This window comes from Cryptomeria japonica, chromosome 7 (assembly GCF_030272615.1).
Source record: "Cryptomeria japonica chromosome 7, Sugi_1.0, whole genome shotgun sequence".
Taxonomy (NCBI): Eukaryota; Viridiplantae; Streptophyta; class Pinopsida; order Cupressales; family Cupressaceae; genus Cryptomeria; species Cryptomeria japonica.
Genome location: NC_081411.1, coordinates 2,882,767 through 3,026,945, shown reverse-complemented (window position 1 = coordinate 3,026,945; position 144,179 = coordinate 2,882,767).

Below are 144,179 nucleotides of genomic sequence, written 5' to 3'. Positions count from 1 at the left end.
AAAAAAATCTATTTATTTAATTAAAATCCCCCTTTTCCTCTTTTAAATAAATCAAATAAAACATTTATTTAAAACATTATCCCCACCCCACTTGCATTTTCCTACAAATGCAACTTGCACACATTTATTGAAATAAATTAATTTATTTTAATAAAATCCTATTTTCCCTCACCCACCAAATCCACTTGCAAATCTAATCCCCTTCTAGATTCTTCTAATCCTTTCCTAATTAGCCTAATCCATCCCCTAATTATTGTCACATTCTTAAGCAAAATGGAGTCACTTCTCAAAGACTCCATAGTCTTTGAAAAACATTTAATGCTTTGTGTGTTCAACAAATTAACTCTCAAAGTCTTCCAAGACCACTAATGGCTCTTACATGACCATTTATGGCTCTTACATAACCATTTATGGTTATTTCAAACTTGTCTCCCCAAACATTTATTGTTTTGACCATATTCCTCCATTTCACATTTGCACAAGAGTTTATCCATTGGATAAAAGCTTTATTCTTTGAATAAAGAGTTTATTCATTCAACCAACCTTGACTTTAACTTCCAAAGTCATATCAAGCATTTAAAACTTATTCCCTCTCCTCTCAACCTATCTCACATTGACACTTGTCATCCTGGGATTGGGTTGAAAGCCCTCACATGGATTTGAAATCATTCAATCCTGACCCTTGTTGAGATTGCTCAATCTCAACCATCCATTGCTCCATTTTTCCTATAAATAGAGCCCATTTCTTCATAATCCAGATCCTAAAAACTTGTATGCATTTAAGCTATAGGCATTTTAAAAGAGCATTTTAGCATAATTAACTCATATATTGTCATTTTGGATAAAATCAATCATTTTAGTATCAATAGCTTAATATTTGCTTCTTTATTTACATTTAGAGCAATATTTCAATCTCAATCCTCCATAAGTATCCATAGTGCAAAAAGCTGCTGAGAGCTACATTATTTTGGAACTTGGAGAGGAGAGGAACAAGGGATAAGGAGCTAAGAACATGCTAAGAGGCATTTGGAGATGTTTTCTTATCTTTGTTTCATTAGTTAGATATATTAGCATGATTTTAGTGTCTCTCTTGATATGCCTGTTTAGATTAGTTTTTGATTGACTAACACTAACAGTTTCTTGTCTTGTGTGTGGTTTATCTTAGACTAACCTTGTCCACTTTGTAGGGCATCATAACCTATTAAAGGTTGAAACCTTGTTAAAGGTTACCTTGCTAGAGGATTTAAAGAACTCAATGAACTTGAGTCACTTAGTTAGAGGATTTACAACAAGCCTGTTAAAGCTACCCGACAAAGGGATTTTCCTTTTGTTGAAATGGTTAGAAAACAATAGGTAAAACTTTGATCTGATAACCGCACTATATGTTAAGGCAGATCCTTTTTAGTTCCTCTACTCTACAATCACACTCTTCAATTTTCTCTCTCTGGTCTAACAAGTATCTCATCACTCGGATACACACACACAACATTTGCCAACAACTTACAATAATAGACATCATTGACCTTATAGACAATAATTAGGTCGATAGCATAAACCCCAAACCCTAATCATTTTGGGTTTACAATATAAGTGGTTCAATCCTGACCGTCCAAACACTTTGCATAGAGCAATACAACTTCAAACGGATCACCAGATAATCTACATCATCCATTCTTCACCACACATAGAAATCAGTAACTCATCACACTTTCTTCTCATACCGCTAAGAAGAATGTTCATTCCCAAGGTAGACAGTTAATGCAGTCGATCTTCACATGCAAGATCCTTGAGGAAATCTTTCATATGCACAAAGCTGACGTGGCATCACGATCTCATCTTCATCTCTTAGCTAACTCATCACAGAATTTCATCAGTTGCATCGCACAAGCAAGATTGCCAAATCGGAAACCCTAGAGCTAAGAGTATCAACCGGTAGTCACACTTAGTGAAACCCAGACACTGGTTCATTGCATTTCTTCGTATCGGTTCACCAATTGCTTCCAACCTGCATACCGGTTCACTTGTACTTATTGACATCAATGACAACATACACTATCATCATATCATGACAACCTGCATTTCATCAGTACATGCTAGCCCATACAATCAAACTAGTAGAAAAAATTGATCCTCTCAAGTATTTACTCAACAAAGCAGCTCTTACAAGATGATTGGCTAAATGGGTCATGATTCTCAGTGAATTTGATATCCAGTACACAAAATGTTGGGCTATCAAAAGATAGGTAATTGCAGATCAACTGGCTAAAGCACCACTATGAAATCAACAACCAATGCAGGTGGAATTTCTAGACATGGATGTCCTTACTATTACAACCAAGCAATGGACCTTATACTTTGATGGGTCCTATACCAAACATGGATTAGGTGCTGACATTTTGTTTGTCACTCTCGAAGGACACACCATTCCAAGATCTTATAGACTGATGTTTCCTTGCACCAACAACATCATTGAATATGAAGCTCTGGTGTCAGGAATCAAAATGGTTGTGGAATGGAAAACCATGGAATTGAAAGTCTATGGAGATTCCCAACTGGTTATTGTATATACCTAAAAATGGTCTGAAGATAATTAATTAAATAAGTAATTATTTAAATAATCCTCCTTCCCAATTTAATTAAATTCACTAAGCAATTTGATTAAATTTCCCTTTTCATCTACTTATTAATAAATCTAAGGATTTATTTAATAGGTTCATTTCATTTCACCCCTTTAATTAATTAATTCCCTCCATCCAAATTCATTTCTTCTAAATCCCCTAATTAATTAAAACAAATCAAATCAATGAGTTGTTGAGATTAATTATCCTTTTCATATTATTTAAATTTTTAAATTCAAATTCTCATAACTTCTACCACTCCTAAACCTAACCATTCCTAAACCTAACCCACTTTACCTACCACCATGTCCCCTTTCATCTAACATCTTCTAGAACCTTGTGACACTTGTCACTAAGTGTTCCCTTTCATCCTACTCCTTCTAGAAGCTTCTTGACACTTGTCACCATAGAGATGACAGATGTTCCCTTTAATCCAACCCCCTTTGCCAACCTCCTCCAATTTAACCATTGATATCTTTAGATCAATATTGACCATTGATTCTTGCCACCTCACCCCTAGCCTTGAAAATCCTATAAATAGACCTCATTTTGGAGCACAAAGGGTCCCAATTTGATTTCATCTTATGCATTGTTACTATAGACATCTAGCTTATGGTTTATTAGTTTTAGCAATGTTATCATGCTCAATTTAGCTTAAATCTTAGCTTAATCATGATAGATCAATAATTCATGTAGCTTAATCATGCTATTCTTGCTAGATCATGCATCTTCATCATTCAAATCCTCCATCTAAGTGTAGTCAAGTCACTAGAATTTGCATAATCAGATCTGAGAGCATTTTTCATACTCACATTTACTAGGAGGCAATAAGTCAATTAGCTATGGTTTTTCATTTCACTGATTCAATTTATTGACCATTTCTTGTAATGATTTATTGAGTGCATTGTGGTTGCAGATATAGGTACACTTCACAAAGCACGACAGTTATCAATCAGATCAACAATGAATATCAGATAAAGGATGATAAGTTGTTGCCGTATAAGAGAATGGTGGATGATTTCAAACAATACTTCGTACACATCACCTTTGAGAAAATACCAAGATTGAACAACAGAGGTGTCGATGCAATGGCCACTATTGCTTCACTGCTACAAATTCTAGAGAAACAGATTCATTACGAGTTCCTGGTAGAGAAATTATTTTCCCCAGCATATGATAATTCTACATCCCAAGTCATCTATGCTTTAACCAATTTGGACTCACCTCTATATGGGACAATCTATGATTATCTTAAGAAAAATACTCTTCCACTCGACCTGTCTCATAACAAAAAATGCAACTTCATCCAGCAAGCCGCCCATTATACCCTAACTGCTAACACACTTTACCGTCGAGGTCTAGATGGTACTCTTCTTCGTTGCCTCGATCGTAATGAATCTAACTCTACCTTACACGAGCTTCACGAGGGTATCTATGGCACCATTCAAGTGGTCCTACTCTTGCCAAGAAACTTCTAAGAATGGGATATTACTGGCCAACAATAGAAAAAGAGTCTTATCAATTTGCAAAGAAATTTCTTAAATGCCAAATTCATGGCAATCTTATCCATGCACCAGCACAAGAGCTACAACCGTTTACCGCATCTTGGCCTTTCTGTCAGTGGGGAATCAATTTGGTAGGGAAAATCTATCATTCTTCTTCAAATGGACACAAGTTCATTATCACTACAACAGAGTATTTCAGAAAGTGGATTGAAGCAATCCCAATGACCACTTTAATTAGAAAACAAATTGCCTCATTTATTCTCAATTATCTCATTTGCATATATGGCATTCCCAATTCCATTATCACAGACAATGGGTGTCCTTTCAAAAATTAAGATGTATGAGAGCTATGTGAAAGATTTAAAATCCAACATCACTTCTCCACACCTTACTACCCACAAGGGAATGCTCAAGTAGAAACATCAAATAAAACAATTCTGAAAATCCTCAAGAAAACAGTAAATGATGCATGCAAGGATTGGCATGTACAACTCAATCTGACACTTTGGGCATACAAGACTAGTATTCAGACACCTATAGGGGCTACACCATATTCATTTGTGTATGGTTTAGAAGTAATTGTACCTCTTGAGGTAGAAATCCCATCTCTCAGAGTATCTTTGAAGGGCCTCATACCAAATGAGGAGTATCAAGTCAATAGTTTGCATGAACTAGAGCTTCTAGATGAAAAATGACAACATCCCTATGATCATCTCAAGGCATACCAATAGAGAATGTGTAGAAGTTACAATCACAGAGTCATTCCTAGGGCTTTCAAAGTCGGTGATCTTGACCTAAAGGAAAATCCTAGAAATCAACAAGACCGAGAAAAGAAGGGGAAGTTTGAACCTAACTGGTTGGGTCCCTTTGTCATCATATCAGCTTACGGATCAAGTGCCTATCAGTTAACAATCTCAGAAGGAGATGTGCTTGATGAGACAACCAACATTATCCATCTAAATAAATTCTACACTTGAGTCTTCCGATGCACTGAAAAAGCAAAAAAATAAAAAACATCAAAAAAAAAAAAAATACTAAAAAAAAAAAAAAAAAAAGTGCAATGAAAACAAGTAGTGAAAACCTGTCAGCAAGCGCTATTTGTGAGAGAAAAACTCCTCTATCGATCAATACTCATATCTTTGATCTAGTCTCAGCTAATGGCCACCACCCAACACTTATTCACGCAACATTATCCCGGACATACTTAGCGTATTCACTGTCCTTGATTATCTAAAATGCTTATCCACATCATATCCCACCATGGCTTAGTGATCAATGTATATATCTGCATCGATAGATATATGTGGCTAGGGGAAATATTCCTCTCGCTTTAACCATTCTAATAACAAACAACAAGGATTGCGATATGCTAAGGAAACAATGTCAACAACTACTCATCAAGCTAGAAAACAAGACCATTATCCAACTGCCACTTTAACACACACATGATGGATGATTTTTTGGATTATAATTTATTTAAATATAGCATGAGTTTTTGATTATTTTGTATCAATCATCATCAATAACACATGTGGATCAGAGAAAATCAGTGCCACACACACACACACACATATATATATCTCCCAAATGGTCAAAATGTATAAGGGATAGCATGTCTATCAGAATAAAACAAAATGATCAAAGTACAACAGAGACTGGTCTCTCAGGTATGACTATCTCTTGAGGCTGACGATCTCGCAGTAGATGTCCCAGCCCCTGGATCTCCACCTGGTGGATCACGTCGAGTAGGCCCCATAACACCTCTGCTCTCTATCCTCATATGACTACGACTAGATCGACTGGCTGCATAGCTAGGAGCTCTGCGATCTCTAGGGACCACCTCCTTGTATAAATGCCTATAATACTTGGCCTCCTTGGTCATGTACTATATCTCCCTCAGCATGTCCTGCATCGAGGCACCAACTGTCACTCTCTCTAATCTCTTAGCAAGATCCTCTGCTCGACCCCGACACTCTTTCTCTATATCCCGCTCTTCCATAATCTGCATAATTTGGTGTTGTTGTGCTAACACTTGTTCTTGCAGCTCTTGCATTGTAACCTGTAGTTCTCTAATATGTGAATCATGTCGATGGGTGGGTACCCTAATTTGGATGGGTACCTGTGTCGTGGTCTCACCCATACCTGTCCCTGTCTGAGGCATCAGTGGAGGTAGAACATCAGATCTCCTCCTCTAGGTAGGTCTCCTATCATCCTCCATACCACCCATCGCCGCTAGCACTACGCCTACCCTACCAACCCCACCAGCACCAAGAACCAACCCTCATCCTCTATCTAATCCACCACCTCCTCTATCTCCTCCTCTCTCTCTCTATCTAATCCACCTCTTCCACCTCCTCCGCCACCACCTCCTCCATCATCTCCACCTCCCTCTCCTACCTCCTCTTTGTCTGGCTCCCCCTCGCCTCTGTGGCTGATCAGCCTCATCATCAAAGGCAGGTAGCATCTTTGCTGGATCATATATACGTGCCATTGCATGTACCATGAAGTACGTTGCAAACTCCTCTATCATTCCAACATCCACAATCCCAGCCCCATAATCCTAGATCTGTCCTGCCAGCGTCATATACTCCACCGCTGCTACACTATTTAAATTGGGTCCCGACTCTGGCACATCTTGTCACTGCCAAGCATATAAACAAGCTCCTTGTGACATCCCCTGTTGTCTACCATACTGCCACTGAACACGATTGTGCAAGAATCTCTCAATGATAAAGGGAATCTGCTCAATTAGATACCTCGATAGATAAACATAGGGCATCTCGAGCCCATCCTCTGCACACACCTCGCAATCCATATACGATCTCCAAATGACCATATTGATATCATCCAGTGCTCTCCACCAATGCTCTAGTTTTCCTATCTTATGCTGGACAGCTACACCTATATAACCATAAACATAAGCTTGACCAACTGGCCTATCCCTGTCTGCAAGAGGTCTCGACACAAGAATGTGCTCCTAGGCCCACACCTGTAACAATGTTACCCCAACTGACAAAATAGTGTATCCCAAATATACTACCTGGTGAATCTCTCTGTAAAGATGGGCCAACATACATGACCCCCATACAAACCCGTGTCCCTACATCACCTCATCCTCTAACACCAATCCCCATCCCACAGATAGTCCCTTTGACCTATGGTTAGGACATAGAAATCCACTAATGAAACCTTCTAGTACCGATGGTAGCGGAGCATAACTAAAATCCACAAAATCCTGCCATGGGATCTCATATCTGCTAATCTGATCATCTTGGAAGATGCAACAAAGAGCCTCTGTCCCACCCTCCTCAGTCTGCTCTTAAGACAACAAGGCCCCAACTATAGGAATCTACAAAATTCGATAACAATCCTCTAGTGTGACTGTTATCTCACTCGTAGCCAAGTGGAAGGTGTTCCTATCGTTGTGCCACCTCTCTGGAAAAGCTGTTAGCAAACCCTGGTTAATGATATACCGAGGCATGTCTAGTAAAGAGGACAACCCACATCTCTCAATCACATCTCTGTCAGCCTATGATAAGTGCGGAATTAATGACCATGGTCTGGGAAACTGCTCTTGAGACTGAAGCACGCCAAGCTTTACCTGCAAAACAACAAGTGTCCATCATCAGTTTCCAAATCTATCTGATATATCCAATCAAAGAAAAATCAACTTGAAACAGTGAACCATCTCAAAGAACATTGTTGGCATTTTTGATGATTATGCTATGATTGTCATTGATGGACACACACTTGCTTTGAGATCACTTTTTGTATGTATGAGTTATGCTCAGCCGGTATTCGTTCCAAACCGGTATTATGTAGTAGTTTTTAGACTATCAGTGTTTTGCAAAAAGTGTTTACCAATCTCAAGAGGTATGAAGACCTCAAGCGGTTCGAGGATCTCAAGCAGAGCAAAGAAACTAAAGCAACAGTTATCATATTCCCAGTCTTCATTTTTGTCAATCGGTAATAGGTTTAATATATGAACCAGTATTACTCTTTGATGAGTTTCCAACTGGTAATCGGTAAAAAGTTGTATGAACCGGTAATACTCTGTGATGAGTTACCAACCGATATTTTTGTGATGAGTTACCATCCACCGACACTTTGACGGTGACTTTGTGCCATGTTAACAAATGTGTCTAGATGCAATGAACCTAGGAACTTGCAATGTAATCATATTGGACCGACATGAAATTAGATTCCTTTTTTAAGGACATCATGTCTAGGGTTTTAGAGGTTGTTAGGGTTTTAGGTGATTGATGAGGTTTTTGCTTGTGTGATCACAGAAGAAGAATAGGTCTGTGTGAAGAAATAGAGTGTGGAGTTTTTGAAGATTGAAGTAATGCTGAAATGCATTAACAATGGGCTATCAAGGATCTAACCAAGCATACTGTGCTAGTATTTAGATCACTCACTTGTTGATTACTTACATCTTCGACAAGGTTGAAGCCCTTAACCGGGTAGGCTTGGCAAAGCCTGTGCAAATCCTCTAACAAGGTGATTCACAACTATGGATATGAAATCCTCTCACAAGGTATTCTTTAATCGGATTTATCTCCTAACAGAGATTGAGATTCCTAACAGGATCTGTTTTGGTGAAGAACATTGTATGACCTTAATTGGTTTGACCTTAACCGGTCTGGTTACTATTCTGCAGATAGTTACTTGTGAGTTTCATCTCATCATGGTTTTTCCCATTTGGGTTTCCACGTCAAAATCTCTTGTGTTATGGTGATTGTGCTTTTGTGGGTGAATGCCTTATTTTCTATTTGGTTTGCATTTGTGTTAACCGGTTTGTTAGTAAAACTGTTATACTAGTTTACAGCTAAACTGTTTAAGTGTTTGAGTTCAGTAATTTTTGGTATACTAATTCACCCCCCCCTCTTAGTATTCATCAATTGGTATCAGAGCCAACCTTTCTATAAGTTTAACCACTTGGAAAGAGATATGGGGGAATACACTATGAGGGAACTTACTCATCGGCTCACTTAGACTGAGAAAACTTATGATGAACTCAAAGTCAAATATAAAGCCTCTCTAGCAAAAAGAAGAGAGCATGCTGAGAAGCTGATGTAACTAACTGAAAACAGTTCCTCTGATGAAGCAGACATGGGAGCCCTAGTTGAAGAAGTTGAAAAACTGAATGAGTCTAATGCCAACCTAAGAAGGGAACTCGAAGGACTGACTATTAGGATGTGTTAAGAGCTTGAGAACTGGAGAAAAATTGAAGATCTGGTTAAAGACAAAGATCATGAGATCTCCAAACTGAAGCAAGAAATCAGTGCACTTACCGCTCATCTCCAAGAAAGTAAAGTGGAAAAAGAGGAAATGCAAGGTGAACTAAACATGGCTATTTTTGAGAATGCAACCTTGAAGGAGTCCAATGCTGCTATTACCAAAGAACTCACTGAATCAAAGGAGATACTTGCCAAATTCAATCAAAGTGTTGCTAAGCTAGAGCAAAACCTTGAATCAGCTAAACTAGTAAAGAATACTAATGGAATTGGTTTCTCTGAATATGAGGAAGGTGAGACATCCAAAGAAAAATATGTAGCATCAAAGAAGCAACCGACATCAAAGGATAAAGGTAAGAAAAAGTTCAAACCTATTTGCTTCAATTGTCTTAAGGAAGGACATACTGCTAATGTATGTAGAAATAAGGCTTACAATAACTTTCCTTACTTTCTAAACAATAAGCCTAGATCCAATAGATTCAATGGAAATTGTTATGCATGCAACAAGTCTGGGCATAGAGCATTTGAATGCAGGTCTGTCATGTACAACACCGGAAGGTATCATCAAAGAAGTCAAGGAGTTTTTTATGAACCCTCTAGGAACCAGAATCTAAACCGGTTTAATACCTATAATTATCAGTCAGGTAGTGGTGGCTATCATGCGGCAACCGGATGGAGGGAAACCTGTTTGATTTGCCATGGTAGTAGTCACACTGCTACAACATGCAGGAGGAAGAATGGAAACATGAATAATGGACCTTGGAGAGCACCTGGAATGGTTTGCTACCATTGCAACAAACCGGGTCATACAACAAGATTCTGCAGGATGAGAAAGAATATATCGGATTATATACCGGTCACTCTAGAATGAAAGATTGATGTTGAAATGGTTCAGGTGGATATGAAGAAAGCATGGAAAAAGAAGCAAGAAGAAGTGATTCAAGGAGAACCGGTTTCCACACCTAGTGTGAAAATCTCTGAACCGGCAAACTAAGCTACAGAAAAGCTTAGGGGGAAATAAATCGGTGAAATGTTTTGAACCCCTGGTCTACACCAGTAAAAGACCTTAACCGGTATGTGATACCTATCTCTTGGTAGAAGACCGGAAACAGTAAAAAGAAAATTAGGGTTTACGCCTTAATAGTGGAGAATTTATTATGGTAGGTGAAGAATTTGTTTAAAAGAAATTTTCAAGTCATTTTTCACTTATCAGTTTGCGAGCGAAGAAGTTTTCAAGTGCAAAGCGATGAAAGGCAATTTGTCTTGCGATTCAGAGAGATTTCAAATCCTTGAAGAATAATCAGAAGTTAATATCAATTGGTCAAGTGAAGAACACCAAGAATATTGATTTTAACTCCCCATTCCTCTATTTAATTAATTCCCCATTCCTCTATTTATTTAATTAATTCCCCTTTCTCCCTTTTAAATTAAATTTACATTTAATTAAATTGATCTTTGCAAATAAATAAATCTCCCACTTGTATTTATGCAAGTTGCATCTATTTAGTTGAAATAAAGTAATTTTATTTTAATTAAAATCCTTTTCCCTCCACTTGCATTTTCCTACATCTCCCACTTGCCTCCTAACCCCCTTCTATATTATTCTAATCACTTCCAATTTAGCCTAATCCATCTCCTAAATATTGTCACAATCCTAAGCAAAGAGAAGTCACTTCTCAAAGCCTCCAAAGTCTTTGAAAACCATTAAAGATTTTATGTCCTCAACAATTTAACTCTCAAAGTCTTCCAAACCATTTAAGGCTCTTACGTAACCATTAATAGTTAACTCAACCTTCTTGCATGATTAGAGACTTTCTCTCTAACTCAACCCTCATCTAACCCAAGGGTCTCATCAAGCATTCATGGCTTTAACCTTTGTTATCCTATTAACCCTTTCACAAGAGTTTACCCCTTAGGCAAAAGATTTATCCAATGGATAACACTAACCTAACCTTAACCCTTACCTCCTAGGGTAACCTCCATGTCTTCTCAAGCATTTAATGCTTCTTTCATCTCCTCTTAAGCAATCTCTTGTTGACAATTATTACCATTTCATTGGCAAGAATTGTAAACATGGATTGATTAACTTTCAATCATGGCCACTATTAAGATTATCCAATCTTAACCATCCATTGCCCTATTTTTCCTATAAATAGAGCTCTCTTTCTCTCATTTTGATATAGAAGTTTCATGCATCAAGCTTGTAGTCATTTTTCTCGTCATATATCCATGTCTTTGTGCATCTAACTTATAGTCCACTTACTAAGCATTTTAGCCTCTCTTTGATAAATCATCTTAATAAGAATTTAAAAGCATTCTAATATCATAGAATATCCATGTTAGACTAGTATATCATTGCTAGGATAATTATTTAATCTTATCATCATCTTTATGCTAGCTTAATCATCATAGATTCAATAGCATACATATCTAGGAATGCATTCATGTTTATAATCAAACATCACTCATTCTTGGAGTTGTCATTCCTGAGTCATTTTTCTCAGTGATCTGAGAGAAAAGACATTGACTTTAGGGATCCTGTGAGATAGAGATAAATGGGACACCCCTTGGGAAGTTGATCTATTTAATATAGTTCTTATAACTTGTACCAAGAGTCTCATTGATGTGTGGACCCTTTGAAATTGAATTTTACATTTCTGTCGCCCTCATTTCCCGGACACAATTTCCTTAAAAATCAAACTATCTTTCGTATCATATCATCGAAGAGTCGTACAAAAATCACGGTGAATTCCTTAGGCTCAATCTTGAATCAATCACCCATGGAGACCTCATCTTGGTCAACACTAGTTAAAACATGGTCCCCACCGTTTAACTTAACAACTCATATAAGAAGACTATGATTTCACCAAGAATACACTGTGTCGCATCAATATCATCTTCATTGAAGAAGGTAATAAATTCGCCAAATCCCTTAAAGAATTCAATAGACCATTGAAAACAACTCATCGCCAAGACATTCTAGATATCCCATCGAATACACTCATTAGACTGACATGCCTGTGTTTGCAGCAACAAAGAAGGAAGACTGAGAGGGGAGGGGTGAATCATTCTTCACTGAAATATAAAACGTAATGACAAAAATAGATCTGATAAAGTGCAACAATAAGACATATAAGAAAATTTAAGGCACAACACACAACACCAAAATTTTGATGTGGAAAACCTGATTAAGGGAAAAACCACGGTGGGAACCTACCCAAAGTAAGATGATACTCTACAGTAGTATGTGAAAATATTACAATGGGGAATGCACAGGCATTCAGGTGCATTGCCTGAAGCTCACTGCTCAAATTGATGCAGGAGCATCCCTAGTTCACAACAATCTTGTATCAACCAAAAACATTTTCTTTTATGTTTTATTTTCTGTTTGCATTTTTGGTTTTCCTTTCTATGTGTCCCGGTTTTGGCTCACGGGATCCTTTGGAATTGGATTCTACTTGAAGACTTGGTCATCTTTCTTTCTGTCAAACCTTATCTCATTTGGATCATTTTCCGACAAGATATCGCTACCAGTTTTCATGACATTTTCTTGTTTTCGGTTGTTCCTTTGTTATCGGTTGCCTGAGACCTATTCTGGTGATCTACCAGAACCTATTCCAAAGCTTGTGGAGCCTTGGATGTTGATCTCGATGTTTCTTGGTGTGTGGGCAACCTTCTACGTTTCATCCTTTGGATTTTCCAGAGGAATCTCTTGGTGGAGGCCGACCTTGTTCATTTTGCACGTTAGGTCTTGTTCTTCGGGTTTTGATCCTTTTTGGGCCAACCAGATCCTTTGGATCAATATATATTTGTAATCATGCTTTAGTATGTAATCGATTAGAAGATCAAGAAGTATCAGATAGATAGAATGTGCCTAGAAGATAGATGTTTTGATTCAAGGTCTCGATGTGACCTATTCTACTAGGCCTATGTGCTAGTATGTTGTAACCTGGTTGTTACCAGTTGGATGTAATTAAATTTCATGCAATGAAAACCATCTATTCTGCATTGTCTTCATCATATCTGAGTGTTTCCATTGTGTTTACTCTTGCTGACTGGTTTGGACTGATCTCCTTGAGGTCCCTCCTCACCGGCGACTGCTTTACAAATACAATGACTTGGAAGGATACAACCCTTAGGGAAGTCTCACTGACTTACAATCAAATTCAGACTACAATCCAGAAGAAATGAACTAAAATAATAGCATCTCCAAATGCTTGATTATAGTTTAGGCTAAGCACATATGTCTTCCTAGCAACATCAATCTCTCCACAACACAACATTGAAGGATAATTCTCTTGTTCGCACATACACCACTCTTTGATAATGCAGACACACCATCAACACCTAAACTACATGAATATATCACCTATATAGACAATTCATCAACCTTGACTACCAGGTCGGCTAAACCGTCAACCCTTAATTATAAAATTACATCACACGATACAAAGATCGACCACCATACCAATATAATGATTTAAATGACATAACATGGACCTAAACCAAATTCCCAAATGTAAAATTCCATCAGAAATCACGCCAAGATCAACCACAACATGCTACACCACCAGGAAAACCGCATAACACTAAAATCATCACCAGTTGATAGAAACCACCAAAAAATAAAACAATGATCAATGCGTATCGCTAAGATAAATAGGAAATGACTAGGAAACACCAAAAAGCATGTTAGAATCATCAGAAATAGCTACCCCAACACCACTTATAAAATCTTCATCGATCAACATTTGAAAACTCAAGAACACAACCAATCGACAACTGTCACGAAGAAAGATAATTTATGGAGTACCAAATCATGATCCATTTGAAATGAAGATACAAAAGACCATCCCAAATAATATCCCAAAATATTAGCACAAGATCTGATCACAATGGAATATATCGAAGGATATACCAAACTCTACAAAATAGTGATCAACAAAACAACACTACACAACCAGATCATAAGATCTTCCCAATCTGCATACATTAGAGCAAATCACAGGAATATGTTGACATCAATGACAACAACATATCCTAGCACCAGCAATGCACAACAATATCCAACAATCTCCCCCTTTGGCATTGATGGCAACATATGAATGTGAAAAACAATCAATGTAAAGTACAAAGATATCTCCAACAAACCCCCCCTAAGATCAAGACATATAAAGCAGTTTTTCACATGATCTCTCTCTCTCCCCCTTTGACAGCAATGCCAAAAACCTCAAAATAGAAAACCAAACTCTCTCCCCCCAAGACAGAAACTTGAATTTCTTTCCCAAAAAAATAGACTACTCCAACAGAGGAGTAAAATCAACTCATCAATTCGGATAAAAAGATAAGGCTTAGAGGTCCACCAGATTGATGCAACTCAATGAATCTAGTTCTCACCAGGAGGGGTGGATACCCCTAACTTGTCTCTCAAATAGACAAATGTATCTGCAGGCAAAGACAGTGAAAATATTAGCAATTTGTTCCTTTGTAGATACATACTCCAACTTCAACTTCTCTTCATTGACTTTCTCTCTCAAGTAATGGTATTTAATTGACACATGCTTAGTCTTTGAATGTTGCACTAGATTCTTTGACATGTTAATAACATTGAAATTATCACAGTAAATAGTAGTAGGCTCATCATAGATAACTCTAATATCCTTCAACATTTTCTTCATCCAAACTACCTGAGTGCAGTTACTACTAGCAACAATGTACTCAACTTCAGCATTAGATAAGGACATGAATCTTGTTTCTTACTAGACCATAAAACCAACTTCTTACCCAAAAAGAATGCTCCACCGGTAGTACTCTTCTGGTCATCTACATCACCAACCCAATCCACATTAGTATAAGCACATAACATGAAATCATCATTCATTGGATACCACAAACCATAATCCATAGTTCCCTTTAGGTATCTAAATATCCTCTTCATAATAGCGACATGACTCTCTTGCAGATCATCTTGATATCTAGTAGCCATGCATACAACATGCATAATGTCTAGCCTAGTCTGAGTAAGATAGAGAAATCCACCAACCATAGATCTGTGCAAACTCTGATTAGATTTTAGAGATATATATCATTCTTAGAAAATTTACAATCAGTCACTATAGGAGTTCCAACTAGTTTGGAGTTATCTAACCCAAGCTTTTTTACCAATTCCTTCACATACTTAGTTTGAGATATAAATATACCTTTTTCAATCTGTGAAATCTGCAAACCTAAGAAAAGTTTCATCTCACCAATCATAGACATCTCAAATTCTTTTTGCATATCATCAAAAAAATTCATGCTCAAGTCATCATCACCTCCAAAGATAATGTCATCAACAAAGACTTCAACAATCAGGATATTATCATTCTCAACCTTAAAATATAGATTATTGTCACCAACACCTTTGTTAAATCCCAATTTCAACAAATATTTATCTAGTCTAGCATACCGGACTCTAGGAGCTTGTTTCAATCCATAAAGGGCTTTCTTCAGCTTACATACCATGTCTCCATCATCTGATAATGAAAATCCATCAGGTTTCTCAATGTAGACTTCTTCCTCAAGATCACCATTCAAAAAGGAAGAATTGACATCCATCTGATATACCTTGAAATCTTTATAAGAAGCATAAGCAAGCAATAGTCTAACAACTTCAAGTCTAGCCACCGAAGCAAAAGTCTCCTCATAGTCAATTCCTTATTTTTGAGAATATCCTTTGCCGACCAATCTTGCTTTATTTCTAACAACTTCACCAACTCCATTCAATTTGTTTTTGAATACCCATTTAGTACCAATAACATTCTTATCCTTAAGTCTAGGCACAAGTTCCCAAGTATTGTTCTTTTCAATCTGATCTAACTCTTCTTCCATAGCTCTCATCCAATTTTCATCTTTACAAGCTTCAACAACATCTTAAGTTTCAACTTTAGAAATCAAGCATACTTATTCAATAACTAACCTTCTTCTAGTCATTACACCTTTACTCTTATCACCAATAATCTATTTCTCAGAATGATTCAATCTTACATAACTTGGAGTCTTCTGATTATTTTGATTTTCAGGTTCCTGCACTTCTTCACCAATAGCAGGAACATCCGGGTTAGCAATTTCTACCAGATCATTCTTCTTAGGCTCTTCAGTCTGAATAGGGGATAAAATAACATGCTGACCATCATCATAACCACATGCTCTGATTTATTTTCCAAGATTCTCATCCACCTTCACATTTGAACTTTCCACTATCTTTCTCAGTCTCTTATTCTAACACCAGTAGGCTTTTCTCTCTATAGAATATCCGAAGAAGATTCCTTCATCACTTCTAGTAGGATATGAACAATAAATATAAGGGGAAAGCAGATGAGAAGAGAAGACATAAGGAATTTGTTGTTGGCGATGAAGTGATGGTGTATGTGAGAAAAGAAAGATTTCCAGTTGGAATCTATAACAAGTTGCAGATGACAAAGTTTGGACCTTGTAAGATCTTGAGGAAATTCAGTTTTGGAAATGCATATAAAGTGGAGTTACTAGATAGTTTGAGTATTTCACCTATAATCCACATTCCATACCTACATATGTATCATGAATTAGAATTAAGTGGAGATAGTATTGTAGACTTGGAGAAGCAGATAACCTAGAAGAAACCAGAATAGATTGAAGACATTTTGGATAGTCGGATTGGGCGTAGCACTTGGAGAAACCAATATAGAGAGTATCTTGTGAAGTGGAAGGACATACGAGTTGAAGATTTATCATGGATTTCTTTGGTAGAGGTACACCGTCTTAGTTTCCTTTTGACCCTAGCAAAGTGAGAGACTCACTTTTTTATCAACCTCAGATGTTTGATGCAAGAGCATCCCTGGTTCTTGGCAATCTTGCATCACCTAAAACTTATTTTTAGTTTGTTTCCTGTTTTGCAGTTTCAACATTTCTTTCTATGTTTTCTTGTATTTTCTCACTGGATCTTGCAGAGCTAGATTTATATTATGGACATGTTCATTTTCCTTATTCTTGGTTCGTAGGATGTTTGGATCTTTTCTTGACAATTTATCTCTTTCAGAATCCAAGACAGTTTTCTACATTAGAACATTGGAACTGCTTGGACCTATTTTTCTATTAGCAAATCCTACGGATCCTCCCCATAGCTTGTGGAGCCTCGATTCATTGTTCCCAATGTTCCTTAACATGTGGCCGATATTCCCTTTTGGTCTGCACTTCATCCTTTGGATTTTTTAGAGGATTTTCTTTGGTGCAAGATGACCTGGTGGTTTTACATGTTTCATTTTGTTCATTGACATTTGATTCTTTTTGGGTTAACATGGATCCCTCTGTATCATATAAATAAATATAATTTAGCTTGTAGAATCAAGTTCTTAGAACATAGAAGATAGATCTGGAAATTAAGAGGTTCGAAGTTGACTGCGATTATAATTGAGCATGTATGTATTATGCCTATGAGCTGAATCTTGTAGCCCGCATGTTGCCAACAGATTGTAACTGGTTTCCATGATATAATTCAATGAGTTCTACAATTCCTCCATCATCTTGTCTTGTTTTAATTGTATTTTACTACTGATGTAGGGTCCAGATTGATCTCCTTGAGGTCCCTCCTAACTATGACTGCACCACCTTGCAATAGATATTTATTCCCTTCGAGTGGTGATGACACATTGGGAATATTGTCCCTTTATGCAGATCATGCCAATTTTCTCTTCATCCCCCATGCAACCAAATATATTACGAAAGTCAAGTGTTACAATTGTATTGTTGGTGTTGTTATGGTTGGCTTGATTCTTGTTATTAGTATTGGCATTTGAAGTACTAGCACCTTGGGTTTGCTTAGGGAACACATTCTAATAGATTTGCGAGTTAGCATTAAGATAGGCATGATTGAGAGGATCAACTATGATATTATTTTTATTGATAAAATATTGTATATAATGCCTTAGCTTCATGCACTTAGCTATTGCATGTCTCGTGACACGATTGTAGTCACAATATTCATTCTCCTTATACCATGTAGGCTGCAAATAAGATGGGTCTAATTGTTGTCTCACTGGATAAAAAACCAATTTGCATTAACCATTTTTTGAAAGACCACATACATGGGTTTTCCCAAAGGCGTGAAATTGTGATTTTGTTTTCCTTGGTTCATTTGTTTGGGTTGTCCTTGTGGGACAAAATTGATAGCAGCTTCACAAGCTACTTGCTAGATAATCGGTAGAGGTGAAGATGTGGTAGCCACAACCTGGACATGTTTGGTATTTGTGACCTTGTCACTAGTGACATTCTTGTTTTTGTTCCAATAATGGGACCAATCATTGCTAGGTTTGGCATTGTATTCTTTGTAATGTAACTTAATGATCCCTTTAAATATCAACACAAATTCTATGCCAGTACCTTTCTCACTAATGTCCTTAAAAATAATTAATACAATTCATGTGCATATTGTAGGCCATCTTAGGATGTAATTTGTCAATGAAGATGGTCACAAGGCGCCTCTCAAGGGGCTCATAAGAAAGACGCGTGAACAAAACCTACCATCATTGGGAATAATCTATAAGGTAGCTCCCTTTTGTTTTGCATTGCACAGATCAAGTAGTGTAAGTTCACTTTTGATATTGGATGAGTATTGTGATACAATTTTTTTTGAAAATTCTACAAAAGTGTTAACTGAGCCAAAAGAGAGTTTCAGGAACCATTCTAATGCTGGGCCTCCTAAACTTTTAGGGAACAATCGTAAGAGGTAATTGTCACTATAGGAAACTTCTTGGCAAGCCATGTATAATTCTTTAAAATGATTAATAGGGTTACCTTTCCCTTTGTACTAATCAAATTTATGAATATCAAAATGATTGGGAAAAGGGACCACAGTGATGGACTTATTGAATGGGTATGGACAAATTTCCTTGAACTTGAAGGTTTTCTCAAAGGTTCCTGCACGTAGCTCTTTGAGAATCATTTTCATTTCTTTGCACTTAGGATTAATAGGTTGTGGAGTGAATACACCTATGACATTGGATCCTAGTACTATGAAGGGATCTGATGGGGGTGATGGATAGGTAGGTGGTTGATGTTGAGGATGTGTGGAGACAAAAATGTGTTGTTGTGGTGGTGGAGTTGTCTATTGAAAAATATAAGGGGGTTGTGATTGATATGTGGGTTGTTGTAATTGTTGTTACTGATGGGATGATAGTGGTTGGTAAATGGCTATTGCTTGTGGATATGAAGGTTGAGGTTGTAACAGGATCTAATGGTAAGTGGGCTATGATGGTGGTGTGGTATGTGCTTGTTGAAAAATAGGCTGATATTGGACTTGATGGTGGGCTAGTTTTGGTTGTGGTTGGTAAAGCTTATTGGCATTATTGGATGAATTGATTATGTGTTGCATTGATGTTTTGTCATTTATGTCAACACTAGCTATTATGGTTGGTTACCGATAGAAGATCTAGTGTTACCGACATAAGAGACATTGTTGTTATGCATAATTGGTGTTATGCATAATTGATTATCGGTAGAAGATATAGTGTTACCAGTAGAAGATCTAGTGTTATCGATAGAAGAGACATTAATGTCAACACTAGCTATTATGCATAATTGGTATTGGTGCAACTTCTAGATGGATTTCAGGATGCTAAAGATGTTCTTTGATTGTGCTTTAACTTCTTGAAGACATTGTTTTGGCATGGTGGAACCAAAATAGGTCCGGTACCTATCTAGGTTATAGATCGGTATCATGTTAACGTGTACTCTACATGTTACCAAGATGTTTCAAGATGATTTATGGATTTGTTATTGTTGTTTTGGCCTTAAGCCGACATGGCATATCAATGTAATATGAATTTATGTAATGATCTTATTGTAATATCTTTTAGGTGGCCAACCTAATTGGTTTAGGCCTTAGGGTTTGTATAAAATGATGTAAGATCTCATTGTACATCGTAGCATGTATGGTATGGGAATGGAATAAGTTTTCGTGGTCTTGGAATGCAATATCATATGTGAAGGAGATTTGGTCGATCATAGGTGATCGAATTGGGATTAAGAAAGAGGTCAAAGGCCTCTGGTATTGAGCTTAACCGAGATTGTAATCAGGCATGGTAGATGTTATTTCTGATAGTTCACTCTATTGGATTGTAGTCCATTTATCTTGAGATGGTTATTTCCTCTTGGTAGTCAGTGAGACTCTTTTGTAATGAGCAGTATGCTCTAGGCAGTGTGCCTTCCTGCATGTGCAGGGCCCTTATTGTATCACATACTTTCTGCAGAAGTATCATCTGACTGTGGGTAGGGTTCCCACCGTGGTTTTTCCCTTTCCGGGTTTTCCACATACAAATCATGGTGTTATGTGGTATGGTTTCTTTGCATTGATTATCTATTTAATTGTTAAGTTGTATTGTTTACTAGTATCTGTTCCTACCAGCATCTGTATGTGCTTCACCGGTACTTGATATCTTTAAAGGTTATTAAGTGGATTAAAAGTTATAATCTATTAACAACTGATTCACCCCCTCTCTCATTTGTTCATTGGTTATCCTAACAATTAGTATCAGAGCTTTGGTCCTCTTTTGCAGAAGCTTAATCGCTTGACGTAGATCCTATGGCAGCTAACACTTCTAATCCACTAGCAACTATTTTCAGAAGAGAAATCCCTAAGCTTGATGGAACAAATTATGAGATATGGAAAATTCAAATGGAGACTCATCTTAGATGTCTTGGCAAGGATATTTGGGAGATCACTGAAGAAAAATACACACCTTATGATCCAGCCTCTGGCAATCTTGCCCCTGCAGACTTGGACAAGAATATTGAAAATGATTGCAGAGCTAGAGAAGCCCTCTTGTGTACACTTACTAATCAGCAGATCATGGGATTTATTGATAAATCATCAACAAAGGTTATGTGGGATAAATTGCAAACTCTGAATGAAGGTGATCCTACTGTCAAAATTTCTAAACTTGATGGTTACCGAGTAAGATATGAAAACTTAAAGATGGAAGATAATGAAAGAATTGTTGTGTTTATGGAAAGAGTAAATGAGATTGTTATGGGAATTTAATGTTGTGGAGGATTTGTGAGTGAAGATGAAATAGTTTCTGTAGTCACATAAATCTGTCCATTTTAATTAAATGAATATTTCGTATTTATTTGATTAAAAATCCACTAGCCATCAGTTAATTAAATAAATATTTAATTAATTCATCCCCAAACATTCTTCTATTAATTAAATAAATTATTCAATTTATTTTAATTAATTCATTAAACCAAATACAAATCAATTAAATAAATAAAATCAATTTATTTAATTATATCCCCCTATTCCTCTTTTAAATAAATTAAATAAAATATTTATTTAAATCATTATCCCCCCCACTTGCATTTTCCTACAAATGCAACTTGCACACATTTTGAAATAAATGAATTTTTATTTTAAATAAAATCCTATTTTCCCTCACCCACCAAATCCACTTGCAAAATCTAATCCCCTTCTAGATTCTTCTAACCCCTTCCTAATTAGCCTAATCCATCCCCTAAATATTGTCACATTCCTAAACAAAGGGAAGTCACTTCTCAAAAAAATCCTCAAAGTCTTTGATAACCATTAAAGGTTTTCAACCTTCAACCACTTAAATCCTCAAAGTCTTTGATAGCCATTAAAGGCTTCCAACTTTCAACCACTTAATCCACAAAGTCTCTAATAACCATTAATGGTTAACCCAAACCTTCCCACATGGTTAAAACATTTGTTTTGACTCAACCTCTACCCAACCCAAGGGTCTCATCAAGCCTTTAAAGCTTTGACCATGATTATCTCTTAATCATTTGCACAAAGGTTTATCCTTGCATTAACTCCTAATCCAGTGGGTAATCCTAATTTAGACTTGACCCTTAGCCTTTAGATAACCATGAGGTCTTCTCAGGCCTTTAATGCCTCCAACCTCTTCTCTCAACCCAATCCTGTGTTGACACTTGTTACTATTTTATTGGTGCCAATTGTGCACATGGATCCCCAACTTTCAAGCTTGACCCTTGATTAAACCTTTCAATCCTGGCCATCCATTGCTCCATTTTTCCTATAAATAGAGCCCATTCCTTCATAATCCAGATCCTGAAAACTTGTATGCATCTAAGCTATAGACATTTTAGAGAGCATTTAGCATAAGCAATCTACCATCTTGTCTTTTTGGTAAAAGTAATCATTTTAGCATCAATAGCATAGTATTTAGCTTTTCATTTCATATTTGAAGCTATACTACAATCTCAATCCTCCATAAGCATCCATAGTGCAAAAAGCTGCTGAGAGCTACACTATTTTGGAACTTGGAGAGGAGAGGAACAAGGGAGAAGGAACTAAGAGCATGTTAGGAGGTATTTGGAGATGCCTCATTATGTTTACTTTGATAGTTAAATATGCTTGCATGCTTGTAGTCTCTCTTTTGGTATGCCTTTTTAGATTAGTTTTTGATTGACTAACACTAACGGTTTTTGTGTCTTTGGTGTTGTTTATCATTTGCTAACCTTGTGCCATTTAGGAGGGCATCATTTGGTGAACCCGACGTGAATCCAAGCACCTAAAAAAACAATTTTTTTTAACCCAACTAACATGTTTGAATGTTGAACTTGACACACAGGTCGCGCTTTGGCGCTTTTGTCGCGTTTTAGCGCTATTGTTTTTTGTCTTTTAGCGCTTTTGTTCTTACAATAGCGCTATTGTCAAAGAATTAGAGCTTTTGTTTATAAAGAATATTCAGTATTTTGGTGCTTTTGTTCATTAATTGGCGCTTTTGTATTTATATTAGTGCTTCTGTATTGTTGTAAAAATCTTTTCTTTTAGCGCTTTTGTAATATTCTAGCGTGTTTGTGTTAAAGTAGCGCTTCTGTTTTCATACAGATTAGCGGTATTGTAACAGAACGTTGTAAAAAAAGGCCTTGTAATTGATAAAATTATTTTTCTTAGGTTTGTGAGAGGCAGAATATATACTTTAAGTTATATTCCATATATACTTTCAGGATGTTTGAGAGGGGTTTCAGATCTCTAGGAGTTGTAATGCAAAATTTAGTTTTTGGAAGATCCTCCAAATTTCAGACTTAGTCAAATTTCAGGGCATTTCAGAATCAGGATTTGTAAAATTTGTAACCAAAATCAGAATTTAGGCTTGTGTAAGCCCACACTAACATTTGATCACTGATTGTGTGCAGGTTCTAATCTGTTTTGTGCAGGGGAAGGAGTTAGTTTAGAGGCTTTAAGTTTTTTTTTTTTTTAAAACTTTCTTTCAACAAAAGTTGGTTAAAAAGAATCCATTCTCCCTTCTTGTACAAGTTAAAATAAACCTCACATTTTATTTTGGAGTGCATAAAATGAACCTCAAACTTGTTTTTGGTGCTTAAAAGAAAATTCATCTTTCTTTATTGCAAGGTAAAAAGAACAACAACTTCAAATTTACTTTCATTGCAAGTTAGGACTCATTTTCTTTTGGTGCTTAAGATCAACAACACAAATTTGATTTCCTTGCATCAATTCGGACCTAAAATTTACAAACCACACTTCAAATTTTGGTGCAAATAAAATACACAATCCACTTGTTTTGATTTTTGCAAGCGATTTTACTTCATGCAAACGTGTTTTTCATTAAGTTGACCAAGATTTCCGAATTCTAGATTACAAAACACATTGTTTTTGAAGTTAAAAAGAACACCATGACTGTTGGAGCAACATCTCCAAATAGTTAAATCACATTGCATTGATGGATTAAAAAGAACAAGTGAATTTGGTGTTTGGCACGCTTGTGCACAAAGGTCAGTCGAGTGGTCCTACCTCTAACACACACTATCCTCTCCCTTGGCTTTCGTGGTCCTAGGTGCAAGAGAAAAGTGTTAGTAACACTCAAAATTTTATCTTTTTAAGAGAGGCCTGCCAAGGGATCGATACTCTTGGGAACGACCTCGAGCGGTAAAACCTTCGAGCCGCTATAGAAATCAGGTGAGAGCGAAAGTTGTAGCCTTGGGTATAGCTATTCCTACAGTGTAACTGGCCGAAAGGACAAATGGGCCCCACCACCAGTTACAAGGCTCTTAAGTGAGTCACTGCAGAATGAACTTATGTCCAAAAACATCGAACATGACTAAACACCTTTAAGTAGTAGCCCACCTGTTCTATTGATTGAGGATATTTGAGATATAATTTAGTGCAAGAGCATAGATGGTTTTGCTTCCAAGATACTTACCATACATATTTCCTTGAGTAGAAACATAGCTTTTTGAAAAGTCACTTGTGGCTTGATAAAAGTGGTGACTCCCCCATCATAGGGATCATCTATTTGTTATGCTCATGCAAGACTTAGTATATCACATCCTTACTTGCCACGGCGGGATTCATAAGGTATGTAGTACCAAAGTCGAAGAAATATCAAGATGTGGGCTAAATTTATCACAACTGGCCATTTGACCTTACGGATAAAAAGTGTTTGAAGTGTGTTCGTTTTACAGACCTAGTGCAAATTGAGCCGACTTCAGGCTTTGGAAATACATCTTAAAATACATCTAAAAGAAGGGTCAAAAACAAGTCCAAGGATTGGATTGATCTAGACCCATACTCATTTGTGCCTTTGAGGCTACAATCTTGTGTTTGTGTGCTTGCTTTGTTTTCTTGTCAAAGAAAAAAAAAAAAATCAGAAAATCAATCCCAAAAACAAAGTATTCATCCAACATCTGTCAACACAACCAAAAATACCAAAAACAAAGTGCAAACAACAAAGAGTCAACATTTTATGACCATTCTTCACATCTTGCAAAAGAAGAAGTGTCATCAGAATATCAACTTGAAAAGAAGACCATTAAGCTCAAAGGCTTTGATCAAAAGGAGGAAATTCTTCTATATCAATCGACAAATCTTTGTCTCCCATAGAGTCTTTCTACATCGCATGCGTCTATACCTTCAAGGTAAAACAAACGAGTTTGATTCAGAATCATTGAACCGCAGAGCTTTTATGCAATATAAAGCTCTGAGTTATCACAAAAACCAAGGCGGAAAGATTAATCCCAACTTCTTCCCAAACGTCTGTATCATATACAACACAGCTCGAGAAATTCCACCAACACCCGAAAGGGAAGAGATAGAGTTTGTCCCATTTGTAACACAGTTTTTATTGAAGTTGAAAACATTTTCATCCATCATCTCACTCATACATCATCACTTCATCATCAATCCGTCCCAACTCTCAAAACATTAAGAGGTTCTTGTCCCAAGATTCTCTTTTAGATATTGCTTGAAATCAAACACATCACATCACTTTTTAGATTGTTTCTACATCTAGGATAAGCTCATCCTAAGAGACACATCTACGCAGGTTAAAACTAGTTCATGAGTGAATCCTCTCATTGCTAGGTAGTCAGAATCTGTAACACATCTCAGATTTCTCTACACCTTATCACATCCAAACTTATCAAACAAACAAGCAATTCAAAGAAGGAATTTCGGTTACATCTACCTTAAAGTGCTAGAGATCCCCATACAACACAAATCACCAACCATCAATCTTTTATTTCATCAAACAACTCATCATCATCTTCAATCAACTTCAACACAAACTTGCAAAATGGCACAAACCCGATCACAGTCACGGCAACGAGAGATAGAAATAGAAGAAGAAGAAGAGGAAAATCTCAATGAATTCCAAGAAGCACTTGGAGGAAATGCAAATGACGAAAACAGAAGTACTCCTACTCCTGCAACAATAGAAAGGGCTCAGCATAACCCTCTCTTTAATAGATTGTTTGACGAAATACTCAGGAATAATGCGGATGCTCACTTCTTAAAACTCGCTCAAGAAGGAGCCAAACGCCCCTCAGACTTTGATCTTGCCCAATTAAGACAAGCATCAGAAAGACAAAGTCACCATGAGGAGGAAAGGCGTAGAGATCCCATCAGATATAACATTCCTCGAGGTAACCCACCACCTCCTCCTCCAAATGAAATGGAGATGTTGCGGCAACAAGTCGAGAATCTCGCCCAACAACTTCATAGTGGTGTCAAGATTAACCAATTCTCACTCAATGACATCTGTCCCTATCCTTTTGATAGGAATCTTTATATGCCACCCTTTCCACGCGGGTTCGAAACACCCAAATTCAAAAAATATAGAGGAAAGGGGGATCCCCGTGATCATGTCCGAGAATTTCATTCCGCTTGTCTTGAAGTGGCATATGAAGACACCTACCTAATGCGCCTTTTTCCCCAAAGCTTGGGAGGAACAACCACATCATGGTTTTCTCGACTACCAGGTGGCATTAGAACATTTGAGGAACTCATCCAGAAGTTCCTATCTCATTACTCTTATAATATTGAACGCGACATCACCATGGCTGATCTATGCAATACCAAACAAAAACCAGGCGAATTATTCTCAGTATTCCTGCAACGATGGTGCCAGATGTCTAGCAGACGTTCTCTTCAGTTACCTGAACGAGAACTAGTGGAAACTTTCATTTCCAACTTAAACGAAGAAATGGAATTTCACTTGGATATCAAAGACACAGACTCTTTTAACGATATGATCACCAAGGGTTTAAAATGTGAAAGGGCACTCATCAAGAAAGGACTCATCAAAATCTTTAATGAACCAAAAGATGGTCCTCGCCCGCGCTTCAATAGTGATAAATCAAACTTCTGGAACAAAAATAAGAATATCATCAACGATGGGGTTGTGGATGCTCAAACTATCCAAAATGTACAACCTGTGGTTCGGTTTGTAGGACAAAACCCTCCACCTCAGAATAACACAAATGTTCCTTCCAATCAAGGTCGCATCACGTCTCATGATGAACCAAGACCTCGTCAGCAAAAACAAAAACGAACATACACTCCCTTAGGGGAATCCATTGAAACAGTGTTGCGACAACTCATTTCTCAAAACTTGGTCCCTCTACCTAAGCTATCAAACTATGAGCCTCAGGTCAAACCCGCATGGTGGAGAGATACTGAACACTGTGAGTTCCATCAAGGAAGATGACACAAGACAAGTAATTGTCATCGATTGAAAGACCTCATTCAGGATTTTATTGATCGAGGAGAAATTGAAATTGAAGGACATGACCCAAAAACAACCAATAATGATCATCTGATGTTCAAAAATCCACTTCCATCACAAGATTGAAGGGGTCCTTCCACTTCCCGGCAAGGCACCGATACCACTGATTATACGCAGGCTGCGTATAACTACACTGTAAATCACCTATATGATGCCAGTGAACAAATTGCAACTATCACCTTCAAAAATCCCACCTCAAATTGCAATGTTGTTACACGTCGTGGCAAGGTCACCATCAAGGCAGCTCCACAAGGCACCACCTCCGTCCCAAAGCAGTACAATCTTGTGGAACAATTAGACAAAACCCCTGCACTTATATCCATTTTGGAGCTTTTGCGTCTGTCACCCTCTCATAAAACTATCTTGGATCAAGCACTCCAAGAAGCGTCAGTCCCCTCAAATCTAAATACAGACCAATTTCAAGCCATGGTTGGAAATCTAAAGTCATCACCTTGTCTCACTTTTTCCGAAAGTGACAACTCTTCTTTCCAACAACCTCATAATGCTTCGCTACACATTGAAGGCTTTATCAACCAACACAGGATCAAGCGAGTCTTGATAGATAATGGAGCAGGCCTAAACATTTGCACACTACAGTTGGTCACAGCATTGGGATATGCAATAGAATCAGTGGAACCTCGCAAGAAGATCACCATCAAGGCCTATGATGATGCAGAGCGTTCATCCAAAGGAGCTGTGGTACTACCAATCCGAGTCATTCCTGTGGTAAAGCACATAATTTGTCAGGTTCTGGACCTTCCTCTGCCATATAATCTATTATTAGGGAGACCTTGGATACATGCCATGCAAGCTGTTCCATCTACCTACCATCAATGTATCAAGTTCCCACATAACGGTGTAGAGATCACAATTCTGGGAGATGCAAATCCCTTTGCATATTGCCATAATATCAACCATCAACCAGAGATTACTGTTCCTAATAATAGGGAAGCCATTTCCTCCACATCATATGTAAGTTCCACCTCTCTTGCCAGTTCGAACACCACTATGCCCAAGCAAGAAAAGCTTAAAATGAAGGTAGCAGAGGAAGGTCCTAGAGAATATAACTTGAGTCAGCTCTTTTGTGTGGGACAAATGCCCACTTCTCCTAGAACACATGGTAAACCACAACAGTTACTCCAACAACCACTAATCACGCCCGCATGTGCCTTAACGCCTTTCGTCCTTGGAAAGGGTCAAGAGGAAGAGACACAAGATGAGGACCTAGCGGAATGGATCTACAAAGATCCCATCACCACTGATGAACCACAAGTTACACTTCCTACGGAATAGTATGGCAAAGGCCTTCTCATTATGCAAAGAATGGGATATGATGGTCAGAGTGCTTTGGGATACTGCAAACAAGGATGACACGAACCTCTGCTGCCAGAATTCAAGCCCAAAGGTAATACAAGCCTTGGCTTTGAAAAAGAGATCCTTCCTAAACTCAGATTCAAAGGAAAACCCAACAAACCATTTTACCCACCTACTGCAAAGAGGACACCTTTCATAATCAAAGCATCATCAAGCACTATCCCCACTGCCCCATCGAGGCTCACAGCTCCACCATCACCAATGTCAGTCATCCCATCAAACGAACTCGTAATTCCATCAGCGGCACCATAAGCAGCAGCAACTGTATCAGAACCCGCAGCAACATCTATGGCATCAGTAGTTCCAGCAGAAGTCACTGAGTCAACACTGTCGATACTTCCAGTAACAAATCCTTTCATCCCTATCAAACTTCCTGCCACATCAATTACTACAAAGATACATAAACGAATCACACTTGCCGTGTTTAACTCTAAAGACATCCCAGTATGGTATAGCAATCGGATACTGGAAAGTGATTCAGAGACTGACTCACATGAGTGGGAATTTGATTCTGTACAACTTAATACTTCAGATGAGGAAGACACATCACCACCTCTGCCACGCAAAGACATACCTGTTTACAGAGAAGCACAGATACAGACCACTTGGGTTCCTGAGCTGGAAACGTCTTCCACAGACCCTACGTCTCATCCTACACCTGATTCTGACAAGGAAAGTACCATCAACGACCTTCACCACATTGTCTTAACCCTCACTGATACCTCTAACGAACTTAACCTGATCGATGAAGTAATGCCCATTATCCACCCTGAACTCATCGAATGGAACCAATCAAATCCCCCATGTCTTGACCTCTTCCAGAATGATGAGGCTATCATTGACTTTTTGGAATTACGGGATAATCTACCAAGTGGGGATCACAAAGCTGGATTCGCCATTGCACTTAATAGCGCAGCATACTTCGGGGTGGATGCCAAACCCTTCAGCTGCAAAAATATAACAATAAAACATGGATCTTTCAGTGAAAACCACACTATGGCATTGTTTGATCCGACAAAAGTAAAAAGAAAGAGCGTATCCAACGGTGAAAACCTCTCTAAGGCGCCTGAGGATGAAGGGTTTGACATTCTCCCTGATAGTACACAACAGGAACGATCAACAATTCTCATCAAGGAAACCAATGAATACAATGTGGGGACTTCTGAAAATCCTCATATCATACATCTGGCATCTCTTCTCACTCCAGAGGAACAGCTTAAGTTTATAGAGTTCTTCCAGCAGCGTCAGATCAACTTTGCATGGTCATATGCGGACATGCCTGAGCTTGATCCTGATTTAGTCATGCATCACCTCACCGTAGCAGAAGGAGCCAAACCTGTCAAGCAAAAGCTTCATAAGATGCATCCTCAAATTGCAGTGCTAGTCAAAACAGAACTCAAGAAACTCCTAGATGTTGGTTTCATTAGACCAATTGATTATGCAGAATGGATCTCCAATATTGTGCCAGTTGGCAAACCAAAAGGGGGCATCTGCATTTGTACTGACTTCAGAGATCTAAATAAGGCCTGTCCTAAGGATGACTTCCCCCTACCAAATATCGACATCATAGTGGATCTAACAGCGGGACATGCCATGCTTTCACTCATGGATGGCTTTTCAGGATACAATCAGATAAAGTTCGCACCAGAAGATCAACATAAGACAACCTTCACATGTCCATGGGGCACATATTGCTAGAATGTAATGCCTTTCGGCCTCAAGAATGCTGGAGCAACCTATCAAAGAGCAATGACCACCATCTTCCATGACATGATGCATACCATGATGGAAGATTATGTGGATGACTTACTAGCAAAATCACTCACTAGACAAGGTCATTTGGACATATTAGAGAGAATCTTTGATAGACTGGAACAATATCATGTTCGACTCAACCCAAAGAAATGTGTCTTTGGAGTGACCTCTGGGATGCTTCTAGGATACATTGTCTCAAGCAAAGGTATTGAGGTCGACCCAACAAAGGTAAAGGCAATCATGGACATGCCACCTCCAAAGAATATCAGTCAGCTAAGGACACTACAAGGGCGACTTCAATCCATCTGAAGATTCATTGCACAATTGGCTGATAAGTGTCACCCATTTACACATCTGCTACACAAGAACATCCGCTTTCAGTGGGATGCCCGATGCCAGCAAGCATTTCAGACGCTTAAAGACTATCTCATGAATCCACCATTGTTGATGCCACCAGATCCAAGTAGACCATTGTTACTCTATATCTCAGCAACAAGTACAGCATTGGGTGTATTACTGGCACAACATAATGCAGAAGGAAAAGAGTGTGCTGTTTACTACATCTCTCGCACATTGGTAGGCTATGAACTCAATTACACACCTATTGAGCGAGCTTGCCTAGCAGTAATTTTAGCAGCCACTAAATTGAGGCACTATCTGTTAACACACAAAGTACAACTGATTGCAAAGATTGATCCACTCAAGTATTTACTCAGCAAAGCAGCATTGATAGGCCGCTTGGCCAAATGGGTGATGATTCTAAGTGAATTTGACATTGAGTACGTGGACCATAAAGCTATCAAAGGTCAAGTTATTGCAGATCAATTGGCCGATGCACCACTCACAGGCGATCATCCTCTTATTTCCAATTTTCCAGATGAGGAGATATTCATGATCACAGCAGCACAACCATGGAAACTATATTTTGATGGTTCATACACTAGGCACGGCTCGGGGGCAGGCATTCTGTTTATCACACCTCAAGGTGATAGCATCCTGAAGTCTTACAGGCTCACATTTCCATGCACAAACAACATAGCAAAGTATGAGGCCTTGATCACAGGACTCAGGTTAGCCGTACAATGGAAATTACAAGAACTGCAAGTATATGGCGATTCCCAACTAATCATTCGACAAGCAACAGATGAATATCCGACCAAGGATGATAAACTCATGCCATATAAGCAAATGGTGGACAATCTAAAGGCATCATTTACTACTATCACTTTTGAGCAAATACCAAGAGATCAGAATCGAGCTGCTGACGCTATGGCTACCATCGCATCTCTCCTAGATCTTCCACAAAATTCAACACGCTACGAGTTCTTGGTAGAACAACTTTGGATCCCCGCTTATGATATCCCTGAATCTGAAATGATATGTCGCCTTGTCGGTTCTGAATCCCCATGGTATGGTGAGTTCTACACCTATCTCCGTGATCACACCCTTCCTCCCAACCAATCGAATAACCAAGGAAAAACCTTCATTCGCCAAACTGCTCGATATACCATTATTGCCGAAACCCTATACCAATGCGGTCTTGATGGTACTCTCCTTCGATGTTTGGAACAAGATGAGATAACAAAGGCTTTGGAAGAGGTACATGAAGGAATTTGCGGGAGTCATTCAAGTGGTCCATCACTCGCCAAGAAACTCCTGCAAGCTGGATATTATTGGCCATCTATGGAAAAAGACTCCTACTACTTTGTCAGGAAGTGCAAGAAATGCCAAGTTCATGGTGACCTGATACATGCACCAGCACAAGAACTACAACCAATCACAACACCATGGCCTTTTTGTCAATGGGGCCTTGACCTTGTGGGTAAGATTCATCCATCTTCATCCAATGGCCACAAATTCATTATTACCGCCATTGAATATTTCACAAAGTGGATCGAAGCTGTTCCACTTACCCAAGTCACTGGCAAGCAGATCGCCTCATTCATCCTCAACTACATCATTTGCCGGTATGGTGTACCCATGTCCATCATCACAGATAACGGTCTCCCTTTCAAAAATCAAGATGTCTGTGAACTTTGTGAGAAATTTCATATCCAACACCGCTTTTCCACTCCCTATTACCCACAAGGCAATGGTCAGGCCGAAGCATCCAATAAAAACATATTGAGGATCCTAAAGAAGACAGTCAATGATGTCGGCCGTGATTGGCATGTTCAACTAAATCCAGCACTATGGGCATATCGAACTAGCATTCGAACCCCTATAGGTGCAACTCCTTATTCATTGGTCTATGGTGTAGAAGCTATCTTGCCTATTGAGGTCGAGATACCATCACTACGGGTTTCCTTGCACAATCTCATTGATGATGAAGCTTACAGAGTCTCACGTCTTCAGGACTTAGAGTTACTTGATGAGAAGCGACAAGCTGCATACAACCACCTCAAAGCCTATCAGCAGCGCATGAGCAGAAGCTACAATCACCGAGTTAGACCTCATACATTTGAGGTAGGTGATCTTGTTTTTTGAGAGAATCCTCGCAACCAACCAAACCGAGAACATCAGGGCAAGTTTGAATCAAACTGGCTGGGCCCATATGTTGTCACTGCTGTGTTCAGGTCCGGGGCATATCAGTTGGCTACATCAGAAGGAGAACCGCTTATAGATCCAATCAATAGCATGCACCTCAAACGGTTTTATACCTAAGCTGTATAGAGCATCAAGCTCCCCTGCATACCAGAAAATACCAAAAACATTCAGAAAAATGTCAAGAAGAAATACAAAAACATTCAAAAAAGTAAAGGAAAATCATGCATCCAAACGGTGAACAACCACTCTGGTGGCACCTTGGGTAAGTACGATGGTGAAAACCTGGAAAACAGGCACCACTCGTAAAGGCTATGGCTCCATTGTCTTTCAAACTTGTTGCGATCACATCTACTTCATACATACATCCATCCATCAATCAACCATGGCTTTTTATTCCTCTGCAATTATGATAGATACTTCATACATCTTGCATCCCACTTTTTCATAGTCATGTCTAAAACTGGGGGCAATGCCTTTAAACTATTGATGGACATGGATTCTACATTGTCTTATGATTCATTAAGTTCTTCATTCAAACAATCATAAAAAATCCAAAAACATTCAAAAATATCTCGCAAAAATACCAAAAACATTCAAAACAATTCAAAATCCAAAAACATCGACAAAACCATTGAAAAATCACACAAAAACATGACAACACCTTGTACATACCCATCCATGCAGATACCAAAATAAACATTGACAAACTACTCACACAATGACCATTTACCAATCAATCACACAATCAACATCAACAATCAAACTGTCTTCAACAAGGATGCATCCTTCCTTACCAAAACAAAGACAAAAGTGACGTTTTCTTTGACAAGAAAATTATGTTAAACAATCAAATACTTGGTTGATTTGTGAGTACAATCATTTGTTTATCTGTATTGAGATCTTTGAGCATTATTTTGTATCATTTGCGCATTATTTCCGATGAAGTTCTGGGGCATGTACTAATGGTGTCTACGTGGGAAGTTCACCAAGCTACGTGATCTAATGCCAAATGCAGTCATAGATCATTACGGCTTGCTGACTACAGCGTATACCTCGACCATATGAGCATGAACCATTACCAAGGATCCATATTCTTTATTCTTTATGTATATATTATTTGTTTGCAGGTACAATGCTCTTCCTTTGGTTCCTCCTACCTCATCCAAACTGGATAAAGGTGTTATCTCTTAGTACGGTATGCACTTGTCTCAGGATATGATCAGCCTAAGATCAAGGAGGACGATCCAAGTCATGCATGAATGGTGATAATCCTTGTCTGTTCCGCAAGCAATACTCAGGTCAACTTGATCCATTATATCAAGTTACTTGTATTAACTTGCTATATAAAATCCATGAAAGGAATACTCAGGTCATCTTGAATCATTATGTCAAGATGCTTGTATTCTCTTCCAACATTTTAAAGCTCAATGATGAAAATAGAGCACTATGGATCGTCATCTCATCTCATCTGTATATATTGCATTTCGTTGCATTCCACCCATCCATACATTCATAATAGCTACATATCATGCATACATAGTCATAATAATGCATACTCTATTTTCCTCTTCTTCCATAGGAATGAGTCATAGGTTTTCCATTTCTTCTATCTAACATTGAACCCCCCCTCACCCTCTCCATCTCGATAATCAGCATCACATACCCTACATCATTTCTCAATCAACTCAATCAAGCCACGTTCATCACCATCCATCTCTAAATAGGAGGGATTGTGTTTCCTATCTTGAGTCATCCAATAAGCCAAGCAAGTTACTCTGTCTGCACAGGTACATTGACTCACACACACCTAGACTATCAACAGATACTCTGATCAAGTATCTTCGGGTCTCAACAGGTAATCGATCATAGTAATCCTAGACTACATCAGGCATTTATCATAATGACCTAGTCTCAACGGGGTTGCCATGATTCCCCACAACCATCCATCACATGCACACACCATCAATTGATCAACCAATCACACACAATCACATCAGACAATTACATCAATTGTCTACGTCTTAACGAGTGTTTTGCTTCATATACCTTGACTTCATCGGGCAATTACATCAATTGTCTAAGTCACATCAGGTCACTTTGATTCACTTACTCAAACTTTATCATGTCCAAGCGACCAACTGACATCAACTGTCACGCTTTGACTTGACCGGGGCAATTAAACCGATTGCACTAGATTGTTCAACCAATTTTGATCAATTGTATAGCATCATTCCAAACCCCACACTACATCTGCTATGTATCTCTTGCATGACCTCAGGGTACTCACTGGCTTGTTGTTTCTTCATATTCACTCCATTTTCTCCCATTCTTTCATCATTAGTTCTAATTTCTTCTATTCTACCTCCCCTCCACTTTTCATTCTTTTTCGAGAGATCGCCCGATTTTTCAAAATTTTTCGGCCCATTTCTCGAGGGGGCATACCACCCATTAAATTTACATTTTATGGGGCATTTCTTCACACCTATTTTTTTCTTTCTTTGAAACGACGTGATAAACCGCACCGTCTCAAAGAGGGGCAAATGTAGTCACATAAATCTGTCCATTTTAATTAAATGAATATTTCATATTTATTTGATTAAAAATCCACTAGCCATCAGTTAATTAAATAAATATTTAATTAATTCATCCCCAAACATTCTTCTATTAATTAAATAAATTATTCAATTTATTTTAATTAATTCATTAAACCAAATACAAATCAATTAAATAAATAAAATCAATTTATTTAATTATATCCCCCTATTCCTCTTTTAAATAAATTAAATAAAATATTTATTTAAATCATTATCCCCCCCACTTGCATTTTCCTACAAATGCAACTTGCACACATTTTGAAATAAATGAATTTTTATTTTAAATAAAATCCTATTTTCCCTCACCCACCAAATCCACTTGCAAAATCTAATCCCCTTCTAGATTCTTCTAACCCCTTCCTAATTAGCCTAATCCATCCCCTAAATATTGTCACATTCCTAAACAAAGGGAAGTCACTTCTCAAAAAAATCCTCAAAGTCTTTGATAACCATTAAAGGTTTTCAACCTTCAACCACTTAAATCCTCAAAGTCTTTGATAGCCATTAAAGGCTTCCAACTTTCAACCACTTAATCCACAAAGTCTCCAATAACCATTAATGGTTAACCCAAACCTTCCCACATGGTTAAAACATTTGTTTTGACTCAACCTCTACCCAACCCAAGGGTCTCATCAAGCCTTTAAAGCTTTGACCATGATTATCTCTTAATCATTTGCACAAAGGTTTATCCTTGCATTAACTCCTAATCCAGTGGGTAATCCTAATTTAGACTTGACCCTTAGCCTTTAGATAACCATGAGGTCTTCTCAGGCCTTTAATGCCTCCAACCTCTTCTCTCAACCCAATCCTGTGTTGACACTTGTTACTATTTTATTGGTGCCAATTGTGCACATGGATCCCCAACTTTCAAGCTTGACCCTTGATTAAACCTTTCAATCCTGGCCATCCATTGCTCCATTTTTCCTATAAATAGAGCCCATTCCTTCATAATCCAGATCCTGAAAACTTGTATGCATCTAAGCTATAGACATTTTAGAGAGCATTTAGCATAAGCAATCTACCATCTTGTCTTTTTGGTAAAAGTAATCATTTTAGCATCAATAGCATAGTATTTAGCTTTTCATTTCATATTTGAAGCTATACTACAATCTCAATCCTCCATAAGCATCCATAGTGCAAAAAGCTGCTGAGAGCTACACTATTTTGGAACTTGGAGAGGAGAGGAATAAGGGAGAAGGAACTAAGAGTATGTTAGGAGGTATTTGGAGATGCCTCATCATGTTTACTTTGATAGTTAAATATGCTTGCATGCTTGTAGTCTCTCTTTTGGTATGCCTTTTTAGATTAGTTTTTGATTGACTAACACTAACGGTTTTTGTGTCTTTGGTGTTGTTTATCATTTGCTAACCTTGTGCCATTTAGGAGGGCATCAGTTTCCAAAGTGTTGAGAGCCCTTCCACCAGCTTACAAGATGAAGGCAACTGCAATTAATTAGTTGAGAACAATGACAAACTCTTTAATTAACAGAGACATTCTAATTGGGAAATTATCCGCTTTTGAGCTTGAAGAATTTGGATCTTCTGGAGCTGTAAAGTTTGAACCTTCTTTCATGCATCATCATCATCATCTACCAGCAAAAGTGATTGCAAGCTTTTATATGCAAAAGAATTGGAAGGCATAAGGAAAGAAAATGAAGAATTTGAGCAACTTGAAGCCTTATTTGCTAGAAGAGTACCTAAAGGTCCGACAAGAAGTAAGTATGAAGGAAAAACACATTTTAAATGTTTTTCATGTAATATGATTGGTCATTTTGCATCTAGATGTCCTAAAAGGAATGCAAGGTTTTTGGAAAGAGTTAATAAATCATTTAAGACTAAACAGAACATATATAGATTCAAGAAAAGTAAACAATGCTACATAGTGGATGAGGAAGGAGTAACTGATGACTCTGGAGATGACCTGATAGAAGACTCTGATAGTGGATTCAACAATGGAAAGGAATGGGTGTTCTATGCTTTAAAGGAAGATGAACAGGACTGGCTATCAAAAATAAAGAAAAGGCCCTAGCAGTAAAATTTGAAAATAAGGATGAATAGGTAATTGATAGGGGATGCTCACATCATATGACTGGAGATAAAGGAAAATTTCTATCCCTGCAAGAATACAATGGTGGTGAAGTTAGATTTGGAGATGACAAAGAATGTATGATCAGAGGTAGAGGTATTATTTCTCTAAATGGTAAGCATAACACTGATAATGTCTATTATGTAGAAGGTTTAAAGCATAATCTTTTGAGTGTTGGTCAATTGGTAGACAAGTGTTTCCAACTTCAATTTAAAGATAGAAAATGCAAAATCATTAACAAGACTGGTTTGGAGATTGCAACCGGTATTCAAAATGGAGGTAATATCTTTCACTTGAACATTTGTAATAAGACATGTTTGATTGCTCATATTGATGAGAGTTGGTTATGGCATAAGAGGTTGTGTCATGTTAATTTTGATTGTATTGTTAAGATCAGTTCAATTAAGGCAGTTAGAGATATACCTAAGATTATGAAGCCTCATAATCCAGTATGTAAGGAATGCCAATTAGGAAAGAAAGTTAGAAGTTCTTTTAAGAGCATACATGATACATCTAATGATGCACTTGGTTTGATTCACACTGAATTATGTGGTCTAGCAAGGACTAGAAGCTTTCAAGGAGATAGGTATTTCATGTTGATTATTGATGACTATTCTAGGATGACGTGGCCGACTTTTCTTAAGGAGAAGTCTAAAGCTTTTGATAAATTCAAGATCTTTAAAGAAAAGGTTGAAACAAAAACTGGATTGAAAATCAAATGTCTAAGATCAAATCATGGCGATGAGTTCACTTCTCATGATTTTAATAGTTATTGTGAAATAAATGGAATCAGGAGACAATTATCTGCACCTTAGACTCCTTAGCAGAATGGAGTAGTGGAAAGAAAGAACAAAACCATTTTGGATGCAACAAGATCTATGATGATGGAAGCCAAATTGCCTCATATCTACTGGAGAGAAGCAATGAGTACATCAATATATACATTCAATAGAGTTCACATCAAAGGTGAAACCGGTAAGACCCCTTATGACCTATGGTTTGGACATACACCTACTATTAAGTATTGCAAAATTTTTGGAAGTAAATTCTATATCAAAAGAGATGATTCAATTGGAAAGTTTGATCCTAGATGTGATGAAGGGATATTTCTTGGTTATTTAATTCAAAGAAAAGCATATATATGTTATACGAAAGATTGCAAAGAATTGTGGAGACTGCTAATGTGAACATGGATGAGCAGTACAAAAATCATTCTATATCATATGATAGAGAATCGACAGTAGAAATAATCATAAATGAATCGACAATGCCTCAACTGGTACAGGAAATTGAGACAGTTGTATTGATACAATCAAAAAATTCAACTGTGACTGATGATCAGAGTAGTTAACCTGAACTTCAGAAGACACCAAGGTATGTAAGATTAAATCATTCGGAAGATCAAATTATTAGAGATAGGAACAAGGGAGTTGTGACAAGAATAAAACTAGCAAATGAAGAGGTATGTGTTATTTCTCAAGTTGAACCGACAACTGTTATTGAAGCTTGTAAGGATAAACATTGGTTAAAGGCTATGGACGAAGAATTAGATCAGATAGAGAAAAATGAGACTTGGTCTTTAGTTCCCCGGCCTAAACATAAGAATGTTATTGGAACTAAACGAATTTTTAGGAATAAACTGAATGGGGATGGTCAAGCTCTAAGAAACAAGGCTAGATTGGTTTGTAAAGGATATTCTCAAATGGAAGGAATTGATTATGGTTAGACATTTGCACCTGTAGCTAGAATTGAAGCTGTTAGACTATTTCTTTCCTATGTAGCTTATAAGAACTATAAGGTTTATCAAATGGATGTTAGATGTGCATTTTTGAATGGTGAACTTAAAAAAGAAGTATACATTGTGCAACATGATGGATTTTCACTGACAGATGATAAAGATATAGTTTACAGATTGAAGAAATTTTTATATGGATTGAAACAGGCTCCTAGAGCTTGGTATACAAGGTTGGATAAATATCTTTTGAAGTTTGGTTTTACAAAAGACAGTGCTGATAGGAATTTATATTATAAGATCATTGATAATGATATTATGGTTATTGAAGTATTTGTTGATGATATCATTTTTGGAGGAGAAGATTGTTAGAGTAAAGTAATTAATTAACTTTACTCTCCTCTTAAGATTTCCCTTTATGCACATATTAGTCATTTAATAATTAATATTTAATTATTAAATGCACACACCTTAGGGTTAGGTTTTCCTTTTGGTGTTGATCTCCTTTATAAGGATTGATCTCTTGTATTATTCATATTCTTGATTCATTTTTCTCTTATAATACATCTTTTCACTTTGTCAGAGCCAAAACCCTTGTATTCGTTCTCTCTCTTTCTCTGTGACAGGTTTCTTGCATGCAGGTTTCTTTGGGTTCTGTGGATTTGTATTTCTCAAATCCTACATGGTATCAAAGCTAGATCTGTTGCAGCTTGTTTAGACTTTTAAAAGATTTTGAGATCCAGGTTTTGGTTGCATCAGATCTGTGTTTGTCTTCTGTTTTTTTATTTTGGAATAGGGGGTATTTTTTTCGGTGCACTTTGAGCCCAAACGGACCTCATTGTTGAGCTCGTAGCGCCCAAAAACCCCTAGTTTCATATAAAATTCATCCGATTTGGACACAGTTGCTCCAGAAGGCAAATTTTTTTATGCCCCAAGGCCGTACGACCCTAGGGCACGCAGAACGAGGTGAAAATTCAAAAAAAATAAAAAAAAATAAAAAAAACGCAATTTTTTTTTGGTTTTAAGGCGGGCGCAGCTGTTACACTGCCGCGCAGCACGGCACAACGGCCACTGCCTGGCCGCCGCCGGCGGCGGTAACCACCGGCCGTGGCCAGGCAGCCACCGCCGTGCCGCCGGCGCAGCCCGCAGCCCGCGCACCGTCTGCGCCCAGCCCGCGCCCCACCCACACGCCGCCACTCCGCCGCCACCACCCTTGCGCTGCCACTACGCCACCAGCCACCAGCGCTAGCCCCTGGTCGCCCAGCGGACCAGGGGCTTATTTTTTTAAGCCCTTGAGGGCTGAAAGGGCCTATCTGGGTCTTTTTTGGAACAGTTTTACAAAATCGGACATAACTTGGGCGTCCGATCTTTGTTTTTTGAAAACGAATAGGTGTTGGAAAGATGACTCCGAGCCCGTTCTAATGGTGTAGGAATTTTTTCAAATTTCTTCAATTTGATTGCATTTTTTTGCAGTCAAAGTTCGAAGAGCCTTTTTACACTCCGAGGGGTATAACTTGCTCGTTTTTGCTCTGTTTTTCAAAAGCGAATAGGCGTCGGAAAGGTGGTTCTATTCTCTTTCCAGATATATAGTCTATTTCATCAGTAAATTTTTTAGGTGCTCCAAATTTTGTCTCAACCCGTTACTGCTTTCTATCATTTTCTGGCTTTCAATTTGTACGGGGATTAGTTTTTTGCATTGTCGGGGGGTGTTTTTCTCTTGCTTTCTGTTATTTACATCAGAAAACCAGAATATACAAACACCAATACAAAACAATCAAACCCCTTCTGCATCTTTTGTCTAGTTCTGAAAGACCACTTAATAATAATTAAAAAAATTCAGAGTAGTTGAGGCACAATTCATAGGATGGCCGACAAACCTATTGACTCTCTCACTCCACATAATTACCACACTTGGAAGGGTCGCATGATGAATCTTCTCCAGTCTCAATGGTTATGGTCCTGTTTGGATGAGGTTCAGCCTCAGTTGACACGTCCTTTTGAGGTTATGCAGCACAGGAACAATATGGATCAGGCTATGGGATTGATGGCTTTACACATTTCTGACAGTCTCCAGTTTCACCTTAAGGGTTGTATCACTCCTCGAGCCATTTGGACCAAGTTTGATGGACTTTTTGGTACTGTCAATGAGTTCAGAGCTTTGCAGCTTGAGGTAGAGTTAACTTCCTTGGTACCTGATTCGTTTCCCTCTATTGAGGATTTTCTGATGAAGTTCAAACATCAACGATCTATCTTGCAGGGTTGTGGTAAGACTAAGACTGATACAGAGTGCATTTTCCTGATCCTCTCCAAGCTTTGGGGTCCATTTCAGATCTTCTCTTCGACCTTCTATTCCACCATGGATGCCTTGGGTGCTCGACATGTCATGCCTTCTTTTGAGGTCTTTTGTGATCGTCTGACTCATGAGCAAGCTAAGCTTAAGCAGTTGGATTCACTTTCAGGTTCACAGAACCAAGCATTGGTAGCCCAGTCCTCCAAAGGAAAAAAGAAGCAGAAACCGAAGCCTAAGAAATATTTAGAGGCTAGTGAGAATCCCTCCAAGCCACCACCTAAGTTTGAATCAAAACCACAGACCAATTCTAAACAGGGCAAATCTTCAAAGTTTGGTGAGTCTTCCTCCAAGACTAAGAAGAAATCACGCGATCCTTGCAATTTTTGTGGCAAGGAAGGATATCCCGTTTCCAAGTGTTGGAAACGTTTAGAGGCTTTGGAGTAAGCCATGCAGCAGCATAATATCAATGCACCTCAGCCTCCTTCATAGCCCACAGAGAAAGGTCATGCTCTTTCTGCATGAGCATTATCCTCCGCATCCACTTGGATTCTAGATTATGGTGCTTCTCACCATATGACACACACAGAGGATTTGGTCACCGCTCTTGCCCCTACAAGCACTAGACATATTGCAGTTGGTGACTCAGCACAACTTTTCGTTCAGGGTTCTGGTACTGTTTCATTGGATGGTGGTTGTCTTCAGGATGTGCTTTTGGTTCCTGACATTTCAACAAACCTTCTATCCGTTTATCAGATTTGCCACTCTGGCTCTGGTAAGACAGTTGAGTTCTCACCTCATGATGTGGTTATTCGAGATCTTCATGATCCTGACTTGGTTGTGGCTATTGGGAGTGTGGATTCTACATCTCACTTATATAGTTTTGATGGCTTTGAGAGTTTAGACACTGTTGGTTCCTCTCTTATAGCACATGCAGATTCAGTGAGCAGGCTTTGGTATGAGCGTTTTGGCCATGTCAATTGCAGATATCTACAATAGATGAGTACACAAGCACTTGTGATTGGGCTTCCACAGATTTCTTATATGGATGGTGTATGTCACGGTTGTGTCCTTGGCAAACATCATCGAGATCCTTTTCCTAAGGGTCGAGCCTCTCGTGCTAGGGCAGCCCTAGAGTTGGTTCACAGTGATCTTATGTCCTTTTTGACTCTTTCTTTTTTGGGGGCCCGTTATGTGCTCACTTTTATTGATGACTTCTCCAGACGTACATGGGTGTACTTTCTTAAGTACAAGTCTGATGTCTTTGACTCCTTCAGGATTTTTAAGACATTTGTGGAGAAGCAATCTGGACTTTCTATTAGGAGGATACACACAGACAATGGGGGGGAGTATGTTAATTAGGCTTTTAGAGATTTTTGCACTGAGCATGGTTTACAGCATTAATTTACCATTCCTTACACCCCTTAGCAGAATGGTGTTGCTGAGAGAAAGAACAGAACCTTACGGGAGATGGCAAATTGTATGATACAGTCTCGAGCTATGAGTTCTTCATTTTGGGCTGAGGCAGTTAATTGTGCTAATCATATTCAGAATCAGATGCCTCATAAGGCATTGCGACATATGACTCCTGAGGAGGCTTGGACCCATGTCAAGCCTGATGTTTCTACATTCCGAGTTTTTGGTAGTGAGGTTTGGGTATTTATTCCTGATGCTCAGCGGAAAGCCATGGAGAGGAAGAGTTGACCACTCATATTTGTTGGCTACTGTGAGGATGTTAAGGCATACAGGTTGTTTGATCCTGATTCCAGAGAGGTCCTATTTCGGCAGGATGTCCAGTTTGATAAGTGCTATCCTTAGATGGATTCTCCATCCCCAGCTTCTCCCTCATTACCTACTCCTTCCTTTTCATCTCTTGAGGATTACTTATCTCTTGAGGATGATGTAGATGATGATCCACCATCTCCACCACCACCAGTTGCACTTTCTTTGCCGAGGTGGGCCCATGATACTATTGATGTAGCTGGTTCTTTGGCAGGTGATCCTTCAGATACTCGTCGCACTCGTGCTCAGACATCTGGTTCTAGTCTTTTGAGTCATGCCCTTTCAGATGATCCTCAAAAGTTTTCAGAGGCGATAGGACACCTTGAGTGGGATAGGGCCATGGATGAGGAGTATTCTTCTTTGATGAAGAATCATACTTGGGATCTTTGTCCTCTTCCTAAGGGAAGAAAGTTGGTTCAGTGCAAGTGGGTGTATCGTACCAAGTATGCTGTAGATGGTTCTATTGATAAGTATAAGGCCCATCTTGTTGCGAAGGGGTTTTCTCAGGTAGAGGGTATTGACTACTCTGAGACCTTTGCTCCTGTCGCCAAGATGAGTTCTATACGCTTGGTACTTTCACTTGCAGCTTCACAGGGATGGACAGTGTTTCAGATGGATGTGAAGAGTGCCTTCTTGCATGGAGATGTACATGAGGAGATCTATATGGAGTAGCCTCAGGGATTTGTGCAGGACACTTCTTTGGTTTGCAGACTTCGTCATTCGTTGTATGGTCTCAAACAAGCCCCCAGGGCTTGGTATGAGAAGATGGACTCTTTCCTGCTTTCCTCTCACTTCACCCGCTGTCATTCCAATTACACTGTGTATATTCAGTGTCAGGAGGGTGATCTTTTGATTCTAGTGCTATATGTAGATGAGCTCATCATTACAGGTAGCTCATCCTCCATGATTCAGAGTGTTCAGAGAGCCTTGATGGAGCAGTTTGAGATAACAGATCTTGGTCTCTTGCACTTCTTTCTAGGTCTACAGGTTATTCAGTCTTCGGATGGGATATCCATATTTCAGGAGAAGTATGCTCTTGATATACTTCTGCGATTTGGCATGCTTGATTGCAAGTCTGCCCCCACTCCATTTCAGTCAGGTGTTGTTTTGTCTTCCACTTGCTCTACTCCTTTAGTAGACCCCACTTTATACAGGCAGTTGGTTGGCAGGTTGTTGTACCTGACACATTCTCATCCTGATCTTTCCTTTGCGGTTGGCCTTGTCTCTCGGTTCTCCCATGATCCTCATGAGAGCCATTGGCAAGTAGCCAAACATATTTTGAGGTACATTCGGGGCACCACTCATTATGGCATTCACTACACTTCAGGATCCCCTCACATCATTGGCTTCACTGACTCCGATTGGGCTGGTGATGTCAATGATCAGAAGTCTACTTCTGGATTCGTTTTTTGCCTTGGTTCTGGTCCTATTACATGGTCTTGCAAGAAGCAGTCTGCTATTGCATTATCATCTACAGAGGCTGAGTACCGTGCAACAGTGTTAGCCAGTCAGGAGATTTTATGGCTTTGGTAGTCGATGACAGAGTTTGGGTTTCCTCCAGATTGTCCCACTACTCTTTGGTATGACAATCAGAGTGCCATTCATATTTCTTGCAACCCAGTGGAGCATCAGCGGACAAAGCACATTGAAATCCACATGCACTTCATCAGACAATTGATTCAGGATGGTTCTCTCATCTTGGAGTATATTCCTATAGAGGAGCAGGTTGCAGACATCTTCACTAAACCTTTGGCATCTCCGCGCTATCTTCAGTTGCGCTCCATGCTTGGGGTGAAGGAAGTTGTCCTTGGGGGGTCTCAGTGAGGCCTTCCTTCCTTCATGTTTTCTTTTCAGCATGTTTCTATATCTCTTTTTGGAGAGGAGTTTTTTCCCACTGGGTTTTCTCCTTTACTCCTCTTTATAGAGATTTTCTTGTATTAGGGTACCTGATCAGGCCTTGTTGCCGGGACCCTCTTTTGCATTGTAGTTCCTTTGCTTTCTTCTGCATTGTTTGTAGCTGCATTGTAGCTCATCTTAAGGGGGGGTGTTAGAGTAAAGTAATTAATTAACTTTACTCTCCTCTTAAGATTTCCCTTTATGCACATATTAGTCATTTAATAATTAATATTTAATTATTAAATGCACACACCTTAGGGTTAGGTTTTCCTTTTGGTGTTGATCTCCTTTATAAGGATTGATCTCTTGTATTATTCATATTCTTGATTCATTTTTCTCTGATAATACATTTTTTCACTTTGTCAGAGCCAAAACCCTTGTATTCATTCTCTCTCTTTCTCTGTGACAGGTTTCTTGCATGCAGGTTTCTTTGGGTTATGTGGATTTGTATTTCTCAAATCCTACAAAGATAAATTGTGCATGGAATTTGCTAACAATATGAAGAATGAATTTGAAATGTCCATGATTGGTAAGATGAGATTTTTCTTAGGTTTGCTGATTACTCAAACTCACAAAAGCATTTTTATCTATCAAACTAAGTATCTGAGTGAATTGTTGAAGAAGTTTGGTATTCAAACCGGTAAGTACTCCTATGGTGATAAGTGAGAAATTATCTATCAAGGATACTTCTACACTGGTAAATTCGACAAGGTATAAGTCTATGATTGGTGGTCTATTATATCTAACTCAGACTAGACCGAATATTATGAGTGCAGTAAGTATTATTTCAAGATATCAAATTAATCCTAAAGAAAATCATGAATGTGCAATAAAGAGGATATTTCGGTATTTGGAAGGAACAACAGAATATGGTTTATGGTATTCTAAAGATGATTATTTCACTTTATGTGCATATACTGACTCAGATTGGGAAGGAGATATTGATGACAAGAAGAGCACTTCTAGTGGAGCTTTCTTTCTTGGAAAGAAACTGGTTTCATGGATCCACAAAAAACAATCATGTATTTCTTTATCTACTGCAGAAGCTAATTATGTTGCAGCAACAACTAATTGCACTCAAGTCTTGTGGACGAAGCAAATGTTGAAGGATATTACGGCAAATTATAGTGAACTGGTAGTTATCTACTATGATAACTCTGTAGCTATTGACATGTCTAAGAATCTGGTATTTCACTTTAAGACTAAGCATATATCAATAAAGTATAACTTTTTGAAGGACAAGGTAGAAGCAAAGCAAGTCAAATTGGTTTATGTGAACACTAAAGAACATATTGCAGATATATTCACTAAATCATTATCTAAGGAATCATTTGAGTATTTGAGAGATAGGTTAGGGGTTTCTGTCCCTCCAGAAGAGACTTGATTGATGCAGTTTGTCATTAGTTTGACATGCATTATCAGAGATATTATTTATTTTGGTACTAATGAGTGGTGCTACTACTCAGGGGGAGTAGTCAGCTTTCAGATTTAGAGGTTTATATTCTTGCATTGATATTTTTGTTAGATTTATGGCATTAATGTCAAAGGGGGAGAGATATTGATGTGAAAAATAAGAAAAGGAGTTGTATACATTAGGGGGAGAATTATTGATATTCGGGAGATTTTTGGTTGTCTTCCATTGGGGGAGACTTGTTTGGCATTTTCTTGGTACTTAGATGTTTTTCTCATCTAGTGTTGCCATCAATGCCAAAGGGGGAGATTATTGGCATTATTGGATGAATTGATTATGTGTTGCATTGATGTTTTATCATTGATGTCAACACTATCTGTTATGGTTAGTTACTGACAAACAAATTTTGGTTACCGGTAGAAGATCTAGTGTTACCGACATAAGAGACTATCTGTTGGACACTTCCGACATGTTTGGATCTATGGAATATGTTTAGTTACATGTGGTACATTCTTCTGGAGCATGTTTTGGTCAGTTGGTATTGACTTGGTAATCGGATGCTATCATACACTCTGGTAAACCTTTACTGACATTGGTTTAAGGCTTTACTGGCAGAGCTTTCACTTAGGAATCTTGACAGGATGCATAATTGGTGTTGGTGCGACTTCTAGATGGATTTCATGATGTTGAAGATGTTATTTGATCATGCTTTAACTTCTTGAAGACATTTCTTTGGCATGGTGGAACCATAATAGGTTAGGTACCTATCTAGTTTATGGACCAGTATCATGTTAACGTGTACTCTACATGTTACCAGGATGTTTCGAGATGATTTATGGATTTGTTATTGTTGTTTTGGTCTTAAGCCGACATGGCATATCAATGTAATATGAATTTATGTAATGATCTTATTGTAATATCTTTTAGGTGGCCGACCTAATTGGTTTAGGCCTTAGGGTTTGTATAACATGATGTAAGATCTCATTGTACATCATGGCATGTATGGTATGGGAATGGAGTAAGTGTTTGTGGTCTTGGAATGCAATAGCATATGCGAAGGAGATTTGGTCGATCATAGGTGATCAAATTGGGATTAAGGAAGAGGTCAAAGGCCTCTGGTCTTGAGCTTAACCGAGATTGTAATTAGGCATGGTAGATGTTATTTCTGATAGTTCACTCTATTGGATTGTAGTCCATTTATCTTGAGATGGTTGTTACCTCTCTATAGTCAGTGAGACTCTTTTGTAATTAGTAGTACACTCTAGGAAGTGTGCCTTCCTGCATGTGTAGGCCCCTCATTGTATCACATACTTTCTGTAGAAGTATCATCTGACTGGGGGTAGGCTTCCCACTGTGGTTTTTCCCTTTCCGGGTTTTCCATCTACAAATCATGGTGTTATGTGGTATGGTTTCTTTGCATTGATTATCTATTTAATTGTTAAGTTGTATTGTTTACCAGTATCTGTTCCTACCAGCATCTGTATGTGCTTCACTAGTACTTGATATGTTTAAAGGTTATTAAGTGGATTAAAAGTTATAATCTGTTAACAATTGATTCACCCCCCCTCTCAGTTGTTCACCAGTTATCTTAACAATGCTAAGGTGTAATTTATGAATCTCCTGCTTGAGAGTGGTGGGTTGATGGATTGGGCAATTGAAGGAAGGATTGGCTAGCATATCATTGATGCATGACAATGCTACCTAGGGGTATGCATATATTTTGAGTGGTAGCTATGGTGGTGGGCATGGATAAATAGTGACATAGGTGGGTGTATGAGAAGTTTGTGGGTGAGGTTGACTAATTGGAGGAAGGGAAATGGTATCTTGGGTGATGATTTATGAAGTGTATTGTGAAGAATGTACAATAAACTGACCTGCTAGTTGATGAGTGGAAACTCCTTATGCTTGCAACGTATCTTGGGAGAAGTTAAAAGTGGTTGATTGGGAAATTTGGATTGAATGGTGGGTGTGTGAGGATTGGGATAGTGTGGTAGATGGTTCAGAAGTGGGGTGAGAGGCAAAATCATGTTGTGCATTCAGACTCTGGATGATGGAAGCAGCAGGTGGTGGGACAATGATAGATGAAGAGGGAAGAATCATAAGTAGTTGGTAGGAGATGATAGATGCAGTGTAAGTAGGCCATGTCAAGGGCATACCAAATTGGAATGGAGTGCTTGAGGATAATGAGAGACTATGAGTCACATTCTATATGGATTTTTGTGAGGCAGGGTGTGATAAGGCACCGACAATAATCCATGGGGGCTTCAATAGGTAGGAAATATTATATCACATGTGTTCATATTGGGGGTTTGAATATTTAAAAAATAAACAACAATATATTGCCTATTTGGTGAAAATGTGGGGGTTTTTAATTCAGGCTATGAAAAAATACAATATCTAGTGAAAATAGGGGGTTTTTAATTCAGGCTATGTATTGGGAGAGGGTGACAAAAAAGTAGTTTAGGGCAATATTTTTTGAAAATAGGGGGATTATCTAATATGTTATGAACACACGTAATGTAACCTACATTCACTAAGTGAAATCCCCATGCAATAACCAAAGGTAGACACAGTTGTTGCGAAGTGGTGTGGAAAATGAGATGTGTGCCTCTAGGTTGGGCATGTTGGCAAGTGACATTGCATAACTATTCAGGTATTGTCATTGATGGAAACCCAAGTTATTGATCCCATCCACATTGCATGATTTTTTTTTTTATCAAAAGTCAGATTGGTGATTTGGTTAAGTCCAACAAGCTAGAACAGAGCATCTGAAAGTCTTTAGTATTTTGGTCCGAATTCCTCTCAGGCTAATATTTTATGTTGTGGATCTAAACGAAGGTAGATAGATGTATGGACTACCATTATTCTAGATTTTTGGTCTCCCATGATAATTGGTATGCAAGTTAGAAGCCTCCCAGTACCAGTTTTTGGCCTACTAGTGAGTATCAAGTGGACTTGTGTAGTTGATCATTGTGCGGAATTGTTGGAGCAATTTTGGTGATTGATTTTGTGTTCTAGGGAGTTTGGTTGACATTTGGGGAAGTGTGTGGACAATTATTTTTGGTCCACATAAGCATTGGAGTTTGAATTCAGCTGACAAGGTGTACACGTTTCAATAATGTGTTGTCTTGATAAGCCAACTAGAAATGGATATGATTTCTTGTTGTGGATATATAAGGGTGATTGTTTTGCTAATTTTGGATGTGTGGAAGGTGTTAGTGATCAATTGTGCATAATTTCATGTGTGCAGGTTAGAGATTGGTGCTCCATATTATAGCAAAATAATGTAATAGAGTAGTATAAGATGAAGTGTGAGCATAGTATGAAATCTATGTAATGAGATTAACCAGAGTTGTACTTTGGCATTTGTAGGTGTTGTTAATTAGTTCAAATAATCTATAATATTTTTATTTGAGTTGTAGGAGGTGAGTCTCTCTCTTTTCAGAAATGAGCTCTAGGCAGTGCACTTGAATGCATGTGCATTCCCCAATTGTAATATTTTTATACTGCAGAGTATACTTATATTGTGGGTTCACCCCCACCATGGTTTTTTCCTTAATCGGGTTTCCACATACAAAAATACTGGTGTTATGGCATTGTGGTTATTTGTATTACGTTCTTACATCTTTCTTTTGTTAATATGTATTAAGTGGTTGAAAGAATAGTTTAATAAAGTTAAAGATCATAGAACATTGATTCACCCCCCCACCCTCTCAGTGTTCCTTGATTCCAACAATTGGTATCAGATCTTGGTTCCTCAGAAAAAGTCTAACAACTTGAGGAAGATTTAGGAGGGTGATGCAATGGTTTTGGTATTCTTCATCAACAACTCCTATTTTCACTAGATGATCTTGATCTATCTAAAGTTGGGGTCCAGGAGTTGCAGGTGGACCTTAAGGATGCTGAAAATTTTATTCTATCATTGAAAAATAAAGTAAACAAATATAGGAAAAAGAGAAAGGTACTTTATGGTCAACTAAAATAGAAAGAACACAATAGCATGGAAGATGGTCACCTAAGTCTAGCCTAGAAGGAGAAGACAAAATAATATGAGAAGCTTGCAAAAGAAAATGCAACCCTCAAACATGAGATGAAATCTATGGTGATAATATTGACCAAGGAGATTGAAGGAAGCAAGAAGAGTGAAGAGAATCTTACTCAGTCCTTGAAAGATAGATCAGATGAATGTTGCAAACTTGATCATGATATTAGCCAACAAAAGATTGATCTACAAGAATCCAAACACCATGAGGAAGAGATTGAAAGACAAATTGTCATTATTAGGGATGAACTTGTGACTGCAAATGAGTACAAGGAGAAGTTTAATATTAGCTCAGCTAAGCTTGATGTAATGCTTGAAAGATAGAAAATTGTAGATGACAAGCAAGGTCTTGGATTTGAGAAAGGTGAAAGCTCCGGATTTGGTCAAAGCAATCCCAAATTAGCCAATTAGAAGAACAAACATAGAAAGTATCTGATAAGACAACCTAATTCTCAAAATTTGAAAGGTAATTTATTTGTTTGCAATAAATCTAGTCACAAATCTATTTGTAGACGTATAAAAATGACCATATTCCTAAATGAATATTTTATGTTCATTTCTCTATTTGATTAAATCCAATTTAATTAAATTATCCACATTCTTCTATTTTATTAAGTAAATTAATCAATTTATTTAAGTAAAATTCACTATACCCATTTAATGAATAAATCATTTTATTCATTTAAATCCCCCCTATCCACTTTTAATTAAATTCAAATTTAATTAAATAGTTATCCTAAAATTGAATAAATCTAATTTATTTAATTTCCCCAAATTGCAACTAAATTGAATTAAATCATTTAATTCAATTAAATCCTATTATCCCTCCATCCACTTGCAAAATCCTAAACCCCTTTCTAATCCCTTCTAGACTCTTCTAATCGCTTCTAATTAGCCTAACCCATCATTCTAAACTTTGTCACATCCCTAAGCAAAGGGAAGTCACTTCTCAAACCTCAAAGTCTTTGATAACCATTAAAGGCTTCCAACCTTCAACCACTTAATTCCTCAAAGTCTTTGATAGCCATTAAAGGCTTCCAACCTTCAACCACTTAATCCCCCAAAGTCTTCAATAACCATTAATGGTTAACTCAAACCCTCTTACATGGTTAAAGAATTTGTTTTAACTCAACCTTCACCCAACCCAAGGGTCTCATCAGGCCTTTAATGCTTTGACCATGATTATCTCTTAATCATTTGCACAAAGGTTTATCCTTGGATTAACTCTTAATCCATTGGGTAAACCTAACTTAAGCTTGACCCTTACCCTCTAGATAACCATGAGGTCTTCTCAGCCATTTAATGCCTCCAACCCCTTCTCTCAACCCAACCCTATGTTGACACTTGTCACCATTTCATTGGTGCAACTTGCAAACATGGATCCCCAACTTTCAAACTCAACCCTTGATTGAATCTTTCAATCCTGACCATCCATTGCCCTATTTTTGCTATAAATAGAGCTCTCATTCCTCCATTTTAAATCATCCTTCAAATTTGTAGTATCACACTTATGCTCAAATACATTCAAGCTTTCATATCATTTTTATGCTCATCATTTTAGCCTCTCTTTTAAATAAGAATTAATCTAAATATGCTAATTTAGAGTATGTTCCTTATCATTAGCTTAAATCATAGACTAATATAGTATGTTAGGATAGTTTGTTTACTAACCTTGTCATCTTATAGTTAGTTTATTGCATTTCTAGAATCATGTATAACTTAGGATGCATTTCATTCTAAAAATCTATCAAAACATCCCTCGTTCTTGCATTTGCCATCCCTAAACCATTTTGCTCAGTGATCTAAGAGCAAAAACATTGGTTTGAGGGACATTGTAAGATAGAGAACCATGAGACCCACCTTGGGAAGCTGAGTAATACTTCATTACTCCATAGCTTGCACCAAGAAGTCCTGTGTGTGTGTGTGGACAAATCATTTGGCAATATTTTCACATATTGAGTTTTATCGACCCACTTTTCCCGCATACATTTCTGGTGCCCACCGTGGGGACCTACCCCATATATCAAATCGGTTTTTAAAATTAACCACTTTTGCAGGTCCGCGGGAAACAGGAATCGGCGCGTGGAAAATATTCCCTAGCGCATGTTAACAGTCTAGCGCGTCCCGCCTACTGTTTAGCGCGTGGAGTCTCTACTATAGTGCGTAACGTCCTTCCTTTAGCGCATAGCCTCGACTAATTTTTTTTCTGTAGGTCTCAACGCAAAAGAAAACTAGAGCAACGCTTTTGGCGTACAGAGTAGCGCATTCAGCAAATAGTGTAGCGCGTTGGTACTTAATTTTAGCGCATCGATGGTATATTATAGCGCATAAAGTCTGTTATGTAGCGCATTGAAGACAGAAACAAAAATTGTAACCGAAAATTAAATTTTAGACTTGTTGAAGTCCACAAAATCCTTTGTTTTTCTAACTAATGTGGTGGTATTTTGTAGGATTTCTGACATTTTATTGCAGGGAGGAGCTTAGTGTTCTTTTTTTTAGAAATATAAAATTGTTTAAATTTTACTAGCTTGTTCAAGTTAGTTAAAATTTAAAGTCTTTTTAATTCTAATTAAATAAAATTGAACTCACCTTATTTGGGCTATAAAACGAACCACAAAAATAATCTTTTCATGCTTTTCTTAGGAGGGCAAAAATTTTCATTTTGGGCTTTAAAAGGAACAAGTAGAATTTTTAGTTTTCCAAACAAAGGGATTTAAAACAAAATTCACCATCCTTTGGTGCATAAAAGGATTCACTTCAAATTTTTGCAAAGTAAAAGAATCACATATGTCTAGAGTCATTTGCAACTAAAGAGGGAAGATCTTCCCCTTTTGATCGATTTCTTTTGTTGACAAAACATCGAATTTATTTTGTTGACCAAATTCCTTTTCATAGATCAGAAAATCATTACTTTAAAAGGATAACATCAACACTATGTTTTCATGGAGCAACATCTCCATATAGATTTTAGCAAATCACTGAATTGAAAGGCTAAAAAGAACCAACTTGATGGCTTTGTCTCGAAAGTGGAAGGAATATGCTCTCCCCTTAACTGGGTGATCAAAAATCCAGACCACTCTTACAGCTTTTTGTACTTCAAGCATTTACATCCTTTAGCAGGCATGCCTTCCCGAGGAGTTGGAATCAACTCTTAAAGCCGTTTATGACCGGTGTGAAGGGAACGACCTAAGTGGGGAACGACTTTGATGCCAAGAATTCCAACCCACTATAATCAAACGTGGAAAGTGACGAAAGTCCTTTTCAACGGTTGCGCGAAGTGATTAGTCTTCCCCTAGTATCCTTGAGATACGTAAAGCCTTTGTTCTAAAGGTTGGGAAGCCTTCTGAGGGAGTTTATCACTGACGACTGAACGGGAAGCCTAATTACGAACCATAGAAATAGAAGTTTTGAACCAAGTTAGTAAACCAGACATTTATAACATCATAGTGCAAGGGCGGGGAAGAATCCACCCCCAAGATTACTCACCATATATCTCCCAAGATAACTATTCAACTGTGAAGCGATTCACTTTGAGTTAATTTTTGGTAAAAGGCAAAAAAATGGGCGCTCTCTAGGGGGTGACACAGCTATTTGAGCTGATGGAGTATCGACACTAGTGGGCTATGATGTTATTTATGACCCTTGACTAAAGAGTCTTTCTGAAGTGTATTATTTGTATCCAAACCTGTTAAAACATTGGGGATTTAAATACATCCTCGCAGAACATACACTTTTTGTTAGAATAGACAAAATGGTTGTACTTTTTGTGCCGTGCTTACATTTATTACTTCAGAAAATCATCCATCAAACTTGAAAAATTCACAACAAAAATTCAAAATTCACAAAAACCAAACCAAAGGAAAAAAATCAGGGTAGTTTAGCACATAAGAACAACTTATTAGCGCGTGGAGTACTTTTGTTAGCGCATTCAAACCTCAAGTTAGCGCGTCGGTTCCAAATAGTAGCATTTTATTCCAAGACAAATCAGTGTTGAAACATTTTAGCGCATCAGAAAAATAGTCTAGTGCGTGGAAGCAACAACTTAGCGCGTGGAAACCAAAAATTAGCGCATAAAGTCCAACAGTTAGCGCGTGACAGACCCAGGATAGCGCATAGGTTTTTCAACTGTTAGACAACAATTTTTTAGACAGTCAAAACTTTAGTGCATGTCTGGGGGCAGCCTAGCGCGTGTGGTTATTATTTTAGCGCATAAAGGCATTTCAGTAGCGCATGTAGTCTCTGTTCTAGCGCGTGATCCAAAACAGAAAAACAGAGAGCCAAACCGGAAATTTTTTTGAAATTTTCAAAAACATTTTTTAAGCCTTTTTTCCATCAACATCATCTTTCATCAAAACAGAGTGACAAACAAACCATTAAAACTATTTCTTGCGTTAAATTTGTGTCAAAACAAATGTTGTCAGAATCCGAAACGAATCACGCCATAAAGGATGTCTCTCCTATCATAATCCAAAAATTTCATCATCAGTATCAATAGAATCCCTTACCATCTTACGGATTTTTATCTCAAAACACTTGTTTAAAATTTTCAAATTGTCAAATCAAGTTTCCATATCGAGAAACTTTTATCCATATCATTTAACACACTTTGTCGTGAAGGGGCATCTAAACCTTCACTCTGATAGAGTAAGATTTGAAATTTTTCAAAAACAAGAATCAACTGAATCCAAACCAATCAAAGGAAACCATTGATTACTCATGCATGACTAATCCTCATATTCTGAGAAGAAAGAACCTTTATCGTAACATCATGTTGAAGAAACAACAACCTAGTTTTTCCAAATTCATCAAGAGAAACAAGTTCTTATACATCAATTGTCAACTATTCAAATCTCATCGGGTATTCCTACATCACGTCAAACGTTATATCCAAAACAAATCTAGCGAATTTGACAAGGAACCCTTGAAAACAAGAGCATACTGTCAAAAGTCTTCTTTTAATCAAACCATAAACCGCAGTGGAAAAATCAATCCAGCATTCTTGTCCGACGACTGTATCACTTATAGCACATCTCGATCAGAGCCACTCACCCGTGAACAACATATCAACGAGACTTTTGTCCCTTTCATCACTGAGAGTTTCTACTAAAATGCCTGTTACTCGCTCTCAAAACAACAAACAAAGCGAGACACACGCTGAGTCTAGCATGAACCGAAGATTGTCAAATCCTTTTGAAGTTCCACCCTTAGAAGAACCTAAAATTACTGAAGCACTTCTTCAGGAATGTTAGGAAAACCCTTCATTCCAAAAGCTTGTAGAAAGGCTCATGGAAAATGACAAGGAAAAATATCTGCTCATGCTTACAAGTAAAGGCATTAAACTTCCTGAAGATTTAGACTCAAACATCTTTAAAACTGGATCTCAACAATATGCATATCATGAACAACAAAGAGAAGAAGAAACTCGTAACTTTGAACAACACATACCTGAGCAACACATTCCAGAACAACGCATACCAGAAATGCGTATACTCGAACTAGAAACACCAGAGCAACATATACCATTTACCACACCTTTTCAGCTGAGAACAAATACAAGGGAAGAACTTTTCCCTCGACAAGAAAGTATACCTTTAGCTGCCCTTACTTAACAAATGAAAATGTTGCAAAGGCAAATACAGGATATGCAACAAGGGACAACAGTACGGTACTCTTTGAACGAAATTTATTTTTATCCATTTGACAGAAGATTGAACATGGTGCCTTTTCCTCCAAACTCAGACGTTCCCAAATTTGATAAATATGATGGGAAAAGTGATCCCCGAGATCATGTTCGAGAATTTTGCACACTAAGCCTTGAATTTGCTCATAATGACACCTATTTGATGAGGTTATTCCCCAGAAGCTTGGGAGGGCAAACCATGGAATGGTTATCCAAAATTATGTCGCCTGTTAGCTCATTTGATGAATTGGTTAACAAATTCATAACCCAATATTCCTATAACATCCAACATGCCATAACCATGCTAGATGTTTGCAACACGAAACAAAAGAACAACAAAACATTCATGGTGTTCCTTCAACGCTGGCGACGCATGGTCTCCAGATATCCTCAAGATATTCCCGAAAAGGAGAAAATGGAAATCTTCATCGATAACTTGAATAGTGAAATGAGTTACAGACTAAAACTTTAATGCATACTATCTTTCGCTAAATTGATTGAAAATGGCATTCAAGTAGAGGAAGCTTGTGTCAAAAAGGGAACACTCAAATTTTACAAGGAAGGAACCAACTCATCAAACTACAATAACCAGAACAACACCAACCTTGACAAATCTCGATTTTGGACTCGAAAAAAGAACGAAGGCAACAATGAAACACATGATCCCAAATCTAAACAACCAGTGCTTGCATTATCTAGAAATCCTCAAAACACGAAAAATCCTAAAAATGCTAATCCAAATGCTAACACATATGCGCAAAACATCGATCAAGGACAACTCAACACAAACAACACCAACGATACTCAAAGCAAAAACATGAATCCAGGACCCAACAACAATTTACGCAACAACACGAACAATTTCCAAAAGCGTATCTTCACACCACTGGGACAATCACTAGAATCAGCATTCAGAGAACTTTTGGCAAACAAAATTCTTTCTTTGCCTCCAATCAGCAACTATGAACCCCCAATCAAACCACCTTGGTGGAATGATTCACACTATTGTGATTTCCATCGCAATAAGGGTCATAGGACAAACGAGTGCATGAGATTGAAACACCTGGTGCAAGATATGATTGATCGAGGTGACTTAACAATAGATGGTCTCAAAACAAATGGTGATCATGGAGCCTTTAAAAATCCTCTTCCAAATTACAACAAAGATGGAGCTTCAACCTCGAACGATACACGCGGAGCTCGTATCAACCATGTCTACAACAACACCATCAATCACATATCAGTTGAAGATCATCAAGTAAATGTCATCACCATCCGAGATCAGCGTGATCATGAATCTATCAATGTGTAAAGCGGAAAATCGCGATCGAACCCTAGTTGCTCTCCCCTCTTCCAACTCCAAGGAGAGAGAAGGGAGATTCACTAGGGTTGATGGTTTTCACTTAGGGGAGAGAATTTACATTCAAAAGAGGGGTTGAAACCCACAAGATCCAATCCCATGCAATGCAAGATTGGATGCTAAATGAGTTTCAAGGGTTATGACAGCAAGGCTACCCTCTTTTGTAAAGAATGTGCATAGAAGAATTAAGCTAGGAATGCATAGAAAGTGAGAAAGATTCGCTTATAAATTGAGATAGGAATACAGTATGAAGCTGTGGACCTGGAATTAGCAGTAAAATGTCGATACGGCACTGTCCTGCAAATTTGAGTGAAAGTTGCCGGGACGATGGCGCCCGAGCGTCACGGTCCTCCGAAAAATCCACGAAACGAAGGGGGATCTGTTCGTCTCTACACAAGGATTCCAGATCTTCAATTTCAGCCGCGTACCTGCAACCTACACACAGAAAAGCGAAGACGATTGGGGGGTTAGGGATTAGGGGTTTGCCTTTAGGTCAAACCCCGGTTTTGGAATTAACCAAGAAATGAGCAATGCTGTAACTGTAAATGTCTGTAATGTAAAACAAGTACTAATACCTTGTTGTAAGGATGTTTGTATCCTTATGTGCGAAGGTATAGATGTTGTATGTTGTATGTTGTAGTAGTATGTAATAAGTGATCTCCTCTTCAATGGTTGAATCCTTGTCTTGAATGCAACACTTAGCCTTGAATGGAGACTTGAAATGATCAATTGCTTGAAGGAATGCTTGAATGCTTGAATGCTTGAGTATAGTTTCCATGCTTGTACACATATGACCTTCTCTTTTTTTTTTTTACCCAAATGGGAGAGGAAAATGTAGTTTATATACTTGCCAATTAGGGTTAAAAGACTGATTTTTCCGACCTTAGGCCGACCAGGAAATGTTATTTCCAATTTGCAAACAAAAAGACCCGAAGTCCCATAGGAGACCGGGCCCAAAATAGGGCCAGGGACCAGGGCGCTAGGCGCCATGGTCCTGGGGGACTAGGGCGCTGGGCACCCTGGTCTTGAAGGACCAGGGCGCTCTGGTCCCACCTCCCGGGACAGCAGGGTGCAAAGGAGGTTCAGGCCAGGGTGCTTGAAAATGCAGTTTTTGGTGTCGTGGACAAGTTTCGAGGTCTCCATTCAGGTTCCGTGTTGCGTCGCCATCGTGAAGACCAAAATGCAGTCGAAATTGCAAGTGTCGCAATTTTAGGACGCTACATTTAGCCCCCACTTTAGCGGGAGTATGTATGCTCATACTTCGTGTAAAGTACAAGGAAACAATATTGAAAGACTTTCACCACATCAAGGAGGCAAGACACACCAAGCCCCCAGTGGACTAAGGATCTTACGACTTCGATTGACAAAGTAAAAGGGAAGATCACGAGGGAGAACCATGACTGTCAGTAGTAAGGTTCCCTCACTATGAGTCATGCAAGAGAAATACCGAAAATTTTCAAGGCAAAGCTAAGTTCGCCAAGAAATTTTCAAGTATCCTGAAGGGATAGACAGGGTGTATGCCCCCCTACGTTAAAGCGATCGCACATGCCTCAATGGGGGTGATTGTTTTAACGTAGTGATACATAAGAAATGAGAAAGGAAAGGAGCACGTTATCGCAAGGATTTAGCCCCCAAGTGTGAGATAAACCCAAGGATAATAGACACAAAACACAAAGCACGAGGTGACTTCGCTTTCCTTGGGGTCAGTATGCTGTATGATAATTCATGTATATCATATGTATGTATGCATAATTGTTCTTCATTCCCCAATCAAGGAAGGTCACCTAGAAGAAGGGAACACATGTGTCTTTTGAGTCAACATGAGAGAGACCAAAAGAGATCTCAATGCTTTGCATCGTCCTCAAGTAGACAACACCAAGGACAACAAATAGAAGAATGAGAATAACGTATAGAAGAAGTAACACAAGAGAGGAGGAGAGAATCTGCTATGCTAATGTAACTAGTCTAGCACGTCATCTACCCCCCGATCTTGCTGATCAATGTTTCGGGAAGGCAAGGAACACGCTAGAGGAGGAACAATCAACACAACAGATGGAGCTATCACAAGATCCAAACAAGGGCTATGTTCATGTTCCAAGCCACGTTGTTCTTGTCTAGGAGCTAGGATAAGTGCTTTAGAAAATTCATTAGATAAATGGTTATCAATATCAACAAGTTCATATTCACTATCAAAAGCAAGAGAAGTAACATTTTCATCATGAATAACATTTTCATCTATAGCATCATCAAAATTTATAAAAATAGGGTCTTTAATTCGCACAGGATCAAGACCATCATGCATCTTATGTTTTGGAGATTTTGGAGAAAATGGAATAATGCTTGTTGAAGGTGTTTTTGGAGATTGCAAAGTTTGAGAAGCAGCTGCTTGAGCTCTAAGACGACGCTTTCATCGGCGTTCACGTGCAGAACGATTTCGTCTAGTCTTAGTAGGAAGTGAAGAAGATTGAGGAGGAGGAATGTTCTCATCCTTATCACTTGGGTGTTTAGGTTGTGGTCTCTTAGGCTGGATAATTGGAGAAGAAGAAGGTCTCTTCTCTCTATAAAAAGGAGGAGGAGGAACTGCTCCATATAAAGGAGGAATTTTTGGTTTAGGAAGGAGACCAAGTCCATCATGACGAGGAGGGATAGGTCTACTTTTAGGAAGTTTATTAGATATAGACATAGTCACATCCATGGGAATGGGTTGGGAATCTTCTTGAGGAAAGACATTAGTTTTATCTTTCAAAGGAAGAACTTCCTTCTCAAGAATGATAGGAATATCAAGTTTGGGTGTTCTAGGTTCACTTAGAGATAGGATCATATCTGTTTTCCACTTTTGATAAGATTTGAAAAGATGATCACTTCGCGGAGGAAGAGATTGGAATTGTTTAGGCCAAAAATAATCAATAGGAACACTAGAGGTTCTTTCAGCTGGTTTAAAGAGACTATGATTGATAGTAACAACTTCACCATTATGGGGAAATTTCAAACACTTGTGAATAGGAGAAGCAATAGCTTTCATGGAAGATAGCCAAGGATAGCCAAGCTTCACACGAAATTGTTCGGAAGATGGAATAATAGCAAAGTTCACATCAAGGGATTTGTTATGGACCTCAATAGGTAATGTAATAGAACCAATTGCAGGAGAAGAAAATGCATCAAATAGTTTCACAACCACATTTGTTTCATCATAGATAACTTGATTCAATTGCAAAGTAAAAAGGAATTCTTCAGTAATGACATTAACCATGCAAGAAGGATCAATAAGCACTCCACGACAAGGTGTATTTTTGACTTTTGCAACTATATATAAAGGACCATCAGGTGCCCTGATAGTTTCACTGAAATCAAATGTGATGGAAGGTTCTTTAGGGATTCCTTGCTGCTCTACAAAGTTAATCACATTAGGAGTCATAGACACAAGATCATCAGGTGAGACAGAGGAATCAGTAGTATCAATCGCATTAGAGGTATGAGAAGGTAATGGATCAGTAAAAATCTGAAGATTTTGGTTAGGAGGAGCTACAAATTTGTTGCCTTTATCATTCAAACCAGAAACAGAGATAGTATTATTATCAATCAAATCTTGAATTTTCCCCTTTAAAGCAAAACATTTTTCAGTATCATGCCCAGGTTGACGATGAAATTGACAAAAAGATTTGTTATCAAAATAGGGTGAATTAATCTTTGCAGGATCAATTTGCCTTATAGGAGGAAGAGTAAGCACATTTTGTTCCAATAACTTATTCATAATACTATGCAATGATTCATTCAAAGGAGTATACTTTCTTTCTTTCTTGAAAAATTTAGAAATAGGAGGCACACCTGATGCTGCATTCACATTGTTGTTGATGATGTTTTCATTGAATTTGATGGAATCTCTGTTCAGTTTAAACTTCCCAAATGGTTGTTGACTGCTATCACCCTTATCACTCGGAGCCATAGGATGTGATTGTTCCATTTGACTCACAGTTAGTTGATAATTGTGAAGAGTTGCACACAACTGTTGGAAAGAAGCAAACTCAGAAAATAGAAGTTTGTCTCGAATATCTTTTTGTAAATTAGAAATAAAGATTCTTTGAATATCATTGTCAGGCACTGGAAAGGAAATTTGAGCATACAAATGCTTATATCTACCAATGAAATCAGTCACTTTTTCTTTAACACCTTGTTTACAATGCATTAAATCAATCAAAGTAACTTTAGGACTTATATTATTTTGAAATTATTGAATGAAAGCATTTGCAAGTTGTTCGAAAGAAGTAATAGAATAGGAAGGCAACGAGCAATACCATTGTAGGGCTTTGTCTCTTAATGTTCTAGTAAACAGTTTTGCAAGCAACCTTTGGTCATAAGCAAAATCAGTACATATTGTTTGAAAGGTCTTAACATGTGTTAGAGGATCACCCTTACCATTATAAAGCTCCAAATGCGGGATTTCAACATGTTTAGGGGGGATAGCTCGAACAATGTCAAGAGAAAGTGGGCTCGCAACGTCAAATGTGGGCACACTAAACTTAGATTGATTCATAGAGGCAATTTGTTGCTGTAAAGAAGAGACAGTTTGTGCAAGATTGTTAATGGTCGCTTCAGTCGAAGAGTTCATATTGGACGTGTTAGATTGTGATGGAGGTGTTATGTTATTGAAAGAAGGTAGAGAGTAAGGTGGTGGGACACTATGATAGTTAGTCATAGGAGATGATTGGACAGGAGGAACACTACAAGGAGGAATGCAATGATTGAATGAATTGCCCCGTTGCATCATGTTCATTTGTGGAGATGTAATAGGAACACTCATTGAAGGGACGAATGAAGAAATCAGATTGAATGAAGGAAGAGGGTTAATTGAAGAGGAAGGATTGCCCCCATGACTGGTGATCATAGGAGGAATGTCTTGTGTAGAAGTAGCCATTATGTTTCATGTAAAGGTAGGTATGCTAGCAATAGAAGTCATCAAAGGAATAGAATGATTGACTTGAGTAGGAGGTTGTGTATAACCCAAAGTTTCAGCACAACTCTTCATAGGCATCACATTCAAATCCACAATGTGTGCAATACCACACAAAATATCAATTCCATTCTTATCACTTTGAAGCATACGTTTTAGACCCTCAATTAAAGGAAGAGCTTGACTATCAGGGTATTCTTGAGACATCCATTGTCGAAAATCGTCAAATTGGTTATCCAATTTCGAAAGTTGTTCTTTAGAAACCTCATGGAGAGCTTCTTCATCATTAGGAGGATTAGAGGAATTACCCATGTCCTCGTTAAAAAGGCTATTCAAATTAGGTTCCATCTCCTCAGTAGTTAAACCTCGGAAAGACTTAATTCTACGGCTTCGTCTAACGGGAATAGTGTAAGTAGGGCTTATTGTTGTAAAACTCATGCACTAGAGAGAGAGAGAAAATTTTGAATTTAGAGGTAGCAATTTTCAGTAAAATCAGCCAATCTTCTGGATTTAAGCTGTTAAATATAATCAGGACAATCTCTTGAAATTTTAGAAAAAATGTCAGGGACCGTGGCGCTTCGGAGTGCACACGGTCCTGACAACTTTTTTCAAAATTTGCAGGGATGAAAGTTATGATGATTTTAGAGCTAATCTGAAAAAATTGAGTGGTTTTACGATCTGTAGATAGGCCAAATTAAAGTTGCAATCTCGAAATTGAACCCTACCAAGATTGTCGAAAAATGCAAAAATTTGAATTTTGAAAAAGAGAGGGAAACTGAAATTTTGAATTTTATGATTTTAGAGGGAATACCGAAAGCAATGCAAGTTTTGAAATTCAAAAGTTGACTCAATTTCACGCAAAATTCAATTTTGAAAGCGGAAATTGAAGTTGTTGTAATTAAGCACTTAATTTCAAAAGTCACAAATTGCAAGAATTTAAATAAAGCACTGAAATTTTTAATGAATGCAAACACACTTTTCAAATTTAGGACAGTAAGAACACAATTTTGACACAAAATTTCAGTTTCAATGATTTTTGAATGATTAGAAGCGTTAATCCAAGCAATCCCTAGACCAACTTTGACTTTAATTTTGAAAGTGTTATAATTGATAAAACCAGCCAAAATTCTGGATTTTAGCAGGAAAATACAGTAAGATCTAGCTCCTGAAATTTCGGAGAAAATGTTGGGGACGATGGCGCTCGGAGTGCACACGGTCCTCGCAACTTTTTTCCAAATTTTCAGGGATGAAAGATATTGTGATTTTATTGTGGAATCCAAAGTTACAGCTGATTTGGAGATGTTTTGATCAGTGAAATTGTCGGACAAAGGTTGAATCAAGAGGGTTTCAAAAATTAGGGTTTTGACACTTAACCACTTAATTTTCAAAATTAAAGCATAGATATGAATTGATAATTTGTAATAGAAGGGTAGATCTGAAACAAGCATTAACATTTAGACATTTCACAAGCTTAATTAGTAAAAAGAAAATTTAGGGTTTTTATGCAATTAACCTCTAAAATTTTGCAAAAGATCAACATGGAAATGTAATCAAGGAATCCAATTTTCAGATCTAACCATGAATAATCAGAAAGGATGATTCACGTTGGGTTCACCAAAATGTAAAGCGGAAAATCGCGATCGAACCCTAGTTGCTCTCCCCTCTTCCAACTCCAAGGAGAGAGAAGGGAGATTCACTAGGGTTGATGGTTTTCACTTAGGGGAGAGACTTTACATTCAAAAGAGGGGTTGAAACCCACAAGATCCAATCCCATGCAATGCAAGATTGGATGCTAAATGAGTTTCAAGGGTTATGACAACAAGGCTACCCTCTTTTGTAAAGAATGTGCATAGAAGAATTAAGCTAGGAATGCATAGAAAGTGAGAAAGATTCGCTTATAAACTGAGATAGGAATACAGTATGAAGCTGCGGACCTGGAATTAGCAGTAAAATGTCGATACGGCACTGTCCTACAAATTTGAGCGAAAGTTGCCAGGACGATGGCGCCCGAGCGCCACGGTCCTCCGAAAAATCCGCGAAATGAAGGGGGATCTGTTCGTCTCTGCACAAGGATTCCAGATCTTCAATTTCAGCCGCGTACCTGCAACCTACACACAGAAAAGCGAAGATGATTGGGGGGTTAGGGATTAGGGGTTTGCCTTTAGGTCAAACCCCGGTTTTGGAATTAACCAAGAAATGAGCAATGCTGTAACTGTAAATGTCTGTAATGTAAAACAAGTACTAATACCTTGTTGTAAGGATGTTTGTATCCTTATGTGCGAAGGTATAAATGTTGTATGTTGTATGTTGTATGTTGTAGTAGTATGTAATAAGTGATCTCCTCTTCAATGGTTGAATCCTTGTCTTGAATGCAACACTTAGCCTTGAATGGAGACTTGAAATGATCAATTGCTTGAAGGAATGCTTGAATGCTTGAATGCTTGAGTATAGTTTCCACGCTTGTACACATATGACCTTCTCTTTTTTTTTTTTTTTTACCCAAATGGGAGAGGAAAATGTAGTTTATATACTTGCCAATTAGGGTTAAAAGACTGATTTTTCCGACCTTAGGCCGACCAGGAAATATTATTTCCCATTTGCAAACAAAAAGACCCGAAGTCCCATAGGAGACCGGGCCCAAAATAGGGCCAGGGACCAAGGCGCTGGGCTCCCTGGTCCTGAAGGACCAGGGCGCTGGGCGCTCTGGTCCCACCTCCCGGGACAACAGGGTGCAAAGGAGGTTCAGGCCAGGGTGCTTGAAAATGCAGTTTTTGGTGTCGTGGACAAGTTTCGGGGTCTCCATTCAGGTTCCGTGTTGCGTCGCCATCGTGAAGACCGAAATGCAGTTGAAATTGCAAGTGTCGCAATTTTAGGACGCTACACAATGTAACAACCCGAACTCAGAAATATGTCTTGAAAGGACATACTGCACCTACAACTACCACACCAAAAATCCAATATGACTTGGTTAGCCAACTACGTAAAACTCCAGCACAGATATCTATACTAGAATTGTTGAAACTATCATCAAAGCACAAGGACATATTAGAACAAGCGCTATTGGAAACCAATGTACCTCAAAATTTGCATATGGACAGATTTCAAGCCATGGTCGCCCATATGACTGGACCTCATAACCTCACCTTTTCAGAACATGATGATGCTTCCTTAATCCATCTGCATAATACTCCTCTCCATATCGAAGTCATTGTTTGTAAACACCGAGTAAAAAGAGTCCTAATAGATGGAGGAGCCGGCCTTACTATATGTACTTTAAAGCTTATCTGTGCAGTAGGCTTCTCAGACGAATCTATTGATCCCTGCAAGAAGATTACCATAAAGGCATATGATGATGAGGAAAGGTCCTCTAAAGGAACCGCGATATTACCTATTCAAGTGGAACCAATACAAAAGGATACTATATGTCAAGTCTTGGACATAGACCTTACCTACAATATTTTGTTAGGGCGACCCTGGATACATGAAATGCAAGCAGTACCTTCCACATATCACCAATGTGTTAAATTTCCTTATGATGGACAAGAAGTCTCCATATCTGCTGATCACAATCCATTTCAACATTGCAATGCAATGGGGGCAGCCTAGGATAGTTTGGTTCCTCATAGTAGAGAAAAGCAGTGATCTTCAACAACAGATCCACAAACAGCAAAATCCAACTCCTTATAGGGAGACTTCAAACAGAAAATGCAAATCAAAGACCAAGGTATTGGGGAATACTCTTTGGAGCCTTTATATTTGGCCAAATTGCCAACATCACCTAGATCTCATGGATTGCCTACTACATCAACAAATCTGATCACTCAGCCCATCACCAAATTTGATGGTACCTTCACCCAATTGGGCACTCTGGCACATGAATCAGAAGATAAGGATATTCTTAGTTGGTTATACAAAGATGAGAAAGAAGATAATAGAGCAGTTGCTTTGGACATTGTTCTACCTACACACCTATATGGAAAAGGATACTTAATCATGCAGCAAATGGGATATGACGGTAAAGGACCTATTGGGAAACGCCAGGAAGGAGTCACTAAACCTATAAATCTTCCTTCCCAACCCAATAGAAACAAAGCAGGATTGGGTTGTGAGCTCACCTTCCTATTAAAAAGGCCACCCCACCTAACTACCAAACCTCAATGGAAAGTAAAGATGAAGTACAAAGAAGAATCCTGGTAGGAAGCACTCTTTGAATCAGCAGAAACCATCCGCAAGGCACGGGAATGCCAGGATCAGAAGTTACATCAGGAAAAGCTTCTAAAACACAAAAGGGCCATATCTGCTGCAGTAGCTCATATTCAGACACCAATATCTCAAGAAACAATGAAATCATCTCCAGATACCATTATTCCTCCTTGAGGAAGCACAATCTATGAACAAATATAGAAAATAGAAGACAGATCTGACACAGAATCCACAAAAACTATCAAAATGGTATCTATCATCAAATATTTGTTTTCACCATACAGCATACCAGTTTACAGCACTGATAGAATTTGGGATGATGCCTCAGAGACTGATTCCAATGAATATGAATGGGGTACTTGCTCCAATGCTACTACAGATATCCCTAATGATACTGATTCTATATCTCTTTCCCAAGAAGAACATAATGCAAGAGATAGACCTCTTGAATTTGGACTACAGAATATCTATGACGCTGGGGAAAGCGAACAAAAACATTATGAACAAGTCTATGTGGAAGATAATACCATCGAAGACCTCGACAAAATCCTGGACTTCTTTAAAACCAAGAACACTCACAATGAAAATTCTGTCCTCACACTCTCAGTAGCCGAACTTGATCCACCTAATGATTCCTTACCGCTTGTCTTTCCTGATCTCATCGACTAGGATGAACCTGAACTCCATGATATACCAATTTTCCCAAATGATGACTCTATTATCCATTACCTGTTGGATTTTGCCAAGATCAAGAAGTCATTGAAATGTACAAGATAGAGACATAATATGGGACATGAATAAACTGTATTCTCATCAATAGAAAAATGATCAACTGGATTATCTAGTTACATACAATGTAGATGAGCCTGCTTATATAGGCAAGGCTAGGGATATGTATGAGCACACAAACATGACATGTGGCTCAATAAGAAACAAGGGTAGGTAGGAAATAGGTGTGGGTAGGTAGGAGAAATAATATAATATTCCACATGAGGTGGATCACCCACCGAAGGTGGAATTATCACTCCACAATAAGTGGATATGATAATGTAATAACAAGATCAACACCATAAGAGGTGGAATTTCTCCTACACACACTATCCCAATGTGGCACAAACACCCAAGTGTCTCATATCCAAACTACTATGAAATGCATTATCCTAAGTAAACTTAAGTAAGTGTAATAATATCCATGATGAATAATTATTTACACCAACACCCCCCCTTAAGTGCAACTTAGGGGAATGCACTTAAGTCTACAATGCAACTAAGCAATGCAAGATGGGTCCCGGCTACGAGGCCATGTTAGGTACCCATGCACAAATGCAAATGCATGCAAACCAATGCAATGAAATCTCTCACAAAGTGGGGAAAGAGAGAAAAACCCAATGGGAAAAAACCCTCCCCCAAAAAGAGAGATGAAAGCTATACAAGAGAACTCTCAAAGAAGTATGTGAGGAACAAAACCCCATGTGAGGAAAAGGTCCCCCCCATATGAGAGAAGAAGAGAAGTCAAACTGTGATCATCCCTCAATGAAGAATCTGCACCAATGATAGAAGCTCGATGTATGAAGAAACTGCTCCACGAACGTCGAACAACATTCCTCCCCTTAGGAAGAAACAAAACCAAAGGTGTATCCATGAAGTCTCCCCAATCATGAAGGGAAGATGTATGAAGAAAACTCATGATGAAAGGAATCTCTGAAAAACTGCTCAAGTGTCCCCATGTCGATGCTGAAAGATACCCCTTCCAAAGGTGGTAAACTGTGCCATACTGCTGAAAAAGGAACTCCAACATCTAGTGGAGATGGATGTAGAACAATGTCCAAAGACTCATGTGTCTCCTCAAAGAATAAAGAGACCTCCTCCAACTGCTGTACATAAGTATCCACAATCATGTCAACCTCGAAAGAATGATCATGTAGAGAATGAACAAGAGGGTCAGAGTGTGCCCTCGCAACAATCGAAGAAGGATCATCTTCATCAAAGAGAAGATGTATGTCATCAATGATGTCTCCCAAATCTGCAATGTAGGATTCCACAAACAAACCTGCAATGTCTGTCAAGTAATCATCCCATGAATCTGAAGCTGGAAGACAATGAATATCCTGCTGCACTGAATCACATGAAGGCAAAACTGTCGCACTATCTGCATCATCAGGTGCAATAGGTGATGTGATATCAATATGAGAAGATGAAATAGAAGACTCAAGAACGGGGTCACATGTGAGAATCCCCATGTTCAAGTGTCCAAAGTTCTCCTCAAAATCTGAATCATCATAATAAGTGTGATCATCATGTGTAGAATCATCAAATGTGAAATCATCATCATCAACAAAATCTGAAAAGGAGTATAACCGAGATGCATGATCAACCACCCCAGTTGCAATGATAGCTCTAGTCTCCATGTCTCTAATAAAAACTGAGTCAGGTGTGAACTCCACAACTCTCTTAGTTGCGCCATGTGTGATTAGATAGATAGAAAGGAGATTGTTTGTCAAGTGGGGTACACACAACACATCATTGAAGGAGTTATCCCCAATGTCAATAGGTCCTTTCCCAATCACATCCATGTATGTATGATTGCCCATCAAAATCTGTGGCATGGTGCAAGGCTCAAATGTAGAGAACATAGACTGTGAAGATGCCATATGATGAGAAGCCCCTGAATCTAGAAGCCATCTCTCTGAAGTATGATTTGTTGTAGCACATAGAGCTTGTCCTTTTCTTGTTCCAAAAGAGTGAGTTTTTCCACTTGTAGAAGCCATGAATGCTTGCCCTTTTCCTTTTGAATGTGAGGAAGTGGAAGTTGATGAATCATCCTTCTTGTAGACTTTAGGCAAATCAATGTTATGCTTTTTGATGATATGTGTGAGCTCATCAATCTTCTTAGTATGGCAACGATGTTCCTCATGACCAATCTTTTTACAATAAGCACAAGTAGGTCTCTCTCTCTTTGGTGAATTATCTTTCTTGGAAGAAGATGAATCTCCTTGTTGTGGAGAAGATTGTGCTTTTTCCTTAGGCTTTGATTGCCATTTCTTCTTGTTTGAGTTGTCCTTTCCTTGATTTCCTTTGTTCCCTTGAGTTGCCACTAATGCTTGAGACTTAGAAGAAGCCTTAAGAATGCCCATGCTTATCAACTTAGTTTGTTCCATCATCAACATTTCATTGAAAGCATCAAATATAGGCATTTTGTAGCTTGAACCCATTGTCATCCTATGAGTTTGGAAACTAGAAACAAATGCTGCATATTCTTGTGGAAGCTTGCCTATCAAGTTGAATATCAATTGAGTATCCTTCTTATCAATGCCACAATCTTTGAGTTGTGCCCTCAACTCATTTGCCTTAGTGACATAATCTTGTATAGTATCAAAGTTCTTGGGATCTAACATGGTGAGATCACTATCAGTTTGATATCCCCTAATCTCATCAACTTGACCATACAAGTCTTGAAACTTTTGCCAAGCATCCTTGATTAGAGTGCATTTCTCAATATGAAAAATGAGATCCTTTGATACATACTTTCTTAAGGTACCAATTGCCATGATATTTTTAGTGAGCCAATCTAAGTGACCAACTGGATCAGCCTTAGGATCAGCTGGAGCAACAATAGTTCCATCAATGTAATGAGTGAGTCCTTTTTCCATAAGTTTACTCCATGCATCAATTTTCCAAGTAGCATAATTATGTGGAGTTAAGAGAGGAAACTTAGAAGAACCCATAGCAGCAAAAAGGAAAGAACACAAGAGCACAAAAGCACAAGAGACACCCCCCAAATTCAATCAATCAAAGTACCCCCCCAAAAGTGATGATTTTGGCACTTTATACTTAGTGCGATTACAATGAGCCACTTGCAAAACAAGGCAAAGTGGGCTTATGATGCAAATTTTACAACTTCTCAAATGAGATACAAGAGACTTCAATCAATAGTGCAATGAATCTAACTGAGATTCAAGCAAATATACAAGTACCAAGAGAGCCAAAAATGGCCTAAATCTGAAAGTACAATTTCTACTTATAATGACATCAATCTGATAGCATCATGTGAAAGTATATGAAAAAATACGCACTTTCAAAAAAAACGGCACCTAAAAAGGAGGTCGGATGACCCCAAACGAAGCCTCTGAAGTTGCAAAAACTGATATTACTTAGGGACAGTCACCAAAAACTGCATTTTATGAAAAATACGTGCATCAAAAACAAAAAATTCTTTCACCACTGCGGAGAGCACAAAATTCTAGCCCATTTCAAAAAAAATTGCACTCAAAAAGGAGCAAAAATGAGCAAGTTATGGCCATTTGAAGTTGAACTGCAAAATCAAAAATGCAAATGAGAGGGGGTCAAAAAATTTCCAAACCCTGCTGATGTGGCGCTGATGTCAGCAAAACACTGTGTTAAATTTGACGGTCGTATGACCGTCGCCAAAACTTCGCTGCCTGGCTGACTGAGTGTCCGTACCGTACGGACAACTGCATGGATAGCTGACTGGATGTTCCGTACTGTACGGAATCGATGATATGGCAGGTTACGTGTCTGTTGACGTGGCGTCCGTACGGAAGACGTGTGGTAGTACAGAAAAAGATGATTGTCTGTATGGAGTGTACGGAGGGTTTCTGATGTGTCTGTCTGCGTGTGCTGACTGGACTGTCCGCTTGGCACCTGCCGGTGGGCCGCGGAGGAGCGGCAGGGACGAGGCGGCGAACGGTGCTCGGGAAGCGGCGCCGGAGTGGGGCAGAGGGACGAGTGCCGGCGGGGAGGAGACGCCGGAGAGGAGGTTGCTGCGGGCGCCGGGAGGCGAGGACGCGGGAGGCGCCGTGTGCTGTGGGTGCCGGAGCAGAGCTGAGCCCGGGGACGGAGGACCTGTGCGAGGTGGAAGCGGGAGCGTCGGCCGAGCTCGGAGCGGTGATGGCGCGGTCAGCGAGATGGGGTACGCGCGGCACGGATGGCGTACAGGCGGTGTCAGTACTGTCTGCGGAAAGGTATGCCTGCGAAGTACGAGTCACGGGGGGGGTCTGCGGACCCCCCAAAAACTCTTTTTTTTTTTATTTCTTTCTGCTTTTTTTTTTGATTTTTTTTTTCGAATTTTTCAATTTTTCAAAACAATATTGCAGAAAAAAAAAAAATTTTGGAAAAAAATAATGAATATTCGAAAAATCCGTACGATAAGCAAAATTGGGGAAAAAAATTTTCCTCACCAAAATAGGCCAACTTTATAACCAAAATTCATGGAAATGGCTTTCCGGACGCAATGGAGAGGTCGGATCTGGTCTAGGACGCCTCCAAATGATGATGCTCCTCAGATCTGCCTTTTAATGTCGCAATAATGCCTCTTCAAGACGAATCAATGAGACTCCAATAGCTCTGATACCATGTTGGATTTTGCCAAGATCAAGAAGTCATTGAAATGTACAAGATAGAGACATAATATGGGACAAGAATAAACTGTATTCTCATCAATAGAAAAATGATCAACTGGATTATCTAGTTACATACAATGTAGATGAGCCTGCTTATATAGGCAAGGCTAGGGATATGTATGAGCACACAAACATGACATGTGGCTCAATAAGAAACAAGGGTAGGTAGGAAATAGGTGTGGGTAGGTAGGAGAAATAATATAATATTCCACATGAGGTGGATCACCCACCGAAGGTGGAATTATCACTCCACAATAAGTGGATATGATAATGTAATAACAAGATCAACACCATAAGAGGTGGAATTTCTCCTACACACACTATCCCAATGTGGCACAAACACCCAAGTGTCTCATATCCAAACTACTATGAAATGCATTATCCTAAGTAAACTTAAGTAAGTGTAATAATATCCATGATGAATAATTATTTACACCAACATTACCTATGTACCGTAAATACAGAAACCGGCTCTACCAGTGAACAAAATAACGATGTCTGCCAATCAGGGAGTGCCAAGTCTCTCAATCGCAAAAATGAACCAAATAAAGGATCTGATGCTGAAAACCAGTCAATGGCAGCTCTAGATCACAAAAAAGTAAAAATAAAGGACGCATCTGAGGGTGAAAACCTTTTTAAGGTACCTAACGATGGGAGACTTGACACTCTTCCTGAGCACTTTCATGAGCGATCACCCATATTGATTGAGCCCACTCAATCAATCAACATTGGTACCATGGAAGCTGTCAGAAACCTACATCTTGCAGAATCTCTGATAGAGGAAGAAAGATTGGCATTCATCATCTTCTTTAAAGAATAGCAAATTAACTTTGCTTGGTCATATGCTGATATGCCTGGAGTGGATCCACACCTAATCATGCATCACTTGTCCATCTCTTCAGGAGTTAAACCAGTAAAGCAAAAGCTACGAAAGATGAATCCACAGGTGGCACTCATGGTTAAGACTGAACTAAAGAAATTATTAGACGTCGGATTCATCTGACCCATTGACTATGCAGAATGGATTTCCAACATCGTTCCAGTATCAAAACCAGATGGTAGTATCAGAATATGCACTGACTTCAGAGACGTCAACAAAGCTTGTCCGAAAGATGACTTTCCTCTGCCCAGTATCGACATAATTGTAGATCTCACAGCAGGCCATGCAATGCTTTCACTAATGGACGGTTTCTCAAGATATAATCAAATCAAAATAGCCCCGGAAGATCAAGATAAAACCGCGTTCACCTGTCCTTGGGGAACGTACTATTGGAATGTTATGCCATTTGGCTTAAAGAATACAGGGGCCACTTATCAAAGAGCAATGACCACAATATTCCATGACATGATGCATACATTTATGGAGGACTATGTGGATGATTTACTAGCTAAATCCTTCACCAGAGTAGAACATCTTGGTATCCTAACAAAGATCTTTGATCAATTGGAGAAATTCCAAGTTAGGCTCAACCCTAAGAAGTGTGTCTTCGGGGTTACATCAGGCAAGTTACTAGGCTACATTGTCTCAGCTAAGGGTATTGAAGTAGATCTAGAAAAGGTACAAGCCATTATGGACATGCCACCACCAAAGAATATCAATCAACTCAGATCTCTACAAGGACGACTTCAATCAATCAGGCGATTCATCGCTCAACTAGCAGATAAAAGTCTACCATTTAACCATTTACTACACAAAAATGTACCCTTCAAATGGGAGGCCAAGTGTGCAGAATCTTTTCACCAAATCAAACAATACCTGATGAATCCACCAGTTCTAGTACCACCAGTCGCAGGAAAGCGTCTTATCTTATATATCTCAACAACAAATATATCGCTGGGGGCACTATTGGCACAAGAAGATTAACAAGGGAAGGAGCACGTCATATATTACATCAGTAGGACATTGAATGGCTATGAAATCAACTATACATTCATTGAAAAATCTTGCCTAACAGTGCTCTTCGCATCTCAGAAGTTCTGACATTATATGCTAGCACACACCATTAAGCTAGTCGCAAAAATTGATCCTCTCAAATATCTACTCAGCAAGGCAGCTCTTACAGGCCACTTGGCTAAATGGGTCATGATTCTCAGTGAATTTGACATTCAGTACATAGAAAGACGAGCAATCAAAGGACAAGCAATTGCCGATCAGTTGGCTGAAGCACCACTACCAGGAAAACACACCATGGAGATTGAATTTCCGGACAAGGATGTTCTTACTCTTTCTACTAAACAATGGACCCTATACTTTGATGGATCCTATACACAACATGGTTCAGGTGCTGGCATTCTGTTGATCACTCCTGAAGGACACACTATACCAAGAACATATAGGCTTATGTTTCCATGCACAAATAATGTGGCTGAATATGAGGCATTGGTTATAGGCATCAAAATGGCCATAGAATGGAAAATCACAGAGTTAAAGGTCTATGGAGACTCACAACTGGTCATTCATCAAATCAACAACGACTATCAGATAAAGGATGACAAGCTACTACCCTACAAGCGAATGGTGGACGACTTCAAACAGTATTTTGTGCACATCACCTTCGAGCAAATACCAAGGTTAAACAACAAAGCAGTCGATGCAATGGCTACCATCGGTTCATTGCTACAAATTCTAGAGCAATAGAGTCATTACGAGTTCCTGGTAGAGCAACTGTTCACCCCCACCTATGACCACTCTGAATCCCAGGTTATCTATGCCTTGACTGGTTTAGATTCTCCGTTATATGGACCAATATACGACTACCTCAAGCACAATATCTTACCAATTGACCAATCACGTAACCAAAAATGTAACTTTATCCGACAAGCTGCCCGTTACACCCTTACCGCTGATACTTTGTATCGTTGAGGTCTAGATGGTACTCTTCTTCGTTGCCTTGATCGTAATGATTTCGATTCTACTTTACACGAGCTTCACGAAGATATTTGTGGCACACATTCAAGTGGCACTACTCTTGCTAAAAAGCTTCTAAGGATGGGATACTACTGGCCTACAATGGAGAAAGACTCATATCACTTTGCGAAGAAATGTCCTAAATGCCAGATCCATGGTAATCTGATTCATGCACCAGCACAGGAATTGCAGCCTCTTACAACATCCTGGCCCTTTTGTTAGTGGGGACTAGACTTAGTTGGCAAAATTCATCCTTCATCTTCAAATGGACACAAGTTCATTATAACTGCAACAGAGTACTTTACCAAATGGATAGAAGCAGTTCCCATGACCACAGTAACAGGGAAACAAATTGCCTCTTTTATCCTTAATTATCTGATCTGCAGATATGGTATTCCAAGTTCGATCATCACAGATAATGGATGGCCTTTCAAGAATCAAGATGTCTAGGAACTATGTGAAAAATTCAAAATCCAACATAGGTTCTCTACACCATACTACCCACAGGGCAATGGTCAAGCAGAAGCATCTAACAAGACAATCTTGAAAATCCTAAAGAAAACAGTAAATGATGCAGGCAAAGATTGGCACGTACAACTCAATCCAACACTTTGGGCATACAGAACTAGCATCCACACACCTACAGGAGCAACACCATACTCATTGGTATATGGATCAAAAGCCATTTTACCCCTAGAGGTAGAAATCCCATCTCTCCGAGTCTCTTTGAAAGGTTAATCCTAGATGAAGAGTATCGAGTTAACCGACTGCAAGAACTTGAACTATTGGATGAAAGACGCCAACATGCTTACACTCATCTCAAAGCATATCAACAATGCATGTGCAGAAGCTACAATCACAAGGTCATTCCCAGAAAATTCAAAATTGGTGACCTAGTACTCAAAGAAAATCCAAGAAATCAGCAAGATCGAGAAAAGAAAGGGAAATTTGAACCTAACTGGTTGGGTCCCTATGTTATCATATCAGTTTATGGATCAGGTGCCTATCAGCTCACAAATTCAGAAGGAGATGTGCTCGACGAACCAACTAACAACATCTATCTAAAGAGGTACTACACTTAAGTAAACTAGTGCATGGAAAAAGCCAAAGTAAGCAAAAACAAAAGCAAAAAAAATCCAGAAAAAACAAAAACAAAAAGTACAATAAAAACAAAGGGTGAAAACCTGGTAAACAGGTGCTCTTGTGAAAGAATGGCTCCTCTATTTATATCCATACCATTTTATCCATACAAACACTATCGGCCATCACCCGACACTTAGCACATATCCTTTCAGGACATACTTAGTGTAGTCACTATCCTAGTTTATCTATATATATCCTCTTACCACTAATCCACCATGGCTTGGAAATCACTGTACATATTCACATCAAGAGGGACACTCAGCTAGGGGCATTTAAATCGTCTCAATATTGCAAACATTCATGACATCAAGACTACTTGCAAAACTAAAAAACATGACATCCAACAACCAAAACTGTGCTTCATCGCAAAACCAAACAAAACAATTCACAAAAATAACAAGGATGGATGATTTTCTGAAGTACTGGATGTTGCACTATAAGCATAAAATCTTAACTAGTTTTGCATTTTGAAACTTTTGAATTATTGGATTCTCTTCCTTCTCTCACTAAATGCTTCACAACTAGGGATCATGAGGAACTTCCAATATTTTCTTAGTCTTCTGTCTAGGAGGCGATTACTTGTGCTGTGTGAATACATGCCTCAAGACGTGATACATCGAATATCACTGAAGGCCTGATTCCACTTCATGCATACAAATGATCTAATCTTGTCTGTTTACGCAATACGCACTCAGGTTGTCCTGGTTCAATTATACCTTAACGCTTGTGCTATCTTGCAAAATCAAATATCATGTAAATTTTTCTCAGGTCATTATGGTTCAATTATACCATTATGCTTGTATAAATTTTCAACATATCCTAAACAAATCAATGCTCAATGATGATATCTACAAAGAAAGCAAACAAATGGCTATATCGGATGGCAAATACAGAATGAGGATGCTACCAAAAACATAGTTTGCATATCATTTTACAATTAGTTGCATATCATTTAACATGTTTGCATATCATTTTACAATTAGTTGCATATCATTTAACATGTTTGTAATTAAGATACATTTAGCAGCATATCAAATCATACATCTCATTTTTAAGATACATCTCACAGCATATAAAAGCATACATCCTGTATCATACATTACATCATATATTTAAACATTGCATCATCATAAAGAAATGAAATAGCCCACATAACATGCATCCATATAAACACATCACATGATCAAAGCAAATGGCGCCGAATATATATCTATATCTCAAAATGATCCAAATGTACAAAATGTGTCAAAACACTGTGTCCAGTACAAAGAATAATAATGCTCAAAAATACAATGGAGACCATGTCTCTCAAGTATGACTATCCCCTGACGGAGATGGTCTTGCTCCAGATGTCCTTGCTCTTGGATCTCTAGGAGGGTCCTGTCTTGGTGGCCCTATAACACCTCGACTCTCAGATCGTGACCCAGTATCTCGAGATCGACTAGATCTCGACTGTGCAAAACTCTGTACTCAGCGATCCCTGGGTACTGCAGCCTCATAGTGCCGCCTATAATACTCCGCCTCCTGAGCTCTCAACGCTAGCTCTCTCAGGGTGTCTTTCATAGGACCACCCGCCTTTGCTCTCTACATGCTGGACACCACCTCCTCCACTCATCCCCTCCGCTCTATCTCAGTGTCCCGCTCAGTGGTCAATTGAGAAATCTGCTGCTGATAGGTCAAAATCTGTGCCTGCAGCTCCTGTACGGTCACCTGTAGAGTCCAGATCTATGCATCCTCCATATGACCCGGGACCCGAACCCGTAGCAGTACCTGTGCTAGAGGAACCCCTCCCACTTGCCCTGTCCTCGGTACTGGAGGTGGGAGTACATCCATCCTCCTCCTCTACGCTGGTCGCCTAGCCTCCTCCGTACCACCCACTGTAGCTAACACCTCCCCCACTCTCCCCTCTCCACCGGCTCCAATAGCCAATCCACCTCTCCCCCTGTCTATCACTGCCTATCTCACCGCTCTATCCACACCTCTATCCCCTCTCCTCCCTCTATCTCCCCGCCTCCCTCTGGCTCCTCTCCCTCGTCCTCCTCCTCCATCATCCCCATCATCTCCATCGTCTCCCCCGTCTCCCTCCTCCTCATCTGAATCAAAAGCTGGCCTCATCTCATCAGGATCAGATATCCTGGCCACTGCCCGCGCAGCAAACAATCGGGCAAACTCATCCATCATGCCCGCGTCCTGAATCTCAGGGGCATAATCCCATATCTACCCAGCCAACCCCTCAAACTCCTCCACCGCCACTGCACTATCAATGGTCGGCCCGGAATCTGCTACATCCTGCCACCGCCGTGCATATAGGCACGCTCCCTGTGGTATACCCTGCTGGCACCCAAACTGCCTCAAAACTTGGGCCACCATGAACCTCTCTATAACAAATGGGGTCCTCTCGATCAGGTATCTAATCATAAATACAAAAGGCATCTCTAGCCCATCCTCCGCCCATACCTCACATCCTGTATACGGTCGCCAGGTGACCGTATCTATATCATCCAACACTCTCCTCCAATGCTCTAGTTTTCCCAGCTTACGCTAGACAACTAGACCCCTGTATCCGTACGCATATGCACATCCCACGGGCTTGTCTCTGTCTGCTAATGGCCTCGTTGCTGGAATGTGCTCCCAGCACCATACTTGTAATAATGTCACGCCAGCTGATAAACTGCCGTAACTGAGGTATACCACCTCATGCAGACCCCTGTATAGATGGGCCAGCATAGCTGACCCCCATGAAAACCTTCGGCCCTGTGTGACCATCTCCTCCAAAACCAGCCCCCATCCCACCGAAAATCCCTTTGACTTGCGATTAGGACAAAGGAATCCACCAATGAACTCTGCTAGTACGGATGGCAGTGGTGCGTAATCCAGGTCTAGAAACTCCTGCCATGGGATCTCATAGCCACAGACGGTATCATCCTGAAAAATGCGACGCAGTGCCTCTGTCCCACCCTCCTCCGACTGCTCGTATGGTAGTAGTGCCCCTACTACAAGGATGCGCAGGATCCTGTAACAGTCCTCTGGTGTGACTGTCATCTCTCTAGTGGCAAAATGGAAGGTGTTCGTATCACTGTGCCACCTCTCCACAAGTGCTGTCAATAGCCCTCGGTTCACAATGAATCGAGGCATATCCAAGAGAGAGGTCAACCCACATCTCTCAATAATATCCAAATCAGCCTGCGACAACCGTGGTATCAATGTCCACGGTCTCGGAAATATCTCCCGCGAATGAACCACACCCAATCGCTCCTGTCAAACAAACAAAACAAATCCAATGTCAGTTTCCACATCAAACCAACGATATCAAAATCAAACTCACATCAACAATATGCAACAAATTTGCTCATCTACATCAAGTTCAAAATCCTATCATTTCATATCAACTTGTAAAACAATTCAAGTTATCAAAAACCATATCAAAACTTGTAAAACAACTCAAGTCTCCACAATCACATAAACTTGTAAAATAACTCAAGTTTCCCACCCATATCTGCTTGTAACACAACTCAAGTTTCCAACCCATATCAACTTGTAACACAAATCAGGCTTCACACATTGAATTTGAAACACGGTATGCAAACAAATCATATTTTGATCAAAACACCACATTGATATCTATACATAACTTGAAAAATCACAAATCAAAAACAAGTTATATCGACACTCATATTGGAAAAATCCATAAAATCATGACAGACAAAGCAAACAAATTTACATTTCGGCTCATCTCCCCAAAAATTTCCAGATGCGCTAAAACAGACTCCTGCTGCGCTAAAACTCCCCTACATGCTAGGCTGTTTTTCCTACGCGCTAATCTATTTACCCTATGCGCTAGACTGACTCTACGTGCTAACTCTTTCCCCCATGCACCACCTAACCTACCCTATGCGCTAGACTGACTCTACACGCTAATCTATCCCTCCTAGGCGCTACCCGTTTGATCCTATGTGCTAGGTTAACCCTACGCGCTAAACCCCCTTACCCATGCGAACCCCTGTGTCCCCTATGCGCTAGGTCTACCCTACGCACTAACCTGTTGACCTGACCCGCTACCCGACTGCTGCCATGCGCTATTCTACATATATGCGCTAACCTAAATTTCCTATGCGCTATCCTATCTATTTCAGACGCGACCCCTAATATTCGACTTGATGCACTACTTAAAACTTTGTATACGCTAATATATGCCCTAGACGCGCTAAACCGTTAAACCCGACCTTTGAAAATAAAAAAAGGACTAAAAATGACCAAATGAAAAGTCAAAAAACGGTAAAAAATGTTGACTTACTGGTGGTCCATACGCTGCAGGTCTCCGGTACCTCCGAATGCGTTCGAAACGATGTCTATGATAAGGAATAGGCATTTTCTCTGCAGACCAAATTCTCTTTCTCCAAAGTCAACAAAGCACAAATGAATCTAATTCAAGCCCTTTTCCCCTTTTATAGGAGGAAAATGAAATTAGGGTTAGCCGAATGGACCTGTAATATGGTCGCGGTCTCTCCTATACCATAACATTTGTAACTTACCAGGAGATGAATCAATTTCCCCACATTTTACATCGACGAAATCCTACACATCCAAGCAACTCATCAAATCAAATAAATTTTTTTCAAAAAAATGATTCATCTCCCGAGGGGCATCACCATCAAATATCGAATCTGGGGCATCACACATCAAATCAAATCCGGGGCACGACTCGCAAATCATAAGAGCGACACAAAAATTGCATTTGATCATAAATCATGATAAAGCATCATTTTCTTTGAAATAACATGTGCACACACGTCACTTCAAAGAGGGGCAAAATGTAGACGTATAAAAATGACCATATTCCTAAATGAATATTTTATGTTCATTTCTCTATTTGATTAAATCCAATTTAATTAAATTATCCACATTCTTCTATTTTATTAAGTAAATTACTCAATTTATTTAAATAAAATTCACTATACCCAGTTAATGAATAAATCATTTTATTCAATTAAATCCCCCCTATCCACTTTTAATTAAATTCAAATTTAATTAAATAGTTATCCTAAAATTGAATAAATCTAATTTATTTAATTTCCCCAAATTGCAACTAAATTGAATTAAATCATTTAATTCAATTAAATCCTATTATCCCTCCATCCACTTGCAAAATCCTTAACCCCTTTCTAATCCCTTCTAGACTCTTCTAATCGCTTCTAATTAGCCTAACCCATCATTCTAAACTTTGTCACATCCCTAAGCAAAGGGAAGTCACTTCTCAAACCTCAAAGTCTTTGATAACCATTAAAGGCTTCCAACCTTCAACCACTTAATTCCTCAAAGTCTTTGATAGCCATTAAAGGCTTCCAACCTTCAACCACTTAATCCCCCAAAGTCTTCAATAACCATTAATGGTTATCTCAAACCCTCTTACATGGTTAAAGAATTTGTTTTAACTCAACCTTCACCCAACCCAAGGGTCTCATCAGGCCTTTAATGCTTTGACCATGATTATCTCTTAATCATTTGCACAAAGGTTTATCCTTGGATTAACTCTTAATCCATTGGGTAAACCTAACTTAAGCTTGACCCTTACCCTCTAGATAACCATGAGGTCTTCTCAGCCATTTAATGCCTCCAACCCCTTCTCTCAACCCAACCCTATGTTGACACTTGTCACCATTTCATTGGTGCAAATTGCAAACATGGATCCCCAACTTTCAAACTCAACCCTTGATTGAATCTTTCAATCCTGGCCATCCATTGCCCTGTTTTTGCTATAAATAGAAACTCAACCCTTGATTGAATCTTTCAATCCTGGCCATCCATTGCCCTATTTTTGCTATAAATAGAGCTCTCATTCCTCCATTTTAAATCATCCTTCAAATTTTTAGTATCACACTTATGCTCAAATACATTCAAGCTTTCATATCATTTTTATGCTCATCATTTTAGCCTCTCTTTTAAATAGGAATTAATCTAAATATGCTAATTTAGAGTATGTTCCTTATCATTAGCTTAAATCATAGACTAATATAGTATGCTAGGATAGTTTGTTTACTAACCTTGTCATCTTATAGTTAGTTTATTGCATTTCTAGAATCATGTATAGCTTAGGATGCATTTCATTCTAAAAATCTATCAAAACATCCCTCGTTCTTGCATTTGCCATCCCTAATTTTGCTCAGTGATTTGAGAGCAAAAATATTGTTTTGAGGGACATTGTAAGATAGAGAACCATGGGACCCACCTTGGGAAGCTGAGTAATACTTCATTTCTCCATAGCTTGCACCAAGAAGTCCTGTGTGTGTGTGTGGACAAATCATTTGGCAATATTTTCACATATTGAGTTTTATCGACCCGCTTTTCCCGCATACACTATTCAATGTAGAAGTAGAATGAATCAAAAGTTCCATCTTTCTTCAGTCAATGTTTCAAATGCAATAAGTATGGACATAAATCAAATGAATGCAAAAGTATGACAAATAACTCTTTCAATAGAAGTAATAGTAGATGTTATGCATGCAATAGGTTCAATGGTCACATAGCTGATTAGTAAGATCAAGAGGAAATCAATGGAATTATAGATTTGGATAAGAAAATGTTGTGTGCTACAACTACAACAAATCCAATCACATTGGAAGACTCTACAGAAGCAAGAATGTGAATAGGAATGGTCTGACAGACAAGAACAAGAATGTGTAGTCAGATGATAAAGGAAAAGCGTAAGTGGATGAGATTAGGAATCAAATGAAGAAGACATGGGTAAAGAAGAGTGAGAATAATGCAGGGAATGGGTCCACACTGGAATCTAGTACTGGAAATTCATCTGGGAATTGATTTAAGGCCTCTGGCCTAGGGGAAATTTTCAAGAAAATACCATTTCCCTCTGTAGCAATTGATACCTGAATCCAACAGGTTGGCAGAAGTTGTATCAGGATATTGCAAATGATTTGGAAGGATTTTTGAAAGATATTAAGTGATATTAAAGATCCACAGATGAATTTGTGTAAAGTAGTATATAAAGAAAGGGCATTAAGAGAGGTTAGGGCAAGATAATTTATTGCACTAAAAAGTTAAGTGTGCGGACGATAAAAGGCAACTTAACCTTATCATTTATCACTTTGCATACAAAGAGAAATAAGTTAAGCGTGCTCTGCAAGCATATTTTTGAGAGATCAAAACTGCGAGAAGATTTTCGTGCGAAACCCTAATCCGATAGAGAAAGGTATTTATCAGTGCAACTTTTCAAGTTGCAATTTATAGAAATGGACACTTCGTTGGTCATTGATATTACTGAGAGAGATCATCATAATTTCAAGAAGCATCCATTTAAATCAATAGAAGTAGATCCACTTGGTGCATTTTCTTTGGTTTCGTACAATTTTCTTCATGTCAAAGACATTAGGGCATATATTCATGCAAAAATTGAGGAGTTAGGAGGCTTGCATTTGCTAAATCTATAATCCAAGCAATTGTTAGATGAAAATTTCAAACTTAAACCAAAATTCAAGCCTTTGGAGGACAAGAATTTTGCTTAGTTTGTCAAATTTCTGATGTTCGATGAAAACAAATGGGTCCAGTACGTGCTTAGCAGGATACATGATGATTTTATGTGGTTAAAAAAGCAATTTAAGCTTACCAAGAATTCCATCAGGGTCATAACTGGTCTATGATCATCCGATGATTTGGCCACGTTGAAGTCTGTGAAGAAACAAGTCGTCACTGCTACAACCAATTCTAAATTTGATAAAAGGGCAATGACAATCAATGAAATAATTGAAAATGATGTGAGATTTGCTTCAATGGTGGTTGGCTATAAAATTTACTACTCCAGCTGGGAGAATTTGATATCTGGTACTGTAATGTATGTAGCATATGAGATGATCAAGGAAAATAAAAAATATGACTTATGTGAGTTGCTCCGGAGTGAGCTGATGAAGAATTTGGCAAAAATAAAGGACAAGAAGAACACATTGAAGTATGGTACCTTGATCTTGTGTTTATTATTTTTCTTGATGAATGAGGTTCCAGGAATTGGGAATGTTCAATGGGAATATGACAGAATGGTAGCAATTCAAATCAGAGAACTCTTGTACAACACTGGTGATAATAAGACCTGAAAAGCCACTCTTTGGGGCTACTTCAAGAATTTCCAAAGTCTGATGCAGGATAGGGAAAGAATCCCTAAATTAATTATTGAAAAGTATAAAGATGCAATGTGCTTCATGGTTCATACTGATCAATGCCTAATGGAAGCAATGGAGCCAAGGACGGTATGGATCATGCCCATGGGGTATGAAGTATATGCTTAGATTCTAGATATGTATACACAACATCTATTGAGAAAGCCATTAGACACCTCAGAGGAGAGATTCGACACATTTGTAGAGAAGGACTTGTAGTTGTGTAGACAATTCAAGAAGCCTGAGATAGTTTGAAAGGTTAGAAAGGAAGTTGAGGAGCATGCAAAGAGTACTGGGATTACAAAAGAAGTCTAGGAGGATAGGAAGAGAATGAACCAAGTTGGAGAGGAGAAGCTAGTGAAAGTTGAATCTACTATTCTAGAAGCTTCCATCCCCAAGCCAAGGCAAACTACAAGCTATGGACCCTCCTTTGATTCTCATAAGCTAGCTAGCTCTGAGAAATCTCAAGCCAAAACATTTAGCAAAGGTGAAAAAAGGAAGAAGGACAAAATCTCTAAGGTATATGCCACTGTGAAGGATGATGAAGAAACTGAATCGGATGAAGCGGTAAAGAAAATTAAGTCAAAAGGCACCAAAGTAGCAAAAGCCTAAAGCCAAGCCATCCAATGAAGATAAGGCAAGTAAGAAAATAAATACAAATAAATCCGGTATGTCTGTTGGTGATGTAGAAAAAGCTATCACTATAGAAGGTAACTTAAAGCTACTTTTTGAGTTTTATGATAAGTTTGATGATGTTGAGAAGAGAATATTGGAAGAAGCCACAATAAAAAAATTGAATAGATTCAGTAGGGCGCTTATAGAAATCATGTTTGAAACTACAAAAAAGCCTATACAATCTCTTAGAGATGAGGAGAGTTAATGCAAATGCTGAAGAGGAAAGACTTAGAGAACAAGTGTTGATAAGTTTATGTCCTATTATATCAGTTGAAGAGATGAATCAAATATTTAAGGAAGAAAAAAGGGAGTTCAAAAGTAAAACAAGGGTGAATAAGCTTATGATTGGGAAAACAAATGAAATGGTAAAAGAGAGACACAATATTGAAGGCAATTATTCAAAAGCACAAATTTAATGTTGTCTCAGAAGGAGAGCATGGTGGTGATGATCATTCTATTCTGAAAGTGCACTCAAAAGTTGAGCAAGTTGAAGTCAATGTTTCCTCTATTCCAGAAGAGGAAGGTGTGGATAAAGAGAAGGAAGATTTGATGGATCAAGGTAGAGATGATTCAGGAAAAGAAAATGAAGTTGACGATACTCAGAATCCTCTAGATCAGCCAATGGACACCATACCATTTGTGGAGACTCAAGCTCTAACTGATAATGAAGGTCCAAAGGAGATCAAAGCTGAAATTGACATTGAAGTCAATAAGGTTGTGGTAATTGGTGTTGTCTCTAAGGCAAGAGACACTGTTGAGGATGTTAAGGATTTTATTGAGAAGGATAAACATATCTTTGATAATCCAACACTGTCTCATGGGCCTATCAACTTAGAGACTCTTTCTTCGATTCAAAAGTTGAAGCTAGCATCACTTGCATAGGATAAGGGAAGAGAAGAGATGCTGAAATATCAAATGGAGGACAGCGAGTTGCTAAGTCTTGCTTCTGGTGTCCTAGAAAAGATAATGCCTACATTCCAAAAGGACACATCAAATTCTCCCTTTGAATAGCTGAAGAGCCTAATTAACTCAGTAAGTACTCATTTTGAGTCATTAGAGAAGTCAGATGAAGTCAGATTCCAAAATGAGTTCAATGAATTAAAGAGGATGATTTATCACGATTAAAGTTTGTTAGACACTTGTGTTAAAAGTATTCAATATTCCTTATCTAAAGGAGGTAATGTCTACAAAACCTATCTATCATTTTCTAAGTTTGTTGTAGATATTCAGAAGTAGATTAGGGAGAATGAGAAGAAATTGACAAGTATCTCTCAATCCTTTAATCCTCTGATTACTTCTGTGACCAATCAAGAAAGTCAGGTTATATCATTTCTTGACAAGATTAAGAATATAAGTCATGATAGGGAGAATATTTTTGGTAGAGTTTGTGAGCTACAAAGTCAAATTACTCCAAAGATGGATACAATGCTTAGTGCTTTCAAGGAAGCTCAGGATGCCATATCCACAAATGATCCCATAGATCTCTAGTCACTAGAGATGTAAGCATTCCTTTTCAAAGGTCTCATATTAGTTTTGGAGTGTCTCAATAAAGGTCAAGACAACCATTTAAGCTCGTTGAAGAACAATTTTGCAGACATATTTAAGTATATGTAAGTTAGAAAAGTCTGTGTGTACATATGTTGTTTGTATATAAAGCTTTGTATGTCTTTTTGGCATGCGAATCCCTACCTTTCCCATTGATGTCAAAGGGGGAGTTTAGGGCAATGAAAAATGTTATGTTTATCTTAGGGGGAGTTATGGAGTTTTTAAATTTTTGAGTTTTGCAGTGTATACATATGTTGGTATTGATTCCGACACAATCATTTTTCACTAAGTGTTGCCATCAATGCTAAAGGGGGAGATTGTTGGCAAGAGACACTACACAGCTAGTCAGTTATTATCATTGATGGAAACCCAAGTCATTGATCCCATCTCCATTGCATGATTTATTTTTATCGAAAGTTGAATTGGTGATTTGATTAAGTCCGCCAAGCTAGAACAAAGTATTTGATAATCTTTAGTATTTTGGTCCGAATTCCTTTTCAGGCTAATATTTTATGTTACAAATCTGAAGTAAGGTAGATATATTTTTGGAATACCCTTATTCTAGATTTTTAGTCTTCGGTAATAATTGGTATGCAAGTTAGAAGTCTCTCAATACCAGTTTTTGGTCTGCCAGTGAGTATCAAACTGACTTGTGTAGTTGATCATTGTGCAGAATTGATGGAGCAGTTTTGGTTATTGATTTTGTGTTCTAGGGAGTTTGGTCGACATTTGGGGAAGCATGTGGACAATTCTTTTTGGTTTGCATAAGCATTGGAGTTTGAATTCAGCCAAAAAGGTGTACACATTTCAATAATGTGTTAAGTCTTGATAAGCCAACTAGTGATGGATATGATTTCTTGTTGTGGATATATAAGGGCAATTTTTTTGATCATTTTGGATGTGTAGAAGGTGTTAGTGATCGATTGTGCATAGTTTCATGTGAGTAGGTTAGAGATCGGTGCTCTATATTATAGCAGAACAATATAATAAAGTATAAGATGAAGTGTGAGTAGAGTATGAAATTTATGTAATGAGCTTAACCAGAACTGTACTTTGGCATTTGTAGATGTTTTTTATTAGTTCAAATAATTTGTAATCTTTGTATTTGAGTTGTAGGCAGTGAGCCTCTCTCTTCTGAGCAGTGAGATCTAGGCAGTGTGCCTGAATGCAAGTGCCTTCCCCAATTATAATATTTTTATACTTCTGCAGAGTATACTTATATTGTGGGTTCACCCCCACTGTGGTTTTTCCCTTAACCGAGTTTCCACATACAAAAATCTTGGTGTTATGGTTATTTGTTTTATGTTCTTACATATTTCTTTTGTTCATATGTATTAAGTGGTTGAAAGAACAATTTAATAAAGTTAAAGATTGCATAACACTGATTCACCCCCTCTCAGTGTTCCTTGATTTCAATAGGGAAGACTATGGTAAAGACACCATGAGTTAAGTGGAGGAAATACTAAGTTCCACTACATGTTGAATGATGGGTTCTTCACTTTGTAAGATGGGAATAATTGGTGTAGCCTGAGAGGGCATATATCCTTAGGGTGATGGTGTCCCTTTTTTTAGTAGATTGACTAGGATAGCCTCATGATTAAAACTCCTTGAAAGACTAATATGCGAGAACCTTAGGATGATCTACCTATATTTTCTTAACTTGGGTAGGTTCGGATATGAACAATGTCAGCATAGCACCTGGCAAGGTGTAGACTTGAGATTGTTGATCCAATTTTATCTTTTACAAACGGGTTTGGGAATGGGCCATGAAATGATTTAGCGATGCGAAGATGATGGGTGACAAATGTAAGTGATAAGGAAGAACCTATTAGCTAGTGATGATGGAAGAATTATGTGTAGCTAAAGATGATCGAATAATCAAGTATAAAGTTGGAAACACCTAATTAGGATTGTGATGGATGGAAGATGTTGCCTAAGACAAATTGCCAAAATTCAGTGATTAGAGGGATAATGTAAGTCTAACCTTTAGATCGAGGTGATATGGCAAAACAAAAACTAAGAGTGTTGACTTCTAGGTAGTGATTAGCTAAAGAAGAAAATAGAAAGATGATGAAAGATTAATTTGTATGTTACTCAACTTGAAAACCCAATACTAGAAATGATAGGATTTGATTCGATTGTGATGCAATGGGGATTGGATAGGATACAAGAGAAGCCTTATAAGACATCTAATGGATGATAGTCAAAAATGACCATAGGGAGGGACGTGACAAGATCATAAAAGAGTTAGATTTGGATTAGGATTTGTTAAACAAAATCAACTTCAATGAGTATATAGCAAATCCGTTGAAACACAACACTTTTGCACAAAAACAATGCATATCCATGGGACTATCCAGAGTATTAACCAGACACAAATCTGCCAAAATATAGAGCAGATCCATTGAAATGTTGAGTGAATTCACTAAACAATAAAAGCTCTAAAGATAAGAAAAAGGAATAGTGACTATGCTAAGTGTATTCCAATTTGTCGACTAAGAGAACAATTCCACTAAAAGGTTGCTCAAACCCACTAAAAGAAAAATAAATTTGCTAATATGGTAAGCAAATCCACATAAAGGGTAAGGAAATCTAGTCAAATGCATTTTCCAAAGTGAAGAATTCTTTAAAATGACAAGTGAATTTGCTAAAATGAGAAGTGGATCCACTAAACTGACAAATGAATCTACTAGAGATGAACACGATGTTGCAAGGTGTTCACCCTTGGTCTCCTTGTGCTATGCAAAAAGGTGCTTGGGTTTGTGACATGGCTTAACCGCCTCTTGTGGAATCTATAATTCTAGTGGTTGTATCAGGCATTAATAGGTCGATCTTTTGGTGCAATGACAACCACACTTGTAACAAGTGGTAACAGAGCTAGATCCTCTAGAAGAAGCTTGACCACTCGAGGAGATCCGAGATGGCAACTAGAGTTGTTTAATTTAAGAAGGAGATCCAAGATTTGATGGAAGTAACTATGCTATATGGAAGAACCAGATGGAGGTTCACTTGAAATGTCTTGGAGAGGTTTACTGGAAGATTACAAAGGATGCCTATTATATTCCTCAGAATGGACCGGTTACTATCGTTGAGATAAAGGATGCTAAAAATAACATTAGAGCTAAGGAAGAATTGCCGAGTGCCTTGACTGATTCTAAGATGACTAATGTGATGGGACTATAGACTGCACATGAGATCTGGGAGAAGCTTGAGACCTTGTTTGAAGGAGACAAACAAGTCAAAGTTGCTAAGTTGCAGAGTTTGAAAGGGAAGTATGCGATGTTGAAGATGGGAGAAGATGAGAGCATATTAACCTTCATGGCTAAAGTGAATGACCTTGTCTTGGGTATCAGATGTGTCGATGGAACCCTTGAAGAAGATGAAATCGTTGCTAAGGCACTGAGATAATTTCCTCCTACTTAAAAATATAAGGTAGCTACTATTGATGAGATCTAGAGTGTGACTACTGTGACAAGAGATATGTTGGTTAGAAAGATTTCTACATTTAAGCTGAGCGAATTTGGCAAATCACATGGAAAGTCCGAGACAACATTTAGAGCCTTTGTATCTAGAAAGAAAAAGTATGATCCAAAAGAATGCATAATATCTAAATATGAAAGAGAGAGAAGAGAGATGGAAGAGAAACAAAGAGAATTGGATGAGCTTGAAGCATTGATTGCCCGAAGATTGCCTAAAGGAGTTGGTAAGTATGATAGAAAATTGCCTCTGAAATGTTTCTCTTGCAATAAGACAAGACATTTTGCTTCTAGGTGCTCGGAGAGAATGTCTAAATATGATAGACATGATAAATTTGATAAGCATGATATGAATGATAGATATGAGAAGCATGAGAAGTACAATAAGCCTTACAAACCTAACCAGAAGTATAAACATCATAAGACCTATTATTATGGTATTGATGAAGGTGTTACAGATGAAGAATCAGAAGGAGATGAAACTATGCTTATTTCTATTAAATAAGATGGACCAGTACCTGTTGATCCTACAAGCTACACTATTGAAGAAAAAGCTTTAGCTACTAAAGTTGAAGAGAAAGATGAATGTGTGATTGACAGCAGTTGTTCACATCATATGACTAGTGATAAAATTGAATTTGTGAATATGGAGAAGTATGAAGGTGGAATAGTAAGATTGGGAGATGACAAGGCTTGTGTGATCCATGGTAGAGGTTCTACTTCCTTTGATGGTAAGCATATCACTGATGATGTCTTGTATATTGAAGGTTTGAAGCATAATCTTTTAGGTGTTGGACAGATGGTTGACAAAGGTTATTATTTGCAATTCAAGAATGAAAAATGAAAGATCCTAAATGCCTCTTGTATAGAGATTGCATTAGGAACTAAGACTGAAGGTAATATATTTCATTTGAATGCTGGTGATAAAAGTTGCTTGGTTGCTCATATTGATGAAAGTTGGCTATGGCATAGGAGAACGTGTCATGTTAATTTTGACTTAATGATTAAGATCAATTCTACTCAAGCTGTTAGAGATTTACCTAAAATTGTTAAACTTGATAATCTTGTATGTAAGGAATGTCCAATGGGAAAGCAAACAAGAATTTCTTTCAAGATCAAACAATATTCATCTAATGGATTGCTAGATCTTGTGCATATTGATCTATGCGGACCTACAACAATAAGAAGTATGTAGGGTGATAGATATTTTGTGTTACTGATTGATAATTATTCCAAGATGATGTGGGTTGCCTTTTTGAGGGAAAAATCAGAAGCATTGGACACATTCAAGATATTCAAAGAAAAGGTTGAAATTGAGATAGGATTGAAGCTGAAATGTCTAAGATTTAACAGAGGAGGAGAATTTTGTTCTGGTGAATTTGATTCATTATGTGAGAAGCATGGGATTAGAAGACAATTATCTTCTCCTAGAACCCCACAACAAAATGGAGTGGTTGAAAGGACGAACCAAAATATCTTGGATGCTACAAGGAATATGTTGATTGAAGGGAATGTTTCAAAGATCTATTGGAGAGAAGCTATTAGCACTGCTATTTACACATGCAACCAAGTGAATATAAAAGGTGATTCCAGTGAGACTCCTTATGAGCTATGGTTTGGTCATGTTCCTACCATGAGATATTTTATAATTTTTGGAAGCAAGTGTTATATCAAGAGATATGAGGATATAGGAAAGTTTGATGCAATAAGTGATGAAGGAATTTTCTTGGGATATTCAACAAAGAGAAAAGCCTATCGGTGCTACAATAAGAGACCAATAAAGATAGTGGAAATTGCAAATGTGAAGGTTGATGAGAACTATGGAAAAGAAATCAAAGCATGTGGATATGATGATGATCAGAGTGATGTCTTAAAGAAAATTCAGACATAAGAATTGAAGCAAAATGATCTGGTAGAGATAGTTAATCCGGATATTGTGGCTACCAATCAAGAGGTGCAAGAACTTGAAAAATCAGAACAATCAGAAGATGTTGAGGTATGTGAGATTAAATCATTCTGAAAATCAGATCATTGGTGGTAAAAATAAAGGCGCGATGATTAGAACAAGGCTAGTTGCTGAAGAGGTATGTTTGATTTCTAAAATTGAACCTAAAGATGTTGTTCAAGCTTGCAAAGATGAAAAATGGATAAAGGCTATGGAATAAGAATTGAATCAGATTGAAAAGAATAACACATGGGAACTTGTGCCTAGACCTAAAGACAAGAATGTGATTGGTACTAAATGGGTATTTAGGAACAAATTGAATGGAGCTAGTGAAGTTGTTAGAAATAAAGAAAGAATGGTATGCAAAGGATATTCACAAAAGGAAGGAATTGATTATATAAGACTTTTTCTCTGGTAGGTAGACTTGAAGCTGTTAGACTATTACTTGCATATGTTGCTTATAAGGATTTCAAGATATATCAGATGGATGTCAAGTCAACTTTTTTGAATGGTGATCTCAAGGAAGAAGTATACATTGAGAAACTTGATGGATTTTCATTAGTAGATGATGGAGACATGGTATGCAAACTAAAGAAAGCTCTTTATGGACTGAAACAAGTCCCTAGAGCCTAGTATGCTAGATTGGATAAGTATTTGCTGAAATTGGGATTTAATAAAGGTAGTATTGATAGTAATCTATATTTCAAGATTGAGAATGATAACATTTTGATTGTTGAATTTTTTGTTGATGATATTATCTTTGGAGGAGATGATGACTTGAGTATGAAGTTTTCTGGTGATATGCAGAAAAAATTTGAGATGTCTATGATAGGAGAAATGGAATTTTTATTAGGTTTGCAGATTTCACATACTAGAAAAGGTGTTTTTATATCTCAAGCTAAATATGTGAAGGAATTATAGAAGAAGTTTGGGTTATAAGATTCTAAACCATTTGGAACTCCTATGGTGAGTACCTGCAAATTGTCTAAGAATGATGAATCTCCAAAAGCCAATCAAATCTTGTACATATCTATGGTTGGTGGTCTGCTATACTTGACTCAGAATAGACTTGACATTATGCATGCTGTGTGCATGGTTGCTAGATATCAAGCTGATCTGAAAGAGATTCATGTCACTACTATAAAGAGGGTATTCAGATACTTGAAAGGGACTATGGATTATGGTTTATGGTATCCGAGGAATGATGATTTCATGTTATGTACTTACACTAATGTTGATTGGGTTGGTGATGTTGATGATTGTAAGAGTACCTCCAGTGGTGTATTCTTTTTGGGTAAGAAATTGGTTTCATGGGAAAGTAAGAAACAGGATTCAGTTTCCTTATCTACTGCTAAAGCTGAATACATTGTTGCTGCTAATAACTATACTTTGGTAGTTTGGATGAAACAAATGTTGAAGGACATCAGAGTTATCTATGATGATGCTACTGTCATATATTGTGATAATTTCAATTCTATTAATATGTCAAAGAACCCGGTGCAACATTCAAAGACTAAAAATGTATGAATCAAGTATCATTTCTTGAGAGAAAAAGTAAGTGAAGAGGAAGTGAAGTTAGAGTATGTGTCTACAAAGGAACAAATTGCTGATATTTTCACCAAGCCTTTTCCTAGCGATACATTTGTCTATTTGAGAGACAATTTAGGGGTATCTACCCCTCCTGATGGGAACTAGATGCATTGAGTTGCATCAATTTGGTGGACTTCACAGTCTTAACTTTTTGTCAAGATTGATGAGTTTATGCTACTCCTCTGATGGAGTAGTCTATTTGTGGATCAATTGAGCTGGTTGTAATCATGATTTATTTATCTAAGGGAGAGAGTTTAGTTTTCTATTTTGAGAACCTTTATCATTGATGTCAAAGGGAGAGAGAAAGCATGTGAAAAGCTATCTTATCTGCTGTTGGTGAGCTTGATATTAGGGGGATTTTGTTGGAGATGTTTTCTTTCTTTGCATTGATTATTTTTCCCATCCATATGTTGCCATCAATGCCAAAGGGGGAGATTATTGGACATTGCTACTACTAGGATATGTTGTTGTCATTGATGTCAACATATTCCTATTATTTATTGCTCTAGTGGTTGTAGATTGGTTTATTGGGATCATGGTTTGATATATGGAGTATTTCTAGTATCATTATATCCCTATGTATTGGTTTCAGTGATCCAGGAGCTTAATTGGTCATACCATATGATCCGCTTTACAATTTGGTTCTCTGATCAGTGCTTTGAAGAGTTCGGTATTTCCTCTGGTATATTCCGGTGTGATCAGATCTTGAGTTGAGATTTTGGGAGATTTTTTGGAATGTTCTTGTGTATCTTTATTTCAGATGGATTGTGATTCCGTGTTCCACAAGTTATATTTCCTCGTGATAATCGTTGTTGTTTGAGTGTTCTTGAGTTTCAGATGTTGATCAATGGATATTTTATAAGTGGTGTTGGTGTAGTTGTTACAAATGATTCTAATGTTCTTGCTAGTGTTTCCTAATTGTGTTCTATTTTTTTTTATATCTACATTGATCGATGTGCATGGTTTTGGTGTTTTGTTTATCCGGTGGTGTTCTTCAGATATGAGACCTATTTGGTGGTCTATAGCGTGTTGCGGTTGATCTTGGAGTTGATTCTGGTGGTTGCATGTTTAAGCATTTTATTTAGGTCCATGTTATGTCATGTATATCATTATATTGGTCCAGTGGTCGATCTTTGTATCGTGTGATGTAATTTTGTAATTAAGAGTTGAGGGTTTGGCCAACCTTGTTGTCAAGGTTGATGATCGATATATAGAGATGGTATAGTCATGTAAATTAGGTGTCAATGGTGTGTCTACATTATCATAGAGTGGTAAAGGTGCGAATAAGTGAATAATCCTTCGACATTGTGATTGAGCAGAGATTGAAGTGTTGTAGAGAAGACAAATGTGCTTAATAAAAATCGTCATTAGGCATTTGTGGATGTTATTATTTCAGTTCATTTGATTCTAGATTGTTGTCTAAATATTCTATAAGTCATGAGACTTCCTTGTAAGGTAGTGAACCTTCCCTGAGGGTTATATCCTTTTGGGTTATTATATTTTGAGCACTGAGCCTGAATGCATGTGAATTGCCCATTGTAATCATTTTCACATACTTCTGCAGAGTATCATCTAATTGTGGGTAGGTTCCCACCATGTTTTTCCAAGTCAAAATCTTAGTGTTGTGTGTTGTGCTATCAATTTTGCTTATCTTTGTTGTTGCTGCAATTAATCAGATTTTCGTTTGAGGTTAAGTTTGTTAATCCAGAAAAAAATGATTCACCCCCCCCTCTCAATTTTCCCTCATTGTTGTTGCCAACAACTGGTATCAGAGCTTGGTTACAGGTTGAAACCCCTCGCTTGTGCTTTGGGGGGGGAGGTTGTTGCAAGGTGTGTGCCCTTGGTCTCCTTGTGTTGTGCAACGTAGTGCTTGGGTTTGTGAGATGGCTTAACCACCTCATGTCGATTCTATAATTCTAGTGGTTGTATCAGGCATTAACAGGTTGATCTTTTGGTGCAACGACAACCACACTTGTAACACACAAATCCATAAGAATTAAAATAAATCACGAACCCACCCAAAGATAGAGTGATTTTTATTTGACCTGGACTAAGGAAACATTCATGGATCTTCTCAATGATAGAGCGATTTTGCTAGACTAGGACTATCGAGAAAAATTACAAATCCACTAAAGGACAAAGCAAATCTGCTAGGCTAGGACTATTGGAAAAATTTGTGGATCTGTTGAAGGACAACGAAAACAGCTAGACTAGGACTATATTGTTTTGGTAAAAGGACTAAAAGCACTAAAAATAGTTAATGCAAAAGGTTGTCTCAAACTGGACTAAAGGAAGTGATGCAATGGATATCCGTAAGAAAATACACTAGAGATTCCAAAAACCTAGCTAGACAAGTAGGAATACCTAATACATTGGGTTGACAATGCAAGTGCTAATACCACAAAGGGCCGATAGCTAGAGCTCTAGGCCTATAAAGAGATTTCCCTTTGTTCTCTCTCAAGGAGGCTAGATAAACCCAACCAAGAGATTTCTATCTCAACCCAAATAATTATATCATGAGTAAATTTGGCCTATGGTCCAGATCCCCTACACTAGTATATAGTGATGTGAAAAGTCTTCTATCTAGGCTAATACAAGCAACCAAGGGTGTCGTTGATATACACAAGGTATGTGAGACACATCTGTGAACATCACTCCGTCACAAGCATGTGTTGCAAAGGGAAGTTAAGCCTTTTGGACTAACAGTACACCCCTATCTTGGTACCACCCAAGCTTTGAGATTTTGCTAAACACAACATGAGATGGATTGGGGTACAACTTTAGTTCACCCCTTTATATATCCCATTACTATGCATGGTTTAGTTATTCCTTTGGGGTGATGAAATCCCCAAACATGACTTCTATCAAAATAAAAGAGTTTGTGTATGTTTCTCTTACACCCAAGATCCGCAAGGGAAAGGCGAAAGGATATGCACACACTAACCCAAGAAACAAAATTGTGCAAGTGCACCAGAGATGGTGGACAATCGTATATTTCTTTATGAAATCAAAGTGTTCCTAGATTAGTGATAAAAATAATTGCCTTTGACCATGTCTCACAAACAATAAATTAGTAGTTTGTTTCCTTTTTCATCCCCTCTTTTCCATGCTTTGGTCCTACAAGAACAAGGTATTAGTAGTTTTGAAGGGGTCTTTGACAAGTAGCGGAGGTTGCACAAATGAATTTACACGACCAACACAATCAAGTGTTTGTAGATTAGTTCAAATAATTAAGTTGGAAATATAAATTACAAGCTAATTCACTAATTAGAATATCATATCCACTAAAATATTGCAAATCTACCAAAGCGTAGAGTGAATTCATTGATTAAGTCACTGTACTACCTCAAGCTTGCCATCATCTATAGTGGATCCACTAAAATATAGAGATAATCCATTGGATCAGATGACGTATCTACTAAACTCTAAACGTATCCACCAACACACATAAAAGATACACTAGAATAGGTGGTGTATCCACCAAAATGTTTAACAAATAGTTTGATCATTTTCACTGCCTTTTAGCATATCTGCTGGTTGGGAGTTATGATATCGGTTGAAATTAGAGAAAATCCATTGGAAAAGTTAAGATAATCCACCTATTCACAGAGAACATCCACTAATATGCAAATAAAATATGTTGGTTTGTTGTGATGAAGTTTTTGTGTCTAGCTAGTGAATCTATTGACTTGTGGGCAAATCCACCGATTCAAACAAAGCTTTGCCAATCTAACCTACAAATAGAGAGGACTAAAAGAAACCAAAAATGGTAATTTAAAGAGACCCATGACTCAAGGTCTACCGAGCGTGTGCCATAATGATGCAGGAGCACTGGTTTAGTTCTTACAGGTTGAGCAGTTTTCAGTGGAATTGCTTGAGAGCATGGCGTTTCTTCATGTTTGAGTGTTTAGCATTGTGGTTTTGGGTTTATTCCCTTGTGTTCATGGTCATTGTCATGTTTTAGCTTCATATCTTTTGACTTTGTTTTCGGTAGTATGTGGATTTCGGTATTGTCTCGGTTGGTGTGTTCTTACTACTTAGCCTGGCTGTATGTTGAGAGAAGATGATTTTAGGTTGTGGTTGATCTCTATGACTTGCAGATCGTTTGAGGTGTTGCTTTGGGCCTTGGTCGGTATTCCTGGAGGTTTGTGCATCATTTTATGATTTGGAGACTCTTCTTAGTGATTTGAGCTGACATGTTATTGTTTACACGTTTCATCATGAACCGGTTGGTCTTTGGACAAATTGATTGAGTTGTTATTGCTTGCAGATGGTATAAATGGAAGCTTGTGAATCATTTGAAGGCAACAGATAAGTTAGAAGATTGAAGACAGAGCTTGGAGATTGAGCAAAGATGTAGAACCAGCGAGATTATGATCCGGTAGGACTGAGGCCGAAAGGCTGAGGTCCGAATTAGGATAGAACCAACAGACTATTACTAGAGGCCGATTGATATGAGGATGATCTGCAAATCTTGTAATTGCATTGTAAGCATTGCTTATATCCTGGACTGCAATCCAACATGTGTCATGTATAATTATTCAAATTGTAATAAGATTCTTTCACATTTTTTACCAATTGTTCTTCCTATTTTTTCTGGCACTTTGTTACAAGTTATTGGTATGCTTTGCATGGTTTATGTGTTTAGCTACAAGGTTGGGTTGTCCTTCATTAGTTCTCCTTGCCTTGACTGCATCAAATGATATCAAAGTTGGTTCATGAACCTGTTGTTGGACAAAGTGTTGTTTGTGCACCGGTTGGTTGGAGAGAAGATTAAGGCAACTTATGGACTTGTTCAGATCACCAAATGTGAGGCAGAGAAAGGTTTGCAGGTAGACCACCAATCCTAGAGCTTGATCTTGAGGCAGTTAGTGGGTGGAGACTTGAACAGATCATCGATTGAGGCAGGTTGTAGTTTGTACCAATAGATCATCATGGAGAGGCAACTAGAAGCTGTGGTTAGATCGCCGAATCCCCTAAGTTAGTTGCAAGTACCTATTAACCGATCGTCGAACCAGATCAAGTGATGGGACTCACTTTTCAATTAACCCCGAGAGTCTGATGCAGGAGTACCCATCTAGTTCTTATCGGTTGACCAGTTTTCAGTGGAATTGCTTGAGAGCGTGGCATTTCTTCATGTTTTAGTGTTTAGCATTGTGGTTTTGGGTTTATTCCCTTGTGTTCATGGTCATTGTCATGTTCGAGTTTCATAGATTTTTGCTTTGTTTCCAATAGTACGTGGATTTTGGTATTGTCCCGGTTGGTGTGCTCTTATTGGTTAGCCTAGCTGTCTGTCAAGCGAAGATGATTTCAGGTTGCGATTGATCTCCATGACTTGCATATTGTTTGAGGTGTTTCTTTGGACCTTGACTAGTATTCCCGAAGGTCTGTACATCATTTTATGATTTGGAGATTGTTCTTAGTGATTTGAGCTGACATGTTATTGTTTACACGTTTCATAATGAACCGGTTGGTCTTTGGCCGACTTGATCGAGTTGTTATTGCTTGCAGATGGTATAAATGGAAGCTTGTGAATCATTTGAAGACAAGAGAGAAGTTAGAAGATTGAAGACAAAGCTTGGAGATTGAGCAAAGATGTAGAACTGACGCGATTCTGATCTGGTAGGACTGAGGCTGGAAGGCTAAGGTCCGGATTAGGATAGAACTGATAGACTGTTAGCGGAGGTTGATTGATATGAGGATGATCTGTGGATCTTGTAATTGCATTCTAAGAATTGTTTGTGTCTTGGACTATGCTCCAGCATGTGGCATGTATAATTCCTCAAATTATAATAAGATTCTTTCACATTGTTTACTAGTTATGTGTTCTGTGTTGTTACTGGTTGTTCTTCCTACTGTTTCTAGCACTTTGTTACTGGTTACCGGTATTCTTTGCATGTTTTATGTGTTTAGTTGCAAGGTTGGACTGTCCTTCATTGGATCTCCCTACCTTGACTATGTCACATAATGTGTATGCTAAAAAGTGAGTTCAAAGGACATAGACAACAACCAAAATACCCAAAACACAAACTAATACAACATCATGATTGGATAAAAAAAAAGATTTTAACAATACTAATGAGATTAAACTAAGAAAACCCAATGTTGTGAAAACACCCTTTTGATGAAATGACGTGTCTAGTGATATTATATTGAATGTGTGCCCATAAATTCGGCAACATAATGATATGGTAGCTCCAAGATTTCTCAAGATTTCATGAAGATGGTAAGAGTGCTCAAGAGTTGTGAATTCAATGTTGCATGATGAGAGAATGGAGATTATTTTTGGTTAAGTGTTGGAATTGGCCAAATGAAGGGCTAGGATAAAAATTAGAGATCCAAGAGATGGGAAGGCTTAGGGTTCTCACACTTATTGTGAAGTTGACAAGTGTCAACATGTGAGAAGGTGAGAGGTCAAGGTGGTTGAGGAAATGGATGGGGAAGAGTGTAAGGAAGATTTTCTATAAGGACATTTCTTTTACTCACACTCTAAGGTATTTGGGGAAAGGAATAACATAATTCTTTATTCCTTGGAGGAGACAAAATTGAAGGAGGGAGTACTTGGTATTTAAGGTTGAGGTGAACATGACTTGGCTTTTGGGACTAATCTTTGGGATTAGAAATGTGTACATGTTTAGGGGGGAATGGTTATAAAAATAATCAAGGATTAGAAGGAAAGTGACAAATGTCAGAGGATTCAATGGGTGGAGAGAGAATGAGGGAGGGAATTAAATTTTTTTTAATTCCAAGTGGAGAGAAAAAAGTATTTAACTTAATGAATTGTTTAATTTAACATGTAGATTATGAGAAAAGAGGGAAAAGGGTTCTTAATTAAATAAATGATAAAATTTATTTAATTAAATAAGATTAAGGGATTAGATGGATAGGCAAAATTAATTAATTTAGCCAAGATTGTGGAAGAAGTAGGGTTTAATTAACTAAATAAATTATTTAATTAACAATTAGATATTAGAAGAAGTGGGAATAAATTTAAAATCAAATAATGATGATCAAATTTAGGTGTCTACATACAAAATAAGGTAGACCTTGAGGAATATTTATTATAGAAAATTGTGTCGAAAGGAGTATATGTAGATCTAAATGGAGGGAGATCAATCACGTAGGGATTTAAATAAATGAATAATATTCAACATATAGACCCCTCCCCCCCGCACACACACACACACACACATACATACATTCATACACACACACACATACATACATACATACATACATATACATATACATACACATATACATATACATATACATATACATATACATATACATATACATGTACACGCGCGCGCGCGCACACACACACACACATATATTGGCCATTATGACATCTATGCATAATAGAGTGTATATGTAAGAGTATTTAATACTTAAAACAACAAACTATCTCATTATGGAGGGGAAAATGTACATATGAGGGACACAAGTAGTTAGGGTTTCATTCAAATAGAGACACCCCAATTGGGGTTGGGAGGCCGAATGACGAGTGGCATTCCATTGTCCTTGGCTTGCTCAAAGCGCCTTGTATGATATCCCAAGAGGCTCCATGATGAGGATAGGTTGTTAGAATAAGTATTATTGGAATAAATATGAGGGATGCAAGTAGCACCTATGCTCCATTCAAGTAGAGCCACCCTAAGTGGGGCAAGGAGGCCAAATGACGAGTTTTATTCTGCTCTCTTGGGCTTGATGGAAAGGAATAAGCTTGAGGCACCTTATATGATTTTCCAAGGAATTTTGTTAATGAAATTAGTTATATCGTATGATTGAGTTATTGTTCCTAACCCTAGTAGGAAAGATCTATGCTTTTTATTGAATTATTGTTACTATTAGGAAAGATATATTTTAAGAATTATGCATCAATGATTACCTAAAAAAATTGTAGGGTCTCAACTAGGATCTATCATGTTCCACAATTGGTAAATGATATCACTAAATCTAGTCCATTTCTTGTTTTACTTGAAATTGTAATTTTAAGGCAAAAAAGTAGGGCATTGAGAAGGGGGACATTACATATCCAATACTAGAACTATTTCAATTCTTCAAAATTCAGTAAACATCGAGGAATAGTGAAGAGATGGTTTAGAAAACACACATCCAAATAAAATGATTTAGGATTGCTAATTTAGTTTTACTATAGGATAAACCATGTGAAAACAAATATTATCATGGAAGACAAAATTTGACTAGGTCCATATATTTCTAAATTCTAGGAGAAAACAATTTTAGGCTATAGAATTTAATAGAAGAATTTTCATTTCCTATTAAGAGGTAGTTTCTTAAGCATCCATTATTATGCCTAGATCACTTTGGGCTCTTGTCTCATACATAGTTTATTGTGTTGTCCTATGTTTCTTTGTTTGCTTTAGATTATTTGTTTCATATTTTGAGTTGGTTTATAACTTTTTTTTGGTTTGCGAGTGAGTTAGTTTCTTTTTCTAGTCTCATTGTTGTATTACCATGAGTCATGATTTTCAACTTAGTTTTTATTTTTGACATTAGAGAAAATATTGATTGTAAGAAACAAAGCAATAGTGTTAAGTATTATCAGTTATATTTATTGTTTTTTTTTTGATATTTTTAGGATAAATGTTTAAATTGTATTTCAAATTCAATATTTAAAATAATCATTTTAGCACGAGTTATGCATGAATAATTGAGATGAATGCATTATAGTTTAACTGTAGATATTTTTGTAAGCGTTACACATAGATACAAAATTATTTATATGTTTCTTGAGATATGTTATTAGGTGAAAAATATTAAAATCCTATCTTATTGATAGGATTCATTATCTATAAATTGTAATAGTTTTATTTATTTATTTTTATATTTTTTTAAGAAAAGGAAGAAAGAAATAAGAGAAAATTATTACATATTTATTGAGTAAAAAATATTAAAATTCTATCTTATTGATAAGATTCATTATCTATAAATTATAATAGCCTTTTTTAAATCTGATATCATGAAATAACTGAGTGACCCTATCCAACGACCCAACCACACCTTAGGGTTGCCTAAATGTGAAAAGTGCATTGAAGAGCATGAATTTGAAAGCTGGCGAGTCTGAAAAGATGTAGGCGTGCAAAGTATTGAACACACTCATATTTGCTGCTTTCTGCGTTGCTACACGACCACATCATTTCTAAACCGCGTTTCCTCCACTTCCTCATAAAACTATTCTCTGCAACAAAGATTACCTGACAAAGGCTGCCACCTGCCGGTTCCTTGGCGCTACACTTTTGAAATCGTCCACATGCTCCCATTCCTTCATCACGCAGCGTAATGATTTGGAACGTACGGGACGACTGGCTGTTGGGAGTAATCAGGTCACCTGATGAGTTGTTGAAAAGCAGACATGAATAGACAGTGTCACAACGTGGGAGTTTCATGGCATATGGTGCTACTCATTCCGTTTCAGAAGAAGATCTGCCAACAATAATTTAATGGAGATATTGGAAACGTGATAAGTCTGGATTCTGATTGAAAAAGAGAGGTGAACAACAGGGTTTTTTTGTTTGGAATCAAAGTACATATTTTCTGTTTTATTGTATTTAATTTCAAGACGGTCTTATAAAAATACACAGATTTGATTTGTTGTGTGTTACTTTTATAAAGAGTATATTATACCATATTCACTTTTTTTGGAACATACCTTAAATGACAGATAGATAAAATAATATTAGAAATACGTTGTAGATTGTAATACAATTAGAGATATAAATTCACTAAGAGGTGGAGGCCATGGTCATTAGGCTGTTTGATTTCAAAAAATTTAAAATATTGCAATTAAAGTATTTATCATTTATCGGTAAGCCTAGCATCATGCTAGTTGTTTATGGTAGGACATTAGGCATGCTCCTACTATTGAAAAGAATCAGATTGTCAAGAGCTGGCTATCGATTTCTGATGTTGTCTTTGTCATTATCATGCACTACATTTAGTGGTTAAGTTTCATTTCTAGTAGGAAAAATTGTTAAGGTCAAGAGATGAACTTTGACATTGTCTTGCCAACTAGTAGCACTCCTATCACATGGGGTTATGCAATAGTATACGGTAGATGAGTTTGTGGAGACCAAGCATGATGATATAAACTTAAACATGATAGAGACTCTGTGTGCCAATTAGTGCATCTTTAAGACCTACTAACAATAATCGACAAAATCTCCACAAAATATGGCTTTGATAATTCTGATAACGAGAGTTTTATTCACATTACATATATTGCTCGAAAATTCTCCTTGCTTTCATACTAGAAACAATGCCTCATTTTATACAACAAAATAGACTAATTTAAGCCCAAAACCAATCTGTTTGAATCTTCCATCATTTAGGAAAATCCAAACTAATTTATATGCTAAATTAAATACATTTAGTTGTTGCATGATTATTTGGAGTTTACAAATAATAACTTCCTCCAAAATTTAGAAATATCTAGATTAATGCTAATAATGCACCTATATCGGACTACAAAGGAACAAAATATTTCTTTATGGAGTCCTGTCCATTAGCTCATCAATATTTCTATCATGTTTGGATATGTCTAAAGCTACCATCCATGTAGCATCTTCAAGTGGACATTCCTTCCACTTTCAATCAAGTACTAAAGATACTCCTTGCACTTAGTTTTGCTTACTACCTTTTTATCTAGGATAGATTCGATCTCCTTTGGTTGTGTTTTGGGTAGTTGATGTTCCCAATTTATAATTTGATCATCTTCAATTTCACGCGCATTTGTTGAATCTTCTTCTCCTTTGAAGGGCTACAAATCTGAAACATTGAATATAGGAGACATTCCAATATCATTTGGAAACTCAACTTCATAGGAATTTGAAGAAAAATTCCTTAAGATTTTACAAGGCCAAATCTTTTTCAATTTCAGCTTAATGTATTCCCTCTTTGGAAACTTTTCCTTCATTATATGTACAATGACCAAATCTCTAGATTCAAAATTTAGCTCTTTCCTCGTCAAATCTGCTCTTTTATTGTACTTTCCTACATTCTCTAGAAGCTGTTGTTTGACTTTTTCATGCAATTCTTGCATAAATGTTGCAAACCTTTCTCCATTAGCACTTATCATTTCTTGCTTACCCAATGTTCTCAATTCATAAACACCTCTTGGATGCATATTAAAACACGTGCTTTGGTTTGGTGAATCATTGTAAGAAAATTTGGCTTGTTCAAGTACTTGATCCCACTATTTGGTATGTTCACTTACCAAGCTTCTGAAGATGTTGCCAAGGATTCTATTGATCACCTCAATTTTCCCATTTGTTTGAGGATGGTAGGATGAATTGAAACTAAGATTTGTTCCCAAGTTTTTCCGAAGAGTCCTCTAGAAATAGCCAACAAATTTAATATATGTGTTAGAAATAATACAATTTCTAGGAAGTCCATTCAATCTTACTATTTCATTTGTTTTAGCCCATCCTATAAAATGTGCCATTTTGGAGAATTTGTTAACTACAAAAATATGGAATCATTAAGTTTCTAATTCTTTTGTAGTCCAAGTACAAAATCCATACTAATTGAATCCCATAACCTATTCGGTTTATAGGCAAAGGCTGATATAATCCTGTGTTTTTGCTTCTTCCCTTAGCATGCTAGCATATCCTACATCTTTCTACAAACTTGTTCACATCAACTTGCATTTTTAGTTAAAAATAATATGCACTCAATTGAGCAAGTATCTTGCTTTGCCCAAAATGCCTTGCCAAACTACCACTATGTTTCTCTTTCAACAAGTTATCTCTCATTAAACATTTAGGAATGCATATCTTGCTTCCGTTAAATAGTAGTCCTTCTTGAATCATGTAGTCCATCCATAGACTCCTATCTTTAATTATAGGATCTTCACATGCTGCAAAGCCTCTCTAAAATCTGAATCCTCTTTGTAGATGTCTTTTATGACATCAAATCCCATGATATTGACTTTAGATTCTTGCATAATAAGACTTCTTGTGTTTAATGTATTCATCACTTTGTTAGATTTTCCACTTGTTTGCTTGATAACAAAGGTAAAATTTTACAAAAAGTCAATCCATTTTACATGCCTTTGATTCAACTTAGATTGATTACTAATAAATTGTAAGGCTTGGTTATTAGTGTAGAATACAAATTATTTAGGCATTAAATAATGCCTCTTCTTCTTCAAAGCTTGGACAAGAGCATAAAATTATTTGTCATACAAAGAATACTTATTTTTGGCATCATTACGATTCTCACTATATAGTAGGAAATTATCTTACCTTCTTGACTTAAGACAACACCTGCAACAATCCCACTAGCATTACCACTTGAAAAAGTTTACCAAAATTAGGCAAGGCTAGAATAAGTTGTTTTGTAATATCTTTCTTGAGTAAAAAAAAGATTCTTTCATCTTCCTTAGTCCATTGAAATAGCTTCGTATTTCCCTAAATCGTTTCCACAATTGGAGCACAAATTCCACTTTAGTTTCTATAAATTTTCTATAGAAGCTAGCTAGACCATGAAAGGTTCTTACCTCAAAGACATTACTTGGAGTAGGCCACTCTATTATGGCTTTGAATTTTTCCTTGTTCATCTTCAAACATTCTTCTGATACAACAAATCCCAAGCAGATTAACTATCTCTTCATGAAAGTACACTTTTTAAGATTATTTAGAAACTTCCCTTTTTGTAGCTTATTCAAAACCATTCTGAGATGTCTAAGGTGTCCCTCCTTTGAATGACTATAAACTAGAATATCATCTAGGGAGATGATTAAAAAATTACCTATGAATTTCTTTAGTACCCCATTCACGAGTTTCATGAAGATAAGTTTGGGGGATTTTCTAAACCAAATAGCATCACTAGTCATTCATAAAGACCATCATTTATCTTAAAGGGTGTTTTCCACTCATCCTTCTCTTTCATTCTTATTTGATGATACCCAAATTTTAAATCCATCTTAAAAAAATATCTTCCACCACTTAGATAGTCCATCAAATCATTAATTCAAGGTAAATAAAATCTATAATTGATTGCAATTTTGTTGATGGCCCTTGAATGTGTACAAATTCTCCAACTTCCATCCTTATTTGAGCTCAACATTGTTGGAACAACACAAGGACTTAGAATTTCTTTCACTAGTCCTTTGTTCAATAATTCTTGTACCTAATTCTTGATTCCTTCATTTTCCTTTGAAGTCATCTTGTAAGCTCCCTTATTTGGTAAATTGGATCTTGGTATGAGATCTATATGATGGCTAATGATTCTCACTAGAGGTAATTCATTAGGTAAGTCATCCACAAAAATATCAACAAACTCATTCAACAAATATTTAATTTCTTGAGGTAAATAAATTAACTTTGTGCTAGTAATAACTACTCAAGCTGGCTTACCAATTAATACAAAACTTACCTCCTCATCTTTGATTCGGTATATAAATTATTTACTACTAACCATGGACACTTTAGGACTAACTTCCTCAACTGCATTATCATCCTTTGGGCACAAGTGTGTTCTTCTTTCCATCCTTTTGAAAAGTATAATTATAACTCCTTCCATCATGAATTGCTTTGCTATCAAACTATCAAGGCCCACATTAAAGAACATGACAAACATCCATTGATATAAATCACATGTTACCTCATCTTTGTAACTTTCTATCTAGAAATCCAATCAACACTATTCATTTACCAATACTTGATGTCCATTTTGCAGCCTAGACACCTTATATGGAGTTGGATGTGTTGTCTTCTTTAGGCCTACTTTATCAACCATTTCAATGGATACAAAGTGATGCTCTGCTAAATGGACAAGGTTAGTCTGAGATAAATAACACAAGACACAAGAAATCGTTAGTGTTAGTCAATCAAAAACTAATCTAAACAGGCATATCAAAAGAGATATTAAAATCATGCTAATATATCTAACAAATGAAACAAAGATAATAAGGCATCTCCAAATGCCTCTTAGCATGCTTTTAGCTCCTTCTCCCTTGTTCCTCTCCTCTCCAAGTTCCAAAATAGTGTAGCTCTCAGCAGCTCTTTGCACTATGGATGCTTATGGAGGATTGAGATTTGGGTATTTTGCTCCAAATGTAAAATGAAAAGCTAAAATACTAGATGCTATTAAAATGATTGATTTTAACCAAAAATAATAAGATATTAGTTTGCTATTGCTAAATGCTCTCTAAAATGCCTATAGGTTAAATGCATACAATTTTTTAGGATCTAGATTATGAAAAAAATGAGCTCTATTTATAGGGAAAATGGAGCAATGGATGGTTGAGATTGAGCAATCTCAACAAGGGTTAGGATTGAATGATTTCAAATCCATGTGAGGGCTTTCAACCCAATCCCAGGATGACAAGTGTCAATGTGAGATAGGTTGAGAGGAGAGGGAATAAGCATTAAATGTTTGATATGACCTTGGGAGTTAAAGTCAAGGTTAGTTGAATGAATAAACTCTTTATTCAAAGAATAAAGCTTTTATCCAATGGATAAACTCTTGTGCAAATGTAAAAAGGATAAATATGGTCAAAACAATAAATGTTTGGAGAGACAAGTTTGAAATAACCATAAATGGTTATGTAAGAGCCATAAATGGTCATGTAAGAGCCATTAGTGGTATTGGAAGACTTTGGGGTTTAATTTGTTGAACACACAAAGCATTAAATGCTTTTCAAAGACTTTTGAAGTCTTTGAGAAGTGACTTCATTTTGCTTAGGAATGTGACAATAACTAGGGGATGGATTAGGCTAATTAGGAAGGGGTTAGAAGAATCTAGAAGGGGATTAGATTTTGCAATTGGATTTGGTGGCTGAGGGAAAATATGATTTTATTAAAAATAAAAATTCATTTATTTCAATAAATGTGTGCAAGTTGCATTTGTAGGAAAATGCAAGTGGGGGGGATAATGATTTAAATAAATATTTTTATTTAATTTATTTAAAAAAAGGAAAAGGGGATTTTAATTAAATAAATAGATTTTATTTATTTAATTGATTGTGAATTTGATTTAATGAATTAATTAAAATAAATTGAATAATTTATTTAATTAATAGAAGAATGTTTGGGAATAAATTAATTAAATATTAATTTAATTAACTGATGGCTAGTGGATTTTTAATCAAATAAATAATGAATATTTATTTAATTAAGCTGGATAGATTTCTGTGACTACATTTGCCCCTCTTTGAGATGGCGCGGTTTATCGCATTGTTTCAAAGAAAGAAAAACTGGTGTGAAGAAATGCTCCATAATGTAAATTTAATGGGTGGTATGCCCCCTCGAGAGATGGGCCAAAAAATTTCAAAAAATCGGGCGATCTCTCGAAAAAGAATGAAAATTGGCAGGGTGTTAGAAGAGAAGAAGTGAGCAATACGGGTGAAAAATAAAAGAAATCAGGGGAAAAATGGAGAAATGGGGGGCTCAGGAAGTTTACGGGGACCACGGCAGTGAGCAGGGGGAAGTTACGGTGACGGCGAAGGGTATAAATGGGGTGAAAGGGATGAAAATAGGATCATTTGTGACCGCGACCAGTGTGAAACCAGAGCTCTAATAGTGACATTTTGGAGGAGCGAGCAGTAATTAGGATGCCAGTATCGATTACAGAGCACAGATTTGAGTGAGTCCGACGGTTCCAGCGGCCAGACGACTATGGACCAGCGGTACATAAATTGGAATTTTGAATTTTTATGCATTTTTGATAGGCTTTTTGCTGAGTCCAAGTTGAGTTGGAGCAATAGCGTTGAAACTATGGTTTTGGCGCTTTTGCTCAATTAACTAGCGCTATGGTGCCTCAATGGTGCTATTGGCATATTGTTTGAGCGCTTTTGAAATGGTTTAGCGCTATTGTATGTATATTTAGGTGCTATTGATTAATAAGCGCTATTGAGTGATTAATTGAGCACTATTGATTTGAATGAGCACTACTGTGTAGTTGTTTTAGCGCATTTGTAGTTTGAGCGCTGTTGGATAGCTGATTAAGCACTTTTGTTTGGGTTGTAGCGCTATTGTTTTAGGATAAATAGATGCCCCAGTTTGGATGAAGAAAATCTCCTGATGCCAATGATAGATGGATGGCGATGTGAAGTGGGAGTTGTTTTGAACCATAGTAGCCTGATGAGACTTAGGTCATTTTTAGGATAAATGCCTGTTTGAAGTCTAGGTGGCCATGATTGCTTACCTGTTGAGACCCGAAGATACTTGATCAAAGTATTTGTTGATAGTCTAGGTTTAAACTTAAGAAAGTTTGAAAACAAAACAACTGATGATGATTGATGAATGTCCATGTGCAGGAGGAGCTAGGCATGTTGCAGTTACGCGAGAGACATCCTGCGACACAGGGGTTGTGAGATCGATTGACAGAGGTAGAGATAGATTGTATTGCGGCTACTGGATTGTATGAGGTGATGCACATGCCCATGATTCAGATGAATCACTATTTGATCATAGCGTTAGCTAAGCGGTGGCACAGCGAGACGTACACCTTCCATCTGGCACAGGGGGAGATGACAGTGACCCTAGAGGATGTGTGGCACATCCTGCGGATCCTAATTCGGGGGGAGTTGGTTACATATGATAGATCCTGGGGGACCCTTGTAGTTCAGAGATTTTTTGATGAGGATGTTTTTATTGATGATGGCTCTATTGCCTAGGAGGAGATAGCGGCATTATATGAGCCTCTACCAGCAGTCTTATCAGGTATCGTGGGAGGACTTCTTTGTCCAGACAAACGATCACAAGGTTTGGCCGTGGGTTTGGGGCAAGTGATTGAGATGATGATTATCGAGGGGACCCAATTTGCTTGGGGGCCATGCATGATGGTGCACCTTTACCAGGAGCTTCATGAGGTGGTCTACCAGGGGAGGGGTTCCTTAGTAGTGGGCGTGACACTTCTGCATATTTGGGCCTGGGAGCACCTACTAGTGACTCGACTAGTAAGTCTGAGGTTCCGCATAGTAGATCAGCTGTATATGTTCATGTATAGCGGCATGATGAGTCAGCCCCACCTGGGGAAGTTAGAGTGGTGGCGGCGGGCACTGGATGATCTAGATGCAATCATATGGCGATCATACCTGGAGTGTGAGCCATGGGATGATGATGTAGAGGCACTGCCCTATGTTTTTATGACCCGATTCCTCATTAGGAGGACCTTATACCATGTGGAGAGACAGGAGCCCGGGAGAGTTCTGAGACAGTTTGGACGGCAGCAGGGACTGCCTAGTGGATCAGGGGATTATGCACAGGTGATTCGGGAGAGGTATGCATGGGGGCCAGTGCTACCGTATGATCTGGCACTGGCAGAGTTTTGGACGCTACAGGCGAGACCATGGGATATACGACCGAGGGTCATGGATGCAGGAGTATCAGATGAGTATACGCAGTACCGGGCTGCGCACCCGACCTTATGGATATCCGATCCAGTAGAGCCGATCCCAGATTTTGAGGATGAGAGGGGATGGAGACGGAGGAGGGAAAGAGGAGGAGGTGGAGGAGGTGGTGGGTTGGGGATGTGGATTCAGCGGAGAGGGAGAGGTGGACTGCCTCTATGGATAGCACAGGGACCATTGAAATAGGGAGGAGTTTGGCTGGGTGGGAGGGGGATGGAGAGGGAGATCCCGATGGATAGAGGGGAGGGAGCTACTAGAGAGGGTGGTATAGGTGAGGTGGCTATGGATACCAAGGAGGGAGCCACTAGAGATCTTTGAGATCACATGATAGCACATTTGCAGACCCAGATAGAGGATTTGGAGGCGGAGGTGGCGGCTAGGGATGTGCAGCTATTTGCATGGGAGTCAGAGCTGGCGGTGGTACTGCATGAGAGGGATAGTGTAGTGGAGAGATTGGCAGAGTTGCAGGAGAGAGTCCGGATTGGAGTAGGAGCACAGGGGCCTACGGGGGAGGTGATGAGGGAGATGCGGTGAGCACAGGCGGAGATAGACTACTGGCGAGGTTTATATGAGCAGGTTGTGCTAGCTAGTCAACGAGCTCTTAGCTATTCTCAGATGTGGCAGGCTAGATCAGAGCAATCGCAGAGGGTGCAGAGCAGTGGGGGTGTGATGGGTCCTGTATAGAGGGAGAGATCAGGGGATGTAGGAGTGAGTGGGGGTTCGATGAGGCCTCCATGGAGAGATGGATCAGGTGGTGCGGGCACCAGTGGGGGAGCAGGTGGCGATGGTGGTACAACATCTGGCCAGAGTAGCATTTGAGAGAGCATTTTTGCATATATGTATTGTATCATTGTTTATTTTTTGGACTGTATCTTGGATGGCTCTTGGTAGCCGATTGTGTAGACTTCATTGTACTCTGATATATGAGATGATATATATGAGGAGATCCCATATTTTGATGATATGCAGTTGATATGTATGGATGTTTATGCAGGATGATGAGTTATTGCTTAGATGGATATGTGTACATGTATGCATTTGATGAGATGTTTCTTATATGCATGTGTTTATATGATTTATGATGTGGGATATTGATAGATGAATGCAGGTTTATATATGTATGATGTGTTTGATTTTTTTGATGTAATGCCATGATGATGATGTATGCTTGTGATTATTTATGAACAGGATTTTGGTGTTTCCTATTGCAATATAATGATGAGATAATTTATGTGATGATGTTTATGTATGGATATGCATCTAGATGTTTTTAGATGAATGTAATATGGATAAACAAAATGTAAAGTACAAATGTTTATATGATAATGTTTAAATAAATGCATATGTATAAATGGATATATATAAAATGGTATGAACCAATGTGTTTTTGGAAACAAATGGTTTTATGATTCTAAATGCGTAATATGTTTGGGTAAAAATGATAATACAATTCCTGGTTTTTTTTTTTTAACTGCACCTTAATGCAATTTAAAAAGAGGATAATGAATGCAATGTGAATGAATCCTAAAAAATGAGCATAATAAGATACTTAATAATGGATGAATGAATGCACCTTTTAACTATAAATGAATGTATGCAATGATAAATGATAAAGGATAATGATGGATAATTGACACTAAATGAATGCATAGTAAAAGATTTAAAACAATCAAAGACAATTTGATCCCACAAATGAATCTAATTTTTTATGATTGATGCAATGATGCAAATGATTAATGAAAACTAATGTCAAAAATGAACTATATGCAATGTTAAGTTAAAAAATGACATGAATGTATTTAATGCAAGATGCAACTAAATGCGATGATGATATGACCATGATGAATGCAAGGTTTCTGAGATTTTGCATGATGCATTGATGATGTATCAGAGTACTCGGTCATGATTGTATCCGAGACCAACTTTAAATGGTTATGTTTTTGCATATAAATCCTACATATGTGTAGCGTCCTAAAATTGCGACACTTGCAATTTCGACTGCATTTCGGTCTTCACGATGGCGATGCAACACGCAACCTGAATGGAGACCCCGAAACTTGCTCACGACACTGAAAGCTGCATTTTTCAAGCACCCTGGCCTGAACCTCCTTGCACCCTACTGTCCTGGGAGGTGGGACCAGAGTGCCCAGCACCCTGGTCCTTCAGGACTAGGGCGCGTCCCTGGGTCCTATTTTGGGCCCGATCTCCTAAGGGGTCTCGGGTCTTTTTGTTTGCAATTTGGAAATTAACTTTCTTGGTCGGCCTAAGGTCGGGAAAATCAGTCTATCAGCCCTAAATGACAAGTATATAAACTACATTTTTCTCTCTCATTTGGGATGATGATGATGAGCATGATATGAAAAAGCGTGGAAATTATACTCAAACATTCAAGCATTCCTTCAAGCAATTGATCATTTCAAGTCTCCATTCAAGGTTAAGTGCTGCATTCAAGACAAGGATTCAACCATTGAAGAGGAGATCACACACTAAATGCTACAACATACAACATACTACTACAACAAACAACAACATCTAAACCTTCGCACATAAGGATACCAACATCCTTAGAACAAGGTATTAGTACTTGTTTTACAGTCATTTACATTTACAGCTCTTGCTCATTTCTTGGTTAATTCCAAAACCGGGGTTTGACCTAAAGGCAAACCCCTAATCCCTAACCCCCCAATCGTCTTCGCTTTTCTGTGTGTAGGTTGCAGGTACGCGGCTGAAATTGAAGATCTGGAATCCTTGTGCAGAGATGAACAGATCCCCCTTCGTTTCGCGGATTTTTCGGAGGACCGTGGCACCGGGCGCCATTGTCCTGACAACTTTTTCTCAAATTTGCAGGACAACGCCGTATCGACATTTTACTGCTAATTCCAGGTTCGCAGCTTCATACTGTATTCCTATCTCAGTTTATAAGCGAGTCTTTATCACTTTCTATGCATGCTTAGCTTAATTCTTCTCTCAACATTCTTTACAAAAGAGGGTAGCCTTGCTGTCTTAACCCTTGAAACACATTTAGCATCCAATCTTGCATTGCGTGGGATTGGATCTTATGGGTTTCAACCCCTCTTTTGAATGTAAAGTCTCTCCCCTAAGTGAAAACCATCGAATCCTAGCGAACCTCCCTTCTCTCTCCTCAGAGTTGGAAGAGGGGAGAACAACTAGGGTTCGATCGCAATTTTCCGCTTTACATTTTGGTGAAACCGACGTGAACATCCTCTCTGATTTTTCATGCTTAGATCTGAAAAAATTGATTACCTTTCCATGTTTGATCTTTTGCAAAATTTTAGAGGTGATTGCATAAAAACCCTAAATTTTCTTTTTAGTAATTGAACTTGCGAAATGTCTAAATGTTAATGCCTGTTTCAGATTTGCTCTTCTATTACAAATTATCAATTCATATTTGTGCTTTAATTCTGAAAATTAAGTGGTTAAGTGTCAAAACCCTAATTTTTGAAACCCTCTTGATTCAACCTTTGTCCGACAATTTCACTGATCAAAACATCTCCAAATCAGCTGTAACTTTGGATTCCGCAATAAAATCACAATATCTTTCATCCCTGAAAATTTGGAAAAAAGTTGCGAGGACCGTGGCGCCGAGCGCCATCGTCCCCGACATTTTTTCCGAAATTTCGGGAGCGAGATCTTACTGTGTTTTTCTACTAAAATTCAGAATTTTGGCTGATTGTATCAATTTTAACACCTTCAAAATTACAGTCAAAGTTGGTCTTGTGATTGCTTGGATTAAGGCTTCAAAATATTTAAAAATCATTGAAATTGAAATTTTGTGTCAAAATTGTGTTCTTACTGTCCTAAATCTGAAAAGTGTGTTATCATTCATTAAAAATTTCAGTGCTTTATTCAAATTCTTGCAATTTGTGACTTTTGAAATTAAGTGCTTAATTACAACAACTTTGATTTCCGCTTTCAAAATTGAATTTTGCGTGAAATTGAGTCAATTTTCAAATTTCAAAATTTGCATTGCTCTTGACATTCCCTCTAAAATCATAAAATTCAAAATTTTAGTTTCCCTCTCTTTTTCAAAATTCAAATTTTGTATTTTTCGACAATCTTGGTAGGGTTCAATTTCGAGATTGCAACTTTAATTTGGCCTATCTACAGATCGTAAAATCACTCAATTTTTTCAGATTAGCTCTAAAATCATCTGCATTTAACAGCTTAAATCCAGAAGATTGGCTGATTTTACTGAAAATTGCTACCTCTAAATTCAAAATCTTCTCTCTCTTTCTAGTGCATGAGTTTTACAACAATAAGCCCTACTTACACTATTCCCGTTAGACGAAGCCGTAGAATTAAGTCTTTCCGAGGTTTAACTACTGAGGAGATGGAACCTAATTTGAATAGCCTTTTTAACGAGGACATGGGTAATTCCTCTAATCCTCCTAATGATGAAGAAGCTCTCCATGAGGTTTCTGTAGAACAACTTTCGAAATTGGATAACCAATTTGATGATTTTCGACAATGGATGTCTCAAGAATACCCTGATAGTCAAGCTCTTCCTTTAATTGAGGGTCTAAAACGTATGCTTCAAAGTGATAAGAATGGAATTGATATTTTGCGTGGTATTGCACACATTGTGGATTCGAATGTGATGCCTATGAAGAGTTGTGCTGAAAATTTGGGTTATACACAATCTCCTACTCAAGTCAATCATTCTATTCCTTTGACAACTTCTATTGCTAGCATACCTACTTTTACATCAAACATAATGGCTACTTCTACACAAGACATTCCTCCTATGATCACCAGTCATGGGGGCAACCCTTCTTCTTCAATTAACCCTCTTCCTTCATTCAATCCGACTTCTTCATTCATTCCTTCAATGAGTGTGCCTATTATATCACCAGAAATGAACATGACGCAAGGGGGCAATTCATTTAACCATTCCATTCCTCCTTGTAGTGTTCCTCCTGCCCAATCATCTCCTATGACTAATTATCATAGAGTCCCACCACCTTACTCTCTACCTTCTTTCAATAACATAACACCTCCATCACAATCTAACACACCTAATATGAATTCTTCGACTGAAGCGACCATTAACAATCTTGCACAAACTGTCTCTTCTTTACAGCAACAAATTGCCTCTATGAATCAATCTAAGTTTAGTGTGCCCACATTTGATGTTGCGAGCCCACTTTCTCTTGACATTGTTCAAGCTATCCCTCCTAAACATGTTGAAATTCCACATTTGGAGCTTTATAATGGTAAAGGTGATCCTCTAACACATGTTAAGACTTTTCAAACAATATGTATCGATTTTGCTTATGACCAAAGGTTGCTTGCAAAACTGTTCACTAGAACATTAAGAGACAAAGCCCTACAATGGTATTGCTCGTTGCCTTCCTATTCTATTACTTCTTTCGAACAACTTGCAAATGCTTTCATTAAACAATTTCAAAACAATATAAGTCCTAAAGTTACTTTGATTGATTTAATGCATTGTAAACAAGGTGTTAAAGAAAAAATGACTGATTTCATTGGTAGATATAAGCATTTGTATGCTCAAATTTCTTTTCCAGTGCCTGACAATGATATTCAAAGAATCTTTATTTCTAATTTACAAAAAGATATTCGAGACAAACTTCTGTTTTCTGAGTTTACTTCTTTCCAACAGTTGTGTGCAACTCTTCACAATTATCAACTGACTGTGAGTCAAATGGAACAATCACATCCTATGGCTCCGAGTGATAAGGGTGATAGCAGTCAACAACCATTTGGGAAGTTTAAACTGAACAGAGATTCCATCAAATTCAATGAACACATCATCAACAACAATGTGAATGCAGCATCAGGTGTGCCTCCTATTTCTAAATTTTTCAAGAAATAAAGAATGTATACTCCTTTGAATGAATCATTGCATAGTATTATGAATAAGTTATTGGAACAAAATGTGCTTACTCTTCCTCCTATAAGACAAATTGATCTTGCAAAGATTACTTCACCTTATTTTGATAACAAATTTTTTTGTCAATTTCACCGTCAGCCTGGGCATGATACTGAAAAATGTTTTTCTTTAAAGGGTAAAATTCAAGATTTGATTGATAATAATACTATCTCTATTTCTGGAGTGAATGATAAAGGCAACACATCTGTAGCTCCTCCTAACCAAAATCTTCAAATTTTCACTGATCCATTGCCTTCTCATGCCTCTAATGCAATTGAGGCTAATGATTCCTCTCTCTCATCTGATGGTCTTGTGTCTATGACTCCGAATGTGATTAACTTTGTAGAGCAGCAAGAAATCCCTAAAGAATCTTCCATCACATTTGATTCCAGTGAAACCATTAGGGCACCTGATGGTCCTTTATACATAGTTGCAAAAGTTAAGAATACACCTTGTCGTGGAGTGCTTATTGATCCTTCGTGCATGATTAATGTTATTACTGAAGAATTCCTTTTTACTTTGCAATTGAATTAAGTGATATATGACAAAACAGATGTGATTGTGAAATTATTTGATGCATTTTCTTCTCCTGCAATTGGTTCTATTACATTGCCTATTGAGGTCCATAACAAATCTCTTGATGTGAACTTTTCTATTATTCCATCTACCGAACAATTTCGTGTGAAGCTTGGCTATCCTTGGCTATCTTCCATGAAAGCTATTGCTTCTCCTATTCATAAGTGTTTGAAATTTCCCCATAATGGTGAAGTTGTTACTGTCAATCATAGTCTCTTTAAACCAGCTGAAAGAACTTCTAGCATTCCTATTGATTACTTTTGGCCTAAACAATTCCAATCTCTTCCTCCGCGAAGTGATCATCTTTTCAAATCTTATCAAAAGTGGAAAACAGATATGATCCTATCTCTAAGTGAACCTAGAACACCTAAACTTGATATTCCTATCATTCTTGAGAAGGAAGTTCTTCCTTTGAAAGATAAAACTAATGTCTTTCCTCAAGAAGATTCCCAACCCATCCCTATGGATGTGACTATGTCTATGCCTAATAAAATTCCTAAGAGTAGACCTATACCTCCTCGTCATGATGGACTTGGGCTTCTCCCTAAACCAAAAATTCCTCCTTTATATGGAGCAGTTCCTTCTCCTTCTTTTTATAGAGAGAAGAGACCTTCTTCTTCTCCTATTATCCAGCCTAAGAGACCACAACCTAAACACCCAAGTGCTAAGGATGAGAACATTCCTCCTCCTCAATCTTCTCCACTTCCTACTAAGACTAGACGAAATCATTTTGCACATGAACACCGATGAAAGCGTCGTCTTAGAGCTCAGGCAGCTACTTCTCAAACTTTGCAATCTCCAAAAACACCTTCAACAAGCATTATTCCATTTTCTCCTCAGCCGGACATTGAGCCTAAATCTCCTATACATAAGATGCATGATGGTCTTGATCCGGTGCGAGTTAAAGATCCTATTTTTATAAATCTTGATGATGATATGGATGAAAATGTTATTCATGATGAAAATGTTACTTCTCTTTCTTCTGATAGTGAATATGAACTTGTTGATATTGATAACCATTTATCTAATGAATTTTCTAAAGCACTTATCCTAGCTCCTAGACAAGAACAACGTGGCTCGAAACATGAACATAGCCCTTGTTTGGATCTTGTGATAGCTCCATCTATTGTGTTGGATGTTCCTCCTCTAGCGTGTTCCCTGCCTTCCCGAAACATTGATCAGCAAGATCGGGGGGTAGATGACGTGCTAGACTAGTTTCATTAGCATAGCAGATTCTTTCCTCCTCTCTTTCGTTACTTCTTCTATATGTTATTCTCATTCTTCTATTTGTTGTCCTTAGTGTTGTTTACTTGAGGACGATGCAAAGTATTGAGATCTCTCGATCTCTCTCATGTTGACTCAAAAGACACATGTGTTCCCTTCTTCTAGGTGACCTTCCTTGATTGGGGAATGAAGAACAATTATGCATACATACATATGATATATATACATGAATTATCATACAGCATACTGACCCCGAGGAAAGCGAAGTCACCTCGTGCTTTGTGTTTTGTGTCTATTATCCTTGGGTTTATCTCACACTGGGGGGCTAAATCCTTGCGATAACGTGCTCCTTTCCTTTCTCATTTCTTATGTGTATCACTACGTTAAAACAATCACCCCCGGTGAGGCGTGTGCGATCGCTTTAACATAGGGGGGCATACATCCCGTTCATATCTTTTCAAGATACTTGAAAATTTCTTGGTAAATTTAGCCTTGCCTTGAAAATTTTTGATATCTTTCTTGCATGACTCATAGTGAGGGAACCTTACTACTGACAGTCATGGTTCTTCCTTGTGATCTTCCCTTTTACTTTGTCAATTGAAGTCGTAAGATCCTTAGTCCACTAGGGGCTTGGTGTATCTTGCCTCCTTGACGTGGTGAAAGTCTTTCAATATTGTTTCATTGTTTCCTTGGTCTTCACGATGGCGACGCAACACGCAACCTAAATGGAGACCCCAAAACTTGCTCATGACACTGAAAACTGCATTTTTCAAGCACCCTGGCCTGAACCTCCTTGCACCCTGCTGTCCCGGGAGGTGGGACCAGAGCACCCAACGCCCTGGTCCCTGGGTCCTATTTTGGGCCCAGTCTCCTAAGGGGTCTCGGGTCTTTTTGTTTGCAATTTGGAAATTAACTTTCCTGGTCGGCCTAAGGTCGGGAAAATCAGTCTATCAGCCCTAAATGACAAGTATATAAACTACATTTTTCTCTCTCATTTGGGATGATGATGATGAGCATGATATAAAAAAGCGTGGAAATTATACTCAAGCATTCAAGCATTCCTTCAAGCAATTGATCATTTCAAGTCTCCATTCAAGGCTAAGTGTTGCATTCAAGACAAGGATTCAACCATTGAAGAGGAGATCACACACTACATGCTACAACATACAATATACTACTACAACAAACAACAACATCTAAACCTTCGCACATAAGGATACCAACATCCTTAGAACAAGGTATTAGTACTTGTTTTACAGTCATTTACATTTACAGATCTTGCTCATTTCTTGGTTAATTCCAAAACCGGGGTTTGACCTAAAGGCAAACCCCTAATCCCTAACCCCCCAATCATCTTCACTTTTCTGTGTGTAGGTTGCAGGTACGTGGCTGAAATTGAAGATCTGGAATCCTTGTGCAGAGACGAACAGATCCCCCTTCGTTTCGCGGATTTTTCGGAGGACTGTGGCGCCGGGCGCCATCGTCCCAACAACTTTTGCTCAAATTTGCAGGACAGCGCCGTATCGACATTTTACTGCTAATTCCAGGTCCGCAGCTTCATACTGTATTCCTATCTCAGTTTATAAGCGAATCTTTATCACTTTCTATGCATGCTTAGCTTAATTCTTCTATCAACATTCTTTACAAAAGAGGGTAGCCTTGCTGTCTTAACCCTTGAAACACATTTAGCATCCAATCTTGCATTGCGTGGGATTGGATCTTGTGGGTTTCAACCCCTCTTTTGAATGTAAAGTCTCTCCCCTAAGTGAAAACCATTGAATCCTAGCAAACCTCCCTTCTCTCTCCTCGGAGTTGGAAGAGGGGAGAACAACTAGGGTTCGATCGTGATTTTCTGCTTTACAATATGAATGAATGAATGGATGGGTGATATGCAACAGAATGCAATATATAAACAAATGAGATGAAATGACAATCCATAGTGCTCTATTTTCATCATTGAGCTTTAAAATGTTGGAAGAGAATACAAGCATCTTGACATAATGAATCAAGATGACCTGAGTATTCCTTACATGGATTTTATATAGCAAATTAATACCAATGACCTGATATAAGGGTCAAGTCAACCAGGGTATTGCTTGCGGAACAAACAAGGATTATCTCCATTCATGCATGACTTGGATTGTCCTCCTTGATCTTAGGCTGATCATATCCTGAGACAAGTGCATACCGTACTAAGAGATAAAACCTTTATCCAATTTGGATGAGGAGGAACCAAAGAATGAGCATTGTACTTGCAAACAAATAGTATATACATAAAGAATAAAGAATAAGGATCCTTGGTAATAGTTCATGCTCATATGGTCGAGGTATACACTGTAGTCAGCAAGCCATAATGATCTATGACTGCCTTTGGCATAAGATCACGTAGCTTGGTGAACTTCCCATGTAGACACCATTAGTACATGCCCCAAAACTTCATTGGAAATAATGCGCAAATGATACAAAATAATGCTGAAAGATCCCGATACAGATAAATGAATGATTGTACTCACAAATCAACCAAGTATTTGATAGCTTAACATAATTTTCTTGTCAAAGAAAACGTCACTTTTGTCTTTGTTTTGGTAAGGAAGGATACATCCTTGTTAAAGACAATTTCCGATTTGTTGATGTTGATTGTGTGGTTTGATTGGTAAATGGTCATCATGTGAGTATTATGTCAATGTTTGTTTTGTATTTGTGCGGATGAGTATTTACAAGGTGTTGCCATGTTTTTGTTTGATTTTTGATGGTTTTTTGATGTTTTTTTTGATTTTGTGGAACAGTTTTGAATGTTTTTGGATTTTGTGAGACATTTTTGAATGTTTTTGGATTTTGTGAGACATTTTTTTTTTGAATGTTTTTGGATTTTGTGAGACATTTTTGAAAATTTTTGCCAATGAATCACTAGTAATGTAGAATCCACCTCCATCATCTAGATTTTAAAGGTTATTGCCCCCAAGTGTAGACATGACTATGATAGAGTGGGCTGCAAGACGCATGAAGTACTATCTCTTTATTGCAGATCAAATAACAAGTCATGGTTTGGATGGATGGATGTGTGTATGTATGAATGTGATCGCAATGAGCCTGAAAGATACTGGAGCCATTGTCTTTACGAGTGGTGCCTATTTGCCAGGTTTCCACCATCACACTTACCTAAGGTGCCACAGGAGTGGTTGTTCACCGTTTGGATGTATGATTTTTCTTTACTTTTTTGAATGTTTTTGTATTTCTTCAGGACATTTTTCTGAATGTTTTTGGTATTTTCTGGTATGTAGGGGAGCTTGATGCTCTATACAACTAAGGTATACAACTGTTTGAGGTGCATGTTGTTGATTGGATCTGTGAGCAGTTCTCCTTCTGATGTAGCCAACTGATATGCCCCGAACCCGAATAAAGCAGTGACAACATATGGGCCGAACCAGTTTGATTCAAACTTGCCTTGATGTTCTCTGTTTGGTTGGTTGCGAGGATTCTCTCATAGAACAAGATCACCTATCTCAAATGTACAAGATCTAACTCGGTGATTGTAGCTTTTGCTCATGCGCTGCTGATAGGCTTTGAGGTGGTTGTATGTAGCTTGTCGTTTCTCATCAAGTAACTCTAAGTCCTGAAGATGGGATACTCTGTAGGCTTCGTCATTGATGAGATTGTGCAAGGAAACCCATAATGATGGTATCTCGACCTCAATAGGCAAGATAGCTTCTGCACCATAGACTAATGAATAAGGAGTTGCACCTGTAGGGTTCGAATGCTAGTTTGATATGCCCATAGTGCTGGATTTAGTTAAACATGCCAATCACGGTCGGCATCATTGACTGTCTTCTTGAGGATTCTTAATATGTTCTTATTTGATGCTTCGGCCTGACCATTGCCTTGTGGGTAATAGGGAGTGGAAAAGTGGTGCTGGATGTGAAATTTCTCACAAAGTTCACAGACATCCTGATTTTTGAAAGGAAGACCATTATCTGTGATGATGGACATGGGCACACCATACCGACAGATGATGTAGTTGAGGATGAATGAGGCGATCTGCTTGCTGGTGACTTGGGTAAGTGGAATAGCTTTGATCCACTTTGTGAAATATTCGGTGGTGGTAATAATGAATTTATGGCCATTGGATGAAGATGGATGAATCTTACCCACAAGGTCAAGGCCCCATTGACAAAAAGGCCATGGTGTTGTGATTGGTTGTAGTTCCTGGGCTGGTGCATGTATTAGGTCGCCATGAACTTGGCATTTCTTGCATTTTCTGACGAAGTAGTAGGAATTTTTTTCCATAGATGGCCAATAGTATCCATTGCGTAGGAGTTTCTTGGCTAGTGACGGACCACTTGAGCGAGTCCCACAAATTCCTTCATGGACTTCTTCCAAAGCCTTTGTTATCTCACCTTGTTCCAGACATCGAAGGAGAGTACCATCAAGACCGCATCGGTATAGGGTTTCAACAATAATGGTATATCGAGCAGTTTGGCGAATGAAGGTTTTACATTGGTTATTTGATTGGTTGGGAGGAAGGGTGTGATCGCGGAGATAGGTATAGAACTCATCGTACCATGGGGATTCAGAACTGACAAGGCGACATATCATTTCAGATTCAAGGATATCATAAGCAGGAATCCAAAGCTATTCTACCAAGAACTCGTAGCGTGTTGAATTCTATGGAAGATCTAGGAGAGATGCGATGGTAGCCATAGCGTCAGCAGCTCAATTCTGATCTCTTGGTATTTGCTCAAAAGTGATAGTAGTAAATGATGTCTTTAGATTGTCCACCATTTGCTTATATGGCATGAGTTTATCATCCTTGGTCTGATATTCATCTGTTGCTTGTCGAATGACTAGTTGTGAGTCGCCATACACTTGTAGTTCTTGTAATTTCCATTGCACGGCTAACCTGAGTCCTGTGATCAAGGCCTCATACTCTACTATGTTGTTGGTGCATGGAAATGTGAGCCTGTAAGATTTCGGGATGCTATCACCTTGAGGTGTGATAAACAGAATGCCTACCCCCAAGCCGTGCCTAGTGTATGAACCATCAAAGTATAGTTTCCATGGTTGTGTTGTTGTAATCATGAATATCTCTTCATCTGAAAAATTGGAAATGAGAGGATGATCACCTATGAGAGGTGCATCGGCCAACTGATCTGCAACAACTTGACCCTTGATAGCTTTACGATCTACATACTCGATGTCAAATTCACTTAGAGTCATCACCCATTTGGCCAAGCGACCTGTCAATGCTGCTTTGCTGAGTAAATACTTGAGTGGATCGATCTTTGCAATGAGTTGTACTTTGTGTGTTAACAGATAGTGCCTTAGTTTAGTGGCTACTAAGATTACTGCTAGGCAAGCTCGCTCAATAGGTGTGTAATTGAGTTCATAGCCCACCAGTGTGCGAGAGATGTAGTAAATAGCACACTCTTTTCCTTCTGCATTATGTTGTGCCAGTAGTACACCCAATGTTGTACTTGTTACTGAGATATAGAGTAACAACGGTCTACTTGGATCTTGTGCCATCAGCAATGGTGGATTCATGAGATAGTCTTTAAGCGTCTGAAATGCTTGCTGGCATCTGGCATCCCACTGAAAGCAGATGTTCTTATGTAGCAGGTGTGTGAATGGGTGACACTTATCAGCCAATTTTGCAATAAATCTTCGGATGGATTGAAGCCGCCCTTGTAATGTCCTTAGTTGACTAATATTCTTTGGTGGTGGCATGTCCATGATTGCTTTTACCTTTGCTGGGTTGACCTCAATACCTTTGCTTGAGACAATGTATCCTAGAAGCCTCCCGGAGGTTACTCCAAAGACACATTTCTTTGGGTTGAGTCGAACATGGTATTGTTCCAGTCTATCAAAGATTTTATCTAAGATGTGGAGATGCCCTTCTTTGGTGAGTGATTTTTCTAGTAAGTCATCCACATAATCTTCCATCATAGTATGCATCATGTCATGGAAGATAGTGGTCATTGCTCTTTGATAGGTTGCTCCTGCATTCTTGAGACCAAAAGGCATTACATTCCAGCAATATGTGCCACATGGACATGTGAAGGCCGTCTTATGTTGATCTTCTGGTGCGGTCTTTATCTGATTGTATCCTGAAAAGCCATCCATGAGTGAAGGCATGGCATGTCCTGCTGTCAGATCCACTATGATGTCGATATTTGGAAGGGGGAAGTCATCCTTAGGACAGGCTTTATTCAGATCTTTGAAGTCAGTACAAATGCGGATGCCCCCTTTTGGTTTGCCAACATGCACAATATTGGAGATCCATTCTGCATAATCAATTGTCCTAATGAAACCAACATCTAGGAGTTTCTTGAGTTCTGTTTTGACTAGTATTGCAATTTGAGGATGCATCTTGGGAAGCTTCTGCTTGACAGGTTTGGCTCCTTCTGCGATGGTGAGGTGATGCATGACTAAATCAGAATCAAGCCTAGGCATGTCTGCATATGACCATGCAAAGTTGATTTGACGTGTCTAGAAGAACTCTATAAATTTAGGCTGTTCCTTTGGAGTGAGAAGAGATGCTAGATGTATGAGATGAGGATTTTTAGGAGTCCCCACATTGTATTCTTTGGTTTCCTCGATGAGAATCATTGATTGTTCCTGTTGTGTACTAGCAAGGAGAATGTCAAACCCTTCATCCTTAGGCGCCTCAGAGAGGTTTTCACTATTGGATATGCTCTTTCTTTTTACTTTTGTTGGATCAAACAGTGCCACAGTGTGGTTTTCATTGGAAGATCCATGTTTTATTGTTATATTTTTGCAGCTGAAGGGTTTGGCGTCCGCCCCGAAGTATGCTGCGCTATTAATTTTAATGGCAAATCTAGCTTTGTGATCTCCGCTTGGTAGGTTATCCCTTAATTCCAAAAATTCAATGATGGCCTCATCATTTTGGAAGAAGTCAAGACATGGGGGATTTGGTTGGTTCCATTCGATGAGTTTAGGGTGGATAATGGGCATTACTTCATCGATTAGGTTAAGTGCGTTAGATGTATCAATGAGGGTTAAGATGTTATGGTGAAGGTTGTTAATGGTACTCTCCCTGTCAGAATCAGGCGTAGGATGAGACGTAGGGTCTGTGGAAGATGTTTCCCATTCAGGAACCCAAGTGGTCTTTATCTGTGCTTCTCCATAAACAGGGATGTCTTTGTGTGGTGGAGGTAGTGATGCATCTTTCTCATCTGAAGTGTTAAGCTGTACAGAATCAAATTCCCACTCATGTGAGTCGGTCTCTGAGTCACTTTCCAACATCCGATTACTATACCATACTGGGATGTCTTTTGAGTTAAATACTACAAGTGTGATTGGTTGATGTACCTTTGTAGTGATCGGTGCTGCAGGAAGGTCGATGGGGATAAAAGAATATGGTACAGGGAGTATCAGTAGTGTTGACTCAGTGGCTTCCGCTGGAACTACTGGTACCATAGATGTTGCTACGGGTTCTGATACAGTTGCTACTACTAATGGTGTTGCTGATGGGATTACTAGTTTGCTTGGTGGGATGAGTGGCATTGGTGATGGTTGTGTTGGGGTTTTGAGCCTTGATGGGGCTTATGGGATGGTGCTTGAGGCTGCTTTGATAATGAAAGGTGTCCTTTTTGCAGTAGGCTGACAAAATGGTTTGCTGGGTTTTCCTTTGAATTTGAGTTTATGAAAGATCTCTTTTTCAAAGCCTAGGCCTATATTACCTTTGGGCTTTAATTCTGGTAGCAGAGGTTCATGTCGTCCTTGTTTGCAATAACCCAAAGCACTCTGACCATCATACCCCATTTTTTGCATAATGAGGGGACCTTTGCCATACTGATCCATAGGAAGTTTAACTTGCGATATATCAGTGGTCATGGGATCTTTATAGATCCACTCCGCTAAGTCTTCATCTTGGGTTTCTTCTTCTTGACTCTTTCCAAGGATGAAAGGCGTCAAAGCACATGCTGGCATGATTAGTGGTTGCTGGAGTAACTGCTATGGTTTACCATGTGTTCTAGGAGAAGTGGGCATTTGTCCCACACAAAAGAGTTGACTCAAGTTGTATTCCCCAGAACCTTCCTCTGCTATTTTCATTTTAAGCTTTTCTTGCTTTGGTATAGTGGTGTTCGAACTGGCAAGAGAGGCAAGACTTATATATGATGTGGAGGAAATGGCTTCTCTATTATTAGGAACGGTAATCTCTGGTTGATGGCTGATATTATGGCAATACGCAAAGGGATTTGCATCGCCCAAGATTGTGATCTCTACATTGTTATGTGGGAACTTGATACATTGATGGTAGGTAGATGGAACGGCTTGCATGGCATGTATCCAAGGTCTTCCTAACAATAGATTGTATGGAAGAGGAAGGTCCAGAACCTGACAGATGATGTGCTTTACCATAGGGCCCACTCAGATTGGTAGTACCACAACTCTTTTGGATGAACGCTCTGCATCGTCATAGGCTTTGATTGTGATCTTCTTACGAGGATCCACTAATTCTACCGCATATCCCAATATTGTGACCAATTGTAGTGTACAAATGTTCAAGCCTGCTCCATTATTTATCAAGACTCGCTTGATCCTATGCTAGTTAATAAATCCTTTGATGTGGAGTGAGGCGTTATGAGGTTGTTGGAAGGAAGAGTTGTCACTTTCAGAAAAAGTGAGACAAGGTGATGACTTTAGACTTCCAACCATGGCTTGAAATTGGTCTGTATTCAGATTTGCAGGGACTGACACCTCTTGGAGTGCTTGATCCAAGATAGTTTTATGAGATGGCGATAGGCGCAATAGCTCTAAAATGGATATAAGCGCAAGGGTCTTGTTTAATTGTTCCACAAGATTGTATTGTTTTGGGATGGAGGTGGTGCCTTGTGGAGCTGCTTTGATGGTAACCTTGCCATGTCATGTAACAACATTGCAATTTGAGTTGGGATTTTTGAAGGTTATAGTAGCAACTTGTTCACTGGCATCATATAGATGATTTACAGTGTAATTCTACGCAGCCTGTGTATAATCAATGGTATTAGTGCCTCACCTGGAAGTGGAAGGACCCCTTTGATCTTGTGATGGAAGTGGATTTTTGAACATCAGATGATCATTATTTGTTGTTTTTGGGTCATGTCCTTCAATTTCAATTTCTCCTTGGTCAATAAGATCCTGAATAAGATCTTTCAATCGGTGACAATTACTTGTCTTGTGTCCCCTCCCTTGGTGGAAATCACAGTGTTCAATATCTCTCCACCATGCAGGTTTGACCTGAGGTTCATAGTTTGATTTTTTAGGGAGAGTGACCAAATTTTGAGAAATAAGTTGCTACAATACCGTTTCAATGGGTTCCCCTAAGGGAGTGTATGTGCGTTTTTGTTTTTGCTGACGAGGTCTTGGTTCATTGTGAGATGTGATGCGACCTTGATTGGAAGGAACATTTGTGTTATTCTGAGGTGGAGGATTCTGTCCTGCAAACCGAACCACAGGTTGTGCAGTTTGTATAGTCCTGGCATCCACAACCCCATCGTTGATGATATTCTTGTTTTTGTTCCAGAAGCTTGGTTTATCACTATTGAAGCGTGGGCGAGGACCATCCTTTGGTTCATTATAGATTTTGATAAGTCCTTTCTTGATGAGTGCCCTTTCACATTTCAAACCCTTGGTGATCATATCATTAAAAGAGTTCGTGTCTTTGACATCCAAGTGAAATTCCATTTCTTCGTTTAATTTGGAAATGAATATTTCCACTAGCTCTCATTCAGGTAACTGAAGAGAACGTCTGCTAGACATTTGGCGCCATCGTTGCAGGAATACTGAAAATAGTTCACCTGGTTTTTGTTTGGTGTTGCACAAATTAGCCATGGTGATGTTGCATTCAATGTTATGAGAGTAATGAGCGAGGAATTTTTGGATAAGTTCCTCAAATGTTCTAATGCCACCTAATAGTCAGGAAAAACATGATGTGGTTGTTCCTCCCAAGCTTTGGGGAAAAAGGCGCATTAGGTATGTGTCTTCATATGCTACTTTGAGACAAGCGGAATGAAATTCTCTGACATGGTCATGAGGATCTCCTTTTCCTCTATATTTTTTGAATTTGGGTGTTTCGAATCCTCGTGGAAAGGGTGGCATATAAAAATTCCTATCAAAAGGATAGGGACAGATGTCATTGAGTGAGAATTGGTTAGTTTTGACACCACTATGAAGTTGTTGGGCGAGATTCTCGACTTGTTGCCGCAACATCTCCATTTCATTTAGAGGAGGAGGTGGTGGGTTACCTCGAGGAATGTTATATCTGATGGGATCTCTACCTCTTTCCTCTTCATGCAGACTTTGTCTTTCTGATGCTTGTCTTAATTGGGCAAGATCAAAGTCAGAGGGGAGTTTTTCTCCTTCTTGAGCGAGCTTTAAAAAGTGAGCATCCGCATTGCTCCTGAGTATTTCGTCAAAAAGTCTGTTAAAGAGAGGGTTATGCTGGGCCCTTTCTATTGTTACAGGAGTAGAAGTACTTGGGTTTTCTTCATTCACATTTCCTCCAAGTGCTTCTTGAAATTCATTGAGATTTTCCTCTTCTTCTTCTTCCATTTCTATTTCTCGTTGCCTTGACTGTGATCGGGTTTGGGCCATTTTGTTTACAAGCTTTTGCTGAAGTTGAGTGAAGATGATGATGAGTTGTTGATGAAATGAAAGATTGATGATTGGTGATTTGTGTTGCATGTGGATCTCTAGCACTTTTAAGGTAGATGTAACCGAAATTTTTTCTTTGAATTGCTTGTGTGTTTTGATAAGATTTTATGTGATAAGGTGTAGAGAAATCTGAGATATGTTACAAATTTAACTACCTAGTAATGAGAGGATTCACTCATGAACTAGTTTTAACCTACGTAGATGTGTCTCTTAGGATGAGCTTATCCTAGATGTAGAAACAATCTAAAAAGTGATGTGATGCATTTGATTCAAGCAATATCTAAAAAAGAGAACTTGGGACAAGAACCTCTTGATGTTTTTGAGAGTTGGGATAGATTGATGATGAAGTGATGATGTATGAGTAAGGTAATGGATGAAATGTTTTCAATTTCAATAAAAACATTGTGTCACAAATGGAACAAACTCTACCTCTTCCCTTTCGGGTGTTGGTGGTGCTTCTCGAGCTGTGTTGTATGTGATACAGATATTTGGGAAAAAGTTGCGATTAATCTTACCTCCTTGGTTTTTGTGATAACTCAGAGCTCTATATTGCATAAAAGCTCCGCGGTTCAATGATTCTAAATCAAATTCATTTGTTTTGCCTTGAAGGTAGAGGCACATGTGACGTAGAAAAACTCTATGGGAGACAAAGATTTGTCTATTTAGATAAAAGAATTTTCTCCTTTTGATCAAAGCCTTTGAGCTTAATGGTCTTCTTTTCAAGTTGATATTCTAATGACGCTTCTTCTTTCGCAAGATGTGAAGAATGGTCATAAAGTTTTGATACTTTTGTTGTTTGTACTTTGTTTTTGATGTGTTTGGTTGTTTTGAGAAATGTTTGGTTGGATGAATACTTTGTTTTTGGAAGTGATTTTCTTTTGATGTTTCTTTGACAAGAAAACAAAGCAAGCACACAAACACAAGAATGTTGCCCCCAGAGGCACAAATGAGTATGGGTCTAGATCAACCCAATCTTTGGACTTGTATATGACCCTTCCTTTAGATGTATTTTTAAGGTGTATTTCCAAAAGCCTGAAGTCGGCTCAATTTGTACTTGGTCTTGACTAAAACGAACACACTTCAAACACTTTTTATCCCTAAGGTCAAATGGCCAGTTGTGATAAATTTATCCCACATCTTGATATTTCTTCGACTTTGGTACTACATACCTTATGAATCCCGCCTTGGCAGGTAAGGATGTGATATACTAAGTCTTGCACGAGCATAACAAATAGATGATCCCTATGATGGGGGAGTCACCACTTTTATTAAGCCACAAGTGACTTTTCAAAAAGTTATGTTTCTACTCAAGGAAATATGTATGGTGAGTATCTTGGGAGAAAAACCATCTATGCTCTTGCACTAAATTATATCACAAATATCCTCAATCAATAGAACGGGTGGGCTACTACTTAAAGGTGTTTAGTTATGTTCGATGTTTTTGGACATAAGTTCATTCTGTAGTGACTCACTTAAGAGCCTTGTAACTAGTGGTGGGGCCCATTTGTCCTTTTGGCCAGTTACACTATAGGAACAGCTATACCCAACGCTAAAACTTTCGCTCTCACCTGATTTCTATAGCGGCTCAAAGGATTTACCGCACAAGGTCATTCCCAAGAGTGATGTGTCTCTTGGCAGACCTCTCTTAAAAAGATAAAATTTTGAGTGTTACTAACACTTTTCTCTTGCACCCAGGACCATGAAAGCCAAGGGAGAGGATAATGTGTGTTAGAAGTAGGACCACTCGACCAACTCTTTGCACAAGTGTGCCAAGCACGAAAAACACTTGTTCTTTTTAATCTGCCATTGCAATGTGATCTAACTATTTGGAGATGTTCCTCCAACAGTCATGTTGTTGTTTTTATCTTTCAATGGCAAAATGTGTTGTAATCTAGAAATTGGAAATCTTGGTCAACTGAACTTGAAGCGCATATAAAGAAAGATCGCTTTGCCAAAAAAAAGTTTTTAAACAAGTTGATTGTGTATTTTATGTGCACCAAAAATAGAAGTGTGGATTGTAAATTCTTTTGATGCAAGAAAAATAGAAGTGTTGATTTTAATCCCCAAATGAAGTGTGTTTCCTAACTTGCAAGAAAACAAATGTTTGTTTTGTTCAGTTTTTAATGCACCAAAGACAAGTGACCTTAACTAGAAAGCAAGGAAATTTTGTTTGTTCAAGTTTTACTAAAATAAAGTTTGTGATTTTTTAAGGGTGAGTTTTAAACCTGCACAAACAACAACCGGTTAGTAAAATCCACGTATAAGGGGGGCTTCCACAAGCCTAAAAACTTTCACTCTTTTGGTTACAAGGTTCTTTGTACAACGTTCTGTTGCAATAGCGCTAGTCTGTGTTTGAATAGAGGCGCTATTTAACACAAACGTGCTAAAAGAAAAAGAAAGATAGAGAAGGCAAAAGCGCTGAAACAGGGTGAATAGCACCAAAACAGTGTCTAAAGCACCAAAACAGTGTCAAAAGCGCTAAACTTGATACAATAGCGCTATTGTAAAAACAATAGCACTAGAACAACAAGTATCAATAGCGCTGGAACGAGTTCAATAGCGATAAAAGTGCAACCTGTGTGACAATTTCAACATTTAAACATGTTATTGGTTTAAAAAAATGATCTTTTTGGTGTTTGGATTCACGTCGGGTTCACCAAATGATGCTCTGCTAAATGGACAAGGTTAGTCTAAGATAAATAACACAAGACACAAGAAATCGTTAGTGTTAGTCAATCAAAAACTAATCTAAACAGACATATCAAAAGAGATACTAAAATCATGCTAATATATCTAACAAATGAAACAAAGATAATAAGGCATCTCCAAATGCCTCTTAGCATGCTTTTAGCTCCTTCTCCCTTATTCCTCTCCTCTCCAAGTTCCAAAATAGTGTAGCTCTCAACAGCTCTTTGCACTATGGATGCTTATGGAGGATTGAGATTTGGGTATTTTGCTCCAAATGTAAAATGAAAAGCTAAAATACTAGATGCTATTAAAATGATTGATTTTAACCAAAAATAACAAGATATTAGTTTGCTATTGCTAAATGCTCTCTAAAATTCCTATAGGTTAAATGCATACAAGTTTTCAAGATCTGGATTATGAAGAAAATGAGCTATTTATAGGGAAAATAGAGCAATGGATGGTTGAGATTGAGCAATCTCAATAAGGGTCAGGATTGAATGATTTCAAATCTATGTGAGGGCTTTCAACCCAATCCCAGGATGACAAGTGTCAATGTGAGATAGGTTGAGAGGAGAGGGAATAAACATTAAATGCTTAATATGACCTTGGGAGTTAAAGTCAAGGTTAGTTGAATGAATAAACTCTTTATTCAAAGAATAAAGTTTTTATCCAATGGATAAACTCTTGTGCAAATGTAAAAAGGATAAATATGGTCAAAACAATAATTGTTTGGGGAGACAAGTTTGAAATAACCATAAATGGTTATGTAAGAGCCATAAATGGTCATGTAAGAGCCATTAGTGGTCTTGGAAGACTTTGGGGTTTAATTTGTTGAACACACAAAGCATTAAATGCTTTTCAAAGACTTTTGAAGTCTTTGAGAAGTGACTTCATTTTGCTTAAGAATGTGACAATAATTAGGGGATGGATTAGGCTAATTAGGAAGGGGTTAGAAGAATCTAGAAGGGGATTAGATTTTGCAATTGGATTTGGTGGATGAGGGAAAATAGGTTTTTATTAAAATAAAAATTCATTTATTTCCATAAATGTGTGCAAGTTGCATTTGTATGAAAATGCAAGTGGGGGGGATAATGATTTAAATAAATGTTTTTATTTAATTTATTTAAAAAAAGGAAAAGGGGATTTTAATTAAATAAATAGATTTTATTTATTTAATTGATTGTGAATTTGATTTAATGAATTAATTAAAATAAATTGAATAATTTATTTAATTAATAGAAGAATGTTTGGGAATAAATTAATTAAATATTAATTTAATTAACTGATGGCTAGTGGATTTTTAATCAAATTGTTGGTGTAAATAATTATTCAGCTTGGATATTATTACACCTTACTTAAGTTTACTTAGGATATCGCATTTCATAATAGTTTGGGTATGAGACACTTGGGTGTTTGTGCCACATTGGGATAGTGTGTGTAGGAGAAATTCCACCTTTTATGGTGTTGATCTTGTTGTTACATTCCACTCTTGTTGTTACACTCCACATTCAGTGGGTGATCCACCTCATGTGGACTATTATATTATTTCTCCTACCTACCCACACCTATTTCGTACCTACCCTTGTTTCTTATTGAGCCACATGTCATGTTTGTGTGCTCACATATCCCTAGCCTTGCCTATATAAGCAAGCTCATCTACATTGTATGTAACTATTGAATCATGTTATTGATCATTTTCTATTGATGAGAATACAGTTTATTCTTGTCCCATATTATGTCTCTATTTTGTACATTTCATTGAGCTCTTGATCTTGGCAAAATCTCACATGGTATTAGAGCCATTGGGGCTTCATTGATTCGTCTTGAAGAGATATTATTGCAACGTCAAGAGGCAGATCTGAGGAGCAGCATCTTTTGGAGGTGTCCTAGACCAGATCCGACCTCGCCATTGCGTCTAGAAGGCCATTTCCATGAATTTTGGTTATAAAGTCGACCTATTTTGGTGAGAAAAGTTTTTTCGCCAATTTTTCTATAATCGTATAGATTTCCAAAATTTTTATATATTTTTTGAAAAAAATTTATTTTTTATTTTTCTGAAATCTTTTCGAAAAATTTAAAAAAAAAATTGAAAAGTCGAAAAAAAAAAGAAAAAAAAAAAAAAAAAAAACAAGTTTTTGGGGGGTCCGTAGACCCCCCCCCCCGCGTGACCCCGTACTGTAGGTCTGTCTCTGTCAGCTCGTAACCACCAACGCCCGCACCTTGTTTCGCACGCTGCTTGCCGGTTGTCCACACCACCACCGACCGCCTTGCTCTACCCGCCACCACCGCCGGACGCTGCAGCTCTGTCGCCGTTGACGCCATCTGTCAGCCCGCGCCAGACTCTCCCACCGTCGGCTTCCGCTCCTCCTGACACCACCACCAGTGCCGGATCCTCCCGACACTGGCTCCCTCAGTCATCGGCGCTCGCAGGTTCCCGTCGGTACCCTCGGCTCCGGCGACCGCTCCCGTCCTCCCGGCTCTGACGCCGCCACTGGCAACCTTGTCCTCTGCCGCCGGCCCTCGGCTCCGGCCGCTTCCTCCGTCGGCGACCACCAGACAGGAGGACCCATGCCTACCACGTGGCAGGCACCCACTGGCCCGCGGGTACACCCTATACACGCAGATAGCTGAGTCATCTACCATGCAGACCTGCCCAGTCAGCTTTTTCGTATGCCACCGTACAGTGCCACGTCATCTGTCCATACAGTACGGACGCCCAGTCAGCAGATAGAAAAGTTTTTGCGATGGTCATACGACCATCAAATTTAACCTAGTGACTTGCTGACGTCAGTGCCACGTCAGCATTTTTCAAAAATTTGGCAGGCCCCTCTCATTTGCATTTTTGATTTTGCAGTTCAACTTCAAATGGCCATAACTTGCTCATTTTTGCTCCTTTTTGGATGCAATTTTTTTTGAAATGGGCTAGAATTTTGTGCTCTTCGCAGTGGTGAAGAAGTTTTTTGATTTTGATATACTGATTTTTTAGAAAATGCAGTTTTTGGTGACTGTACCTGAGTAATCCCAGTTTTTGCAACTTCAGAGGCTTCGTTTGGGGTCATATGACCTCCTTTTCAGGTGCCATTTTTTTTGAAAGTGCGTATTTTTTTGTCTACTTTCACATGATGCTATCAGATTGATGCCATTGTAAGTAGAAATTGTACTTTTATATTTTACCCATTTTGACTCTCTTGGTACTTGTATATTTGCTTGAATCTTAGTTAGATTCATTGCACTATTGATTGAAGTCTCTTGTATCTCATTTGAGAAGTTGTAAAATTTGCATCATAAGCCCACTTTGCCTTGTTTTGCAAGTGGCTCATTGTAATCGCACTAAGTATAAAGTGCCAAAATCATCACTTTGGGGGGGGTACTTTGATTGATTGAATTTGGCGGGGTGTCTCTTGTGCTTTTGTGCTCTTGTGTTCCTTCCTTTTTGCTGCTATGGGTTCTTCTAAGTTTCCTCTCTTAACTCCACATAACTATGCTACTTGGAAAATTGATGCATGGAGTAAACTTATGGAAAAAGGACTCACTCATTACATTGATGGAACTATTGTTGCTCCCGCTAATCCTAAGGTTGATCCAGTTGGTCACTTGGATTGGCTCACTAAAAATATCATGGCAATTGGTACCTTAAGAAATTATGTATCAAAGGATCTCATTTTTAATATTGAGAAATGTACTCTAATCAAGGATGCTTGGCAAAAGTTTCAAGACTTGTATGGTCAAGTTGATGAGATTAGGGGATACCAAATTGATAGTGATCTCACCATGCTAGATCCCAAGAACTTTGATACTATACAAGATTATGTCACTAAGGCAAATGAGTTGAGGGCACAACTCAAAGATTGTGGCATTGATAAGAAGGATACTCAATTGATATTCAACTTGATAGGCAAGCTTCCATAAGAATATGCAGCATTTGTTTCTAGTTTCCAAACCCATAGGATGACAATGGGTTCAAGCTACACAATGCCTACATTTTATGCTTTCAATGAAATGTTGATGATGGAACAAACTAAGTTGATAAGCATGGGCATTCTTAAGGCTTCTAAGTCTCAAGCATTAGTGGCAAATCAAGGGAACAAAGGAAATCAAGGAAAGGACAACTCAAACAAGAAGATATGGCAATCAAAGCCTAAAGAAAAAGCACCATCTTCTCCACAACAAGGAGATTCATCCTCTTCCAAGAGAGATAATTCACCAAAGAGGGAGAGACCTACTTGTGCTTATTGTAAAAAGATTGGTCATGAGGAGCATCATTGCCATTCTAAGAAGATTGATGAGCTCACACATATCATCAAAAAGCATAACATTGATTTGCCTAAAGTCTACAAGAAGGATGATTCATCAACTTCCACTTCCTCACGTTCAAAAGGAAAAGGGCAAGCATTCATGGCTTCTACAAGTGGAAAGACTCACTCTTTTGGAACAAGAAAAGGAAAAGCTCTATGTGCTACTATCAGTCATGATTTAGAGAGATGGCTTCTAGATTCAGGGGCTTCTCATCATATGGCATCTTCACAGTCTATGTTCTCTACATTTGTGCCTTGCACCATGCCACAAATTTTGATGGGCAATCATACATACATGGATGTGATTGGGAAAGGATCTATTGACATTGGGGATAACTCCTTTAATGATGTGTTGTGTGTACCCCACTTGACAAACAATCTCCTTTGTATCTATCAAATCACAAATGGCGCAACTAAGAGAGTTGTGGAGTTCACACCTGACTCAGTTTTCATTAGAGACATGGAGACTAGAGCTATCATTGTGACTGGGGTGGTTGATCATGCATCTCGGTTATACTCCTTTTCAAATTTTGTTGATGATGATGATTTCACATTTGATGATTCTACACATGATGATCACATTTCTTGTGATGGTTCAGATTTTGAGGAGAACTTTGGGCGCTTGAACATGGGGATTCTCACATGTGACCCCGTTCTTGAGTCTTGTATTTCATCTCCTCATATTGATATCACATCACCTATTGCACCTGATGATGCAGATAGTGCGACAGTTTTGCTTTCATGTGATTCAGTGCAACAGGATATTCATTGTCTTCCAACTTCAGATTCATGGGATGATTACTTGACAGATATTACAGGTTTGTTTATGGAATCCTACATTGCAGATTTGGGAGACATCATTGATGACATTCATCTTCTCTTTGATGAAGGTGATCCTTCTTCGATTGTTGCGAGGGAACACTCTGACCCTCTTGTTCATTCTCTACATGATCATTCTTTCGAGGTTGACATGATTGTGGATACTTATGTACAACAATTGGAGGAGGTCTCTTTATGTTTTGAGGAGGCATGTGAGTCTTTGGGACATGTTCTACTACCATCTCCACTAGATCTTGGAGTGCCTTTCTCAGCAGAGTGGCACAGTTTACCACCTTTGGAGGGGGTATCTTTTAGCATCGACATGGGGACATTTGAGCAGTTTTCAGAGATTCCTTTCATCATGAGTTTTCTTCATACATCTTCCCTTCATGATTGGGGAGACTTCATGGATACACCTTTGGTTTTGTTTCTTCCTAAGGGGAGGAATGTTGTTCGACGTTTGTGGAGCAGTTTCTTCATACATCGAGCTTCTATCATTGGTGCAGATTCCACATTGAGGGGGGGCATCCTAGCTTCTCTTCTTCTCTCATATGGGGGGGACTTTTTCCTCACATGGGGTTTTGTCCTTCACATTCTTCTATGAGAGTTCTCTTGTATGTTTTCATCTCTTTTTTGGGGGAGGGTTTTTTCCCATTGGGTTTTTCTCTCTTTCCCCACTTTGTGAGAGATTTCATTGCATTGGTTTTCATGCATTTGCATTTGTACATGGGTACCTAACATGGCCTCGTAGCCAGGACCCATCTTGCATTGCTTAGTTGCATTGTAGACCTAAGTGCATTCCCCTAAGGACAAAGTTTTCAGTACTTCCACTATCAATAATAATCTTATAATATTTACATTTAGTATTGCATGTAGTTCTTAGTACTAATGCTTTCCTTTGAGCAGGCTCTTGAATTTCTTTGTTAGGCTTTAGCAAGACTCATTTCATGAGCAATAATTCTCCAACCTCAGGTGATCTTCATGAATAGGTGATTTTATACTTTCTTCTTCAGCTTGAACAATATGCATACTCCTCTAGCTTGTTGTAGGATTCTCTAGACACTCATAATATATATGACCATATTTATTACATTTAAAATATCTGTCAAAAATCCTCTACCTCTACCTCTTGATAAGGCCTTCTTCCTCTAAAATAATCATTACCTCTTGAGGAGTGTTCCTAGTGATATGAGCTACCGACTTCTTTTGTTTGAACTTGCCATTGACCTCTACCACTTTGTGGTCCTCTTTCTTTGAAAATTCTACTTTTTCCCCTCGACCTTTTTATTTATTTTTTAGATAGTTTATCCTTCACTTTGAGAGCATACTAATATGCTTCTTCCATTGTTCTTGGACACAAAAAGTTGATTTCTTCTTGAATATTGTATCTCAATCCATTGAGATATTGAGCCACTTTCTCAAGATCATATTCAATATGGAAAACTCTAATTGTCAACCTATTAAATTCCTTTGTATAATCTTTAACTAACTTTTTTTTGTCTAAGATTTTTAATTTCTTAAAAAGATTAAGTTGGTAATCTTTGGGCATAAATTTGCCTTTTAGCTTAGCTACCATCTGGTCCCAACTCTTGATCTTGCGCTTTCCTTTGTATCTTCTTTTATCTTGTACTCCATCCCACCAAAGGGATGCATGATTTTTCAACTTGGTTATTGAAAAAGTCACCTTTTTGTTATCATTGACATTTTCATACTTAAAGTATTTATTCATTACACTGATCTAGTCAATTAGCTCCTCAACATTCAAGCTACTTTCACACATAGGTACTTCCAACTTTGGTTTGGAACTCACTCGTAGAATCACTCTAGCGATTTTTGTTTCAACTCCTATATCTCAAGCTCTAGCTCTTCTTCTTGAAATTCTTTCTCTTTGTCACTAACATCCCCTATGTTGACTTCTCTTCTTCTTGCAAGTTCTATAACCCTCAAACATGCTTGAACGTGTCTCATCTCCTCTAGAATTTCTACATTCACAGCTAGTTTTCCTCGACCTCGTCCTCTTCCAAGGACTTTGAATGTCATTTCTTAGTAGATAAAATTTTCTCACCCCTACATGAATTGTTTCATCTTTAGATATCAATAATGGTTTATGATTAAAAAATAATCTTCTTCTCATACAAATTTTATTTAAACAATGAGTTCCACAAGCTATAACACTTGACCTCTTTGATAAAATTATCATAATTTTAATAACCAAACCTACAAATTAATAATGTACAAACCCGTGACATCAACTTGAGTAGTACAGTCATAATTATAAGATTATAGCACATCAAACTCAAATGTGGGAGAAGATGTCTTGATTGAACTTTTGTATTGACTGGGATTTTGTAGAGAAACTATATAAGAAACCTAACCCCCCCCAAAAAAGGATGTGTCTATTCTGGCTCCAAAACGGCAGTACGGATTGACTAACACGTGTGTTAGTTGCACGTTTTACACCATCGATTTTGCAATAAACCACTACGATTGACTAACACGCCACTATCACGCTGTACGAAAGGTCTGTTTTGGAGCCAAAATAGCTTCAGCCACAAAAATAACAGCGTAAAGAGTATGGATGAAACAATCATGACTACAGCCATTACAATGGAGTATGACCCGACTCAATATAAAAATTATTCAAAATGGCATAAAAAATAATACTGTGATTCAATACAATCGTAAGTATGCAAATGACTGAATATAATATACTATTTGTGTGCATCTCTCTATAACAATGCATAGAGATAGACTAAATTATAGAAATTAAAAATAAATTGTTCTCACCATCCTCCACACTCTCTTACACAAGTGGAATCATAGCTGTCACTATCATAAAATGAAATGTTGGATCGATCTGTATATTTCAAAAGTCGCAATTCAAGACGATGCCACTAAGAATTAAAATGATTTCGGTGGCAGTTCATTCACCATGCTTGTACTTTCATCATGTCAGTCTTCAACATTCCATATAGTTGTGCCCATGTTTCACATGCTTTACAATAATTCATGCTTGTAGCTTGCGAGTTCACCGGTTATTATTGCAACATAAATCCGATTGTACATAGTCAAAATCTTACCAGATTTTCAACATAGCCCTAGGAGAATGTGATGGAGGGAATTCTACAAATGCAAGATGCCTTGCCCAAAGTTCATGCCTCATTCACTGTCGATTTCCTCCCTCATGGTGACTTCTTCTAATGAAATTTGGCTTCCTTAATTTCTGCCGATCTAGCAGATTTCTCTTTGCAAACTGCGATTTCCTTTGGCGGTTACTAACCTCTGAGAATGTGATGGAGGGAATTCTACAAATGCAAAATGCATCTTCAAGACCTCCACAGAATATGGCTCTCACGATTCTAATAATGAGAGTTTTATTCATATTACATATATTGCTCGGAAACTCGCTTTCATGCTGAAAACAATGCCTCATTTTATACACCAAGATAGACTAATTTAAGGCCAAAACCAATCGTTCAAATCCTCATTCAGGAAAACCCAAACTACTTGTTTTAAACTACTTAGCTATATGCTAAATTTAATAGATTTAATTGTTAAAATTATTTGGATTTTATGAACAAAAACTTTCTCCAAGATTTAGAAATATCTAGAATAATGTTAATAATGCACCTGCATCACATGATCACAAGCTCTATGTTTATTTAGGTGCCTCAAAATTATTGGGGAAATGTGACATGTATGGGCTCTCGTCAAATGGTTAAGGACATATGTCTTGCATCATGTATGTCTTTTTAATTCCCCCAAGTTCGATGTTTGCCACTACTTGTTGTAAGGACTACATTTGTTGAGCTAATATTTTAGTGAGTGATGGTGGAATAAGAATAGTATTCATTTGATGGTTGAAAGTTTGATTATGTGTAGAGCTCATGAATTGGCTTAGGTTTTGATTGTTTGGTGCTTAGTTGAAAGATAGAATGTTTTGGTTGAAAGTGTTCTGATAATGATATTACATCAAAGGTTGTGTAACTTGTTGATTGGTTGATAACACTGTTTGTGTTAGTGAAATGGGTACCTCCTAGTTGTTGACCTAGATTTGGGGTTGGTGTGTTAAATATGTTAATGTATGGGTGGGTCCTTTGGTTGCCTATTGTAATGTTTTGTGGTGTTTTCTTATGAAACCAAGTTTGCATTCATGTGTTATAATGAAGTAATTGTGTTTATTTGTGATACATGAAGTGGCATGTTTTTTGGTTGGCTTGAACTTAAGTTGCTCCATGTCATTGGTGTTATGTTACTTGATTGAGTTGTGGTTTGGGGAAACGGTGATTTATTGTAAAATGACAATAAAATTTAGTCTGAATTACTGAGGTGGAGGTGTGTTCAATCTTGTGACCTCATGTGATCTTCTCCCCAATGGTGTGCTCATGCTTAGTTGTTGTGAAACATGATGAGTTGATGTGAGTATCTTATCATTGGAAGTTATGTTTTTCAATGTCGTACTAGGTATAGCTTCAATGATATTAGAGATATCAAAATTGATAGGAAGCCTAGCTCCACTTTGTGCAAGAATTAGGAAGTATTTGTCAAGATTTGCAAATAGGAGCATGCTCATAATATTCTTGATTAGAGGATCATTTGGCGCACCCTCAATTTCCTCTGATATTTCTACATTTTGTTCAACATTTTCCAAAGAAAACTCATCATTAGGAAGTGGTAGTATAACACCTTGTCTTGAGTGTGAGGGTGGTCCTGGTTACTTCAAGTTAATGGGATCAATGATGGGTTCTTTTATTGGATCCATTTGTTTTCTTTTGGCTTGTGATCTTGTTTCAACCACACAAGACTTGAATGCTATTTTATTTTTATTTTTCGTAGATTTAGATTTGTTTTTTGGAATTTTTTATTTTAAAGATGAACCTATGCTATGTTTTTGGATTTTTTTTTGAGGAATGAAAATACAACTATATTATGTTTTTGTGTTTTTGATTGAAAAGATGCTTGCAAATGAAAATGCAACTGTGCTATTTTTGGGGGGTTTTAATTTCAAAATATGTTGAAATCCAAATCTATGATGGTTGATCAAATTGATTGTAAGGAGAACCTAGTTCTCAAAGGACAATGATCAAGATGGTGGTTCGTAGGAGTCAAACAAAAACTAGACTCATGAGTTATAGGCTTGACTGTTGATGGAATGATGAATGGAAAGGGAGGTTAGGGTCATTTGGAATTAACTAGGATCTCATCAATATTTATTTTTTAATTTTTAAAACTAATAAGGTTGAATGCCAACTCTAATATATAAGGATACAAGTTTAACAATGCAAGAATAAGAATGTGCAAGGTTAAACAACAAAATACAAAAGTTCTCAGGTCTTTGACCTAGAATAATTGTAACCAGGTATGATGAATAAACTTTAGATCTCAAATTTTAAAATCCTAGTGTCTTAGCTAGATGCATAAGGAAAATTTTCAATTGCAATGAAAGTTGTCTTAGATGCAGTGCAAAAGTTGTCAATTATGATATAGAAGACTCAATTTTGGTCTTGGGTATCTCAAATGCATGAGAATTTTTTAATTGTGCTACAAAAGTTGTCAAATGCATTGAAGAAGGTTATCAACTATGTGATTCTGGATTTTCTTAGGTTTTACTAAGACAACTGCTTTGCAAAATTTATGAATTGCATGATTCTAGTTGTTTTCTAAAATATAGTCCACTTAAGTTTAATTTTGTTTGAATGGTTTTGTCAAATTTTTATTTTGAAAATACATGGAAAATATTAGAAGACGAGATGGATGTTTTTGACTTTGAACTTTAGGGAATGAGGCTTATGCTGAAAAGGCCAACGACTTCACTAGTATTATCAAATTGAAGATAATCTTAAGCATGCACAACCTAATTAATCAAGGTATACTTGGTGTAGGATCACAATGCAAGTGCTAATACCCTAAGATCAATGTTAGACACCTCTCTTTCAAGAGGAGATAGCTACAGGTCAAGTGGCATAATGCATCACTTTTCCTTTCTCCTCGGGATGGCTACAAGAGTCATGTCCAAGGATTTCTCTCATCGCAAGGGAGTACATTATGAGTGAATTTTGTATATGATCCACATCCCCTACACAACATACACCAAGCAATGATTGATGGATCCTAGGCTTCTAATAACAAGGTTCTTAGTAGGGACCATGAACAAAGAGCTCGCCTATAATAGCCTAAGACTGGGAGGTACTCTCCTACTCTCCTCACCAAAAAACCTCAGTGGACTGAGGATCTTGCAGGTTAGATTTGAATGATGTTAGACACTTACTAAGATACAATTTTTTTCTCTCCCTCCTTTATATATCCTATCGAGAAATGTGCTTGAGGTCAAACCCTAGAATGAGGAGGTCCCCAAGAAGGCCTCCTACAAAAAAATAGAGAAGCTATTGTGTGTTTCTCTTACACCCAAAGTTTCACAAGGAAGTAAGGTTTTAACAAAAATTGTGCAAGTGCATCAAACACAAAATACAAGGTTATTTTAACCATATGAAATTGAAATGTTATCTATGCTAAAAAAAAATGAAAAAAACATGGGTTTATTCTTGAATATTTGCTAGTGTCATAGAAAAAATAAATTTGTAGTTTGTCTAAAACATTTTCCCATTATTTGCCAAGATTGCTACAGAG